The sequence below is a fragment of the Bacillus rossius genome, chromosome 1 (genome assembly GCF_032445375.1).
Source record: "Bacillus rossius redtenbacheri isolate Brsri chromosome 1, Brsri_v3, whole genome shotgun sequence".
Taxonomy (NCBI): Eukaryota; Metazoa; Arthropoda; class Insecta; order Phasmatodea; family Bacillidae; genus Bacillus; species Bacillus rossius.
Genome location: NC_086330.1, coordinates 135,496,041 through 135,635,286, shown reverse-complemented (window position 1 = coordinate 135,635,286; position 139,246 = coordinate 135,496,041). Strand labels below are relative to the sequence as shown.

Here is a 139,246-nt window from a genome sequence, read left to right as displayed (position 1 = left end):
AGCGATGCCGTCCACCTGGCGTCGGCGCCGGCCCCCGCACGCTGCTGCGGGGGCCACTCAGCTGCCGTCCCATCCACCTAGCGCGGGTGGGGGCGGCCCGCCTCAACTGGTCGCGATGTTCGCGTCCCACACCAGGTCGCCGGCGAGCTACACCAGCCACCGGGTGCCCCCGGCGACCCCGACAGCACCTGCGGTGCCTCCTTATGCACCGGCGTACCCCGTCAGGACTGACGGGGATGACCAGCGCTACCCGTCAGCGGCCCGCACCAGGTCGCCGGCGAGCTACACCAGCCACCGGGTGCCCCCGGCGACCCCGACAGCACCTGCGGTGCCTCCTTATGCACCGGCGTACCCCGTCAGGATGGACGGGGATGACCAGCGCCACCCGTCAGCGGCCCGCACCAGGTCGCCGGCAAGCTACACCAGCTACCGGGTGCCCCCGGCGACCACGGCAGCACCTGCGGTGCCTCCTAATGCACCAGCGTACCCCGTCACGACGGACGGTGATGACCAGCGCCACCCGTCAGCGGCCCGCACCAGGTCGTCGGCGAGCTACACCAGCCACCACGTGCCTCTGACGACGTCGGCAGCGCCCTTGGAACAGTCGGGTGAGTCGCCTCACCTGGGACAGTTGGGACCTGAGGCTGGGTACATACTTAGGATACCGGTGGCCATGAATGGGCAACCTGTGCATGCATTAGTGGACACGGCTGCCAGTCATTCCTACGTGTCAGCTCAACTCATACCCGAGGGGGACCTGATCCCGGAGCGTGAGAATGTACAATTAGCCACCGAGGGGGCGAAGGCACTTAAGGTCGGCCGCACCCAAATCACCCTTGCCATTAAAGATCACACCAGTCAAACCACCGCCCTCGTGATGGATGGGCTCAGGGACCAGTTGATTTTAGGGTTGCCATGGTTAGCCCAGGAGGATGCTACAGTAGAAGTGCGGGCGGGGAGGGTGCACGTCGGCAAGCAGGAGAGGCGTACCGTATACGGCTTGGGTCGGCGGCTACCACCTTGGCGAGAGAACCCCATCACCCTAGATAAATTGCAAAATGGCGTACCACCCGAGCAGATAGACCTAATTAACCGGGTATTGGCACAAACACCGCAAGTGTTTGCTGCTACTGATATGCTACGACGTACCACGGTCGCTGAGCACGCCATTCCGACCAGGCCACATGAACCCCGTTCGTTAAACCGTTCGGGTTCGGGCCCAAGGAGAACGAGGTCATCCAGACGCAGATCGCTGAGATGTTGCGCGATGGCGTCATTGAACCAAGTGAGTCTCGTTACATTTGTTTGATTGTGATGGCCAGTAAGAAGGATGGCTCAATGCGCTTTTGTGTCAACTTCAAGCCAATTAACGCAGTCACCATACCTGCCCCCCCTCCCTTCATCAACATCACAGGTGCCTTGGCGGGGCTGGGCGATGCATGCATCTTTACCTCGCTAGACCTAAAATCAGGATATTGGCAGGTGCCGGTACGCCCGGAGGACCGGCACAAAACAGCTTTCACCGCGCCTGATGGGAGGCGTTTCCAGTTCTGCGCCATGCCGTTCGGGATGATGGACGCCCCTGCGACCTTCCAGGCCATGATGGTCCGCGTCTTGGATGGCTACGCCGGCGAGTTTGCTGCAGCGTACCTAGACGACGTGACCATCTGGTCGCGGTCGTGGGAGGACCACGCACGCCACCTAGGCCTGGTCCTTGAGCGGCTGGCCAGACATGGACTCACATGCGCCCCCCACAAATGTCACGTGGGTGCGCGAGAGATTGAGTACCTGGGGCACCTCGTGGATGCCGAAGGCTGTCGGCCGCTGCCCAAACACCTGAACCTCATTGAATTCAAACCTGCCCCCAGCACCCGTAAGCAGCTACAAAAACTCCTAGGTCTCTTAAACTGGCTAAGATCATTTGTACCCCACTTTGCCAGCATAGTTGCCCCTATGACCGACCTATTGTCACCGAAAACCCGGTTTCGGTGGACAGAGGAGGCAGATCATGCACTGGCCACCGTCAAGCACGAGTTCCGGGACTGCCACCGACTTGCCCGCTTGCGGCCCGACTCCCCGCTATACTTGCAGACAGATGCAAGCCAAGAGGGGATGGGGGCCGTCCTATACCAGGTAGGGGAAAACGAGGAACGCCGGATAGTGGAGTACGCGATCGCCAAGTTCGGCCAGCCCGAGCGGTGGTACCATGTGAACGAACAGGAGTGCATGGCCGTCGTTTGGGCGATGCGGCGGTACCGACACCACCTGGAGGGCCGGCGTTTCACGTTGAGGACAGACAGTCAGTGTCTAAGCTGGCTGGATTCCGCCTAAGGCCGCAAGTCGAAGTTCATGCGCTGGGCACGTCACCCCGACCCTAGGTCCACTTTCCAGGTCGACCACAGCTGGGAGGGGCTATTACCCCCACCAGGTACCCTACCTGTCGCCACCCGGGGGGAGGCACCAGCGGTGTTGTGCGCCGTGACCACGCCCCCAGACATTGCCCCAATCCAGGTGTTCAAGACCCTCACTGCCCTAGTGGCGGCCGTGCAGCATGCCCAGCAGACGGACAAGGCCACTCAAACCGATGTGCAGGCGGGTGAGGGAACAGTCCACCCCTACCAACGGGTAGTAGACGGAGTGCTACAGACACGGGTGCTTGGCGACATGGAGGCATGGCGTCTCTACGTACCCGGGTGCGCACGAGCTGGCGTACTACATTTTCACCACGACCATGACTTGGCTGGCCACCCCGGGGCAGACCAGACGCAGACGGACATCCGCAAAACATTTCATTGGCCAGGCATCACCCGCGACGTTAGGGGTTATGTGCGACAGTGTCAGCGCTGCCAACAGCGGAAGGCGCGGCGGATGGACGGAGTGGAGCAACAGCGCCCCGGTCGACCCCGTGACCCGTTCCACACACTGGCACTCGACATCATGGGGCCATATCCCCGGACCACTCGGGGCAAAAGATTTTTAGTGGTCATCACGGACATCTTCACAAGGTGGGTTGAGGCCTTCCCAGTGTCCAATGTGCGAGCTGGGACCATAGCAGCTCTACTGGACCAGGAAATTTTCCCGCGCTACGGCTTCGCGAGGGTACTACTGACAGAAAATGGGTGTCAATTCACTGGGAAGCGCTGGCGAGCTGACTGTCGTCGGTGGGGCCTAGACCACCACACCACCCCTGTATATCACCCCCAGGCCAATCCGACCGAGCGTCGGAACCAAGAAGTAAAAGCACAGTTAAGATTGCGCCTGGGGGACGACCATTCTAAGTGGGATGTACATATACCCAAGTTACTGTATTGTCTTAGGCGCCGTACGAATGCCGTCACAGGCCACAGCCTGGCCGAGCTGCTGTATGGACAGAACCTCGCCCTACCAGGGGAGTGCCGGGTGGCAGCGGCCATCACGGACACACTAATCCGTCCGGAGATGGAGGAAGGGAGGGAACAGGCCAGGCAACAGCAAAACCAATTCCTATCGGAGCACACACCACAGACCAGTCACCCCCCAACGCCCCTACAACCTGGACAGTGGGTGTACGTGAGGCAGCACCATCTGTCATCGGTCGCTCGCAATTTCTGTGCGGGGCTGGCCCCCAAGTGGTCGGAGCCAAGGGAAGTGCTCTGGAAATCCGGACCCACGTCATACGCGGTCCGTACCCCCCGGGGACGGCCTGCCAAGGTCCACAGGGATGACCTGCGGTTGGTAGCACCCGGGGTAATGGAAGGCGTGTCACCAGGGCCCAACTCGAGGGTGCCTCAATCAGAGGGCCAGCAGGTAACGAACCAGCAGGTTCTGCCAAAGGGCACCGCCCCACCATCTGATGATAACATGGGACTTGAGCCGATACATATTGCCCCCCCCGAACTGGAAACTCCAACTGCCCATACACTGAGCCCTCCGATCGACACCGCGGGTGGCTCCCATCAGGACTCCCCGATATGGCAACAGAATGACGAGGAGGAGACAGAGGAATGGGATGAGCCATCATGGATGCTGAACATGAGCTTGGTAGATGCCAACCCCCAGATGTCTGTCGACGAGTCCGGTGATGAGTCAGAAGGGGGGGGAGGAAGGAACTGACATTGGGGGAAGGTACCAATCACGCACGCGGCGGGCTCCAGTCCGGACGTGCTGTCTAGACGAACATGAGTCCATGGATATCACGCTCCTGGACGAGCCCGGGAAATACATAATTGAGGATGTCACCCCCCCCGGACGAGCCTGAGAGAGACCAAGTTAGCCATGCCTACACCCTGGCCGAACCTGGGACATACATAATTGAGGATGTCACCCCCCCGGACGAGCCTGAGAGAGACCAATCTAGCCAGGCCTACACCCTGGCCGAGCCCGGGAGATACATTATTGAGGATATCACCCCCCCGGACGAGCCTGAGAGAGACCAAGTTAGCCATGCCTACACCCTGGCCGAACCTGGGACATACATAATTGAGGATGTCACCCCCCCGGACGAGCCTGAGAGAGACCAAGCTAGCCAGGCCTACACCCTGGCCGAGCCCGGGAGATACATTATTGAGGATATCACTCCCCTGGACGAGACTGAGGACAATACCTCGGACAAGTTCTTGCCCCTGGAGGGGTGCCTCCCGCCGAACATCACACCCGAGCAAGCAGCAGCCCCCTCCCCTCCACTCCGGCCACAGAGGACCCGCAGGGCTCAGGTTCACCTGGCTGAGTACGAATGGACCAATCATCAGGGCCAGGCCAAGGACCCTACAGTGCCACCACAGTGCAACTCAATGAAGCTTATCCACATCAAAACATCACTGCCCCTACTGAGGGGGAACGAGCATAGTGAGGGAGGCACACAGTCATTTTCTTGTTTGAAGAGAGATGCTCAGGGCCTAGAATCTCACCCCAGGCATAGTACACCACCCCAGTGCCGTGCTTCGAGTGCATCACTCCCGTGCGATCATTGTGAGGAATCGGTGCACATAGCGGCCTCAGATAGAGGGGGGCATTTGACGCCAGCCGATAGTGCGCCTCTTAGTCGCACAGGCCGCGATGCCTCTCCGACGCCTCTCAAAGCCGTGTGCCACGAACACGCCCGCGCGTGCAACATGGTGCAACGAGTGTGAGTGCACCGAACGACCCGCAGCTAGCACCACTACCGGCCACCTCGGCGGAAGCACTCCGCCGGGTGTGGCAATGTGCTTCCGCCGGACTATAGCATCAAGGGCACATGTTTTCTCTCACAGACATAAACTATGTAATGTATATTTCATCAAATGTTTTTATTTGTTAATTCCATTGTTCAACATGCGAATAGGTCCTAAACTTGGCCGCGTCTGTTTCCCGCGCGCTGCGCTTCTGGCGCGCAATTGGCAGGCCTGCTGTAGCGCTGTGCTACACGAGTGAGTCAGTACCCACCGGGAGCTCGAAGAGGCTGGTCGTCTTCGCGCAACGTTGAGAGGCCACCTTCGCGCCAATTCCGCAACCGCATCTAGATCGTGAGTTACAACACCACTGGCCGTGCATCACCGCGCATCACCGCGCAGGTCTTAGCAGCAACGTCCGCCACGTACTGTTCGCTCAAAACTCCCCCCTCTCCATAGTAAGCGGGGTCATCGCCGAACAGCCCTACACGCGCAGAGCTCTCTAACCCCGAACAGTCGCGGCCAGGGGATGGATAGCACCATGTAGAGGTTGATGTGTAATAAAAACCACACTTCACGTAGCGGAGTGCATCATTTGTAGTATAAGGCGTCTTGGGTGGCCTAAACAGCCCAAGGATCACCTCTACGGACACGTCCCTGCCTCCCGCCACTTGGCCGAACCCAAACCCCGAGACCCATCCCGCAAAACTTAATAGCTTTGACGGGGAGGCAGCCGGAACGGTGTCAATGTTTAGTTATAATTTAAAGAAATTTAAAAATTTTAAAAGTAAAATCAGAACCTTATATCAGTGAGTATTAACATTTATAACCGCTTAGAAGGATTCGCAAGTCCTAGTATGGGCCGCACTAAAACTGTGTTGTAAGCAGTCGTAGCTACAGGGTGGACCCTGCTAAACTTCAGGTGTAAGTGACACTGAGTAAACGGTTAAGTGTTGCGTGCATGAAGGACTCTGTGGGTGTGCTGAGATGTGGTGAGCATGCATACATGCAGGGGCGCAACAACTAAATTTCCAAAGGGGGGGCAATATACCTTTTTATAAAGAATCATCGATCCCCCCTATTGAAGTTCAGCCCCGGGAAAACTTGTATTTCAAGGTTGAAAATGGTGCTATTTAAGCAGTTTTATTATCTAAAAATTGATTACACAGCACTTTCTTTGCTCCTGTTTGCCCCCACTTCAAGGTTTCAGAGGGGGGCAAAATACCCTTGCCCCCCCCCCCCCTGGAGGGCGTCGACATTTGAGTGTTGAGGGATATGATGGTCTGCGAGCACGATTGCTCGGCCTTGCGAGCTGCGATGTAAACAAAGTGGCTGATGTGTACAGTCCATATATGATAGGTAATGAGAAGCTTAATATTTTAAGATTCGCATTTGGAAGTGCTGCAGAAGAAACTGTAAGTACTGACGCCTTCTGCCTTCTGCCAAGGTGATGAGGGTGTGGAGTTGCTTCTGGGCGCCAACTAGCAATAATAGCTACGTGCTAGTGCGTAGCCGAGACTCTTGACTCAGTGCGTGACGTCGCCACATGGCCGGCAGGCAGTAAGGGTCGTTCCGTCAGAGTTACCCCCGGCTGTTTTAGCCACCAGGGACGCTATACTACGGGCGTTGTAACAAATACGCGGGGCTCGATTCAAAGTGGTTTATTGTCAGGCACGCTATACATGCGCTGCGTCGTGCATGACCCGCTTACTGGGAGCCGCGCTCTACAGGACACGTTTCTGATGTGCTGAAAACTCACGCAATTCCGGTAGAGATGGCAAGGGCGGAGGTCGAGAGGCTCCGCGGGCGACTCGCGTCTTGTCTCCTTGGAGGGCGGTGATTAACTGGCGATGGCTGTGACGTCCGCACGACTCCCCAGCCTCGCTCCCGCGAAAACGTGTCGTGTGCAAAAGTAATCCCGGGCCATGCACGCCGCCTGATCGCGCTAAAGTCCAGAATTACAATTAATATTTAAGCATAGTCATTACTTAATTAATATTGTTTTTTAGAGTGCTGAATGTTAATTTCAAAGTCCAGGTAATCAGGTCACCTAACAGTACCCCCTTGGTCGACTTTCGCGCGGGCGACAGTCGATTAGGCAGGGCAGCTTACGTTCGAGGCGTTGCACCACCCTGCACCCAGGTGTGTTCACGTCGCACACGCTCGGGGCGAGGCGGCGATGCGCCATAGCGGTCTGTGCGGATTCGAGGAGCACTAATGTTTGGCGTCAGTACTGTGTTGGCCATATTTTAGATGGTGTTGGTGTGTCAGATTTTGGGAAACTCCATGCCTACAGAAATAATCTAGTTTTGGTGTATGGCATAAACTTAAAAGTAACAAACAAAGGAAATTTGGAAATTATTAGTGGTTACGACTTATTTGAATAAAAATGTTTCCTACACGTGTACACGAATAAGCAGACTTTTATTACAAGTTAATGGATTTGACGCCGACCGCTAATGCTCCTCTATGTCGCATAGACCGCTATGCCTCATCAACACCTCACGAAAGCGTGTGCACCGAACGCGCTCGGGCGCGCACCGGAGTGTAGGAAGTGCAACAGGGCGAACGCCACTCAATTAGTGCCACGTCGGTGGAGGAGACCGGCCGGGTGTGTCATATCCCTCCGCCGAACTACATGAGTGTTTATGTATTTTTTTCCACAGGAACGTATTAGACTTTATTTTCATTGTTTAGCACTTTATTTCTTACAAAATTATGTTTCACCGTGCGCCTTGTCCCGAACCTGGCCGGTTTAGTTTCCCGCGAAAATCATGCGTTTTCCGCGGGAGGGCTGGCGGGGAGTGGGGTCGCGCGCGGTGAGGGCGGCAGTATTATTCCAGAGCTCACAGAGGCTGGCAGCCTTCGCGAGTCACGGGATCAGCATTTTCTTTATTTTCACCGACATGTAGTTAACATAATAAAGCAATTCTTAAAACCTTTTCCTTCAGTCCTGTGGTCGGTCTCGATTTACCGTGTGGTATGTAACTTAATTAATTAGTGCTCCAAGACGAGTACGCTACGACATATGTAAGTACTGTGTAAGGACTGCGAGATGGTCCGTCGGTGCCTCACGCAATATCTTAGCCAGTCGGCTACTTAGTTTTAGCTTGCACGAAGCAGCCAGTAGGCACTACGTAAAAAACTTTCTAACACATCAGTATCTGGGACAGTTCCAGGACTCGTGTAGCGTCACCGGAGTAGCGAGCCTACACGATCCTAGCCTAGTGTAATACGTAATGTTATTGTGAAGTGTGATCTTGCTTAGGGTACTAGTTGTGTTATGTTTAGGGTGCGTATATGTAATCGTCGTGTCGTGTCAGAACAGAATGACCTTTCCGTGTAATAAAATCACGAGCCGCCACTGAGAAAGTGGCCGCGCGTGTGACGATTCGTTTCGGGATAACCGTTACGGCCAGGAAGGGTAGCACCATGTAAAGGGATGTGCCGGATTAAATTAAAAAGTTATAACTCAGTGTTTTCTTGAACTTATCAGGCGTCCCTAGTGGCCTAAACAGCTCGGGGGGCCCTGCTGCGTCGAACCTCTGCCTCCCGCCACAAGGCCGAACCTACCCCAATATTCCAGACAGTACATATTACTCCTAAATTCACACGGAGGTAGCGGGGTTATTGTCAGTTTCGTGAATTAGACAATTAAGCAAGAATGAAAAAGTATTGAGACTTAAATACTTCTGCTTACGAGATATATTTTAAGACAATATTTTATTAGACAGTTATCTATGGTATTTATTAATTTTCTTAATAATGTACATATATACTCAACAACTCGAGTTTGTTTTGCCGTCAGCCGCGGTCTCGTGTTCGAGATCGGGCGCAGGTCCTAGCGGGTTGGCTGGCTTTTTTAGCGTTTTATGTTCCGGGAGGGCGCCAGGCTAGCTCGGTGTCTAACCAATGGGGATTCGTGGTTCGTTGCCCCAGCGTGGTCCGCTAGAACCGTCGGCGGTATTTCTTGGGAATTTACGTTAAAGAAGAATGTGTGGGATTGCCGTAGTAGCGACGTGCCTTTATTCAAGGGATTGACGTCACACCATACAATTATTGAGCACAGACATGCCCCTGAGGGCTACTTGTCCGTTGCGGGGTGCAGGCTGGTACATGTTCAATGTTTCGTGGCACTGGTTTATCGGGTAACAGTATGCAGGCCAAGTACACTTGATGCAAGAGAGGCGCACACAGATGACGTGGCGCAAAGTTACATTAACAAAGTACACTTATTGAAAATTAGGCGCGCACAAATGACGTGGCGCAAAGTTACGTTAACAAAGTACACCTAATGAAAATTAGGCGCGCACAAATGACGTGGCGCAAAGTTACGTTAACAAAGTACACTTAATGAAAATTAGGCGCGCACAAATGACGTGGCGCAAAGTTACGTTAACAAAGTACACTTAATGAAAATTAGGCGCGCACAAATGACGTGGCGCAAAGTTACGTTAACAAAGTACACTTAATGAAAATTAGGCGCGCACAATTGACGTGGCACACAGAGTTTGTGGGTGACTGGAGTCGGCCAGTCCCGTAAGCGATTGTTTCTACGCGGGTGCCGTGCCCACTGGGTGGTACACGCACCGCCACTAAACTTGGCGAAGTTTCCCTTGCGGGTTTGTGGTCCGCGCGAAGGCGCGTGGCCTTAAGAAAGTTCTGTGGTTTGCGGGAGACGGCCCGTGCCGTATGCTGAAGAACGACCCTGCGCACCAGGTGTGGTGCGGGGCATCTTTACGTTTACGCGGTCGGATTAGGTCCTGAACCGTAAAAAACGGACCGGGCACGCACGGAGAGATGAATAGAAAAAGGTTTGGTTTATGCTAAATGACTATATTTACCGGACGTTACTTGCGATGAAGACAATGGTTGTGGTCTCTCCGTGGGACGTAGGTCCGTCCCGGTCCGCGAGTCGAGTAGAACTGCGGAACTGGCATGGCGTCCGGTGGCGCGTCGGCCCCTGCCGCGCCAAGCTTGACCTCATTACGTTAAAAACTAAATGACTGCGTCTGGAAGAGACTTTAAGGTCGCAAAATTCGTAATTAATTGTTTGAGGGGGAATGGGTGTGGTTCGTCTCTAGTCCACTCGGATTTAGTGTGCTTTATAATAATAATGTCTGGTTTGGCCGTTCGACTCGGTGGCTCGCTCGACTCGGGTGGGCCACGGCCAGGGGTGCGTTCCGTTAGCGGGAGAGTATACTGGCGGTTGCAGGTCGGGCTTAGGGATGGTCGTCGGTCGGACGACGTCAAACGCCTCCCCTCGAGAAGCCCGACCTTGCGCCGCTTATGGTCCCGCCACGTGGTAGCACCCCTAGCTCCGGCAGCCCTGTCCAGTGGCGGTTCGCGGCTCTGCAGCTGATAGGCCCCGCGTTCTGGAGCAGGTGTGCGCGCCCGTGGGTCGGCAGCTGGTAGGGTCGGCGCTCTGGACCTGCTGTGCACGCCACCCCAGCTGCCGCGGTGGTGGACCGGCCGGGGGCGGCGTCGTGGCGCCTGTGGTGGCCAGCGGCTGATAGGGTCAGCGCCCTGGATCTGATGTGCTCGCCACCCCGGCTGCTGCTGTGGCAGGCGGGCCGAGGGGCGGCATCGTGGTGCCTGTGGGGGCGGCGGCTGATAGGGCCAGCGTCCTGGTCCCAGGTTGTCCCACGTCGATTGTCCGGGTGCTGGCCTGTTGACGTAGTCCATCGGCACCTGGTACGGCGTGGATGGGTACAGCCTCCTCTCCCGTTCCGGTGTGCCGGGCGGGTTTGGAGTAGAGGCCTCCTCGTCCTCGTCGTCCAGTTCCGTCACCATGGGGTGGTGTCGGCGTGGTCTTCTGCGGTTGTGCCCTAAGCACCTCCCCGGACTCGTTCTCGGGGGGTGACAGTGGTTCCGAGTGTGGCTGCGGTGTCTCGCAGCGAGCGGCGGTGCGGTGGTGGCCAGGGTGCCGGCCGGCAGGGGCGGCGGTGACCAAGGTCAGGCGGTTCTCGGCAGGCGGGCAGTAAGCGCGGGCGGCGCTCGGCACGGCCCGGCTCAGCCTTGCCGACATGCGGGCGTTTCGCGGCCCGTCGTGCCAGACGGATGACAGGTGTCATCGGCCGAGTGGCGGTCACGTGCGGTGGTGGGGCGGTCGGGCGTCCAGGTGCCGTGGCGTCGACCTGCATTGCGTCAGGCAGATGCAGGGAGCTCAGGTGACCCGGTAGCCGCGGTGATGTCACGGTGTTGTGGCGCGGCGCCTGTGGCGTCTTGAGTGCGCGTCGCCTCGGCGGCTGCTGTGGCAGGCTGACCGAGGGGTGGCGTCGTGGCACCTGTTGCGGCTTGAGCGCGCGTCGCCTCGGCGGCTGCTGTGGCAGGCTGTCCGAGGGGCGGCGTCGTGGCGCCTGTGGCGGCTTGAGCGCGCGTCGCCTCGGCGGCTGCTTTGGCAGGCTGACCGAGGGGTGGCGTCGTGGCGCCTGTGGCGGCTTGAGCGCGCGTCGCCTCGGCGGCTGCTGTGGCAGGCTGACCGAGGGGTGGCGTCGTGGCGCCTGTGGCGGCTTGAGCGCGCGTCGCCTCGGCGGCTGCATGTTGCAGGCTGACCGAGGGGCGGCGTCGTGGCGCCTGTGGCGGCTTGAGCGTGCGTCGCCTCGGCGGCTGCTGTGGCGGGCTGACCGAGGGGCGGCGTCGTGGCGCCTCTGGAGCACAGAGTGCGCGTCGCTTCGGCAGCTGCTGTGGCAGACTGTCCGAGGAGCGGCGTCGTGGCGCCTCTGGAGCACAGAGTGCGCGTCGCCTCGGCGGCTGCTGTGGCGGGCCGGCCGAGGGTTGGTGTCGTGGCGCCTCTGGAGCACAGAGTGCGCGTCGCCTCGGTGGCTGCTGTGGCAGGCCGGCCGAGGGGTGGTGTCGTGGCGACTGAGCCTCGAAGCCAGGCGGGCACCGCGTGGCGAATCCAGGCGGCGGGGCCTCGCACAGGCGTCTCGGCGTCGTGGCCCTGGGCGTTGCCTTGTCCAGCGTCCCTTTTGAGGCCGCGTACTCATGTGGCAGTGAGGACGGCTGCATGACGTTGAAGCTAGGCGGTGGCGACGGTGTGGCGCGACGTGTCGTTGTCGAGTCTGGTGGCGTCCCGGATGAGGCAGGTGTCGGAGACGATGCGGGTTGCGTCGGAATGGTCCTTCGCGGCACGGTGACGGTGGTCAGGTGCGGTGGCGAGGTCATCCCGGCGTCGTGAGATGTCTCCGACACGAGGCGGGTTCGGGACGTCGTGACAGACTGCGGTGGGAGTGTCGGCGTCATGCGTCGTTCGGTCGGCTTCGGCGGGTCAAGCGTCGTCACCGTCATGTTGAGTGGCGTCTGGTCTGCGAGGGGTGTTGAGGCTGGTGGCTTTGGGCCCGGGGGTGGAGGGAGCAGGATTGGCGGCGAGAGGTTGACGAGCGTCGGCGTCGGGACGGAAGGCATCCTTGGTGAGGCGTAGTGCGTCGGCATGAGTGGCGTCAGGTTGAAGGTCGTCGGCGTCGGGACGGTTGTACGTGACGGTGCGGATGTCGTCGGGGCGTGTGTTCGTGATACGTCATGCGTCTGCGTGAGTGGCGTCTCGATGTCGTGAATCGTCGCGGCGTATCGTAGGGGAGGAATTATTGGCGTTGCTTCCGGATACTGCACTTGGGTGGCTCGTTCTGCGGTACATCGCGCGCACGTGAACGTGAAGGACTCGCGCCTCAAAGTCCCTTCACGCTCGTTGGTGCAGTCACGATGCCATAGGCTGGCACACTCGTCGCAGTGGTAGCCCCTGCTACTTCCTCCGGGACACGACAGGTTTCCACACATCGTCATCCCGTATGTGCGATACTCTTGACAATAGCCACACTCGTACCCCGCGGCGATCCTGCCGTTTAAGTACCATCTCGGGTAGAGGTGGTAACACCCGCTGCATTCATCTGCATCCATCTCTTGTTATCGTGCGTGTTCAGCTGTGTCGATTCGTGTTTTTCACTCGTGGCTCTGTGCGCGCTGTGCAAGTCTGCGCGCGGGGTCGCGCTCGCCGGCTGGGCAGGTGCCCGGACAGCCGCACAAAACAGAGGCCGAGAATGGCCGCGGCGCGGGCGGGGTTGCGGATCAAGGTTAACGTTGGTTGCGGATGGGTGTGCGAGGCGATGGCCGAGAGCGCCCGGACAGCCGCACAAAGCGGACGGGTGGAGGATTGAATCGGGGGGGGGGGGAGGGTGTTCGGTTCTTCACGCGAAAGAGAAAGCGGGATGGTGCGGAAGTGGAGAGGGGTTGGGGGTGGCCGCTGGGCTGTGATGTTCGCCTGCGTCGCACGCTCTGCTGGAATGTCAGCGCTGGGGGTGGGGGTTGATGGATCCTTTGTCCGCCGCTCTTGGTGCGTCCAAGATGGCCGTTTTCTTGCCGTTTGCTCAATTTTCACGTTTTTTTGCTTAAAATTTTGCCACACGCAGGGGCGCCATTTGCCGTCAGCCGCGGTCTCGTGTTCGAGATCGGGCGCAGGTCCTAGCGGGTTGGCTGGCTTTTTTAGCGTTTTATGTTCCGGGAGGGCGCCAGGCTAGCTCGGTGTCTAACCAATGGGGGTTCGTGGTTCGTTGCCCCAGCGTGGTCCGCTAGAACCGTCGGCGGTATTGCTTGGGAATTTACGTTAAAGAAGAATGCGTGGGATTGCCGTAGTAGCGACGTGCCTTTATTCAAGGGATTGACGTCACACCATACAATTATTGAGCACAGACATGCCCCTGAGGGCTACTTGTCCGTTGCGGGGTGCAGGCTGGTACATGTTCAATGTTTCGTGGCACTGGTTTATCGGGTAACAGTATGCAGGCCAAGTACACTTGATGCAAGAGAGGCGCGCACAGATGACGTGGCGCAAAGTTACATTAACAAAGTACACTTATTGAAAATTAGGCGCGCACAAATGACGTGGCGCAAAGTTACGTTAACAAAGTACACCTAATGAAAATTAGGCGCGCACAAATGACGTGGCGCAAAGTTACGTTAACAAAGTACACTTAATGAAAATTAGGCGCGCACAAATGACGTGGCGCAAAGTTACGTTAACAAAGTACACTTAATGAAAATTAGGCGCGCACAAATGACGTGGCGCAAAGTTACGTTAACAAAGTACACTTAATGAAAATTAGGCGCGCACAATTGACGTGGCACACAGAGTTTGTGGGTGACTGGAGTCGGCCAGTCCCGTAAGCGATTGTTTCTACGCGGGTGCCGTGCCCACTGGGTGGTACACGCACCGCCACTAAACTTGGCGAAGTTTCCCTTGCGGGTTTGTGGTCCGCGCGAAGGCGCGTGGCCTTAAGAAAGTTCTGTGGTTTGCGGGAGACGGCCCGTGCCGTATGCTGAAGAACGACCCTGCGCACCAGGTGTGGTGCGGGGCGTCTTTACGTTTACGCGGTCGGATTAGGTCCTGAACCGTAAAAAACGGACCGGGCACACACGGAGAGATGAATAGAAAAAGGTTTGGTTTATGCTAAATGACTATATTTACCGGACGTTACTTGCGATGAAGACAATGGTTGTGGTCTCTCCGTGGGACGTAGGTCCGTCCCGGTCCGCGAGTCGAGTAGAACTGCGGAACTGGCATGGCGTCCGGTGGCGCGTCGGCCCCTGCCGCGCCAAGCTTGACCTCATTACGTTAAAAACTAAATGACTGCGTCTGGAAGAGACTTTAAGGTCGCAAAATTCGTAATTAATTGTTTGAGGGGGAATGGGTGTGGTTCGTCTCTAGTCCACTCGGATTTAGTGTGCTTTATAATAATAATGTCTGGTTTGGCCGTTCGACTCGGTGGCTCGCTCGACTCGGGTGGGCCACGGCCAGGGGTGCGTTCCGTTAGCGGGAGAGTATACTGGCGGTTGCAGGTCGGGCTTAGGGATGGTCGTCGGTCGGACGACGTCAGTTTCTTATGATGATCATAAAATAACACTTAGCTTTTTTTTTTTTAAATTGTAGCACCAGAATTTTGCATACTTCTTAGTTTACAATAGTCCGAACCAGTGCGTGGTCCATGTCCTTATCCGAATGTGAGTGACAATTGTGGACAGGGCAGTTTTAGGTTAGACAATGTGACATCACTCACATTCGGATAAGAACACGGACCACGCACAGGTTCGGACTATTGTAGACGGGCTCTTAATGGTATATTTAACTAAAAATGGATGGGAGTACTGTATATTGCGATAACTTTGTAGAATTGAATTTCACCTTGATATTATATTTAATTATTAACATTGATAACATTATTAAGATTGGTCATGTGTGCTTCGGTTCACAGTTCCTTATATTTTTATGCACCCATTTGCTTAATTTTGGCAGTAAAATAAATTTGCGATTGATGTTTAATCCAGATTTGTCAATTTGATATAATTCCAATTCGGCCCCAAATCTTGCATTGAATTGTTTGAGTTTGAAGCTGACACACTACCTACCGTAGGAATTCTGATAAAAAATGTTTTTATTTATTAAAAATTAAATTTAATACTTTCAGTTTGTTAGGGCTGTGTTGATCAGTTACATTAGAAAAATAATCTATGTCACACTCTATAAGTAAATAAAAATGCTGCAGCAATGTTATTAAGCCAATTTAATGATGACTGGTATAGTGTCATTCGTGTTTACATTAAAGAATATCATGTCATAATAGGTTTGTCATAATAGGCAATAAAATTCAAAACATCAAAACCTTAATACAGACTATTTCATGCATTACCAATAGTTATTGAAAACAAAATAAAAATTGTAATTTCATATATCGATTGCTGTTAGTTATTAATAAGGTCCTCAAGTACAATGGGCTCACTTGATATACATATTGTCCTGCCGAATGCATACACTGCTAGTTGGTCATGTCAGCCAATGTTGATGCAGCCTGAGTCCAGCTTTATAAGTGCATTATTGGCTATCAGCTAGTGAGTGGTGGTACCTGGATCTGCTGCAAAGTCTCTTTCCTGCCATTGACCACCAGCATGCTTCTCCCCAACAGGTGCTGCAAGTTCCATTCTGTCACGACTGCCTGCTACATATACTCCTTCACTTTGCCTACACAAAAGGGACTCCAAAATGCTATAGCTTCTTCGCACCTATGCACTCCCCAAGGGCAATGTGTCAATATAACAGTAACTTTTCCACTACGAACTTCTCAATCGTCTTGTCCCATTGCACTTCGAAATAGTATATCGTGGTGCTGCGTAGGATGGCTTTGCCATCAGCAAATCTTTGTGTGAGCCTTTGTGAGAACTCATTCTACCACATATCATACCTCTATTGTTCTATAGAGCCCACCACTCTCGCGCTTTTCTGTGCAGCTAGCTGGTCGCACATGCGATCTGTATATTCCTCCATCAATATTACATACTGCATCAGACGTGCTTCGCAACCCTGTATGAACTCTCTTGGGTCCTTATGTGCGAGTCTGTTGTACTTGGTTAGTAGCAGATATCTGGGCTCAACCTGGGCCGTATGTGTTACTTGCACATCATTTTTTGGATTAAGGGTGTGGAGAGGGGGACGTCCTTGTTCACGAGGTTCCATGACATCAAATTTTTGTTTGGCAGCATGGTCCTGATGTAGTTGCCTGCACAGTTCATGCACATGCCACACTTCCTCTTGGGCTCACATTACTTGTTGTGATTGGGAAGTTCACTCTGTTCTATCCAGTTACAGTTTATGTCGTGGGCCACACCAACTCAAACTTCGTTACTCCATAGTCCTGTAACAACACAAATTTAGTCTCTTCTGTGATACATAAATTGTCTGCTGAAAAAAAAAAAACACATCGCCCTCATTGCGGGAAGTACTGTCGTACTTGTTGGTACCACTGCGCCTAAATGGCCCTTCCCCCCCAGTCTTAGCTACACTGCACCACATACGCATAACTGGCAGGAGGGGCGTTGCCTCGTCATAACGGCCTGTAGGGAGCTATTCTCAGTTCACTCTTAGCTGAGTTCTGAAATAAACAAACACCGCCGTATCACTGCGCCGTGTCAGCAAGTGATAGGCTGAATTCATCTGGCGCGCCAAGAACTAGTTGCAACACACACACTTCAGTACAGTCGGTGCTAATAAAATAACGGAGACGTAATATAACAGGAAGCACCGTAGCACTTTGTTCAGCGTAGGTGGGTCATTTGCGAAGAAAAAATTATGCACTTTACGCCTAATAACCGTCTTCACAAAATCATCACAAGTTTTTATAACAGGATACTCAAGTTTCCTTTTCTTCCCGGAAGATGTTAATGTCCCGGTGTCCTGTAGTTCTTTCCTTGCACGAAGTACACTGCTCTTCGAAACACGCCTAAATTCCGCAGTTAAACTCGCGATATCGTTCACACGACAATCCGGATATTTGTCTGAAAATGTTTTAAAAACATTCAACACAATAGTTTTCTGTGCACTTTTCAAAGGCTTTCCCGTTCTGTGTTTTACAAAACTCGGTCCGACGTGCGCGCGCGAATCCGAAATGCAACTGTTGCGCCGGGCATTAACTGTACACTGTACAGTACCTTTTGTCTATGCCACGGTACACACGGCGTCTGCTAACATAATTGTAAGTAAATAGTTGCTGACACATTAAACCGTATTGGAAATTAATGATGAAACGCTATATTGCTATATATCAACAATTGTTATAAAAAAGGCAGTGTAAAAATACTTACAAATGGTACGTAACCAAGGGACTATTTCTTGCGGATGAATAATGTGCGCGGCGGCCGGCAGCCAATGAAAATGTTTGTTTACAAGAGGATTTGTTTATTCCAAAACTCAGGTAAGAGTGAACGGAGAATAGGTAAGCACTTGGTTCGACGTCAATGCTTATGCAATGTTGTTCTCAAGCAACGACTATGATACAAGAGAATGCCCTCTCGGAAATAAGAAATATGAGACTATCATTAGATTGTCTTCATCAAGACTGTCTTGTTAGCATTTCCTTTAGACGATCTCAAGCAACCTATATGGCACCCAAGTATTTAAATAAGAATGCATATAAGAATTTCTTGTCAAAGGAATTATTCAAGATATAAATATGTATACCACCCTACCTCTTTTGCATGATCTAATTGCCTTGAAGGGCTATGCACGCACAAGAAAAATATTTATATATTTATTTTTCCAGCAAGTAAAACGTATACCGGTTTACCAAGAGATAACAGGTCAAAAAGAGTCTGCGAGTAAAACGAACCTATAGTCTGTTGTAGTTGTGTAACTTGTTCGCTGATTGTGTCGTACGTATATGCGCCTTGTGAAAAATGTAATTTGAATCATTTGTATTGGTGTGAATTGTGATACGATAATTATAAGCAGAATGGCTTATAGGTTTCTACCATCCGGAAGAAAGTTAGAGAGGTATTTGTGGAATGGCTTGAAAAGAGCCAGATTTGACAAAAATTTGGTGAGCCATTTTCAAGTTATGTAAGGTTAGGCCTAAATAGATGTGTAGTTAAAAAAATGAAACAAAACTTTTCTTGTTTTAAAACCTGTCAAATGAGACTTGTGAAAAGTAATGCAGTGTTTTAAACGTATAAGAATAAAATTTTGTGGAAATACAAGGGACTGCTGTTATTTTTTAATGTCATCTATCGTGCATGCCAAAACGTACAATTATTTATAACAATTTTGTGAACTAATTTCCGTAATACCGATTGTCCACTAGAAAATTTACTTCTAAGCAGTACGTTTTTGATGAATTAGGAAAGTAACGGTATTTGTTGGATTTTAAGGCTTTTCCGAAAAATTAAGTTAAATCCGAAAATATTTTTTTTTTTGGGCTGTTAATGTTTCTTAATCATCCTGTAAAAGAATTGTTTAATTCAGACGTACTTTTTTTGACTTTAATTGTATATCAGCAATAGTTTTTCGTTTTGCCTGAGTCGGAACAAGCCCATGGGTGAATGCTCCTCATTGTGAGATGATTGAGCCAGAGGCTGGGTTGTACCTCAGCCATTATAACAAGCAGATGACAGTGTGGCTGGGTATCTTAAGGTCTTCCTTAGCATGGTGTTGTAGGGGCAACACAAGACCCAGCAATGGTCAAGGAAAAACTAAATTGAAATTTAAAAATTTACATTAAAGGAGCTACTAAAAATAAATTTTCTTATAACACTGTGTTTGTAAACTTACAAACTTCTTTTTCAGAAGAGCCCCAACTTCATAATTACTATGTAATTAATTGTTTGCCAAAATTTGATCTGCTAAAAAATGGGAGATAGGTACACTTTGTAGTAAAATATTAAACATTACAGTTGAACAATACTACACAAAAATTTGTCACACTTAAACAGCAGGTGGGAATTTATAACATCAACTGAAATCTAATTGTGCCCAGTACATGAAACATAAATGACTGTCAAAATGCATCACATGCTTTCTGTTGTTCAGCTAGAAAAAAATCTGAGCTACCTGCACGCAGCTCGGGCAGTGCCGAGCCTGGAAGTCATTCTGCACGAGTGGAAACAGTTCTGCTCTAAGCCTCCGAAAGGTTTTGAAAAGTTCTTTGAGCCAGCCGGGGCAAAGAAAGCAAAGCAGTCAACCGAAGAGCCTGCGAAGGAAGGGAATAAAGATGCTCCAAAACAGCAGGCCCCGCCCCAGTCTACTCCTCCTCAGCCATCGCGCACTGCAGGCCAGAGCACGAAGCCGTTTGACCAGTGGTCGTTCGGAATGTTCGGTGGCCAAAGGTAATTATAAGTTAAGTATAGAGTTGACAGTTCAGTGAGTTGTGAAATTCAGCATGGTAAATTTCTAGGGTTGCGGGTTGTCTGCAATTAAAATATCGAAGAAAAGGGGTTTTTCCAACACTACAGATGTTCCTCTATGTAAACCTAAAATATAATTTGAAAATTCCAACTGGATTATGTGAGCCTCACGTTCATATGCAAAGTGCGTATTTAGTCGCCAGTATAACATATGCCGCTATTTTTTTTTAACTATGCTTGTGCTGTGTGAATGTGTGTGTGTTTGTTTTGGTATTACTTGTTTCAAGTGCAAATTTTTTTAATAACTGAAATAGTCTTGTACGTTAACTGTTTTAGTACTGTTTGTGTCAGTTTGGTTTTAAACACGAAGCCTGTCATTCGTCATCCACTTTCACTTACCAAGAATTCCTAGTGGGGTTTCCCCAGAAGTAAGTGTGGCTGGCTTGGGGCTCCAGCCCTCTTAACACTTGTAACAACAGTGTTTACTGCCCTGCCCATTTGTTAACCCTTTAACATATATATTATGGCTAGATAAATATGTCCAAAAAAACATTTTTTATAAATGTTTTTTTGCAGTAATGTATTGTTTTCAATATGCAAATAAACGTACCACATGTAAAACATACGGTTTTTCATTTTTTACAAAATTATGTAATTTTTAATGCACACTGTTTTACTAACCCGAGTATACTTGTCATTGTTGAAATATATGTAAATACATTATAAATATTTATGGAATATAATCAAATAGATAAATATTTAGATAAATAACATTTAACACATATATTGGAAGTTGAACAGTTATTATAACAACATTAGTAATGGTCAGCATGGTTAGAATTATTTCTCAAAAGTAGTTATCTGAAAGACTAACTAATTTCTGCCTAAATGTCTGCTGTTGTATGATAAACTCTGAAGCACGGCACTACACACAGTGGCACACCACAGTCTTCACACATGTACCGTGTTTCACGCCGTATTTTTTCCCCCGTGCATCTGTCACCCTGCTGCACATTGCACACTGGCGTGTAGGGTTGCTTTTTTTGTCAGCGGGATCGTAGCTGGAAAGTGACGTTCAGTCATTCTCAGTGGATTCGTTGATTTTCCAGGCCTACCTCGTCCTGGCGACATTGTTGGTTGGCTTGTGAAACTGTTCAATCAAATTTTTGACAACAGCCTCTCTGTACTCCAAATGTGACTGCTTCTCTCCCAACTTTGAATATAACAAAAATGAATTCCATATTGCTAGGTCCACTAAATAGAAAAAAAATCTTATAGTATTTTTTCCCCCTCTTCCTGGGTATTATTATTATTATTACTTATTAACCTGCAATTGGGCTTTCACCCGGTGGCAAGAACTCCCACTCACTCCCCTCTCCCCCCCCCCCTCCATCAGCTTTCTCCTCAGCTCCCTCCCATCCCTGACCTCCACCATTTCCTCCCCCAGCCCATTCCACTCCCTCCCCGTCCTCACCAGGAAGGTGTTCCGCCCTCTCTCTGTCCGCCTCCACACCCTCTGGAGCTTACATCTGTGGTCTCTTCGTCCTCTGTACTCCCCTCTATGTACTTTGCTTCCCAATTGCCCCCATCCCCCTTCCCCCTTCAGCACCTTGAACATCCTGACCAACCTTTCCACTCTTCTTCTCCTCTGTAACGTTTCCCACCCCAACTCCTTAATCATTTCCGTTGGGCTATGCAGTTTCCCATCCTGCCCCTCCCTCCTCCACATTCCCATCACCCACCTAGCCGCTCTGCGCTGTACCCCTTCCAGCTCCTTCACCTCAGTCACCAGGTAGGGGTCCCAGACCGCCGCCGCATACTCCAACATTGGCCTGACCAATGTGGAGTATGCCTTCTCCTTTGTCCTCCTCCCAGCTCCCTGCAGGGTCCTACCAAGCAACCCCAGCGCCTGCCTTCCCCTCCTGACCACCCCCTCTATGTGCTCCGCCCATCCTAGGTCATTTTTCAGTGTCACCCCCAGGTACTTATATCCTGCTGCCTCTCTTATCTCCTGCCCCTTCCAGTAATATACATTTCGTGTGACTTTCCTCCTCTTTGTAAATCTGACAACTTTTGTCTTACCAACATTCAAGGACATTCCATTTTTCTCCGTCCATTGCTCCAACCTTATCAAGTCCTCTGCTAAACATCCCCCTTCCCCCACAACCTCATACACTACACAGTCATCTGCAAATAGCCTCCATCTGGCTTTCATGCCCTCCCCCAGATCGTTTATCATAATTGTGAACAACAGAGGCCCCAGCACACTCCCCTGTGGCACCCCCGACGTCACTTCCCCCTCCTCGGAGCTTTCCTCACCCACTCTCACTCTTTGTCTTCTATTCCTCAGGAAATCACCCACCCAGTTTACCACCCTTCCATCCCTCACCAGCAACTCAACCTTTTCCATTAACCTCCTATGGGGGACCTTATCAAACGCCTTTTCAAAATCTATAAAGATTGCATCTATCTGCTTCCCCCCGTCCACCGCTTCCACCAGGTCTTCCAACAGCCCAGCCATCTGGGTCTCGCATGAAAACCCCATCTTGAATCCATGCTGCCTGTTATCCACCCACCCCAGATCTTCCATTTCCCCTTTTACGTACCTTCCTACCAACCTCTCCATCACTTTTCCTACACAGGACGTCAAACTGACCGGCCTGTAACTTCCTGGCTCCGCCTTATCATTTCCCCCCTTGTAGATGGGAACTACCACTGCCTCCTTCCATTCCATTGGTAGTTTCCCCTCCTCCAGAGACTGCTTGAAAACCTCCAACAGGTACTTCCCAATCTCCCTATCACCCAACTTCAAATGACTATTCCCTATACCATCTAGCCCAGCTGCCTTTCTCCCTTTCAACCTCCTGATCACCTTAATTACATCTGTCAGTCGCAGCTCAAAGGCCTTCCTGCCCATTAAACTGTCGTCCTCTTTACCCTCCCATGCCTCCCCCTTTGTAAATACTGCCAGATATTGCTCCTGCAGTAAGTCTGCCTTTTCCCTGTCCTCTGTATATTCCTGCCCCCCTCCTCCTCTGAGAACCCCTATTCCCTCCTCACCCTTCACTCTTCTTATGTATCTGTAGAGCTCCGTCCCATTTACCGTCCCCCCTTCCCCCATCAGCTGTTCCATGTAAGCATCCCTTGCTTCCCGCGATTTCCTCCCTAGTTCCTTCCCAAGCGCCTTCATTTCCGCCTCTATCTCCTCTCCCCCAAGCTTCCTTGCCCTCGCATGCAGCCTCCTACATTTCCTTTTCAACACTTTCAACTCCCTTCCATAGTAGGGAGGGTCACCTCCTTGGCCTACCCTCCTCTGAGGTACAAAACGTGTAGCCATCTGCAGCAGAATATTTCTTAAGGCAGCCCATCTACCTTCAAGGTCCTCTATATCTACCCATCTACTGTATTCCCCCTTCAGGAATGCCTCTGCCCCCACTCTATCAGCCTTACCCCAACAGTTTACCACGTTTCCCCTCCTTACCCTTTTCTCCCTCCAGCCCACGTCTAACTCCACTACTGGGATCCTGTGGTCACTGATGCCCTCCATTACCACACTTCCCCTGACCGCCTCCATTGGTCTCACAAGTACCACATCCAACAGGTTCCCGTCATCCTGCTCTCCTCTCCTGGCACCTTTTCTGGTGCTTTCAGTCACCACCTGCTCCAGTCCTCTGTTTGCCAGTTGAGATGCCCATCTCTGTTCCCTTGACCCCATCCCCTCCGGCCCCTTTTCCCATGCCACCCCTGGCATGTTCAGATCCCCCGCCACTATCACCCACTTGCCTTCCCCTAGCATGTCCAACCTGTCCTGCACCTCCCGTATGGCTTCATCCCCTTGCCCTGGTGGCCGGTACACCGCAATCAGCTGTACATTTTTCTCTCCTACCTGGAACTGCATCTCCAATAACTCCGCTCTCCCCCCAACCCATACAACCCTACCACAGAGTCCCTCTCGCATGCACACCATTACCCCTCCTCCATTCCTGTTTCTGTCCCTTCTAAATATTTCAAAGTGTGCTCTCTTCAGTTCCCCATCTCTAATTTCCTCGTCCAACCATGTCTCCACCGCTACAATGATATCCGCCCCATAGGCTTCCACCCTGCCCCAGAACTCCTCCACCTTCTTATATATACTTCTACAGTTTATAACTGCGACTTTTACATATTGGCATTTTCCCCCTTGCGCCTCTGTCCCTTCCGCCCTGATACGAGTGCCCCTTCCCCTTAGAACCCCGATTTCCAGCACTCTTGCAGCCCTATCCAACTCCACCCCCCTCTTTCCTCCTTCCTCGCTCCCCGTCCAACCAATCTAAGTTTTGTTGACTTTAGCTGTCACCTCCTCCCTAGCATTGCTATCAGCACTATATTCACAATCACCCCCCTTCTCTCCACCTTCCTCACTATCTAGTTGCTATCTTCTTCCCTGCTGCTCAAACCTTGCCCTTTCCAAATGGCCAGAAGTCTCCCTTCCTAGCAGGTCTCCTAGCATCCATTTTCCCCTCTCTGTTAGGTGAACCTGATCCCTGCCCACACAGTCCTGCCCCACCCATTTCCTGCTATCTACCAACATGGCTCCCAAGTCCCTACACACCCTCTCATACACCTCGCTGACCGCCGCAGCCTTGACATAGTTTATACCCCTCCTTACTAGTACCCCACTGACCACAACTCTGGCTACAGGGAACTTCTCCTTCACCTTGCCCACTAGCCCCCTCATATCCTCCTCTACTTCCCTCCCCACCACTCTACCAGCCACATCATTTCCCCCTACATGAACAACCACCACCTTAACTTTACTGCTTCCTTTCATGCAGCCTACCCTCTCCCCCAAGTTCCTAATCTTTGCACCCCCAAACGCAGCTTTATATATACTTCCTTTCCCCACCCCCTGCAATTCTACCCCCTTCACAATAGAGCTGCCCAGGAAAATCACTTCGGGCTCCTGTCTAACTATTGTACCCCTTTTCGTATCCCTGCCCTCTTCATGCCTGTTCACATCTACGTTGCTTGTACCCACAGCCTTACTGCCGGCCTCCTCCCGCACCCTCCTTGCTACCCCTTCATTCTGCAACCTGACACCTGTTTCCTGAACTTCCCCAGTACATGCCTCTGCATATGTGGCCTTAACAGCTTGAGTCCTTACTTTCTCCCTCCCTTCCAGCTCCTCCACCCTCCTGCGCAGCCTATCTACCTCCACATCTGCCTCCTTTCTCATCTGCCTTTCCTTCTCAACTTCCTCCTTTGTCCTCTTCAGCTCGCACTCCAGCCTTTCGACCCTTACTAACACACTTCTCAACCCATCCTCCCTTTTTACTTCTTCCTCTACCCTCTCTAATCTATGTTTTATTTCCATCTCCTTCCTGTACAACACCTCACCTAATCCTTCTTCCAAATTGACTTCCCTCCTTGTCCCACTCAGACCCTCAACAATTTTTCCTCCCAGAATATCACCAATGAAATTGAGTGCCCAGTCCTTACCCACATCTACATTCCCTCCTTCCCTCTGAGTTCCTGACACCCCACCTACCATCTCCTGGCTACCACTGCTTCTTGCCATTGCCACACTTCCTGAACCCTTGTTATCCTTGTCACAATCCTTACACATCCACTCCTGCCCCAGACTACCCAGCTCCCCCTCCTCTAGTCCTGCACACTCCGTATGGACCCAGCCTTCGCATTTGTCACACCGTACACCACTCTCTCCATCTTTCCACACCTTTTTACAACCCACACATTTAAGCTTCGACTTACATTTCACCCTACCCATTTTGTCACAATTCACTATTCTACACTAACCTATTACCCAAATAACTTAAATAATATATAATCCTACTGTAATAACCAACAGATAATCCTACACCTTAGATCTTATTTCTACTCTAATTAAACGGCCACGTGGCGACCGCAAATCAACACAACACTACTACCTCCTTATGCAAAAGATTAAACACTAAAACCCTTAATTCTTATCTACATTGATACAAAATATATAATGTTACGCTGCTATCTTAGTATACTCCCTTCTCAACTCCTTTGTACTCCTATAATTCCACCATTTCCGCAGAGCTCAATTCCACATCACATTACTTGCCCGCCATCTTCTATGAGTGTACTGCATAGTCTGTTGTGCGCTGGTCAACAATGTCCACACCTCTCATTGTACTGTTATAATCTAACACAACTTGTGGTTTCATGTGCCGTTGTCCATAGATTGTAACACTTTTCATTTCAGAATTGTGGATTGTAGACAACATTGTGAAAGGTTTCTTGTCCATCCACTTAAATACCAATAGTTTTCCTCTTTGGAAAGCCATGACACTGCCTTTCGGCAAGTTTTGTTTCTGCAGTTCTGGTGGCATTTCTTTTCTTGTAGTTTTCACAGTCCCATAAGAATCGGTTCGATGTGATAACAACATATCTGATAGCTGTGGTGAGGTATAAAAATAACTACTTGTGACGACATTGGCAAGACTTTGTATTCATCATCAAAATTTGTTCCTTGTCGGGTGTAAATTACGAAGGAATATACATATCCACTTGACGATTCACATAACATGAATGAATTTATTCCGAACCGCGCCCTTTTGAGAGGTAAGTACTTTTTCCAACCTAGAAACCCTTTATATAACATAAGGCTTTCATCTACTGTGACATCTTTTTCTGGAGTGTAAAGTTCAGAAAATTTATTTTGCAAATGAATATATATATAGGCCATAATTAGTTCAGTTTAGGGTTTGGATGGGTGGCTGCATCATATGACTCATTATCCACAAAATGAAGAAACTGTTTCAGCTGAACAAATCTGCGAAATGGCATGGTTTTCCTAAAAAAATGGTGTGTCAAATATTGGGTTCTTAGCCCAGTACATTTGATATGTAGGTTTTTTGACTATGCTTTGAGCCATAACTAGTGTAAGAAAAACATAATTTCCTCTTTGTTTGTTGGTTTCCATTTGGTTTGAAGATGTATTTGAATGTACTGTGATGCAAAATGGTTTGTTTCTGTAGCTATGAGTTCAGCCAAATCATTATCAAAAAATAAGAGAAAATAACGAGAAAATTATTGTCAACATTTACATTTACATTGATGCCTGGTTTACCTGTGACACCTCAGCTGAAATATGTAAACATTGTACACATATGTAAACATATGTAAACATTGGCGGGAACATCATAAATTCATAATAGTACTATTAGAGACATCTAATGTAACAATTGTTCAAACACAAACGGCGAATGCGTTTAAGTAGGCTACTGTGATGGATCGAATCTGCCCTGACATCTAGTGGGTAACATAAAACTACTGGAAGTCTGTTTCAAAGGCTGACAATACCTACCTTGACATCTAGTGAGAGCTCATGTAACTGTTTCGAGAAAACTCGAAATAATATAATCGGACGCACGTTTTTGTTAATCAGACGAGTAAACTCTGGTTAATAATTATGTGCCAAATGTAAAAAAACTAATATACTCAGGTTAATATGTTAAGGGGTTAAATGGTTAAATTAACTATTATGTTATATATTAAGTGCTACAGTTAGGTTTTCTGATATTTAAATAACATTTTTTATGCCCTTTAAGAAGTAGTAATGTGGTTGCCTTATGTTTTACAATCATGATTTACATTATTTCATACTTTTTAAGTTATTCTGACAATTTGTTTACTGAATAAGCCCCTATGTTTTATTTTTACACGTTTGATTGTGTATTTAGGTTTTTATTTGCCTTCACATATTTAAGTATGGCTTGTTTTTCTTTGTTCAAAAATAAGAGTTGTAATGTAGTTTACCTTTGTACTTTTTTCTCGCCTTGATTCTTTTTTAAACGGGCTGATACAATAATTGGCCTGTTGCATAAGATGAAAGAGAGGGAGAGGCAGAGTTCAGAGAGTGAGAAAAAGACTCTGGGAAGTTAGTGGAAGTGCTGTTGCCATGCACCAGGATTGTCTGGTAATTTTTCAGTACATTTTTGTGATTTGTCAAAAGTGATGTCACCAGACTTTGTGAGTTTTTCTGGGTGTAATCTCATTTGAAACAGCCTCGGTGTGAGGGGCAGGAAATTTGTATGCTGCTATGGTTTCACTAGGGCTGTGCTGTGATTGGTTGGAGAGGTCATGCACCTACATCTTCCTTCGGGCAGATGCGGCTGTGTAGCCTCGTTCGTTAGTCAGTGTCTGAATGAGGTACCGAGATGTCGTGTGTCGGGTGGTGGCTCAAAATTAATATATTTATGTGAGTTGAAGAGAGATTTTACGGCTATGGTCCGAGTACTACCGGATATAATCAACCTTTTTAATTGTTTCGAACTTTAAACTAGAATTTTTTGACCACATTCGTTGATATTAGCCCACCATAAGGTTCAAGTGATGTTCGTCTTTGTTCCGAGGCCTGGGTCCTTGGGCTTGTTCTGTGAGTTTGTGTGGAACTACAGGGCATAATTGTGAACCATCTATTAATATTCATCCTTTCAGTATCTGCAAACAATCAACGTGTTTATTTTGGAGTCACTGAATAGGTAATGTGTGACTTGCTTGTTAATTCAACATGTATTTGTTTCTAGTGGTCTGGAAATGGTGACCAGAATGACTTGTGAATATTTGGTCAACATTAATAAAAAAAACAGTCAAAAATCAGTTTGTATTTGCGAGACGTTATTCCAGTATCCAATCGTCTGCAGTAACAGTCCAATGATTTATGCTGGTATTGTTCACTCCAGGCTGAATATTTTGAGTTAGCTGAGGTGGTCTGAGGTGTGGTACACTATAGTAGGTAGTTTTTTTTCTTCAGTACATTTTACAAAATTATATTGTTGTTGCATGTTCATGGAAAGATATGATTTTCATGTTGAATGCACGTACCAACATGTTTGCATGTCTTTTGAATTGTTGAAGATCCGAATGGTTATAAGTCATTGAGAAGGTGAGTTGTTTAATAATGCTATTTTTCGTAGCATTGTAGTTTAAATTCATTACTATATGTTTATGAGGTTATATTAATTTGTGCACTTCTTGCAAGATATAAAAGTTTGTGTTAGGTAAAACATATTTAATGCATTATGAATACCTAACTAACGAAGCTGACCTAAAATAACCAACCATTCACAGAAATTTACAGGATTTTAAACATAGCAAACATACCCTAACCATTAAAAAATTTAAAATACTGGTAAATGTTTTTAAATACTAAAATGCTATTTACAGAATAAGAAAATGTGTTAGGAGGTAAAAAAAATGTATTTTCTGACTTTTTTTTTAATGCAGTCCTCTTATAGATAATTACCAACAAAAAGTGTGTTGAATAAGAATTGAAGCCATAACTAGCTTCTTCGTAAAAATGTACTATTCTACTTGTCCCTAAAAACTTTTGAGTTGTTTTACAATTTTACAATCTTTATTCATGCTTCAACACTAACTAAAAAACTGCCGGTAAAATTACTTCATCGTTGCTTTTCCAGAAATTAATAACATTCTGAAAATACTTTTTTCTAGAGAGGTTCTTGTATTTACCCTGAAGATAGTGTTGATAAATTTTTATAGGTTTCTGAGATCACAATTTATAGCTTGCATTATAATACCCATGCATTAATGCGGCCGTCACTATTTTTTTGCATTCCCATGTGAGTCTGTGTGTTTGTTTTGGAGAAATTTAGTCAAGTCATGAGAATGTTAGATTACGTTAGGTTAGCTACTTAAAAAATTCTTTAAAACATTGTGGATGGTTGGTTAGGTTAGTATAGTAACATTAAAAAACCTGTAAAATATTTTTAATGGTTGCTTAGGAATTTCCAGTTTAAGATGTAGCTATCCTGACCCAACCAACCGTTCACATGTTTTCACAGTATTTTTAATTTAGCTAACCTAACCTAATCAACCATCCACACTTTTTAAAAATATTTTAAATGTAGCTCAACTATTCTTAATTTCTCCGTCACTTAAGTAAGTCTATGAAAGATTATATTGACATTTTATGTATGGTTTTATCTGCTATTAAAGTTGCTCATGTGAGCCAAACTTTGGGAACCTTCAGTGAACATCGGAACTGTTCGAGCCTGGGAAGGGACTTGGTGTGAACTGGTTGTTATGCTATGTTGCAATTTCTAAGCAACCAAAAAATATTTGACAGTTTTAATGTAGCTGTACTAACTTAACCAACTATCCACAATTTTTTAAAGTATTTTTAATGAAGCAGTGGGAAATTAAAAGTGCTGTTTTGAGGGTTTATAAAAAATATTTAGGAATTTTATCAATAATTTCTGGAAAAGCAGCGACATAAGAATATTATCCAACTCTCTATAATGGTTTTTAAGTTAATTACATTTACATTAATATTGCTTGAAATACTTGATATTATACCATACTACTTTTCTTAGAAAATTACATAGTGGTTATTTGCAGCGTGCAGAAAAAGGGGGGGGGGGGGGAAAATTGATATCTACTTGTGTAATTTAACTCAACTGTTAAGATATCTATTCATATTCCCAAGGAATACTGTGAAAATGTTGAGAAAGCAGTAGTTTTAAGACCTCAAAATGCAGTGGTGGCTCCAACTTTTAATTTTAAGGAGGGGCGAATGACTGAACAGTTTAAAGTGGTATGGAATACGTCCCAGTTAAATTTAGAGTCCAAAATTTTGTGGGAAAAAAAAGTCTTAAGTAGCTATTTCCCTGAAGTCATGAAAACACTACGTTTTTTCTGATTTTTAGTAGTACTAAGTTCAAAAACAAATTACACACAAAGCAGTATCACTAAAATTGTAAAATAATACACTTTTACAAAAAAAACATTGAACTGACTTTAGTGGTCACCTATGGACTGTAGGAGATAACTTTTTTTTTGCGAGAGCGCTCGCACATGCGTGGGTGTGCTTTTGGGGCGAGGGGGGGGGGGGGGGTGAGGGTGCGTATTTTTTTAAGGTGGTCACTCCCATTGCCCTTCGTGTAGGACCGCCCCTGTCAGAATGGGAACTTTTTGATTGCACTGCATGGGAAAATGTTCGCTTAATGTTGGCTTAATTTTAATCAGTGATGTGTGTGTAATTGTTGTTGTCTACCTCACTGTGCTGTGGCCCGTAGTGCTACGGGTGTGCCATTAAGATACTGTGAATGTGCCACAAGATTTTGGTAACTAAATAATATTGTGTGCCAAAATTTTATGTATGTATTTCCTATGAGTTATAACATAATTTTTTTTTTAATTTTAAAGGTTTAATGTTTTAAAACCAAGAAGAACAAATGTTAAAATAACAGTGTGTGAATATATAGCGTAAAATTATACATAGTGTGTCATGATTTCAGCAATTCAAAGTCGGTGTTGTGATAAAAAAAAGATTGGAAAATACTGACCCACCTACAGTAAAACAGAGATGTATGACAAGTTTTTGGTGTACGTATTACAAAATTTATTAGAACAATATTACAATTCCAGTTTTATTTTTACACTTGTCTGTCTTGTTTTTCAATAGCAGAGGCAGTAGTTCTGGCTCGGGAAAGTTTGGTGACGGAGGAGAGAGGGAAAGATGGATCATAATTGGAATAATGGGCACAGTGATCCTGCTGGGCACGGTGGCCTTCTACGAGATGGGCTACAAAGAAATTGCTTGGAAGGAGTTTGTGAATAAGTAAGTTTCGACTTGTTGTAGTAATTGTGCATTAGCAACCAATTATTGTTATCAACATGAGATAAATGGAACTTAGAATGATCTACAGTGGGAAGGTTCAGCAATGTTAGTTAAGATTATAATTTGTAAGCATATATTTTTGTCAAGAATATTCATAAAAATTTCTCAATGCACACCAGACTTTACATTAACTCTTCAAACAGTAAGAAACCAACTTAAACACACCTTAAAGGGACCTGGATCAAGCTATTGGTAAGAGATGTAGTGGTCAATGAAAAAAAAATAAAGTTGAAATTTGTAGCTTACCCAAGATTGGTTTCATTGGTATCCCTAAACTTGTACCTCAAACATTCTTATTATATCCCTACTTTTTAAATTGTAACAATAATATAGAAAGTCGTAATGAAGTGGCAAATCACAATACTAAGGCTTCATCAGGTATAAAAGTTCAAACAGCTAGGTACATTCATAAAAAAAAATTCACAATGTACAGCATTTGTAAGTATGTTTAAAAACACATAAATACTTTTAATTTATGTATGCATTACTATGTAAACTTCCTTTTAACTGTGTTTGTACGTGTTAATTTTACACACATTTATTATTTCTACATTCTAAGACTTAGTGCAGTATTGTGTGTTAGATTAGGTACTCAATTGTATGAATTGTTTTTGATTGTATGTTTTCCATTACTTTTGTCTAGCATCATGTTAAATCTAATTGTTTTTATGTTTATGGAAACCTGAAGTCACAATCAGCTAAGGTTTTTAATTATCTTTACATTAGCAATTACATGTGGCATAGCCTATTTGGGAGATAAACTCTTTTAGTACATATTTGATATGTATTTCTGTAATATAATGTTAAATATATATATTTTCTTACTTTTGCAGCTACTTGTCGAAAGGTATTGTCGAGAAACTAGAAGTGGTAAACAAGAAATGGGTTCGAGTCCGTCTGTCTCCAGGCAACTCTGTAGATGGCTCTGTAAGCTGAATTTAATTTTTTCTAAGTATAATGCCTGCTGTTATGATTTCCTTTGCTTAACTACACGGAGGTGTGTGACAGACCACAAATCATCTGTAATACCCTGGAGAAATATTTTACAGGAGAGACAAAAAACTAAACTTTCTACATTTTGTTGTAACAATATGTATGTGTTTGTAACTCCTCAGTTTTCATTTTCATTGCAAATATTAATAATACAAAGACACACTCATGGCTACATATTGTCAATTAATTAATATATGCATGAACGTTTTAACGTAAGTAAGCTAAGCAAAATTTCAAACCATAAATTAATCTGAGACACAGTGACTGCCAATTAACTTTTTAGACAGTGGCTAAAATTGGAATTGGAATTGTGTTTCATACAAAAATTTCTTTGTTATGAAGCTTTGAGAAAACTGCAGAAAATAATATAAGCAAACAGATGAAAATAGACTAAAAGTGAATTTACACGGTTTGCTAATCGGGCAGATGAAATAAAGCTCAGATGCATTGTTCTTTTGTCTGGAAACAGCTGGTTGCTAATTTCAGGGTTAACGGTTATTCTATTGTGTGTTTCAGAGTATTCTTTGGTTCAACATTGGTAGTGTTGATTCTTTTGAACGCAACCTTGAAAATGCTCAAATGGAAATGAACATTGAGCCTCCAAATTTTGTTCCAGTCATCTACAAGAATGAGCTAGAAGCTGCCAGTATCACTGGTATTTTGCCTACGTTACTCATCATAGGTGAGACTTACATTTATTATAGGTACTGTTCATTTGCTGAGAAATTAATTCACTTGAACTTGACAAGCTCTATTTTAACTTTGCTCTAGCAGTAAACTGTAATTCAGTGTGTTGAATAATTATTTTTCACTAAACATATGACAGGATGTCTACAGGTCACAAATGTCATGAAAGTTACAAAATATTAATGTAATGGACTGCCATTGGAGCCAGCTGGAGTCGAATGTAATTGGAGCTAGTTGGAGTCAAATGTAGCCAATTGTAGCCATTGGAAGTAACATTTTTGGAAGTCCTAAAAGTTTAATTTTCTCTAGTTTTTGCTTACTTGTATCTTGTTTTTTGATGCCTCCCTTCAGTTTATAGTCACACATTAATAAATGTAAATATTTAGAAATTGTACCACTTAAGTTGTGTGGATATTATGTAGAAAAGGTTTTCACTTTCTGACATAAAATTTGACATGTTCCTGTGAACAGAAAACCAGTATGATTTTCAATTAAATATAAATATGAACCTGTGGTATACTAACATACTATAAATAAAGTTTTAAGGAATTTTTTTTAAAAGTTCTTGAAAAAGTTTGTAAATTGGTTAACCTGGTATTTTAGACATGGTGTGTGAAATGTTTTGCTTTAGATTAGTAGTGCTCATACAGTAAAGTAATAATAGAAAAATTACTTTAAAAAAAAGTACAGTTTAAATAAATGTGCCTAACTTATTGTGTAACACAGTAGATCTAAATTAGGCACAATGATTTGTGATAATTTCTGTGTGAATTTTATTTTTGCTAAGGATAAAGATTTGTCATTGTCACAATGAATTCGTATTTTCTTTCTAAGCAGTGTGTTTAAACTGTGAACTGGAACCAGAGAACTTGGATAGGAATCTTAATCTTGCCATCCCTATTTCAGTTTTCCATGTTTCCCCGAAATGACTTGAGGCAAATGCAGAGATGGTTTCTACTACAAGGCAGTGGCCAATTTCTTCTCCAGTAAATCTGATTTTGGCTGCTCGAGGTTTCTGTCCCTGGCAAGATGTAAAACTCACTATAAATGAAAAATTTAAAAATGTTTTATAGATTATAGACTTATATGTTTCAAGGCTATGTGTAGAGGCTTAAGTCAATGGAACCTCCAGGATTATAGTGGACATCGAACTACTTAATTACATGCTCATTGCTCATAAATGTGTCATGCAGGGTTGTATGGACCGAACCCATGATCCTCACTACATGGAGTAACACATTAGTAATCAAAACCATCAGGATCCAGTGATATTGTTTTAAAAAAACAAACTAAATAGGTATTCAAAATGCATTTGGGTATCTGTGCTAATATCTGACATTGCTTTGTTTCAGGGTTCCTTATTTACATGATGCGGCGCTCAGCTGAGATGATGGGTGCTCGAGGGAGGGGCAAAGGAGGAGGCCTATTTGGTGGTGTCATGGAGTCAACTGCCAAACTGATTAACTCAAGCGATATTGGCGTGCGATTTAAGTGAGTCAGTATGTGTGCACAATCAATTACTTTTATTTGTGTGTTTTTGTACTAATATTGTGTTTAAGAAGGGTTGGGTACTTTGAAAGTTTGAATATATATTTGTTCTTACTCTTCCCGGAATTCTTTTCATAATGGAATTACATAACAAAACTCCTTTCTTGTGTAAATATATTATAATGACAAAGCTGTCTTCTTGATTATTATACTTGCGTAAAACATGGTACACTTGCAGTTGGATATAATGCAGTCTGTGTGGCATAAATAAATTTGTAATAGTGAGTGTTTGGTTAGTTATCAGTTGGTAGGACGCTTCCACCCCCCTCCCTCAACTTTCAAATTTCCCTCTGTGAGAGGCCTCAAGTTATGGCTGGCTGGCATGCACATTCTAGGGGAGTGGGGGGAACATAAGGTACTATGCTACACTGTCTCTTCTCAATCTCTCAGTACTTACGACCATTAGGCATGGTCAATCAACTCACTTGGAAATGTTGATGGTGTGAGGTGCAATTATGAATTGCTGACAACGACAAGCTTAAAGCTGTGGTTCAATGAACATGTAAAAATTTTGGCTTTGTTCTAATTGCAGAATTTTATGAAGAAATATTTTATAAATGTGTTTCAGGGTTTTACCTAGCTGTAGAAAACCCAGAAAATTAACTTTTAGGGAGTCACCACAGTGTAATTAGTCATGCAAAATTTTTAATTATGAATACATGCCTGATGTTTTACAAATACCAGATAAGAATAGAGGTTTGCGAGTAGTATTAGAAAAATATTTGATATTCAATTCAACATTTCAAATAAAATCTTTTCTTAGAATTATTTATTAACAGACAAACTGCAAAGAAAGAAAGAAAGAAAGAACATTTAAATGAGAAGGGTGAAACTTGTATTAAGCTAAAAAGATTCATTGAGAAATTTTAATTTTTTCCTGCAAACGTAGCACATGCATGCTTTTTGTATATGACAAAATAATATAATTTTGGTTAAAGTGTACTGAAAGTAAAAAAAAATTATATTTTTAAGTATATAAGTGGTTTGATTGACAAAACAATTTTCTAACATAAATTTTTCCTTGTTCAAGAAAGTGCATTGTCAGGTTTATTATTTTCTTGCATTTTACTTTTTATCTTGCATCAGATTTTCTTGGGCTCCTTTAAAGTGTGTGAAAAAAAAAATTTTACTGTATTTTAAAATTTGATTCAAAAAATGCTCTGTGGTTATGAATAATTTTATATTTAATTAAAATTCAGATAACAGGATTCATGGATGTCTTATATCTGGTAATAAAAATTTAGTACAGAACAACACAAAATGAAATGCTTTTAGTATAATGGAACATCAGAATTAATATTGTCTTAAAAAATAGTGGCATGTAAATGCTGTAACCCAACAGCAATGGCTCACATCTAATCTTTGACTGGACTTACGTCATTAGTTTAAGAGCTCAATGTCGATGCTCAAGTTGTGTGGAGTTAATGTAATAATAAACTAATAATATAATAATGGAGGCCTTGTACTGTAAACTATAGTTTTCAGTACTGTGCAATGTATATTCCTTCCTTCACTGTGAAACTTTGAAATAAAAAGATTTTAAAATGCAATTTTACTTTTAGTAATGTTTAGTTTTTCTTCTTGTTCATTGTTATTACACTCACTTATACCCGGGTGTGGTTTAGTGTAACCGATACCACTGATAAAATCCAATAAAATCAACTATCTGTTTTACTTCAAAGATTTAAATATGTGACCACATGTATATACCCACTACTGATGTAAATTTGGTTTCTAGGTAATTTATTTTTTTCAGGGATGTTGCAGGTTGCGAGGAAGCAAAAATTGAAATCATGGAATTTGTGAATTTTTTAAAGAACCCTCAGCAATACATTGACCTTGGGGCAAAGATTCCGAAAGGTGCTATTTTGACAGGTAAAATTACGGTGATCTTGTGTATTAGTTTCACAGATATATCTTTGAAAATAAATTGATCATACATTTTCTTTACTTCCAAATGCAGGCCCACCGGGTACAGGAAAAACACTCTTAGCCAAAGCAACTGCTGGTGAGGCTAATGTTCCTTTCATTACTGTTTCTGGCTCGGAGTTCCTGGAAATGTTTGTTGGTGTTGGTCCGTCGAGGGTGAGTTTTATTACTGTGTGCATTGAACACTATTTCTGTTTAGTAGGTACATACTTTTGTTTTCTAGTCTTTGGAACTAGGCTTTGTACAAGTAATGGTTACAGTTAAAAAGTGTAATAAAATCTCAAAGAAATATAACTTCATTGTACCTCTTGTTTTTATTGTTTTGTTTGTGTCCCTTGGCAATGGCATACACAGAATTTTATTTGGGGGTAGGATAGAACCATTTTGCACTTTCAGGAATAATAGATTTCTTCTTTTTTTATTTGTGGGGTGGGGTACAGTAGAACCCTGTTATAATGTTCCTGCATATAATGTTTTCCTGCTTATAATGTCATTTTTTTAAAGTCCCAACATTTCCCCCATAAGGACAATGTATTTATTTCCTGCATATAACGTTCATAAATAGTGTAATTTCCTGCTTATAATGTTTGCTTTCTAACATTCAATAAATGGGTAAAAAATGTTTTAAAACCAAATTATTCGAACACTTACGATAAAAAGTTTCCTTTATGTATGTTTATGTTTACAATCACTGCCATACAATACATGAAGTTTGTTAAAATACAATTTTATGCAATATACTGAAGGTACACAATGTTCATAGTTGTGTGTCAGTTGGCACCCTTATTCAACTCTTCTCTTCCTTGCCATTCCAGTGGGTATTCAGATGCACGTACATAGTCCTACGATATTTAAGTTGCCAACCATTGAGCGAGGGCATAACTAAAAGTGTTTTCTATTGCTTACAAATAATTTTTTTTTTCATTCATACTTAGGAATCCCAAAATTAAACTTTTCCAGGTGGCGAAGGAGTCGACGTTCTCACTCTTAATGTTGTCATCATGAATCGTGAGACAATTTTACAAAAAATGTGGCAGTGTATCTTTAAAGACAAACAAAATTTAACCAGGAAACAAGACGAAGTTGAAAAATTGTTGACTTGTTTCCGAAAATTCATGTATCAAGTATACTATCTTTGGTTTTAACATTAAAGTTGTTTACATAGCTTGGTGAGTCCATTGGTACAAAACTCGAACATTGTTAAGTGCTAAATTGAGATTTCCTGCTTATAACGTTTTCCTGCTTATAATGTTTTTTCTTGTGCTCCCTTGAAAAACATTATAACAGGGTTCTACTGTATATACAGTAGAACCTGTTTATAGTGAACCCGCCTATAATGAATTCCCGTTTATTGTGAATTTCCATCTCAGTCCTGGCAAAATTATATGAGGTTATGTATTAATTTATTGGATACAGCGCACAACTTTTGTCAATGTTGATACGTTTTCCCGTGTACAACGAACAAATTTTGCCGACATAATGCACATCTATCTCAAATATTTTCATATATTTACAAGCTTTTTCACAAAATGTCTATTCTGAATCACATTGACGTTTTTCTCTGCAATACGCTACTCGATTGTCCACTGTTCATATTATAAACAATTCATATTCTAGTGGTCTCGGTAGGCTACGTGTAGCCAAAAATTATCAGTTTGGTGAAAATAAAAAATAGTTTTCCCTGCATAGTTAAAGAATGGGCGAACGTGTGTAAATTTAATGTTATCAAAATTAAACATAAATTACCGCCACACAAATACGTATGTACATTATAGCAGCAAATTCAATATTTTTACGTCTCATTTTTATCGTTCACGTTTCGGACATTTTGATAGAGTAAGGTTCATAAGACTACCACTAGATAGAACTCTGTGGACTAAATTTTTCCATAGAAAGTGAGATAATTTCGTTCCAGCTTAAGCAACTGCGATATTAAATTATACGTAGTGATCTTTGATGCGCCATACTCGTTATTTTTCGTTTATTTACTTTTGACGGTAAAAAGAATTTCGTGTTATTAAACTGCAAATGTGCTTCAATAAGAAATACGTACATAAAAATGGGTGAACAACGCGGTAAAAAACGTAAAGCATTATCTGTGTGAGATAAACTGGACATTATTGAAAAGGTAGACTCCAACCCCACTATCCCGCACTTGTTAATAGCAAAGGAACTGGGAATTGCAACATCCACATTAAGTACAATATTAAACAAGCTGAACAATCTTCTTTCTCAAGCTGCGAATACGTTACAGAGTATTAAACACCTGAAGAAAAGAAAATACGCCGATGTCCAAGAACCATTAATAGAAAGTTTGTGAATGTGTAGTGCATTAAAAATAATATCTGCATTTGCTCATAAAACTGTTGCTTTGAGTATTTTCATTCGTTCTTTTCTTGGCTTAGGCTTATGTGTAGTTAAGATTTTGTTTTTGAGTATTTATTGCCAATATAAATGTTTTCCCAGATATAGTTTCCCCTCTATAGTGAACATATAAACTGCTCCCTTCAGATTCATTATAATAGGGTTCTACTGTAGTATATCTTCCCATCACCTACCCCTCCCTGTGTATGCTTCTGTCCCTCAGTGTCTCAGTATGCTAGTGCATTTTGAAATGCTCCTTTTTTGCTCGTAGGTGAGAGATATGTTTGCGATGGCCCGCAAACACGCTCCTTGCATCTTATTCATAGATGAAATTGATGCGGTCGGCAGGAAGCGTGGCGGTAGAAGTTTCGGAGGACATTCTGAGCAGGAGAACACACTCAATCAACTTTTAGTAGAAATGGATGGTGAGGTTTTAACTACAAGATAATTGGCCACTTCCTCATTTTATGTAGACATGCATGAGCTATTAGTTTCAGAATGATGTTCCTTGTGTTTTCAAGCTAATTTATTTAATATACATTAATATTTGTATCTGCTCTCTACACACCATTTGATTTTATACAGTGGAATATACTTTCTTCTAGTGTAAACAGGTCGAATGTGTTACTCCCGGGGGTGAGTTGTGACTGGTGTCACTGTGGTTGTTGAGACAAGTCAATAAATAGCATTGCCTGCTGGCAAGTATCTAATTCGATTCCAGTGTAGGTTAGTTCTGATAATTTGAAGGCCCTTTTATGATTAACATTGAAAGAATAAAACTTACAAAAGTTACTCACCAGCCACCAAAGGGTAACTTATAATGTACGGCAACACAGTTAACAATAAAAAGAGATAAATAGCTAAAACCTGGAATAACATGTCTATACATGCAACAAGACATTCATAGAAGCAAAACTCTTGGCAAAATGAAATTGATATAAGCTTGCAATTTTATTCTTTTTTGCGATCCTTTGTTGCTAATATGGTTTGGTGTACTTGTTGAAGAAGGTATGTTGCTAGAGTTATTTTTTGCTCTTGATTATTTATTTTTTGAGCAGCAGGCGAGAATAATAAACAAATGGTTGTATAAGGGCAGGGGAGCGAGGTTAATTGAGAAAGGGGAAGAAAATATGCACGATTTCACTATGTTTGTACTTTCTTGAGATGAAAAATTTTGTATGTTGGTAGTGCACAAATTCATACAATAACAAATTATCTTATAGGTTTCAACTCTGCCACAAATGTTGTGGTTATGGCAGCGACCAATCGTGTGGACATTCTGGACAAAGCACTTCTTCGACCGGGCCGGTTCGACCGGCAGATATATGTGCCAGCGCCAGACATCAAGGGTCGAGCTTCAATATTCAAGGTCCACTTGGGCCCTTTAAAGACAAGTTTGGACAAAATGGATCTGGCAAGGAAAATGGCTGCGCTGACACCTGGTTTTACAGGTTTGAAATTTTGATCAGCTAATGGACTGTTTTTCTTTTTTGTGCTTTAAGAATATTTTAAAAGAGAAATGTTTCCTGACTGAGTAATTCTGGTCACCATAGAAATATTATTACAAATGGAAGTGAACATTATAATGATTTGAGCTTTTTGTCATAATCATTGTCATTGATAATAATCTTGGGTTGTGTTTATGTACTGGGTTTACTAGCTGGTGTGGTGTAATCAAGCTTTGTGGGTAGGGTTATTCAAATACTGCTGTTTTTTAACAAAAAGTAATAATAGTTAAAGAATGTACATGAAAGTGAAAGAAAAATGAAAATTCTTTGGTAATGTTAACTTCTTAGTGAAAATTGTTTCCAGAATAATGAAAAAAAAAACCTTGTAATTTTTAGAAATTAAAAAAATTTGATGTAATATAGCATAAATAAAATTGCAAATTTACTAGCGTTATTTAAAGTAAGTAGTCAGATCCAAAGCTTAAATATTAGATTTGAAGTCTTACAATCTATGCTGTTTTGTATTTGAGATGTCATATTTCAGTATCATTTACATTTAGGTCATTGCACATTAGAGGTTATTTTTCAATCAAAGTCACTTGTTTAAAGTATATTTTACCTTTGAGATTGTATAATTTTGATCAGATATTTGACTTTTTATTATACTTGAGATAACTTTTTTTTTATTAAATCTTGAAAATATTTTTTGGCATATGTGATAACGCCTACCAGTTTTTCCCTGTGAGCAATTTAATTTTTCTTCATTTATTTTTGTTATGGTATAATTATGGTACCATTATAGTACATGTTCAGAAGGGTTAATTACTTTTGTAAGAAGTTCTATTTTAAATGTGTATTTTAAAAGTGGGATGCTCATATTTGTTTTTCACGTGCAGGTGCAGACATTGCGAATGTGTGCAACGAGGCAGCGTTGATTGCAGCCAGGGACCTGAAGAACGAGATTGTGTTGAAGCACTTTGAGCAGGCGATTGAGCGGGTTGTGGCGGGCATGGAGAAGAAGACAAACGTACTCCAGCCAGAGGAGAAGACGACGGTGGCGTACCACGAGGCTGGGCATGCAGTTGCTGGCTGGTTCCTGGAGCACGCAGATCCTCTTCTCAAGGTCGGTCACACTCCAGCACCCTGCACTTCTTGTTGGGACAAGTGGCCCCCCCCCCCCCCCCCCGTCCCCACCTATTTAGGGCTTTGATAATGGGCAGAAAGATTACTGCAGACAGATAAAAATTTGTGTTTTTATTGGGAACCCAGAGGTGTACATTACCAAGTGGAATGAATTAAAAAGTAAATAATAGGAAAAAGTGGTTCTATCCCTTCCCCACTTCCCCTGAAATGAAATTCTGCATATGCTCCTGTACAAACACTGCTACATTTCAGAATCTATTATACAATTATATTTTACTTTTCATGTGGCAGTACCACTGCACTCTTTTCACATTTATTAAAAAGAAAGATTGCACCAGTGAATGATGGCGGACAGGACAGTACAATGATGTGATTCCTGCAGGTGTCGATCATTCCTCGCGGAAAGGGCCTGGGCTACGCCCAGTACCTGCCTAAGGAGCAGTACCTGTACACAAAGGAGCAGCTGTTTGACAGGATGTGCATGACACTCGGAGGTCGCGTCTCCGAGGAACTGTTCTTCGGGAGAATCACCACTGGGGCGCAGGACGATCTCAAGAAGATCACTCAGAGTGCGTATTCTCAGGTATTGTAACTGCTGATTTTTATCACATGTGTGGGGTTCTGCTGAAAGAGGGATTAAAAATACTTAATTTTGCAATTTTGTAAATTGATAACTCATTCTCAATTGAAGATTGAAAATCAACATTATACAATATATTATATTACCTGAGCCAAACGGTGCAATTTTATTCAATTCTGTATTTAAAATTTAATAATTTCTTTTGGTAATTTATTACAGCATGTGGGACTCATTAAAGTACCGTATTTACTCGCATGTAGGTCGCCATCGCAGATAGGTCGCACCCATAATTTGAGGTCTTGAATTTGGTATTTTATTTAAGATTCCCCCCATATAGGTCGCACCGGTAATTCATTACCGCGCCGTGTGCGGAGAAAGGTCATTGTACTCGATCAGCTGCTGTTACGGCGCGCCTGCTGGCTCTCTTTGTTCACTGAGCTGCGCATGCGCAGTATAACTCACTCAATGCTCCACCCAGACTCGTGACCTTGCATCAGCAGCCAGCCAATAGATGCGAGCTTAGCGGAAAAAAATATAAGCTCTACCACCCGTGTACCAGTTTTGTCCAGTTCTAATACCAGTTTATTGGTATACGCACCAGTTTTCTCGCTGCCGTGACATGTTCAAGTTTACGTCCATCTTGATGTCTTGATACCAATAATTAATTAATTACGATCCCCAGAAATAAATTGTTAGTTTAAAAAATATGCGTCAACTGTACAATACTTCCGAAATTATAAAATACGTATAAAACAGTTACCAAGACTCCACTCATTTTATCTTGTGAAGTTTGTCTCGTACCAGTATTTCGGCTAAGTTGTGACATAAATACAGTATCAGAAATTAACAATCAGCCACGTTCATATATTCGTGAGTTTACGTTTTTCCCTCGTGCATTTTAGATTCTCCTGCTATAATTACTCGACTTTTACACGCCTAGGATTAAATATTAAATTACATATTACATGTTTAGAAATAAAAGCAACTTTTCATGTTATAAAATATGTATATTTTGCGATTTAAAATGTTCATTGCGACTATAAATGTTACGTTTTTCACGATGTTTTTAGGCCTACTAGCTAATCTTATCTACTCTTAAAGTACCCACTGTATTTTCTGGTTGTTTATGGTTGTTACGTGACGTAAATAGCGGGTAGGATTCGATTTTTGAGTCGTAATTTGCGTGAAAGTATTGTATTGGACTAAATGGGAACTAAACGGGACCTGAAGAATATAGTGAAAATAACGGGAAAACGTAAATAACGGTAACATAAATAAGGGGTTTCGCTGTATGTGTACATTGTAAATAAATTTGCCTATACCTATATAAACTTCTTTTTCGCATTTTAAAGCAAAATATTGTAAAAAAAATTCCTCAAAAATTTAAAAAAAATTTTTCTTCACATATAGGTCGCACTTTTTTTTTTCCCCCCATCAAATCTGGTAAAATTACCACGACCTATATTCGAGTAAATACGGTAAATTATATTGTAAATGTTGAATTTGTATAAGTTAAGACAGTTTATTGATGAGATTGGGTTGTTTTTTGCGATGGAGTAAATACATGCATTTTATATGCAAGAAATAATTTGTGATTCAAAAATTATTAAAAAAAAAAAAAAAAAAAAAAAAAAAAAAAAAAAAAAAAAAAAAAAAAAAAAAAAAATTATATATATATATATATATATATATATATATATATATATATAGTAAAATCTTGTTACAACCCCTCATGGTTCCTGTTACCCAATAATAGTTTTGAAATAGGGGGGTGGGGGGAGGGGGGTTTAGTTTTGTAATAAACATATTGGACCGACTTCCTTCCCTCTCCTTCTGAACATGTCAAAATATGGCATTTCTCACACCAAGTCTGTGTTCAATCATCCTGGCAAGAAATTAACAAGAAAAGCAATTGGATCACTACTGTAACCAAAATGAGCATAAACACGGTGGCACAGTGCTTGAGGCAACTGTATCATTTAATGACTGCAATTCCATTTTAACTCTTATTTCATCAGCAAAATAAAAAGAATTTTCATTAATATGTTGGTTTAGTAGCCATTGGCCATAGCTACCATGTTTTCTCGCATAATTGTCGCACATTTTATTCTAAAATCAAGTTTGAAAAGTAGGGGTGCGACTATTATGTGGAAAAAAAAATTTGTTAGGTAAAGTTATTCATTAAACTTGTTCATGGAAAGTACGTTTATTTAAAAAGGGAAGTATAAGGGAGCACGCCAAACAATTTAAATTAATAAGTCATACAACAAAAACCTTTATTCAACTTTAAATAGAAAAACATCTGTGATCCAAATGCAAGCCAAACGAACGCGTAACTACCGTAGTACACAACACGAAAGAATGCGGGCTATCAAATGTAGTTAACTCAGCACCTGATAAGAGAGTGCGCGTTGTATGCTCTCGGTGAGATATCAATATTCGTCTACATGCGCGCACTCTATACAGGAAGCAACATAACCAAACACGTATTATGCCAACTATCGCTGGCTACATGTTTACAAAGCGGTTTACAATTTTTTTTCCCATAAATAAATTTTACTAATTTTTTGTGGTACCTGATTATTTAAATTGATGTGTGGTGATGCGTCAGGAAAATACTTAAACTCTGTTGTGTAGAAGGAAGATAATGAAGCGCTGTATCGTCACAACTGGTCGTGGACGGGAGGGAGGGAGGCGTGCCGCGCTACGTTGCTAAGCTGGCGCCGAGAACTAGATGACTCACCGGTCGCTGCTGGGAGGAGGAATGGAGGAAGCGAAGAAAGTGGGCCCGGGGGGGGGGGGGGGTTAACTGGTGACAACATTCTCTCTCTCTCTCTCTCTCTTTTTTTACTAGCTTCTGAGCTGGCTTTCTGTAATGGGGGGAGGTCTAAAAATAAACAAGAGACCATGATATGCGAGCTTGCGCGCGCGCACGTGTGTGTGTGTGCTGTGAGCGTGTGTATGCGAGAGACCAGGTTGTGAGTCTGTGTGTGTGTGTGTGTGTGTGTGTTTGTGTGTGAAAGAGAGGCCTTGTTGCTTGTGCGTATGTGTGGGGGCTGGCCAGAAACGTCACCCGTCACCCGGCAGTTAACGACTTCCTCTCCTCCCCCCCCCCCCCCCCTCACACTAACATTTTTTTTCCGTGTATAGCGCGCATCCTTATTTTTTTCCTTTACTTGAGGGGAAAAAAGGGCGCGCTATACATGAGTATATACGGTATATATTCGGACATTACCACTTACTTATTTAATTAACGGATATATAAAGTTGTATGACATGTAAATTTTCTTTTAAAGATGTTTTTAAAAGTTATTAGCTTTTTCATGAACAACGTAATTAAGAGAACTCATAATGCTAAAGACTAGAAGTTTTGTTTAAATCATTTAATTTTTCCACTTCAGCTTTTTTTGTTAATAACGAGCTCAACCCATTTAACACCGGTTGCTGTGCATGCTTCGTGACGTCACTAAGTGTAACCTGCGCACCTTTCCAAATGCGAAACGCTGTGGAGAAATCCCTACGCTATGTCACCCAACAAGTAAACTTGCAATAGACAATCAAAGGCCTTTCAGACTTTGCATTTTCGTAAAAAATCTTGGTACGAGCGCAACCCACGGACTTGGACTCTATCTTTGAACGTACTGTAATATCTTGTTTTTTTTTTTCTGTTACTGTTGTAAATTATTTTGTATTCAGACGTGTAAGATCAGGCGTGTAAAAAAGCTGCTTTTTATGAAGTCAAGCTTTTTGTTTGAAAATAAATGTATCGCAGTTGGAATACAAGAACAAGTCATTGTAAGTTGTTTGTACACTCTGTAGGGCCTAACGTTGCGCGAATTATTCTCATAATATTCTCCGCTAATGTTAGTTTTACTCTGCTTGTTTTCGTGGGTGTAGACAGCGCGTTTAATTGGTCGAGTTTTTGTGAGATTACAGCTGGTCTACACCCAATATTTAAGTTGAGACCCACCCTGTGGGGTGGTTTAAAGACTCAGCAGGCATCAATTTAATTACTTTTCTTAAAAATTATACTGCTGCAAAATTGGACCTTAACATCAAGCTTCCTATTCGGAACTAGTCCAGACAAAATCTAAGCTTCCAAAACGTCTTCTTGTTGGTTGTTTCAAGCGACAATCAACATTTTTTCCCCTTAATCATTCGCTAGTCGGACTGATACAGTAATGTTATCTAGCTAATCACAGTGGCTGTTACTAATTCATGGAGTTTCGGTAAATTAGCATATAAAATTTAACTGCACGTTAACAAACTGATTTAAACATAAAGTTTACATACCTAGACTTGATCACTTATTTGGCAATTTTTACCAATTTAAATAGTATTGAAATAAATAAATTATTAACATTTTATATAAGCACTAAGTTTTACAAAAATGTATTTTATTGGCAGTTAAAAACATAACATACATATTTACAACATATATTTAATACTGCTCATTGAAAGTATGGCACATAAAGAAACAAAATACTTGATTGAAAATAACATATTTCATGGATAAAAAAAAATGGATAATTTAACTACAAATATAATTACTTCTATGAGGGTGCTCAGATGCCCTTCATACATGATAACAGAGTCCTTATGTCTTATGTTATAGCTGAGTTTTTTACCTCATTTTTATAAGTTCTTTAGCCACGTTTATAACGATTCTAACCACCGGCCAGTGTGTGTTTACAGACGCGTATAAAACATTTTATTAGTGTGGTGATAGTTGTAATATGATTTTATTTTCTGATGACCAAGTTAAATCAGTATTTTCTGTATTAGTTTTCTCTCAATTTACATTGCTAAAAATAAGGGAATTTAAAAACCCTCCTCATGGATAACCTTAAAAATCTGGAAAATTAATTTTTCCTGTCCAATAAAAAATTAGCAATCCCAAAATTTAGGATCCTGCACAGCCCTACTACTCATTTCACTCAAATCAGAAGTCTTTATATTATGCAAAAAAATTATGCGGGTTGTCAACAACTCTTCATAAAATCAATTCTTAAGCACAACTGAATCTAGGGAAAAATAATTGTAACTAGTTGTTGACAAACAATAATCAAAACCAAGAGAGATTTAAAATTGCCCAACTCCATGTGGTAGTAATAGAAGCAGAGAGGGTAGCATGTTCAAAAGCATGTTATACAACATTTATTGGTTGCCGCGTTTGGGGGCGCCCGGCCAGTGGGAAGATATGCTGGCGCCACTGAATGGTTATCTGTGTTAGGAGGGAGGATCGGATTAAACAGGGGGAGTGGTGTCTACTTCGCTACATGCAGTGCAGTGCTTGCCAAGAGAAATGCAGTGCAATATGCTTTGAACAAGTTTTTGACCAATTTCGTTCAAATTTTCGTCACGTTAACAAAGTTTTCACGGTTATTAGAACGGTGGTCGTAATAATCAGGGTTGTAGCAAATGGGGCTTTTCTGTATCTAAGTTTCTGCTTTATATTTCAGTACTAGAATATTATTTTGCTCTCAGAAGGATTGTGATCATACATTTGTATGTATCATCTCTTCATCAATCTGACCAATGCACTTTGTTGATTTCCTTATCTTGTCTAAAATCTCTATAAAATTCATATTATTTTGAAAACTTAAATATATTGCAAGAATTTGTTTATAAAAGTAAAAATGTGCCAAAACTCAATTTTTACAAAGTATTTCCTGAGTTCAAGTGATAGAGTGGAGGAAGTTTTCATTGTATATCTGGTATAAATCATCTTTTCTTTCTTCGTTCCCATTCCTTTTGGCTCACCTTTTACAGCAGAGGTTTTGCAGGTCCACATCTAATACGTAGATCACTACAGGCAGAGTTAAGTTATTTTCAATTTTTTTCCTTTTATAGTTGATGTTTGGTGTGTCGCGAGGCTCTTCTCTGGCTCCTCCAGAATGGCCTTAAGCGTCAATCTTTTAGTTTGCTGCCTGAGTGAGAAGGGAGTGAGTGGCCCCACGTTGGGCGCCACTAATTGTCGCGAGGTAAGGTGGCTTCTTACTGGAGCGAGTCCCCTCCCTGCGCTCAATATTTTTTGCTGCACTGCCTGACCTCCTAGTGCAGTCCCCTTGGTGGGGTTGGCGGGAACGGCTTGATGAGTGCTGGTGGTTTGCCCCACCGTGGAACGCCCTGCAGGTGGTCGTCGCCCCTTTTCTGGTTGACGGTAGTGGGGGCAGCTGGTAGCCTGATGGGCGCCGGGAAGAATACTGATATAGGGGGTGTTCCTATCGTCTGCCTCCTCTCGGCTGCTGCACGGTCCCGAGCCCTTTCATAGACCCAAGGGGCGGCGTCTACTGAATCTCCCTCCACAGGGATGGGTCGAGGATTGCAGGGGGGAAGACAGCATCCACCAGACTGGCCCCGAGGGGGTTTCTTCCCTGTGCCTCTGTGGGAGTACTCACGGGGCTCCTGGTGGGTTGTCAACGCGTCTTGCCTGGCTGGCTGGCTGGCTGGCTGGCTGGCAGGCTGGCTGGTTGGCTGGCAGGCTGGCAGGTTGGCTGGCAGGCTGGCTGGCAGGCTGGCTGGTTGGCTGGCAGGCTGGTAGGCTGACTGGCTGGCTGGCTGGCAGGCTGGCTGGCTGGCTGGCAGGCTGGCTGGCTGCTGGCTGGCTGGTTGACCGGTTGACCGACTGGGTTCCCGAGGAGTCCCCTCACCCCGAAAAGAGACTCTCGAATATGCGGTATGAATTTATTATTATCACTCGCGGTCGACACCGACAGCCTCCCGATATACACTGGCTACTCGCGGACTCAATTGTCGGTCTTCTGCCCTTGGCTGGCAGGCTCGGCTGCCAGCGAAGGCGCGGTGAGCGGTTGAAGGCGCGGTGAGCGGGGCTCGGCTGCCAGTAGTGCCTCTAGGACACCAACTGACCTCCTGATTTTTTTTTTTTTCCTAACCTAAATTAAAACTAAGTGTGTTTGGGAGGGGTCTGGATTAGGGACAGACTCTAAGTGCGTCTCAGGCCGAAGCCTATACGCTCTAATCATGCAGGGGTTAGCCATGCGGGAGAGGGTGCATCATGGGGAGGAAACTGGTATAGGAATCGGTTGCAATGTTATGTAGCCTTTTTTTTGGTAGTTTCTGTTATTCCCGTGCCAGCGGAAACTATCGCTAGTTGTAACATATTAGGTCATACTGGAGACTTTTGACAATTATATTTTTACATATTAACGTAAATAAGTAGCTTTTAACAGAAATATTAATAATTTTTATTTTTAAATTCAAAACTATGTTTTACTTAAGTTATAAGTAATCTTGTAATTATATATTTGACACATGTAGTCATAGTAGTGTGTTTGTTTGTGTTTGTAAGTTGGAATTAACGTGCATCTACGAACATACAATTATTTTTCATTTGGAATATTTAATTTACACAGTTGGTTGGTTGGTGAATGAAAATGCGTTTTGTGACTTGACTTGGTTGAGAGAAGGTAGGAATGTCTGGCCGATATGCTTATGGGAGGAAATGTGCAGCACGTGGTTGTACATCGCAGCCTAACAAGCAGCGATTTTTTCGGTTTCCACGACGTAGGACCGATGCCGAAGCAGCCAGGTAAGAGATAAAATAAAAAGGAACATGCTATCCGAATAAAGTGATAAAACAGGATACGTGATAAGTAATTAAAATAATATATTAACAATGCAGGGTAATTATCGGATATAGGGTCTCATCCGCAAAAAAAAATTATAAAAATACGAAAAAACATTTTTTGGACACTCCAGACCTTCCTCTATTTACGGTGTAAATGGTGTTATTTTATTCCCAACAGTTTCCGAGAAAACGAATTTTAAAGGTACATTAAAAATACTGTAAATTATTTTACATCACTGGGAGTTTCGAATTGAAAATATAGCTTTCCTGACATAACCATTTGTTCACATGTGTTTATAGTATTTTTTATTGTAGGTATACTAACCCATCCTAACGGACCTAACCTAATGGACCATTTTCGATATTTCACTGACGTTTTCTGAAACGCGTGCTGACACGTCCACATGTAAAGAAATTAATGGCGGCGGTTGCTTGGATGTGCGGGTTATGTACCGTAAGCTTTAAAATTTGATTTCTCGGAAACTGTTGGGAATAAAATAACACCATTTACACCGTAAATAGAGGAAGGTCTGGAGTGTCCAAAAAATGTTTTTTCGTATTTTTATAATTTTTTTTGCGGATGAGACCCTATATCCGATAATTACCCTGCATTGTTAATATATTATTTTAATTACTTATCACGTATCCTGTTTTATCACTTTATTCGGATAGCATGTTCCTTTTTATTTTATCTCTTACCTGGCTGCTTCGGCATCGGTCCTACGTCGTGGAAACCGAAAAAATCGCTGCTTGTTAGGCTGCGATGTACAACCACGTGCTGCACATTTCCTCCCATAAGCATATCGGCCAGACATTCCTACCTTCTCTCAACCAAGTCAAGTCACAAAACGCATTTTCATTCACCAACCAACCGTGTAAATTAAATATTCCAAATGAAAAATAATTGTATGTTCGTAGATGCACGTTAATTCCAACTTACAAACACAAACAAACAGAGGTGTTATTTTCTCCCCAAACATTTCCCCTTAAAATTAGCATTTGTAAGTAAATTAAAGTTGTAAATCTGGGATGAAAAGTTGTGTACTTTTGTATGAGAGTTCCTAGAATATTTAATAATAATTTCGTTTACTATGTTATGGCATGTAATTTACATTTTAAGCAAAATTCTCGTGATATCCACAAGTTTTTACAAAAGGAATATATCAATATCCTATGTCAAATCTATTGCAACTTGAAACAATGTCACGATGCGTCTTAATAATTTTAATATACGGAGGCGGCAGCAATTAATTATGTAACATGTTAGAACCCACATGTATATCACGTCATAAGATTAGCAGCAAATAAGTATTACATCCGAAGCTGATCCAAACTCCATTATGCTTTGACAAGAAAAAACATTTTCATGGTTACGTTACCGCTACCAAACATAAACAAACAAAAAAAAACAGGAATGTGTGCGTGCGTGACAGCTTCCCACTGCGCATGCGCAAGTTGTTAGTTCTTATTTTGTCCGTGCCAGCGTCAACTTCGCTGCAAACGCTCCATAGCAGCCATGATAGCAGTCTGCTTATCGTGACACGCGTTTAACATGGGAGTTTCCACTCTTTCAGAATGATTGTATGCTCGTTGGGGTGCATGCATCGTGTGCTAGGAGGGGGCCTTATATACCCCTCCTGAGGGCCAGGGCGTGACGTAGGAAGGGCCGAGGGTTCCAAGAATCACGGGCGCTTCCAGGAATTCCAGCCGGCCTACGTGACTCGGACGGACCTCGGCTTGGAGGGTGAGGGGAAGGCGGGGGGAGGCGGCTGGGCAGGCGGAGGTGGGTGAGGAGGGGGAGGATGCGCGCGCACCCGCTCGGCCTGGCGAGAGAGGGGTAGTCGAGGGGTGGCGGCCAGTAGGCGGTGCTGGGTGAGGAGGGTTTTTTTTTTTTTTTTTCCTAACCTAAGTTAAAACTAAGTGTGTAAGGGAGGGGTCTAGGTAGGGAAGACTCTAAGTGCGTCTCAGGGCAAGCCCTATACGCTCTAAACATGCGGGTTTTTAACCATGCAGAAAAGGTCACGTGCATCATGTGCTAGGAGGGGATTGGCCAGCCATGGCAGACGTTTTCGCCATGACTAACTCCCCTCACTCTTAATTCTAGACTAAAACTAGATAAGTTGGGCCCAGGTAAAACCTCCATAGACAGAGGGAAAACCCTGGGCACATACATGCGGGATGCAAAGGTCATGCATTATTACAAGCAGGTGGATTACAGGAATAGAAGGATGGTCCTGGAAGAAGAGTGGGGCGTGGTAGAAGTTCTACTATGCAAGGGGTGGGGCACTTGGACTTTTAGTCCGCATTGGTTTGGTCAGGTCTGGTCTTTTTGGGGGCGGCTTATGCCGTTTCCCGTCGTGCTGCCAGTTAGCACTCATTGTGGCTGTGTAATATGATCGTGTAAGTGGGGCGGTCGCGAACTGTGGCGTCGGACTAGACTCCAGAGTGGTGACATAGCTTCAGGTCGACCTGTCGCCAGTAAAAGGCTGTCGGTCAGTTAGAGAAATTGCCACCATCTGTCATTGAAAAGTCCTAGCTGCAGTACTACGCTGTGTGAGCTGCGGTCGCGAGCAGGGCATCGAGCCAGACTCCAGAATGGTGACATAGCTTCAGGTCGACCTGTTGCCAGCAAAAGGCAGTCGGTCAGTTAGAGAAATTGCCACCTTCTGTCATTGAAAGACTCTAGCCTAGCATCTACGCTATTAATCTTCGAAGGATAATTTACTTATTCCATTAGGGCCCCGCTGGGCCAAAGCACGACTATTTGATTCGCCTGATAGTTTGTGTTGTGCAGTGTGTAGTGGGATGATGTGTGCTTATATATAATTGGGGCCTAATATTAACTTAACTTAATATTAACTTAATGTACGTGAGCTGCCAGCTTGTGTGCGTACGCTCCGCGCGCGTGTTCTCGCGCTCGGAGCAGGGGGAGGGGGCGCGCTGATTGGTCCGCGGCTGCCGGCCAATCAGAGAGCAGTCCCGCCGCGTCCGCGTCTACGGCGGGCGGTGTGACAGGATAGATTTTGGGCGTTTATATTTCTCATTAATGTCTGGATCATAATTTCCTAATGTAGAAATATGTGGGTTTAAACTATTTGCGCATTTATCGTAAAAAGTTTGTGTAGTTCTGATGTAGAAGTCTTGTAAGGTTTCCGACTTCGTTTCACGATGCAAGGCTGCTACAGCACAATACACTGGGGCGTCTGTAGCTGCCCGAATACATTTGTTTTGTACTCGTGTGAGGAGGGGGAAGCTGCGCGCGCACTCGGCTGGCCTGGCGAGAGAGGGGTAGGCGAGGGGTGGCGGCCGGTAGGAGTGTGCGCGCGCACCCAGCTGGTTGGCATGGCAACCAAGGACGCGGTGTGGTCGCCTTGGCAACGGGCGACGCGGTGGTGGCCGGACGGTGACTGCTGTCGCGGCCGTCAGTGGCGGCGGCGCGCACACGTGTTTAGGAAGGAAGGGGCTGACGGCTTTGTGATTATAGACGTGCGCGGCACGTCGCACGTCAGGTGTGAGCAGTAACCTTAAAAATAACCTTCAATAGAATGAAATTCCAATTTCATGTGTTGATAGTGAGATATGTACATTGTTTATGAGTTGGTATTTGTTGAGGTTAGTTAAGTTAAGGGTATAAACTTCTTGGAAAAATCTACTGTCACTGATTTCGTGAACACAATTTACAAGAAAGATGATTATCAATATTTACACCTGAGGTTTCATTAGGGTTTTTTTGTGTTTTTATTTTGTGGTGCACACTGTCTGCCATGAAACGAATGATTTCAGGCACGTTGGGTTGTGTTATTGTAAATTATTCTGCTGCACTTACTGCTTACACTGAGTATTGTGCTGGTGGTTGTCTTCCCCAGATTGTGCACTTCGGCATGAACGAGAAGGTGGGCAACGTGAGCTTCGACATGCCGCAGCAGGGAGAGATGGTGCTCGAGAAGCCGTACTCTGAGCAGACGGCCCAGCTGATTGATGCAGAGGTGCGGGAGCTCATACAGAGGGCTCACCAGCACACCACGCAGCTGCTCACCGACCACAGGAAGGACATCGAGAAGGTGATTTGGTAGTCGCGTTGTGAACGCTGTTCTACAGTCTACAAAAACACTTTTTTTTTGTCTACGGCCATTTTAGCAAAGCTTGGGAATTAATCCTTACCCCTAAATTACAGCCAAATAATTTGGCAACATTATATTCAATACAGATTACTTTTCAAAGTAACTGAAAAGTAGAGATGGGTTGAGACTCTAAAACTTGAGTCAAATCGAGCGAGTAGCTTCAGCTCGACTCAGCTTGAAAGTTGAGTTCATTGTACTGGGTTGGACAAGACTCGATCATATTTTTATTTTGAACATATTCGTCATATGCATTAACAAAAAACAATAAAACCATGTACGACTATTATGTAAACAATTTACCACTAAAGTTCATAGTTACATTTTTACTATTTATGTTTTCCTGCCATTTAAGCAGTTTTAATAAAGAATTGTGCATTCTGCATAACAAAAATACCCAGATAACATATATGCCGCTATTTACGTCTCAAAACACTAGAAATAAATGCTATTTTGGAATGAAATGCTTGCAATACGCTATAGATTTGTAACACAACAGACTAATTTTGAGAAGAAAGTATTTCAATGTCCTTCTAGTATTTTGTTTACACTGCAGTGTCATTTGATATTATTAATATTCAGCACAAATGTAACAAAACCACAAGTTATGTGTTGTGTACTTGTATTTTAATACCGTGTTTTCTCGCATAATCGTCACACATTTTATTCTAAAATCAAGTTTGAAAAGTAGGGGTGCGACGATTATGCGAAAAAATTTTTTTTGTTAGATAAAGTTATTCATGAAAACAAAACCCATTAATGGAAAGTACATTTATTTAAAAAGTGAAGTTTATAAGGGCACGGCAAACAATTTAAATTAATAATTCATGCAACAAAAACCTTTCTTCAACTTTAAATAGAAAAACTAAATCTGTGATGTGAACGCAAACCACTTGAATATGTGAACGCGTAACTGTCGTAGTATACGCTTGCCACGAAAGAGTGCGTGCCGTCAAATGTAGTTCACTCGGCAACTGACCGAGAGCGCGCGTTGCATGCAATCGGCGAGATATTGATATTCGACTATGTGCGCGTGCTCTATAGGACAGCAACATAACCAAACACGAATGATGCCAACTAGCGCTGGCTACATGTTTATAAACAGTACACTGCGGCGACGCAGACGATCAGAAAAAGGTTATAACGTTTACAAACTTCTTTAAAAGTAAATTTACACGTCAAACAACTTTGTATTTCCTTTAATTAAATAAGTAAGTTGTAATGTTCGAATAAATATTAGCTTTCTACTTTAAAATACATTGTTTTATACGGAAAAGATACCTTCACCGGTACACCGCGGCGACGCAGATGATCAGATAAAGGAAATAACGTTTAAAAACGTCATTATAAGAAAATTTACACGTCAGACAACTTCGTATTTCCGTTAATTAAATAAATAAGTTGTAATGTCTGAATAAATATTAGATTTATACTTTAAAATAAATCATTTTATATGGAAAAGATACCTACACAAAGCGCTCGGCATCTAATAGCAGAACCAAAAACATAGTGCGACGTTTACGCAATAAGTTTTTTAATCCCAATTTTGATGGCCTAAAATATGGGTGTGACGATTATGCGATAAAAGAGGGTATTGTTTTTACTATTGTCAGTTGGCTTTATTTTTGTTTACATTTGAGGCCATTATGCAATTTATGTCCAGTTAATGCTATATTTTTTTAATACGTGATATGTTTGAAAATTCAAACGTATATTGTATTTACCCGAATATAACGCGATGATTTTTACCAAAATTGCTGGAACTGAAAGTGAGTCTCACAGTATAATCGCAAACGTACGTCTTGCCGCCGGAGGAATGTTTTGAAACGACACGGCGAGACAACTGTGTCAAGGTCACGGCGGACACCAGCGATGCGGGTAAAACGTGAAGTAACAGCACTGCTAGTCTCACCTTGGGTCAGTATTAGGTAGAAGCGATTGTCGTTTGTTTGGTCGCTTGTGCTATGTTACTGTGACGTAAGTTTTGTTTTGCAAGAAAGTGAAAGATTTTTTATAACATGGATACTGTAGAGAAGCGTGGGAGTAAACAAGTAAATATGCCTAAAAGGCTGAGAAAAAGTTACGATGCTAACTTTAAGATAATTGTGGCAAATTATGTTATACAAACGAACAACTGCCAAGCTGCTCGTAAATATGGCGTCAGTGAAAGTAACGTGCATAACTGGAGGAAAGATTTGCGTTGTCTAAAAAACGCAAGTAGTACCAGGAAAGCATTCAGAGGGCCAAAAAGACGGTTCTCGGATATTGAAACCCGCGTTGTGAATTTTATCGAAGAGAAGAGACGGGATGACTATTTTGCGAGAAGTAATAAGTTTAAAAACCGTAGAAATTGCCCGGGTGTTTAATATTCCGCGGACCAGCTTCAAGGCTAGTACTGGCTGGTGCGTGAGAATGATGCGCCGTTGCAGTTTTTGTTTGTGGCGCAGAGCATCACTAGCACAAAAGCTGCTAAAAGATTTCCAAGAGAAATGGAATAGATTTCAGAGTTTTGTGATTGGTTTACGTAAACAACACGACTATTTGTACGGCCAAATCGGGCACGCAGATGAAACGGCAGTTTATTTTGACATGCCCCGCAACACTACCGTTGATACAAAAGGCGTCAAGACTGTTACAGTGCGCACGACTGGTAATGAAAAGCTGAGAGTCACGGTGATGTTATCTGTTTTGACAGACGGCAGGAAACTGCCACCATTCCTCATATTAAAAAGAAAAACACTTCCCAAAGAAGCATTTCCGCCTGACATATTAATTCATTCGTTGTCAAGAAAAAGGCTGGATGACAAGTGATTTATTGCAAGAATGGTTGCGACTTGTGTGGAATCGGCGCCCCGGTGCACTTCTGAAGAAAAGGGGCATGTTGGTTCTTGATGCGTTTCGGGGACATCTGACACCTGAGGTTAAAGCTGCGGTATGTAATTTTAACACAGACTTGGTTGTTATTCCAGCTGGAATGACAAGCCAGCTTCAAGTTCACGATGTTGTGGTAAACAAGCCATTCAAGAACCACCTTCGCCAACAATATAGTGATTGGCTGCTTGCAGGTGACCATGCTCTCACACCGACTGGGAAAATGAAGAAACCATCAATTCTGCACCTATCAAGATGGATTTCCACTGCATGGAAAAGGATAACTCCAGAGCCTATCGTCCGTGGTTTTAAGAAGTGCTGCATTTAAAATGCCATGGATGGCACTGAAGATGATCTGTTGTGGCAAAATGAAGATCAAGGCAGTAGCAGCAACAGCAGCAGCAGTAGTAGTAGCAGCAGCGGTACAGACACTGACAGTGTATGATTTTGCCTTACCAGCATCATAACAAATTCTGTTAATGTTAATTTTGTTAGTGTTGTGACAAACTCAAATTTATATTTGCCTGAGTAAGTTTATATATTTAATTTTTATTTCAAATTTAATTAAAAATTAAAAAAAATAAGTGCTGTGTTTTTTAACTATGATTTCCACTCTATAACTTTGTATTTGAACTGTGGTTTCCTCTCCATGAATTTATTTTTCTAGACACTTAATCAGAATGTTTGAGGTCGCATTATACTCAGAGTCGCAGTATATTCGGGTAAATACGGTATTTGTTTTTAAAGTGGGAGAATGGAGAAATTGTTGTTAACTAGAAATTGAAGTAAGAAAATAGAAAAAATACCGAAGATAACCTTTTTCTCAGTTGTGTTTACAAATTCCATTTTGGAAATGTGTAATTTATACACAGTATTTTAACACTTCAATGGAACAATGTTAAAAATTTACATAGGTTATTTACAAATTCAGGGAAGTAAGACAAAAACTACTGTAGTTTTAGTTATATTTATATTAGATTAGGTTAGCTACATCAATATGTATTTAATACGTAAATAATGTCCCCCTTATTTCTCAGATGCCAATCTTCTGAAAAATTATCAAAATTATTTAAGGGTTGGGGTGACAGAATCTTAGATTCGACGAATCCATTGAATTCTTGGGATTTGAGGATTCACAAGATTTGATGTAGGATTCATATGAAGATTCATTCATAAATATAATAATTTTGATCACATGGCTTTGAGGTTATGTTTGTTCAAGAAAGCCTATGATTTGCATTATCATGGCATACTACCTTAGAAATTAAGTGAAAGTGTATCGACTGCTTAGAAAGCAGAACATATATTTTTCCATCTTGAAAACTGCCGGTGAAAATATTTGTATTTTGGTAAATAAACTCGTAGCAACAGTGAATAGCTTTCATAACACAAAGGTAAGAGTTAAGGACCCTGAGAAATAACGAAGCATGAAATGTAACAAAATTCTGCAAGGTTTTCTGAAGTTTCTTGCGAAAAAGACATTGTGAAAACTCGAAAGTTTTACACTAAATAAAACGTATTTCCCATGTTGATTGATGCCATTTCTGAAGAAAAAAACTGTCCAGTACATCATAGATTGGTTGCACAAGACTAATTTTGATATATTGAATATAGTATGTATTTCCTCTACAATGGCAGGAATCAAAAGTATTGTTGAATGACACAAACGTGATAATTTATTCTTTGTGCTGTGCATGGCAACACACCAACTTTACTCATGGTAAGGTTTTAATCCTGTTCTTCTTGTCTTTATGGTGTGCCTGAATGCGCCGATTCTATCTCTAGGGCATGAACCAGGGCGGCACAACTCTTCTTGTGGCGGGCCAAACAAAGGGCTTGTTGGACCTCAGCATCCCCGAGTCAATCTATGAATACACTAGTTAGTTGCTGTTAGAACTCTGCAGGAGTCTGTGGGTATGCAAGGTGCACAAGCCTCTCAATATCACTCAAATTCCTGAAGGGTTACTAAGGATTGCTAGCAGTCCTGTATACCTCGTCCATGTCTTGTTGCCATACCTCGGCTCAAGAGCTGCTACTAATACAGCCTTGTGGTGCGGAAATGGTATAGTCTGAAGCAGCTCGATTGCAGCTCCTCGAAGAGCCAAAATGAGTGTGTGACTCTTCCTCGCTCCAGCCATTCACTTCTGCAGCTGCCTCAAACTGTCACCTGTATACTGCCCACGAAGATTGGCCAGTGAAAATGGTGGCCTTTAGTAGAGCCTTTCACCTTGACTTTCCCAGAGATACCGTGTTTTCTCACATAATCGTTGCACTTTTTATTCTAAAATCAAGCTTGAAAATTAGGGGTGCGACGATTATGTGTAAAAAATTTTTTTAGTTAGATAAACTTATTCATAAAAACAAAACCAATTCATGGAAAGTACGTTTATTTAAAACGTGAAGCATAAAAGAGCACGCCAAACTATTTAAATTAATAAGTCTTGCAACAAAAAACCTTACAACTTTAAATAGAAAAACAAATTCAGTGATCCAAATGCAAGCCGAACGAATGCTTAACTATCGCTGCAGTAAGTACTCACTCCACGAAAGAGAGCGGGCCATCAGATGTAGTTATCTCGGCACTTGACAGAGAGCGTGCCTTGTATACACTCGGCGAGATATCGATATTCAGCTACGTATGCGCACTCTATACGGGAAGCAACATAACCAAACAGAGCGTGCGTTGCATGAACTCGGCAAGATATAGATATTCGGCTACATGTGCGCGCTCTATACGGGAAGCAACATAACCAAACATTAATAATCACAACGATCGCTGGCTAAATTTTTGTAAGCGGTACACCGCGGCGATGCAGACGAAAAGATGAAGGTTATAAAGTTAAAAAACGTTTTTAAAATAAAATTTACACATCAGACAACTTAAGTGGAACCTCATTACTACGAGAGCTGACAACGGCGGCAAAAATTCTGGTAACGAGTACTCGTAATAACCGACTATAAAAAATTAAAGTCAAGTTAGATTCTGGACCGTCCAAACAGTCTTAATTTCACACTGTAACTTGAAAACTGTGCACTATAGTGAAAAAAAGTGTCAAATAAAAGTTGTAGCAAATTAAATTACGAATAGAAAGTTTTTTGTATCTACAACGGTTTTTGATTTAATCGCGAATGAAATGGTCTGATACAAAGACCGGCGCCTTTCAAGATCATGGAGGGAAGGTATGTGAAGCGGTGAAAAAAAAATAAAGGAGCAAAGGAAGGAAGAAAGGAAGGGTGTTGGCTGGTCTATTTTTAGATTTACCCCTCTGCCGACTTAGGATGGGAAGCAACTGGCGCCGTCAAGAGAAAGAGAGGGAGGGAAAGAGAGAGAGCGCATGTTGTTTGTCACCAGTCCTTCCACCCAGTCCGTCTGGCACCCACGTAGCCACATAGCTGTCTGTATTTACTGTGTGAACATTATTTTTTTTAACTGACGGTGTTTTTCCGTTTTTGAAGATGCCATTCAAATCACTCGTACTTACCAAAGGGCCAACAAGGAGGCACTCGTAATAACCGGTTTAATTTAGTATGATTTACGTAGTCAACCTGACGGTGCATCAAAACTGTCGTAACAACGAAGGTCTCGTAGTATCCCTTACTCGTAATAATGGGGTTCCACTGTACGTATTTCCGTTAATTAAATAAGTAAGAGGTAATGTCCGAATAAATATTAGATTTCTATTTTAAAATACATCGTTTTATACTGAAAATATACCCACACAAAGCGCTCGGAATCTAATAGCGGGACAAAAAACATCATGCAGCGTTTACGCGAGAGTTTTTTTAAATCCAAATTTTGACGACCAAAAATATGGGTGCAATGATTATGCGAGTGCGACGATTATGCGATAAAAGAGGGTACTCATCCAGTTTGTAGCAGCTGTAGCTTCCTGAATAATTAGTCTGCATTCTTCAGTTACTGGGCATTTCCATACGCACGGGTGTGACATTTGCATGATTATCTAAGAACTTTATATTAGTTTTATTTACAAAATTTAATGTACCTCTTTTTAAAACGCAAGGATATAGTTCTTCCAAAAATCTTCTATTGTGTTCCATTAACAAAATTAAAATATTTCTTTTGGTTATGCTGTTGTGCAGTCAATAAGCGTTACGGGTGTGACAAATTTTGGACATGTTATACGTGGCAAGCAATTGTCTATAAAATCTCTGTGAACAAGTGCCAGGTTAAAAAAAAAAACAATTCTGATTGCAAGTACTTTACTTGAAATCCTTTACACAGAGCCAAAAAATATAATGGTAGGAAGCACAGTTACTGAAAAACAAATTTTCTAACTTAGTTACGGGTGTGACGCTGTTTGTTACGGGTGTGACCTAGTCAACAAAAAATTCACAAAAATGCATATCTTTATTGTAAAAATATGCAGGGCAACTATGTTTTAATTTAATAAGACAGTCATGTATGTATCTGAGTTTAACAACTGGTGATTTTCTTCAAAATGAAGACATTAAATTTTTACAATTTTAAGTATAAAATACATATTTATAAACATCTGCTCTGGAAATCCTATATTCTACATGACACTGCAAGCATTAAACTTTCTAATATTATGAGTTAGCCTATCATTTGTGTAGGATATACATATACAAACACACATTTCACATACATTTTTGACAGATATATATATAAACTATGCTTGCACACTAATGGTCGTTGCTGGTGGGAAAATGTAAACAATTCTGTTCCCCACTGCTTTTAAGCAAGGATCTGGAAGAATGCCTATAATTTGCTGCACACACATATGAGGTGTCTTCTTCATTCATTCTGAAAGTGTTTTCCCCAGCACATTTCTTTAAAAACATTACTTTTACCTCACTTTGTTCATCAACATTACTTTGACAGATACCCACATACTGATGATTAATAGGAATGTTTTTCCCCTGTGTTGCAAACTGCACTAAAACATATGTTCCTGGTTTCAAATTTTCTGTGTTTACAGGTGTTGAAATTCTGCCTTCTGCACAACTCCATCTGTACTTTCAGAGTCAGTAGAATCATCACTGTAGACATCTTCAAAGCGAAGAGATTTTGTTGATCCAAACACACAGCATTTCTGAATCTCTGACAGTGCTGTACGAGCAATGAGTAAATGCCATTTGTTTGAAACAGCAATAAAGTGTTTCGACTGAAGACAAGGAATAGCATTGACTTTGCTCCACCTAGAGTTTGGCATCTCTTCTGCGTGTGAAATTATGTCATGTGATACATACAATATATGTACACCTTTTACAACCCTTGAAGCACATTCAAAGAATTGTTTAGCAGAGTTCACAGTTGCTCTCCGTGACTTATCTTCACTCCATACCTTATGTTTCAACATTCCACCTAGCCCATCAACTGGCCCCTTGCCATGTGATGTTGCGAAAAAGTACCATTCGCCCTGCACACCAAAATCGTCTTCCCAAAAGCACAGATTTGACAATGTGTATTTATTCTTGAATTGGGCTGCACACCCATCGCCTTGTCCACACTGCTACTTTACTGTGTGATAAGTCATCACTTATAACTGCAAAAAACCTTGTGACTGTTAAACCATGCACAGCAAGTGAAGATTGTAGTTTGTTCATGACTCCAATGAGCATTTTGTATCTCATACTGATACATTGCAGCATAGTTTTCAGCAAAATCTATTTGCAGCACAGCTTCTTCATCTGAAATACTAGCACATTTATTTTTGAATGCAGTTGCCTGAACTCCGTAAACAAAATAATGAACTTTGAAACCAGGCATTTGCATTTCAAGCTCATTTACTGCGTCTTCAATACTCCCCTCCATATCCACTATTTTTGGTCGGCCATCAATGTCTTTCCATTGTTTCCAATGAATCTGTTTCTCCAGGTTACATTCCAAAGGTAAAATATCTTGAATCTTGCATTCACACTTATGGCACATGCCAGTCATACATGATTCATTTGACAAGTTGCAGCATGTAAGTTGTAACAGATCTTTACATTTCATAGGAATGTTTTCAACTTCTTTTTTCAATGACTCCAGAACGAATCCAAAATTGGCATGATGGCAACATACACAAACATTGTGAGGTAGGTTTGATGATGGTGGCACATGTTGTGGTCTTAGATCAAAAAATTTTGATTTGCCTAGTTTTACATCAGTATACTCAGACTTGAAAATGTCAAAGTCTTCTGCTATGCTCATTATCATGTGTTTCTTTTGCTTTATTCCCATTTTCCTGTTACTGGATCTTTTATTGTCTTGACATCTCGCTTTCCAGGTGCTTGACGACTAATATCATCCCTTTCAAAGAACTGATAAACTTTTTTCTCAAGTTCCTTACTGACTGCATTCCAGGGTTTTGAGTTGGTTTCAGTCCTAGGACTTCTAACCTGTTTTGGAAACTCAGAAATAGTGTCACAAGCAAGTTTCCTTACAACTGCCGTAATTTTTCTTGGACTTGTTGGTAAGTGTTTCTTCACTCTACAGTCAAACCTCATTATTACAAACCTGAAGGGACCATATTTTAGCACTTTGTAATAATGAGGGTTTGTATTAAACAAACTATTGGGATATCATGACAAAAAAAATTGATTGAACTTTAAATGCCTATATTTACAATTATAAAGAAAATTATACACACCGTTGGTAGTATAAGGTGGCTTCACTACATGCATGACAATATGTAAACACTGAAGAAAACAAACACAATGCAACACTTACAGAATAAATCATAATACAAACTTCAATAAACTTGCATTCATGACACATTTTCAATTCAAACATTTGGTTTAAAAAAAAGCATCAATTCTGGTTTGCACTATCTTTTTCTTATAGGCATTGTTTACCACTTTTAACTTTGGTCATATCTACTGCTGCCGACTCTCTACACATAGTTTTGCCAACAAGATTGTTGCAATCCTTAAACCGTTGTAGCCAACCATTGCTGAACTTGAAGTCTGAAATTCCTAACCTCAATGCTAGGTAGTCTGCCTTCTTCTGAATCATAGGTCCAGAAATTGGCAAGTTTGCTGCACACATTTCTCAAAACCACTGCAACAAAATAGCTTCCATTTCTTGATGTTTTGGGCCTCGCATTCTTTTTCTTGTTGATAATCTGCACGAACTCGCAAAAGCAGATTCAATCTTTTCACGATTTTTTATTATTGTCGACAACGACGATTGCTGGATGTTAAATTCTCTCGCCATTTCAGTTTTCGTTTTCTCTCCATTGTCTACTTCTTCAATAATTTTAACTTTAACTTGCAATTGCGTTTACGTTTCGCAGTCATATTACAAAACAACTAACACTCAAAATTGAGGTTAAGATACACGTTCGTGAACAATGGAAAATATCAGAACTTTTTTTCCATAGATTGTTTAAACTTCTACGTATGTACACTTCCAACGACTAATATTAATAAGGTATAGAGTTCTTTCCTTTTCGTTTTCCGTTTACAACATGGCATCTTTTCTAGTTTAGTTACTAACATTGCCACTAGAGTTGCTTTTCATCTTGTTTTTCGACCTTTTGCGCTGTAGGATACATACATGTATCTTTGGAGAAACGTTTGTTTACATAACGGTTATCATAGAGTAAATAAAGTACTAGTACAGAGTGGACACTCAATGCTATTGCAATTCTACGTTTTTTTTAATTCAGAAATGCCCTAGTTGTTATACAAAAACGCAAACTTGACAAACATTAAAACGAAGTTGCAATGGCTTAAAACCGAGATAAAGTACCTTCTGGAGTAAGATTTACGTTTAAAATTATAAGTAAAATTTAATTTAAATACAACATTGATCCTAGAAAGTACAATTTGCAGTTAATATGCTTAAAACACTAATTTGAATAGTAGGGAAATTTGCAGCTTCAACTGAATGTTGGCGAGCTTGTGACTTCTTTCGTGCATGCGTTAATAATTATAAAAATATTTATTTGATTTATTTTTCCCTTATAAGCAAATCATTTAACTAAATATCGGTAAATGTAACATAAAAAATATTTAGGAGAGCAATATTTTTAAAACAATAAGTAAATTTCTTACCTTCGGGACAGTGTTTGCCTTAACCTCATTTCGGTTAAAAATGTTTTGTTTACATAGCATAACATTTGTTAAAATGCATAACATGTAACATATTTTGGGATTATAATAAATTGCTGCCTTTTTTTATGTCCAAGAAATAATTTCTGTTCTAGTAGAATCACGTTGATTGAAGTTAAGGTTAGGATTTTCGTAGGTACCTACCGAATTGCATTACAAATCGCAAACAAAACTAATGCATAAAAAAAGTGCAGAAGTATTTAATCATTAACACAGGCAATGTGTATTTCTGGCAAATTTAACTGCCTAAGATGTACAATTTTTCCACAAAAACTGAAATGAAGCTGTTACCAATGGCATCTAATTCTTTATGGATTAGGTGAAAGTACAAATCTTTCTCGTATCTTCACTTCTTGAAGACAGGTGTATAGCAATTGTTAAGGGAAAAAAAAATCTTAATTTCAACATAAAAATTTAAAAGAAACTTCATTTTATCGCAACCCTCACCTCGGTAATTGTTCCGTATCACGTATCCAAGTTTATCCCTTGATCCTGTTGGCATGATCATGTATGATTTATCCGGTGGCACATGACGCTTGCTGACAGGATCAATGTATTCAGGATCATGCCATTAGTATCAAGGGATAGACTTGGATACGCAATACAACATTTTTACCCACACCTCCCTCTCGACCTAAAAATAAAATTCATACAAAACATTTAGACTAATTAAAGTACATAAGCAGCAAGTTTGAGCAGAATTTGAGACTCATTGACATTTAGAACAGTACCTAAGTATTAATGTATTGTGTGCTTGTCCTCAATGTGCGACTACACTCTACCTAAAAAGAGGAAATTCTGTAGGGCATGGAAACAAAATGCTCATCACTATTTTAATTACACAAAACTTTTATTTTGTTTCGTTTTAATAATTTACACATACCTAGTTTCGTCAAGCGGAAACTTAAAGTAAAGTTAATTATTATTATCTCTTCTCTTGTTGTAGCAGTAGTTAACACAACACGTAGCCGAATCAGGCATGTTTCATAACAGTGATTTATAAAGTAGTTCATGAAATCATTGATATTATTTAACGAGATTACTATTTCAACTTAATTGAGACAAAATTTCCTTAGAAATTTTTTATTAAACCTAATATTGCTTAATTAAACGGCGACGCCATTTATTATGGTGTTGTTGTTGTTGGATAAACAACCTGCCAACGAAAACTTGTATATTTTCTTTTAAGTAAATATATTATTTTCATTTCAACAATACCAATTTATGCTATAAATTTGATAAAATGTTAAAACAAATGTAATAATTATTTAATCATCGTGGTATTTTGATTATAATTTTTGTGCTCAGATGTTGGATAAAACTGTATAGCAACTAGAAAAATGTGATTGCTATACCCTATGAAGTGTCCCCCCCCCTGACGGTTATGAAGACGATTTACTTTAGACTTCGGCAGTGAAATTCGTATTAACCGTTCACTTATACACGTTAACAGCTATTTGAGGGATCAAAACAACTTCGTAATTCATATTAACCGTATTTCGTATTAAAAGTACTGAATAACATAGGAAATCATACTTTATTTTCCGGGACTGTGAAAGTACTTCGCATAAACGGGAATTTCGTACTAAGCGGATTCGTATTAATGAGGTTTGACTGTATTAACTGCTTTGTTGCACTATCATCATGTTTTTGTTTCTCTTTTATCGTTTGTCTACACCTTCGTTGCCTTTCTGCATCTTTGAGTCTTTTCAATTTTAACTTCCTTTTACTCACAGATGTTGCTTCCTTTTGTTTTTCCCTTCTAATCTTATCTCTTTCCCTTTCTCTTAACAAATGTGCATGTAATTTTTCTGGATCTTCTCGTAGTTTCTGTCTCCACGTGCGAACCCTTGTTGCACTTTTGATTTGTTCCATGTTATCTGAAAAAAAAATGTATTCCATTTCAATGTCCTCTCAATATTTGGTAGGCCTACTCATCATATATGCTAAATTCTATAAACAGTATATTAACTAATTATATTAACGGCTAGATCTCCAGAGTTTTAATTAATTCACATCATGTATGTTGGATAACATTGGGAAAATCATAGTTCGGATGCACACAAAACATTTACAATAACAATGCATCTATGTACGGGTAAGACAATTGTGATTTCATCTCTGAATTTAATACGTATGATTATTTTAAAATATAAAACCTGCAAACACATTATTAGCATTATAATATTCTGATCATTGTGTGTGATAATTCATGAAAATATTTAACATTATTTCCTTTCCTCTGTATTAGAAAAATTATGTACATGTTTGTATAAATGTGCATTTAAAAAATTAATATTTAATGCGATTTTCTTATTTCCTTGTTATATTTGTAAACTAATTATGTAATGAGTGCTTTCAACTCACATGAACATATATTTGTAAGGTTATGACATCCTATATTAACTCTAGGGCCGGCTATGCAATAAGTGTTACGGGTGTGACAAATTTTTGGCCATTGGTAAATTTAAAATTACATTACTTTCTAGTACACCAACTTGAAAGACTTTATTTGACAATACTTAACCTTACATTTAGAATGGATATTTAACAATTTTTTTATTTACTTTGATCTGTGACTAAAAATTTGTTTGTTTTATGTTACGGGTGTGACACTGACACACATAATAATACAAATACTTATAAAATGAAATTGGATTACCTTGTACTGGATATTGTTGCTGCATATAAAAGCCAAAACTCTAGATCATTTTTAAATGTCTGTAGAAAAGGGCAAAACAACATGGATGGATAGTAAATCCTGCCAACAAAACAATGTTATATTTACTACCTTTTCATGCCAATATATATGTAAACTTTGTAACACAATAATTATTGCCAATTATATCAAATCAACTGTAGTTTGTCATATTCATACAGTTTAATTATTATTTTCATTGAAAACATGTCTAAGAAGGCATACAAATATTTTTTAAATTTTCATGGTAAGGCTTACTTTCGCATGGAAAGGCCCTTCTGCTGCTACATACTGTTCAGTGGCCTGTTCAAGCTGAACCAGCTATTGTGCAACTTGCTCTTCATTTTCGGCTAGACGTTGCTCCAATCACTGCTCCTTACCTTCCAGCTGAATGCTGCTATGTCCATCATATTCAATTCTTCTTAAGCAGCCACTGCTCGTGTTTGCCTTCTGCATGAATTTCAATTATTGTATACAGAAAGGAAGTAAAATTTGGAATCTCAATGAATACTGAAACCGAGGGAAATCTTGGACTCACAATCCAAAAAATGTACAATTGACCCATACCTAATTTAAATATAGTAAAACTCGCTTAAGACGTTCCCACATAATACGTTTTCCTGCTTATTGAGTTCAAAATATTGTTCCTTTGATCACTTCCATATATCCCTATGTTAATTTCTCCCATTCATAACTTTTGCGTTAATAATTGCTTCCCACGTATAACTTTCAGCGTTTGTGGAAAAAAATAAATTAATAATATTTTTTCTTTAAACTTTTAAACTCTATTTTCATTAATTTTTAAAAATTAACTTTCTTCCGAACAATTACAAAATAATTAGAACTTGCTCAAGACAGTCAAAACCTTTGCTAAATGCTGCTCGCTGTTACAAGTGTATTTTTCTACCAATCATCTGCTTGCATTTGTATAGACTGAGAGGCTGTTCCATCTGCATGCTATTTCCCATATTCAAGGCAGAGCATCTGACAAATGAGAAATGCACATGACCGTCGAAACCTCTGGTACATGCCACACGCTGTTAGAAGTTTTATTTGGACCAATCATCTGCTTGCGTTCATATAGATTGAGAGGCTATTCCATCTGCACACCTTTTTTCCTATTCAAGTTTTAACACGTGACGAATACGTAAAAAAACCATATTTACCACCATCCATTACTCGTTTTTTAGGTTTGCAATAATTTTAGGTGTGTTTTTAAGGTTATCATGCATAATAAATTTTTAGTGTTGTGGCAAACAGTGCATAATGACATCTACAAGTAATGGAGGACCCATTAAACGGAAGATGTTATCGTTTGAAGAAAAACTGAAAATAATGTCAGAAGTTGATGCAAATCCTTTGATACCAAGAGTGAGTATGGCAAAAAACTTGGGTTGCCACCGTCTACTTTGAACGAAAAAATAATGAGTGAGACCAACTTTTGGCTACTAATGTTTCGTCAATGTTTGGTAAATACGAAGAAGTTGAAATTATACTCTTGGCATGGCTTAAAGACAGAGGGCACTTGGAATTCCGATGAACGACCCAATTTTAAAAGAAAAAGCTGTACAAATAGCACATAACCTAGGTGTTAAATTTCATGCTTCGAATGGCTGGCTCGACAGATTTAAGAACACAGTAGGAATTGTCTATAGAATTGTAAGTAGGTAATCTGAGTGTGTGTGTGTGATGATACTGTCCAGAATTGGATAAACACAATGTTGACTGCAATTATAATGGACTTTGAACCAATAAATATATTCAGTGTCAATGAATGTGGTCTGTTTTTCAACATGCTTCCGGACAGAACCTTTGTTTTAAAAGGTGAAAAATGCCATGGAGGCAAACAAAGTAAGGAACGAGTGACAGTGTTATTGGGTGCCAACATGGATGGCACTGAAAAGTTACCGTTGCTGGTAATTGTAAAACCAAAAAAACCACAATGTTTGAACAACATAAAGACATTAAAGTGCAAATATGCAAACAAGTCTGTGTGGATGTCAGCCAGCATTTTTTAAGACAATGTGAGAGTGTTGGATGCAAAGATGGGGTGCAATCAGAAGATTTTGCTTTTCATGGATCACTGCCCTGCTCATTTCAAGGAAAATATCTAACCTAGGAACATCGAGATTGAATTATTCCCACAAAATTCAACATCCAGACTAAAACCCATGGACCAGGGAATTATAAAAATTCTGAAACTGCATTTTTGTAAGCGCCTTGTGTTACGACTTATAACAAGAATGAAAAGTACCAAAACGAGTGGTTATAAAATCAACATCCTGGACACTATGCATTTTATTGCTTCAGAAAAGCAGGCTCTTGACCACCCGAACAAGAAGAGGTTATTTGTTCATGGAACACCAAATGTTCCAGATAGTGTGAGGAAGAGTTTATGGGAACTGGGTACTTTTGTGATGTGTCAAAATGAAAACGTGTTGAAACAAACAACTCTGATGCAGTATTTTTCAATCAGTGAATGTTAGTTTTTTTTTCCCTTGTGTTTTGACAATTGATTTTTACTGTGCTTATTAAAAAAATTTATTTAAAATTTTTCAATGTACTGATATAATAGTATAAGTTTTTCAGCGTGCCAATGATAATTGATAGGTGTAATTTTGAGTTAAGCAGTATGTCTTTAGAATAAAATTTGTTTTTATGAAGCAAATGTATTTCCCTTTTAAGAAATTTTCCGTGTTGAGAAGTTTTCAGCATCCAGTCCCTTGAAAAACGTCTGAACAGGGCTTACTGTATGTTTATAATGATAAATGAAACAGAATTACTGACCTTATTGGTGTGTTGCACAACAGTACCTTGGAAAACTGACATCACCATTTAAAAAAAAGTGGTAATCTACTTATTTACCACTTCAGAAAATTTTTTAGGTGTTCCACAGGAAAAAAAAAGTTACATAGAGTTTTAATTCTGTTAGCATCCATGAAACCAATTGAACATGCAGGCCTACTAACACACCGTTTTTAATTGATGCTGTTTGTATATATGATATTATGGTGTTTGTTCCAGGTTGCCGAGCGGCTGTTGAAGAAAGAGATACTAACTCGTGACGACCTTATTGAACTCCTTGGCCCACGACCATTCCCGGAGAAGTCGACGTACGAGGAGTTTGTGGCCGGCACCGGCTCGTTCGAAGAGGACACCACGCTGCCAGAGGGACTGAAGGAGTGGAACAAGACCCACGACCAGGGCAAGGAGCAACCCACCCCTCCGGGGCAGTCTAGTCCCCCGCCTCCACCCGCTCCCAAAGTGGAACAGGGTCGAGCCTGAGAAGACTGAAAATCGGGACTGAAGTGTTTGATCGGAGTTGCAACTGTAAGTATATCTACGTCAGCTCCCATTTCACTTCCACAATTGTTTTTCTACCATCTTCATAAATAAATACAGTGGAACCCGGCAATTACGTTCCCGCGAATAGCGTTTTCCCGTCAATTAAAACATTTTTTGCTGGTCCCGCCATTTGTCCTATGTTTACAATACATTTAGGGTTCGTAGGTCCTGGAATGTCCTGGAACTTTAACAATGTCCTTAAAAGGCCTTGAGAAGTCCTTGAATTTTCGGGTAACATAATATTCCAGCTAGTTTCCTACCATTAAAATCCTAGCTTAGGAATACGAAACCATAATTTGTTTATGTTATTTATAGAATATAATTTACTGATGTGAACAGACGCTAACCGAGTGAATATTCGTAAACATACATATTTGGATTTGGGAATTTCTCTGTGTTCCATTGGCGCACGACATTATCGTTTATGGATGGTCTAAAATAATGTATCATGCGTGTGCTTTGCGTAACTGTGTGTTATTGGACATAGCTCGGTACACAGGAGTAAATATGGTAGATGTGCAAGATGGTGGTTTTGCTTTGTACTATTAGCTCACGGGCGGGTTACATGCTTCTGTAATCGTATGGCATTGTCTGAGCAATTGTAATGGGAAAAGTGTTATTTCTAGAGGTACTCGAATTTTGTTAATGATGAAATCGCGAAATTTTACTAACGATTTTGGATTTTCATTCTAAGCACTTACAAATGTGTTTCCAAACGCCTATTTTGATTTTACAGCATTTCGTTTTCACGAAATAACTGGCGATGTCGCGAGATTCATTACTATTTGCAATATTCTTGTTGTTTGACGAAATACCCGCAATATGTCAGAATTTTAACTCGATATGAATATCAAGTTTCACAATAATACTTTTGCCTCAAAACGTATTCGTTTAGTAAACAAAAACATCGTAAGCCATCTTTATTATGAGATAGATACGCCATAGATACGTTGAAACAAAATAAATACCAAACACTCGGCCTGAAAGCGGCAACCATTTATCAGCGATCCTAGCGGGATGTGGATGAAGTTAGCCGTTTGGCCATATTCGTTTCCGTTGCAGAGATACTTATCTCTGTTCCGTTGTTGTATTGTTTGTAAATAATAACAGAGAGGTTATGGGATTTTACGTCGCAATACGTCTGTCATGTGAAATGACCAAATGAGGTTTAAAAAGATCCTACGTTCCATGTAAATAGGTAAATGTGAACGAAAATAGGTAGTTGCGGTTTGTTTTGTTTGAAGTTTACTTGATACTTCACAATGCCTAAGGTCGTATCAGTGTTTGAACGAGCTAAAGAATACGAGCATGAAGGATTCATTGTTTTTAATAAAGAAAAGCGGATAATGATGTTTAAATTTTGCAATATGGTAGTAGATTGGAAAAGGAAAGATACTTGCGAAAAACACTGCAAACAGCGAGCATCTCATTTAGAGAAGAAAAAAAGTCAAACATCGCCATCAGGTTGTGGAGTTAAAAGGCAAGTGACACTTGAGGATAATATTGTTCTCCATAAACGAGCAAAGGAAATTAAAGTCAAATTTGCAAGCTATACAGTGCATGCATTTGTTTCTGCAAATATTTCCCTAGAGAAGCTAGATCACCCAGCTATGAGGGAATGGTTAAATGAATACATGAAAGGTTAGTCAAGGAAATGTGTTAAGGTTCTAACGTCCTAATAAACACAATTTGATGGGAAAGAGGCCGGAAAATGTGTAGTAAAACAAAATTATAGTAAATTTAAAAAAAACCTTCGAGCCTGAAATTTTACATGTACTATAATCATTGTAATTAACTAATTTTTTAGGGAACCCTTTCTTACATGTTTACCAAACTATTTGGCCAAAGTGGCCAATTCTCCTGACAGGAAAAAATTAATTCTATAAAGGAACATAGCATAGGCCTATTTAATTTTTAAATACATAAACACAGACTGTAAAATTCTAGACACTATTTGTGATGTAATATTTAAGTAATGTGTATATAATCTACTAGAAAACATTTCCACTTCTGTAAGGCTTACGCAGGAATCTAGTGATTGCTGTATCAAGTATCATGTACAGCTTTGTGTGTGTATCATGAAATTAAATAATTAGTAGAACAAATGTACTCATTTAACAAAAAAAAATATTTTTTTTTTACCGAAATACTTTTTTTTACCGAAATATAGCACTGAAATCCTACAATTTATTTACCGAAATCAGGCAGTTTTATTTACCATTTTTCATGGGCTCTAGTTATTTCTAGAAATGTTTTAATATTAGTTCCGACTTCGTTTTTAGTTCATACTTTCTGCGAGTTGTGCAGTGATTGTTTTTCCCGGCTTTGATAGTTTCATTGTGATTTAATTTTTGCTGCTGTCACCGTTGTGTACACGTTCACATATGCAAAGACTTTGGTATTTATTATGTGATGTTTTTATCTCTAAGTGTGTAAAAACTACAGTTCTTTCTATTATTTTTTTCTTTCAGCGTGTTTGATAGTGCTTTTGGTGTGTTGATGTATGCAACTTGAGAGATACTGTTAACATTTATCACAATGCCTGGGAACTGTATTTTAAACGATTTGTGGTTACGTAACCCTAAATTCAGTAAATGGCTGCAAAAAGCGACGGACAGAAAATTTTGGTGGCTGCAGGGCGAGTTGAAGAAACAGACTGCGATGCATTACTTTCATCTTACAAAGATTTTATTTGGGAGTTTGGTTCGTCGTCACAGTTTCGAAACTTCAAACCTGAAGCTGATGTTTTGGACTCATTGTTATTTGGTAGTGCAAACTCTAGTTCCAACTACGCAGGATTATGGTGTGTGATGAAAATGCTACTGATTTTGTCACATGGACAAGCCTCTGTTGAGAGAGGTTTCTCAGTTAACAGACAAATTGAAGTAGAAAACATGCACTACCGTACAGTAATTTCGCAGAGAATTATTTGTCAGCATGTTACATCTGTTCGTGGTGTATCAAATGTAAACAGATCTGATAGCTTCAGCAGCAAGCGCACGCCAAAAATGGCAAAGCTTTTTGGAAGAGAAAAGGCGCAAAGAAGAAACAACAGCAGAATTTAAAATGAAAAAGTATCACAGATGAAATAGATGAGCTCCAGACCAAGAAACAAAGAATTGAAGCAGATATACCTATATATGAACTCACAAAATCAGCTGATGGGTTCTCTGAACAGGCGGAAGCAACTGGTAGTTTAACCATGGTGTCGAAGTCCAACAGCCTTCGGAGAACAGCCAAAGAAAAATCGGCATCCCTTGCTGAAGTAAATAGACAAGTTATGTGAGAAGTTAGAGGAATATAAAAATCACTAAGGTATTGTGTGAATGTTAGGTAGGTTTTTATGTAGGGATTTAATTCTGTGGGAAAACATACTTAACATACTAAACATACAAAAGCAGAATTAGAAATGTTGCCAAAACAGCCTTAATTGACTTATTCAAGTAAAAATTTGATGTAGCAAATGTAATTTATTGTTTATAGTGGTCCTTGAAAAATTAGTGTACAGTCCTTGAAAAGTCCTTGAAAGTTAATTTTGAGCAAAAATGTAATATTTCGAGGCAGTTTGACAACCACGTTGGATCGCGTGTGGGTTTAGCCAAGGCATTGGATTTTCCATTGTCTACATTAAACACAATTGTTCATAATCGAACATCCATCGGAAATGCCGCAGAACAAAGTGGACCAATGGCAAAAAAAATCAAAACTGTGAAGGTGTCCAAATACCAAGAACTGGACGGCTTAGTTAAGGAGTGGTTTGTTGCTACAAAGGCAGCAAACATTCCAGTGAACGGCAGGTTGATTCGCGAGAAAGCAACGCAGATTGCGGATCGCTTAGGCATTGAGTTTACCCCCTCAGATGAAAGAGATATAATGTTGTGTACCATACTGTTTGCGGTGAAAGCAAAAGTGTTGATCTGGAAACTGTTAAACACTGGAAAAACACTTTGCCAGATGTGTTGAAGGGTTATCACCGTAATGACATATTTTATGCTGATGAGACCGGGTTGTTTTTTAATGTACTCCCGAACAAAACTTTAAATTTCAAAGGAGAGAAGTGTCATGGGGGGAAATTGGGCAAATTAAGGCTGACTGTTTTGTTCGTGAATTCTGATGCCACAGAGAAGCTGACTCCCATAGTTGTTGAGAAATCTTTAAAACCTAGGTCAAAACATTCCCAACCAAATATTTTGCCAACAAAAATGCATGGATGACTGAAGCCCTTTTCAGTTCCCAGCTCCATGCATTAGATGCCAGGATGGGGGTGCAAAACCGCAAAATTCTTTTGCTAGTTGACAATTGCCCAGCCCACCCTAAAGAAATTACACTACGTAATGTAAAAATAGCTTTCTTCCCTGCAAACTGTACAAATGAACTTCAACCCCTAGACCTTGGAATACATAATACATTCTTTTAAGTTGAAGTACAGGAAGCGACTCGTGCAGAAGGCCATTACAATGCTGGATTCAGGAGAGGATCCATCCACAATGCATATCAGTGTTCTAACTGCTCTGCATTATATAGCGTGGGCATGGTCAGAAGTCATGTCTGACACGATCATAAACTGCTTCAAGAAGGCTGGATTTTGAACTGAAGGTGAAGTTGCTGCAACCCAGCCAGAGGCAGCCAACACTGTATGGGTACAGCCTTCAGAGTGGGAGACACTCAGTCCTGGTGTCACTATTGAGGAGTTTGTCAATGTTGATGCTGCTGTGGTCACTTCAGAAGTGCAAACACTGGATGACATTATTGACCAGCATTTGCAGGACAAAGAAGACGTGGGAGCGGAGGAAGAGGATGACGAGGACGAGCCAGTACCAGCGTGCAGCCACAGTGAGGCGCTACAAGCTTTGGACTCTGTGAGAAGTTATTTAGCCAGTGTTTCTGGAAGTGATGAGGTGTTTCATCGCTTGAATAAAGTGCAATCTCACCTTGAGGGTGTCAGGATCAAGTCTAAATGTCGAAGTAATATATCTGCCTTTTTTTGGGAGGCAGTGATTGATGTTTCTTTTTTAGTTTGTTAGTGTACTACTACAGTATACAGTACTGGATGGTGTGTTTACACTATACCTTTGTATTACATAATGATGCCATGGCTACGGTACGTACGTCCAACAGCTGAGAAGGGTATGTTGAAAATTTAAAATGTTTAAATTCAAAATATAAAGTTGTTAAATGTTAGGCCTATAATATAACTAGGGATGGTGATTTTTCGTTTTCGCGAAATGGATGCGAAAATATGCTAAATTATATTTTTCCCGCTATAAAATTCAAAATCTAGACTATTCCGAGATAAATGCGAAATCCAGGTAAAAAAACGTAGATTCGTCTTCACCCTAATCAGTTTATTTACCGATTGTATTTCGTTTCAGTTCAGTATCAAAAGAAACCATCATTTTATAGCGTATTCAGCACAAGTATCTTATTGTCACGTCATTCACAACACTATTGTCCGTAAATATTAATTGAAGAATGGCCATCCGTGCTTCGCGATTGTAAACAAAGCAAAGAACAACTAGCTGGAAGAGTGTCCGTCATCTTGCAGTGTACAAGTTTTTAGGCCACCATATTGCGACATCTCTGCTTCGCCGCGCCCATTTTCTGGCTGTGTTTCACGTGAAAGCCGCGTTCTTGTGTAGTCTGTGGAAGGTGGTGTGTTTACAAATACGCGCATACTCGTGAATGTGTTGTATACTGTTATTTCTCGTGGTAAAAATGGGACGAAACGTAATTTCCATTCGCGATCGCATAAATGAATACAAAAGTGAACAGTTCTACAAAAGTGATACAAATATTTTAATGTGCAATTTATGTAATCGCCGTCTGGAGTGGGAAAAAAAAATGTACTTGAAAAGCACATTAAATCTGAGGGACATCAGGCTGCAAAAAAAAAAAAAAATTCACTGAGAAATCGGATGAAGAAAAAAAGTCGTTAAAACGGCAAGCAACGGTTTCTGGCATGATCGAAAACCAAAATAAGGCAAAAATTGAAAAAAACTAAAGGAAAAAAAACTGAAAAAAAAAAAAAAGAGTTTTAATGACATTACATTATTTGTGCACTCTACATCAACTATGGCCACGAACATGGCTAAAAAATATTTATTGCACTCATAAGTGCTAAAAAGTTATTTGGAAACCTGCCAAGATTGGCTATCTTTGTAGTTGTGCTAGATCTTTATTTCTGTGGTTGTAAATAATTAATATGTGTATTATTTAATGCTTTTTAAAAATATACCTTTCTTCAGTAATGTATAATGAGAGAATTGGCTAAATCTTGTTTTTAAAAATGCTACAAAATGCTAAATTTCAAATTCAAAATGCTAAATATTATTATTTTAAATGCTATAAATCACCATCTCTAAATATAACATATTTTTACTTAAGTTTTAGATTGCCATTAACTACTCAAGTTAATTGCAAACAAAAATAATACCTATAGTTATTGTTGTAAAACTTTAATACAGCAAGCGTTGACTTGAAGAATTATACAGATCTTCATGAAGTTTTTGGTAAAATTTTACTTTCCTCTCAATTGGCTGTGCAAAGGAAAGGTAGAATTTAACTTTTACTTGTCCATAATTCATTTAATCTGTCAAACTTATTTTCACAACAACAAAAAAATTGATCCGTTGGTACTGCAAATACCCATGTGTCTCTCAAAGGACAAAAATATACAGTGATAATTTTTTTTTTTTGCACTGTTTAGGTGAACAGGGTTGTTCTACTACCCTTTATTCTTTGAAAGTGTCATCTGTGAAGAGAAGAGGGAAAGATAACCTTGAGTCACCAGGCACTCTGAAAGGGACAGTTTTAAGATATTTTTAACTACATGACTGGTTATTTTCTTGATATATTTGGGTTCGTCATAAAAATGAAGTAAAGGTTTGTCTCTCAGACGGGCAGTTTTTATTCCTTACCTGCTCGCATGAAAATTTGTGTTTATGTGTTTAGGGCAGGGGGAACAGTGCTACAATTGAACCCTACTTGTTGCTTCTATAAGAATCATTCCTGGCTATGAATAAGATGCTAAACATACCAAATGACGTTACTGAATTCCTGTTTCCCCTTGTGGGACAAAAGCCATTAACAAAGCATTTCCATCTGGTCCTTTTTTCAACCAACCTCTTCACTTGTCTTCATGTGTACAGATCTTTGCCACATTTGTTTGGGGGTTTGTGTGTCTGTGTGTGTGACTGTGTGTGTGTGTATGTGTGTGTGTGAGAGAGAAAGGCACACACACAGACACACAGAGAGACACACACAGTCACACACAGAGCAACACACAGACACAGATGCACACACATAGACACACAGACACATATGTATTGGCTCCATTTCTCTTCCTTGGTGTATGCCCTTTCCATTTCCATTGCTTTATCTGTATCATGACCATTTGTCTCTCTCGTCATCCATAACTCATGGTAGGAGATTACTTCCAGCCAATAGATGTTTAGAATTTTTCGTAGACAGTTGTTAACAAAGATTTAAACTTGGATGTAATTAATTTAGTCACTTTTCAAGTCTCAGACTCCCTTAATAGAACAGACTTCACAGTACTTTGGAAGATGCAGGCGGGGTTTGGATCTAATATAGATTCTGTTGTTCTTCCATACTGGATAGAGCTGGACAAAAGCACTATTTGCTTTTTGAATGTGTTGCAAGTAGTGATGTGTCAGTTCTACTTTTTTTCCCGGTTCTTGGTTCGGTTCTGGTTCTTAAAAATCGGTTCCCAGTTCTCAGTTCTCAGTTCTCAGTTCTCAGTTCTCAGTTTTCGGTTAACCTCCACACAATTTCAAGTTACACCAAAAATACAGTATGCTCTAATAAATGGTGAGTTTGTTTAAAATTACTCATCAGCACCCCACTTAACCATAATAATTGGATCACAACCAAACCACCTAGCCCCTAGTAACACAATTTTTTCTTGTGTCACTAGATGCAATTATATATAAAAGAAATTAATCCCACTTATACTCTACTTACAAAAAAATAGGTGTATTCAGAGAAGCTAATTATAATACCTATATACAGTAATAAATATTTAATAATAGGGAGTAGATATTTATATCTATGAAATAATGAAGGATCCATTTTTGTGCAAAACTCAACCCCTCAGAAACACTGGAATTATTTATTATTGTCATTAGGTCTTTTGGCTTGAAATTATGTGGCTGGGAAAAATTTGATTGCCTGGGGTGGAAGTGCTAAGGCTGGCGTAGTCCAGATGTGTTAGAAGAGCATATTAAGGGAAAAACATCTTATTGGAGAAGTTTGTGTGAGTGATAAAAAAACTCAGCCAGTTAGTGCTGGAGGAATGTAACAGTGTAAAGTACCCGTCTTGTGGCCTTGAAAGCATTTAGAGCAAGCACAAGTGAACACAACAAAGGAAGTTTTTGTTTTGAATGCTAAATCAGCACAGGCCTCCTAGATACCTGTTTAATGTTGGTTATCTTTGAAGACAGCTTCTATAGTACACCAGTGATTTGAGTTCATTTCGATACACCATAAAAATGTCTTCTTGATAATATCACAGGTTTAATAACAATAAAACACTGAACAAGTAAGATATATAATTTTTCAAATGCTAATTGTTTGAAACTGGTATAAATGTATCATCTTTGCATCCCACTGCTGTTCCAACGGTACACTAATAATCTGTTGTCATGTATCATAATTTTAGGTATAGGATACTATAATTTGTCACACTGAATTATAAATAATGTACTATATCATCTGACAGTACTACATATATATATGGTTCAGTGTATATTGTCATCGTGCATTTGCACATATTTGTTTTATGATTAAAGAAAATATTAAATGACTAAAAATTTGTGAATATTTGTGAATAGATACGAAAATCCAGGATTAAAATTATTATAAAATATGTTTGTGAGTGAATTTGAAGTGAAAATACCTTTTAATAAATTATATTTTACTTTCATTAAAATACATTTCCTACTGTTTAATAGTGTTTTTGTGATTTTCGCTAAGTCATGAGTGGCAATATTTCCGGATCTCTAGTAATAAATGATTTAAAGCTAGCTGCAAATGTCGTAGGTAATACCTACAGTTAATTAGTATTGAACAACTTTAAATCGTAGTTTATTTTTCTGATAAATTTTAAAAGTATATTGAGCCTGTATTTGACTTCAGTTGAAATGCTCATTGCTGTCTGCTAGTGAAAAGAGGGACAAAAATGGTTCAGGATCTCGGCACAAAGATCTCTCTTAATGTCAACACCTCCTGCTGGTGTTAGCTTTCCATGTGGGCGGGCTAACGGCTAGCACCAGGGGGTGAAGGAATGGAAAGGGAGACTGCTCTTTGTTGTTGTTGCCTGCAATTTTCGTGTTGGTAGCTGGTGATATACTGTAGTATTTTACCGGGAGTCTATTGTATTTTCACGGGGGCGGGGGAGGGGAGGGGAGGGGAGGTTTACTATACCAGTACCGACATATTTACAATTCTCAGTGCCGGTTAATTTGCTGAGAACGGATGGAACCGAGAACTGACCGAACCATCACTAATTGCAAGACATCCGTGGCAACTACATGTCCAAGTAAGTGAGCTTACCACATCCTGTGTGGAATCACCATTGAGGGCAAATGGGGTCTAGTTAGGGTCTTGGTCATTTTTGAGATCATTGTTGGTCCCTCCTTTTCCCTCTTCTTCTATTAGGTGTATACCAAATAGTATTTTCAGCATGAGATCATGATTTTCATTAATGAAATTTAAAAAAATTGAGTGATTAAAAGTAAAATTGTTGCATGTGCAATACATGTTTGAAACATTGTAACTTTTTTCTTGCATGTTTCTTTTCAGATCAGCAAAAGAATAGAATTAATTGTGCATCACTGCAAGAGGCAATTGAGCCACCAAATTATGCCTATTATAGTTGAAGTATTGCCAACATCTATTTATTGTAAAGTATGAATATTTGTTGTTAATAAACAATTTTTTTGTAAGTTACTTGTTATTTAGCAGACATGAAATTGAGTTATGTTCGTGATATAGTGAGTTGTAGAGGTAGCGGTAGATGCAGTGCAGCAGGTTGGTAAGAATAAGTACATAGTGGTTTTGTAGGGTGTAATGGGCTGGTGAGAATGAGTGTGTTGGGGGATTTTTATTTTAGTGGTAGGTTGATTTAGTGGTTGATATGGGTGAGAGGTCAAGTGTATGTTGTGTAATGAGTTGGTTAGGGCATAGAAGTTGAAATAGTGTGGTGAAAAAATGGATTATTAGGTCTGTGGGGCTCAGTTTTTTACAAGCTTTTATTTAACTTACGTTTTTTAGTTTGTTAGGTCAAATCATGCAAGCTGAATTAGAACCAGTTCCTCCTAACCGATTTTGCTAAAATTTTCCATACACCTTTATTTCTGGTGACAATACTATATGCAATATCCAATATTTTAATATTTTCAAAATAGTCACCACCACAAGATCACACTAAATTCAATCCTTACACTTGATTGAATTTTGCTTCCAGTGATGCAGTCCATAAAAAAAAGCTTCTGTAAGAAAAAGTGTTCCAGGAGTAAAATGTCCATATTACTTCTCCAACTTCCTGTTCTGGATCATTTATGAAGTTTCTACCTTATGGGAGATCACTGCACCTTTCAGAGAGGCGAAGTGTAGTAGGCAATGAGCACATCGCCGTTGCTGCCACACTACAGGTCGTTGCCCTGCCATAACGCCAAAGAACTCTGGGATGACATCTTTATTAATTACGATCTGGGTGATAGAAGTTTTTTATGAGAAGTCCATTTCAGACACAAAATTTTTGGGCAGGTGTCGACTTTGAAATATTGTCACACACACACACACATTAGTAGTTCTGCACAGTAGCAAAGCTGTCTCTTGTGTAGTGACATTCATGTGGTTAGGTCATGCATATCTTCTCGTAGAGTAGCCCCAAGGAACAATATGCAATAGTAAAGGAGCATAAGTTGTGTCTGAATTGTCTTTCTCCATCAAATTGATCAAACTGGTGTCCCTCTAAGTCATCATGTCATCATTGTAAGGCACGTCACCATTCCATGCTGCATTTTGGGGGTCAGCGATCAGATGAAGACGCCATCCCATCCAACTCAGACAAGGAGCCAGCATCATCTGACTAATCCTGCCACTGTTGCAGTAACTGCTGCTAAACCTACCTCAACAACAATATTGTTGTCAACTGCTGAAGTACAGATTTTTGATCGTTCTGGTGTGCCTTATGTTGTACGTGCCTTGTGTTGTACACTGCCAGTCAAGCCAGCTTTATCACCGAACAGTGCTTTCTAAAGCTCCAGCTGGTTCTTAGACAGGCCCATCTTTCCATACATGGTTTGTCCAGTACACCTGTGAATGTGGCTAAATCCTCCACATCAATTGTCATCTCCCCAGTGGGCAATCCAGATAATCAGTTTGCCCTGGATGTATTTGTGTTACCACGCATTACCAATAGCTTGCCGAGTGCCAAACTCTCATCGGATGTGTGTCAATCAGTGGCTCATCTGAAGCTTGCTGATCCTTCTTTTGACACTCCTGGTCCTGTTGACCTGCTTATTGGTGCTGACCTTTTTCCTCTTCTCATGACTGGAGGCAAGATTTAGGGGTCTCCAGTGGCTCTTGACTGTTTTGGGATGGATGCTCATGGGAAAGGTGGAAGCCGAACCTCCATCATACTGCCTGGCATCGTATTGTGTCACAGTGTTCACTTCTTACCCTCCATTAGATGATGTCGTATGAACGTGAAGAATTCCCACATGTAGAACACAAGTCTCCTGAGGATGTTTGTCAGCGAAACCATGTTGTCCGAAATGAAGAAGGCCGATATTGTGTGTCCCTGCCATTTTGCCACTTGAGACCTGAGTTGGGTACCTCTAGACCCCAAGCTATTAATAGGTTGAAGTGCCTAGAAAGACGCTTGAAAGGTGACTCATAGTTCAAACTGACGTACTCAAAGTTCATGGAAGACTATCTTGCGACGGGTAACATGAAAAAGGTTCCAGATCAGATTAATGTGACACCAGCATATTATATACCCCACCATTGTGTAGTGAAGCCTGAGAGTTCAACCACAAAGCTGCGGGTAGTGTTTGATGTGTCTGCTAAGAGCTCATCCGGTGTCTCATTGAATGACATACTGCTGACAGGCCCCAAGGTGCAAAGACATTTTTGACCTACTGTTGAACTTTCAGCTACATGCCTTTGTGTTTACGGCATATGTTAAACAAATGTACCGTCAAATATTGGTTCTGCCCCAGCACCAGAACTATCAACGCATTGTTTGGTGCTTCTATGACTCGGAACCTGTGCAGGACTATCAATTGAAGACGTCTCCTCAACTCGGTTCTTGGCCCTTGGAACTCTTCAACAACTGGCAGTGGATGGGAAAGACCACTTTCCAGCTGCCTCAAGAGTTTTGCAATCCGATGTGTATGTCGATGATGTGATTACAGGTTCTCAGTCTCTTGAATCTGCTCTGGCCATCCAAAAGGACCTCCGAGCTCTTCTTGCCAAAGGGGGCTTCAAGTTGAGGAAGTTCATGAGCAACCATTCAGCGCTCATAGACTGGCTTCCGTCTGAAGATGTTGATATGACCCTATCATTTGATCTGGATCCTGAGAGTTAAGTTGTGGTCAAGGTCTTAGGACTTCAATGGAACCCAGCCTCTTGACACCTTCTCCTATGTAATCCTAGGGCACTCCTTGTTACGAAGAGGAGCATCCTTGCCACCGTAGCCAGAATATTTGATCCTCTAGGATGGCTTACTCCAATGTTAATGTTTGCAAAGCATCTATTGCAACTTTTGTGGGTGCGGTCAATTGACTGGGATGATCACCTCCCCCCTAATCTTGTTTCTCAGCGGAATCATTTTAGCCGGGAGCTCACGCGGTTGTCCTCCATTGCTGTCTCTCAGTTCATTAAGGGTCCAGAAGGCTCTACCAATCAGCTGCATGGTTTCTGTGATAGTTCTGAGAGTGGTTATGCGGTCGTGGTGTACCTGCGCATGTGTGCCCAGATGATCGAACCATCATTCGTCAGCTAAGTAAATCCAAGGTTGCACCAGTCAAGAGCCAAACCTTACCTCACCTGGAGCTTTGTGGAGCACTACTGTTGGCTCGTGTGATTAATCATCTGATTGAGACTTACCAAGAAGTTTTGCTCATATCTTCCATCACAGCCTGGACAGACTCAAAAGTGGTTTTAGCATGTATTAACTCATCTCATCATTTGAAGACTTTTGTAGCTAACCGGGTAAGCGAACTCCAAGAGCTTAACCGTTTCAGTTGGTGGAAACACGTACCGTCTGATTTCAATCCTGCTGACTGTGCCTCTCATGGTCTCTTCCCTCTTCAACTATTGGATCATCACTTGTAGTGGACTGGTCCACCGTGGTTAATAGATTCACCCAGACAGTGGCCTTCCCAGTCACCAGATGCAGTGGAAGTGGATACCACCGTGATAGAGAAGAAGACTGTCACCTTGACCACTGTAACGTCCTCTGATGATCTTGGCCAGTTGGCAATGCGATTTTGTCGACTAACCAGACTTCTGTGTGTCACGTGCTGTTTATTGCGCTTTGCCCACAATTGTCACGTGTCACTGAAAGAGTGCAAGACTGAAAATATGTCTCCTGATGAGCTGAATAAGGCTTTACATTTTTGGCTCTACTGGGTACAATCACATCATTTCAAAGAGAATATAAGTGCTCTGAAGAAGGGACAGTGCATTTCCCCTCAGATTCGCAAACTAGTACCCTTTCTTGATGACAGTGGCTTGATAAGGGTAGGTGGTCATTTAGCTCACTCCAGTGTTTCCTTTGTGCAGAAGCACCCAGTGCTGCTTCCAAAATCTCACAATTGGACTGATCATTATAAACCACTATCATGAAAAGAATCATCATCCTGGAGTTCAGACACTTAGAGGAATTCTTAGAGAATAATTCTGCCATCTCTCGCTGCTTGCATCACTGTATTCTATGTTTCAAGCAAAGACCAGTTGCAAGCACACCTCTTATGGGCGATCTTCCAGCTATGAGAGTGCAACAGGTTAAACCATTTGCTGCCAAAGTAGGAGTTGATTATGCTGGTCAGGTCCGTGGGGTAAAGGTTTTGAAGGCTTACCTTTGTATTTTTGTCTGCTGCGCTACAAAGGCCATTCATGCAGAACTAGCTTCAGACCTGTCCACTGATACCTTTATTGGAGCCTACAAACGTTTTCATGCCAGGCGTGGGAGAACATCTGATATCTACAGTGATTGTGGAACCAACTTTGTCGGAGCTCACAATCGTCTGAAGGAACTTCAGCAACTTCTGTCGTTGGCACCACACCAGCAGGCTGTCACTGATGCATTGTCCCAGCTCGGTGTCATGTGGCATTTCAATCCTCCTGCTGCTCCCCATTTTGGTGGTTTGTGGGAGGCTGGGGTAAAGTTATTGGTGAACAAGTGCTCACATTTTTAACAGCTTTACACCCTTCTAGTGCAGGTGGAAGCTACGTTGAACTCGAGACCCCTGTGCCCTTTGAGCTCTGATCCCAATGACATCAGTGCTCTAACCCCTGGCCATTTCTTAACCCTGGAGCCACTGGTCGCATTACCAGAGCCTAACTTGAGGGATGTATGGCTAAACCGCCTTCAACGTTGGAAACTTGTAGAACGCCTCCAACAGGACTTTTGGCATCATTGGCACAGGGATTACCTACGAACGCTCCAACAGCGGCAAAAATGGAATGAGCAGGTAGTTAGTCCCACTGCCAACCACTTTGCTCCTGAAAGAAGACGCTTGGGCCACATCGTGGAGCTCTACCCTGGGAAAGATGGTGTTGCCAGAGTGGCTACTGTCCAGACTTCTAGTGGAACTTTGAAGCATTCTGTGGTAAAGCTCTGCCCGCTACCATACAATTGTTGAAATGGGACATTTCAAGGCGGGTAGTAATGTTTGGACTTGTAAATATTGTGTGTTAATTTAGTGTATAGTGTTAGAAACGTTTGAATTTTGAACTTCCCGTGCTGCTTGCTAGCAGCGCCAAGTTTTCAAGTTGGCTGCCTGCCAAGATGGGTAGCCCAGCAGCTTCCGGCAACGAAGCAACAGTTGTTCAACCATCATGGCGGTAAGTTGTGCTATCGTGCACACTTGCTGCCAATCGAGTTTTCGCGAGTGAATTGTTATTGTTTCGTTTTATATAGATTTTTCAGTCTCTTACATCTCTAGACAAAACAGGTTCCCTAATTTTTACATGAATGGAAAAAGAAACCACAATTATTTAGATCTATATAAAAGCTTGTTTTTGAAAATACTTTTTTTTTAAAATTTCAATTTATTTCAAATTACCTGAGTTGGTTGATTTTCTGAAAAAAGTATCCAACATCAGCCATAACTCTCTATATATCTCAAAGCATGTGATAGTTGCACGAAAATGAAATTCTCTTACCAGAAAAGCTTTTCTAGCTGCATTAGTCAATGAACAACTCGCTCTCATTTTAATATGGAACATACTGAAGTAAACTATAATAATAGTTTTCTGCTACACTTGCAGCCGCAAAATATGGTATATGTACAATGGCTGGATCATTCTTGATTACAATAGCATTTAAATAAAAGCATGTTTTTTTATTATTAATTTATTCAGTTCAGATATAATTTAAATACTAATATCCGAAAAAGGGAAGAAACTATAACCTCTGTTGGACCATTTTCTAAAAGTGATTTTTTTTGCATGCAATCGAGTATATATTTCATATTGGTAGTTAATAATACAAAAATTTGGGACTAGTTAATAACCTGTGGCTTCGCGTATGCAATCTCAGGGTATAGCTTACAATTTACCATTGTAAGAAAAGAATGTTCAATTTAATACATTTTCAATACAGTATACTGATGAGTCTTGCCAATTTTAAACAGTACTGAATAGTCCGAATAATTACAGAATGTTCTGGAAGATTTTATAATATTCCAGAATATCCTCAAACCTTCTGGATTATTCTAGAAAATTCTGGAATTTTGTAAAGCTTCAATCCGAAAATACCTAATACAGTAAAACTTGCTTAAGACGTTCCCGCGTAACACGTTTTCCCGTTTATTAAGTTCAAAAACTTATTCCCTTGATCACTTACATATATCCCTATGTTAATTTTCCCCTTTCATAACATTTGTGTTTATATATGCTTCCCGCATATAATGTTCCGCGTTTGTAGAAAAATATGAAATAATAACATTAACTTTAAGCATTTGAACAATTTTTAAAGTTAATTAAAAAAATTTACTTATGTATTTACAAACTATGAGTTAATTTTAACAGCACAAGCCCGTCGAAACCTGCGCCACACGCCACTCGCTGTTACAGACACCACTGTTCCAGACATTCCAACTTTCCAAACTGAAAAATCAGGAGGTTCGTCACCTCCTCTCCAACATACACGCCAAAATTTGTAGTTGTCCAACTTTGAGATTTGTGACGTTTTACACAACACCATAAAAAGGCTATCATGTGTGATTCATACAATGATTAGAAGACCAACCAGCAATTTATAGCAAAATACTAATAAATTAACCTCTTTATATGTAAAGAAAAAAAACATTAATAAAATACAGAATTACAATCCAAGAAAACATAGTTAAATTATAGTGAACCTTTGTCATACTACCTTAATGCTTTTGATTCCTTGATATTGTAGCTGATTTTGCAGTCTTGAGAAATGAAGTATCAAACTTTTGTTCAAAACATTTTCCCTTTTGGGTGGATTTTGCTGTCAGAAGACATTCCAGGGTTTCTTCGCTAAGTGCTGACCTGAACTGTGTGTGTGTTTAGTAACCTGGCTAAATACTCTCTCACAAAATGCGTTACTGTGTGGGATTGTCAAAATAGCAAGCATTCCTCTCGATAATTTGTTATATTTTAATGTCCCATCTGCAGCTTTCATCTGACTCACCATTGACCACTTAACATCTATTCTTTCTTCATTCTTGATGTCGTGTGGTAATTCTGGCTCAAGTTGAAAATTACAAAATTGGGCCTGTAATGCATCTAATTCTTCATCCAAATCTTGTTCAGTGGAAGCAAGAATTGTAGGAAATTTTTCCACAAAATATTGCAAGCTTGAAAATGACGCACTGCAAATTGATTGAATATATTTGCAACTTCAGCAGTAATCATATCATCACTTTTAAATGGAAATTTATGTACCATATAATCACAACTTGCTGAATAATATTTTCTTACAGAATCAAAGAAAATCAACTTCTCTTCTTGTTTTAGTGTTGCCACAAGTTTGGTCGTCGCACTGCCCACTATTATATCAGAGTCATTTTTCTGATTGTCTTTGCTATGGTAGTCAACATTTAAAATTGACGATGCACATTTGACTGCTGCTGACCTAACAAATTTAGACATTATGTTCTGTAGCATACTAAGCAAACATGATCTTAGCACATGAATCTGAGGCACACTGGACTGGAGAAGCAAATATGGTGTTTCAAATCCTGGTATAGTATTTGAAAGAAATAAGCAAAACGCCTTATTCAGTTCTGAAGAAATAAACATAAATAACCTTTCTTCCCGTAACAGACTGCAACTTACTGGAGTGTCATTTTGTTTCGGTTTTATGTGTTTGCTAGTACACATTTGTGTCTCTAAGCTTCGTTTTGAACTGGATAAAACTGCAGACTTACTTATTCCAGAACCTTTGTCTGAGTCTTGAATAGAGTTTGAAACTTTGCTAGTTACTTGATTATGAACAAGTTTGGGAATTTTGTAAGTTTGTAAATCACCAACGTGGGAATCCTTCTGACCACAAACTTCAGTTCTAAAAAAACTTGCAAGAGGTTGCCACTGCTGCAACAATCTACTTAAACACCTACCAAGAGACAGCCAACGTGTACTCACATGTTTCAAAATCTTTCTAACTTCTGTGTAATGTAATTCCTGGAATTGCTTCAAATGCTCTTTCCTTTTCACACTTTTATCTAAATAATAATAAATGTCGATCAAATATTCATCTATTTTGACAGGAAGGCATGCTGCTCCCTTTTCAGCAGCTAAATTTATTAAGTGGCATGGACAACCTATTACTATGAGATTTGGTATCTCAGTTTTTAAGAGAGCCACAACACCATTCTTCATTCCCAACATTACAGGTTCACTTAGGGCCAAACAATTCGACAACGGTATATCACATGATTTGAGGGTGGTGAGTACAAGATTGCCAATGTTTTTACCAGTTGCATCACCTTCGAATGAAGGAACAGACAGTACAAAGTTTTCAATTTGTTGAGTGTCTTTGCTGTAAAAAGTGACTACAGTAGGGTATAGTTTAGCATCACTTTTGTTGCTACCGTCCGTAGAGACAGAAAACGATGTATTCTTAAGAATTTCGACAGTTGTCTGTTTTCCGTTAATGCCTAATTCACACACAATTGCTGATGTTTTCGTTCGGGCCCACCCGTATTTTTTGGCTATCTGGCTGTCCGAGAACATAATCCTAAACAATTGCCCGGCATGATCAGCACAGCTAGATGGGAAGTTATGTTCGATGATAAATGAAGTAAACAAACACTCTGCACTGTAACATTTCCACAATAATTTTCTTGAACAAAAAAATTCAACATGCGATTACTTTCAACGCACACTGCACTTTCTTTGAGTTTTTTTGTTTCCACATGTTTGATAACATCGCGTCTACCGCCATGTGCCACAGAAAAATCACACCTACACAAGTAACAGAAAGCACATGTAGCACCTTTCCGAGATTCTTTGATACACGGATACTCTTCTGAAAATGCATGTCGGTAAACAGTTTCATATTTTCTAGACATTTTAAAATTTCGAACAACGCATTTCACATAGAAATCGACTGAAGCGTTCGCGAATAATTACTGGGACACAATAGAATAATGGCTGACAAAACTATTTCGATTCGTTCACGTGACGCGATAATCGTAGCATATCGAGTCCACAGAACTAACTACCTGCGATAATCGATAATACATGGAGTTCGTCGAACGTACTTTACGATAATCGTGATTATTTTTACCGTTTGATGCATGATTTGACTCAAAAAAAATATTGAAATACATAGCGGATAAGTCAAAAGTCCAGAGATTTATATGAAAGCTCGGGAGGGCGGGAGATAACCTACAAAATCTGGAGTCTCCGCCAAAATCGGGAGAGTTGGAAGGTCTGCTGTACTATCTGTGCGCCATTTCCCCACTTGAGTAATAACTGGTGACGAATGATAAACGCGCACAATCGTCGAAACCTGCGCCACACGCCATTACAAGTGTATTTTGCGTCCAACCATCTGCTTGACTGAGCCGCTGTTCCATCTACACACCATTTTCTCATACGTGACTAAAGTCGGAGTTACAATAGCCCTTCGCCTCCGTCCGTCCGTCATCCGCCCGTCAATCACGTGACCTGCAGCAAATAAAAGAGCTTAAAAATTTTCGTCCGTCCGTCCGTCCATCCACCAAAAGCTTGGCAAACTTATACTTTTGATGGACGAACGGATGCAATTATATCTATGGTTGGTCGCGCCAATCAATTGTTATCCGAATAAAAGTCAGTGGAATTTGTATTTGTTAGTTCAACTGTTCACAGTTTGGTTAACATTATATGCATTGCGGCTTGATAAACTCGTTGAATTGTAATAACTTCAGATTTTTCTGAAGATTTGCTGATCCATTATTTACGGGAACATGAGTTTCTGTACGATTTTCAAACGTGAACAGGATCACCAAAAATATTTAGCTTATATGGGAATTTCCTCTGACATTAGACCATTAAAGTTCGCATTTGTTGGCTGCACTGATTTCGAAAAATGTTTTGACGGACAGACGAGGTGCCTTGTTGTAAATTGCTTGCCTAGATTCGTGGTGTTGACAGATGGACGGAGGCGACGGGCTATTGTAACTCCGGCTTAATACTGTGTTTTCTCATATACATAATTGTCACACATTTTATTCTAAAATCAAGTTTGAAAAGTAGGGGTGCAACCATTATGCGGAAAAAAAATTTTTTGTTAGGTAAAGTTATTCATAAAACAAAACCCGTTCATTAAATTTTAGATTATACATACACCGCGGCGACGCAGACGATCAGATAAAGGAAATAACGTTTAAAAACGTCTTTATAAGAAAATTTACACGTCAAACAACTTCGTATTTTTCCGTTAATTTATTAACACTTAGCACACTGAAGCCGCATTTTATCAAAAAGTGCCTGTATACTGTACCTTTTAAGGTTAATTGGTGATGTTATTTTTAAAATTAGTGGTACTTTAAATAATTTGTATAATTGTTTTTTTTGTTTTTTGAAACGTTTACTTTATTATAAAAATATTTACTTAATGTGTTTTAATTTATATAGTACTGAAAATAATTTTATAATAATAACATGTTTTCAAGAAAATAAAAAAGTTTTATAGGTGAAATAGTTGTTGCATTATTTGAAAATATGATATAAGTTTATGTATATATATATTTTTTATTAGTTTTCAAATTTATGAAGTATATTTACAACATATTGGCACTTGTATAGCTAATAAGAAAGAAACTTATACATCACTATTATATAAAATTGAGAATACAGTAAAATAGCACAATTTAGCAATATAGGTAATCAATGAAGTGAATGTGATTACAGTAAAGAAATCTATGGACACTATTTATTTTCTTGGCAGCTCTCGAAATTGAAAAACTAACATACAAAATTATAAAGCTATTATAGAAAATAATTTTATAATTATAAAATAAAAATTATGAAAACAATGGTTGATAAGCTAGGTTCCATGTAATAAAGATAACTAACATTACTCATCCTATTTTGAAATAGGTTTTCAAAATAATAATAACATGTTAGAAAATGTCGGTATTTTTATAATAAATAATCAAAATGAAAATAGCATAATGGTACAAAATAATACAAATATACAACGAACATTTCTGCAAAATGTCATACTAAAGAAAACAGAAGTTGCCGATTATTTTTTGTACAAAGTTTTTCAAAACAATAATGTATACTTACAGAATTTCAATCGTTTTATACCAAATAAAAATAATAATATCAAAACATCAATACAATGAGCAGTTATGAAAAATTTCATTCTAGTAAAAAAAAAATGAAGTTGCGAATTTCAGTTGTGACATTACTTTTCAATTACCGGTATTGTATAGCAAATTTCCACATTTCAGTAGCGATTATACATAATAAAATAAATAATAATGTAGCAAATTATCAATAATATGAACATTTATGAAAACAACATTACAGTAATGAAAATTTCGGTTCATTAGATACCTGTTATTTTACTTAGGAAAAAATAATATTCTGTTGGATGCAACATCTTTTACACAGAATAGTCTCTTGAGGAGTGATACTTCCTGAAACACTCAGGAAGGCATAATGCTACACTGCAAGATGAGCACATCCATCTTGTTTCTTTCCGTACTTTTTTGCCTGTGTTTTTCTTGCTTGTGTCGGCACACACCTTGGACACTCTAGTTGGCCGTTCCTTCTTCTCCGTTGCAGGAATCTTTGAAGGAAAGTGCTTTGAGGTGAGTCTTGATGCACAAGAAGGCCCTGGCAATGAACTCTCTCTCTCCACTGTAGCACAATCTGCTAGAGAACTTGCTACGGTCCTTATAAAGTCAGCAAAATGTAAGCGACTGTTCTGTGCCTGTAGTCTTTTGTAAACAAGATAAGCATTGGCCGCTGACATGATGAGGTAGTGAAAAAATAGTTTCTTCCACCATTTTAGAGTGCGTCGTGCAAATGGGTAATAACCCTGCAGCTGATCTCCACGATCCACCCCACATTTATAGAGATTGTAGTCAACTACAACGTTTGGCTTTGCTTTCATCACATGACCTCCTTTTGCTTTGGTTTGAAGTACAGTGGCACCATTCTTGTGTAATGAAGATAACATGAATACATCACGTGTATCCTTCCACTTCAGAAAAAAGAGTTCTTCAGAACGTCGAAAAGAAAACTCTCCTTTCTTCAAGGGTGTGTTCACTAACTGCTTACATAGTCCTTTCCTGTTCTTCATTACGGTCCCAACACCCAAAGTATCATCGTGCCGGAGCTTCCTCAAGAGAGAAGGACTGGTGTAAAATCTGTCCATGTATATAACATATCCCTTTCCCAAATAATTATTACACAATCTGTAAATGAGAGGCTCAACCGCATTGCTGTGTCCTGCAGCTGCTCCAGAATACAGCTCTGTGTTCAAGACATAACCAGATTTTGCTTCAGCCAGTATGTACAGTTTCAGTCCATATTTGTGTGGTTTATTTTTTATGTACACTCTGAATCCAATCCTTCCTCGAAATGGACACATCCCCTCATCAACTGTAAGTTCTTTGTCTGGAGACAATGATGCTTTACTTTGCTTGTTGAAATAATCTAGTATTGGCCTAATTTTGAACACAGGGTCATGATTAGGGTCATTTTTTGGAGCATACTGGTTGTTGTCGTTCAGGTGCAGCATACTCAGTATAGAAAGAAATCGGTCTCTGCTCATGAGCTTGCCTGCAAAAGATGAGTGAAGGACCGGGTCAGTGCTCCAGTAATCACTTATGTTCGGCTTTTTCAACAAACACATGTGAAAAACAATCGCGAAAAAACACTTTATTTCGTGAAGCTTCACAGGAACCCACTTATTCCACATTGAATGTGGTTTCAATTTTTGCTGACGTTTGAGTGCACCAATTGTAGTTGCAGCATAACGATTTGTCTCTTTCTTTATGAGTTTGAACAAATTGTCATCAAAGAAAAGAGAGAAACATTCCAACACTGTACAGTCACTAGTGAGATCAGCTAAGACACCACAGTTTTCCTCAAATACTGGCAGCGTTGGTTGATTATCATCTTCACGCCAATCAAAATCATGCCTTGGCTGAGCGGAGGTTTTTTTTTTACTGCTTGGCTGTGACGGTCTTTTTTTAGTGGAAGTGGAAGGCGTGTCATGTGATATTTCATCGACTGAAGTGTCAGAAATATCGTCATCATTGCTGTCATCACCTAAAAGCAATATAAACATATACATTGAAAAATTATTTATTTACAAAAAAATATAAGATTATTGATTTCAAAATCTGCATCTAAGGTTCTTGTTTAGAGCAGCAATTCACTGTAGAAATATGAAATATTCCGCTAAAGTTGTTGAATAATATAAGAAACAATTATTACTTTAGCTAGTGTTTTTACTAGGGGCAAATTTCAATATTGAAACACTCAATTCGAATGTATTTTTTACATTCAACCTAAAAAAATTAGTCAGTACGTTTATACAGCACTGCTCGGTAATATTATATAAAGAGGCAATAAAAAAGTATGTATAACAATAAACAAGGAAAAATATAACATTACGTTTTCCCCATATTACTTTTCCTACAGAAATAATAAAAATTGCCCGGATGCGATCAGTGGTAGCGTGATAAAAGAAGCCACATACGTGCCGAAGAGATAAGCGCGCAGCCGGTTTCAATGCTACACACCGACGCGACGTGACTAGGAAAACATTCTGAGCGGCTAACCAATTCATATGAAGCCGAATAATAGCAGGAAGTGCCAGTCTTTTAGCCTTCCCATAAATATCTACGCGATAAGAAACACAATCTAGCTCACAAACATTACAACATTTGTACTCAACAGTACTTTATATGCCAAAAAATACGGAATGATGTGTAATAGTAAAACTTTACAGTAAAATTTCTACAGCCACTTACCTGTGTCTGGTAAATACTCTGAATCATCATATTTTTCCGAATCACTGTCACTTTCTTCTAATTCTGAGCCCGAATTCCAAGTAATCTCGTCATAATCTGACAAGCGCTTCCGACGCGCCATTTCAAACAACTGTGCGTCGCAAGAATAAACACTCGAGCAGGGAATCCCCTCGAGTGGCGCAGTCAGAAAAATGTGGTCATCTCCATTACCTGGCAATAAACACCATCTAGCGGATTTTTTCGTAACTTCGTGGAAGTTGGATGTATACGAGAGACGAGCACTGCTCGTTCGGTAGTGTATAATTCCCGCTGAAATGCATTGTGAAATGAAAAACGAGCGGCGCTCGGGCGTAGTGTGCTCAGTGCTTCATGTAAACCCGAGTCGTGCTCGGGCATAGTGCGCACAGTGTTAAGTAATTGGTAATGACCCAATAAATAAAAGATTTATACATTAAAATACATAGTTTTATACGGAAAAGATACCTACACAAAACGCTCAGCATCTACTAGCGGGACCAAAAACATCATGCGACGTTTACACGAGAAGCTTTTTTTATACCAATTTTGACAGCCTAAAATATGGTTGCGACAATTACGCAAGTGCGACGAATATGCGATCAAACTTGGTATACATCAAACTAGTGATGGCCCGATATCCAAAAACCCGATACCGATTCCGATATTTCCAAATTTACCAATCCGATACCCGATATTCTGATAATAGGCCTATGTCATTTCTAATACAGATTCTATAAAATTGTGGTTCTGGAGTATTGTTAGAGACAATAATGAAAAATGTTAAATATTAATAAAACATACTTATGTGAATGTATATTATTTTTATTAATTGTAAAATATTGTAAATTCACATTAAATGAAAGCTAATAACAAAATTATCATAATGGCCTACAAATAAGCTCTCCAAATTCAAATTCACTAGTCACTGCATGTACGTAGTCCATTGTCTCAACTGTAATCTACGAAAAATACCGTCTTAAAAACATCAAACTTTACCAACTTTTGTACCCTTTGTAAAATTTCATCACGGTAAACGACACGCTAGAAAGGAAGGTCTTCAATTAGCAAATTATGTGACCATTGTTCAAGTGTACCACTCCATTTATTGGTGTGAAAACACGTTAAAAATACGTGAAAAGTAATTTAAATACAACTTTGAAACGTACTGCAGAGTTTATAAAACCAAAGATAAAACCACATATCTTTATTTATGTTATTGGCAATGCACTCAATATAGCCAACATAATACCTTTGCTGCAACTTGCCCTACTTAAATACGTTTCATATTTTAGCTTTTGTAAAACTTACGTAACGTCTTTGTATAGAACAGCAGTTGGCGACCATGAAACGACACGGAAAGAAAATGCCTGTTATATCCGTTACTTACTCTATGGTCATATCAAGCAGCAACTTTATTCTTCCCAATGTTTACTTGCGGCTACACCACTTATTTAATTAAATATCGTAATTATTTTCGTTTACGTTTTCAATTTATGTACACTTAGTGAACTTCGAAAATTTATCAAGCAAAAACATTTTGCGAATTTCTGAAACGAATAAATATGCACTAATGACTGGGATTTGTGTACACATGGAAGAATTGTACCGTCGGGATGCATTGCAGTATCAGAAAGAAGAAATAGGCTTGAAATTGTTTCAGTGGAAAATATGCTTGGAATTACGAGGTAATATGGTGACGTGAAGAAAGATAAATTACGCCCGCGGAAAATAAGCTTGGAATTACAGTTAAGGTTATGTGAGAAGTATTATTGACGAGAGCAAACATCGGTTATCAAAATATCGCAAGTATTTACCGACGTCCGATATTGAAAAATGTGCCGATATTACCGATCTTCGATATCGGATATTGAATATCGGGCCATCACTACATCAAACCACATTACCAGTATTACCACCAGCCATTATTCATTGATCTTTCCACGTGTAGTTCTTTTTGCAACCAGTGCACGCACTTTATATCGTGCTCAGTAAACAGCAATTGATAACCTGCAATAAAGGGGTTTTAGGTTAAGTGTGATTTTAGGCAAACTTTTTAGTTACGATTTTGTGGTTATTAATCATAATAAACGCTTAGTGTTGTGATAAACAGTGCGTAATGGCATCTTCAAATAGTGGAGGACCTATTAAACGAAAGGCGTTATCTGTTGAAGAAAAGCTGAAAATAATATCGGAAGTTGATGCGAATCCTTCGACACCAAGAGTGAGTATGGCAAAAAAAAAAAAAAACTCTGGATGCCGCCATCTACATTGAACGGAATTATGATGAAACGGGATCAACTTTTGGCTGATAGTGTTTCATCAAAATGCAAGAAAGTGAAGGTTGGTAAATACAAAGAAGTTGAAAGTTTACTCTTGACTTGGTTTAAGGAACAGAGGGCATTTGGAATCCCGACAAACTGCCCAATTTTGAGAGAAAAAGCTGTACAAATCGCACATAACCTTGTTGATTATCAACCTTCAAATGGCTGGCTCGACAGATTCAAGAACAGAGTGGGAATAGTCTACAGAACTGTCAGTGGGGAGTCTGCAAGTGTGTGTGACGATACTGTCGAGACTTTGATTCATACAAAGTTGCCTGCAATTGTAAAGGACTTTGAAACAAAAAATGTTTTTAATGTTGATGAATGTGGGCTATTTTGCAACATGCTCCCAGACAAAACCTTTGTTTTAAAAGGTGAAACATGCCACGGAGGTAAAAGTAAGGAAAGGGTTACTGTGTAGTTGGGTGCAAACATGGATGGAACTGAAAAGTTGCTGCTGCTGGTTGTTGGAAAATCAAAGAAACCACGGTGTTTTAACAACATTAAAACATTACCTTGCAAGTATGCTAACAACAAGTCTGCATGGATGACGGGCAGCATATTTGAAGATTATGTAGGAGTACTGGATGCAAAGATGGGGTTTAGAAATCAGCAGATTGTTCTCTTCATGGATCCGAAGGAAATACTGAACCTTAAAAACATCCAGATTGAATTCTTCCCACCAAATTAGACATCTAGGCTGCAACCCATGGATCAAGGCGTTATTAAAATTTTGAAACAGCATTTTCGCAAACGGCTTTTGTTGCGACTAATAACACTCATGAAAAGTACCAAAACCAGTGGCTATAAGATAAACATCCTGGACACCATGCATTTTCTTGCCACTTCGTGGTAAATGCTGCAATCGGCCAATATTAAAAATTGTTTCAAAAAAGCAGGCTTTGGTGTTCAAGTAAATGATATTTTCCCTGAAGAATCAGTTGAGAACAGCATATCAACTGCAGATGCAAATTGGAAAAGTCTTCAAGAACAGCTTAATTTTTCATGCACTTTTGAAGACTACGTCTCGGTTGACGATTCAGTTCTACCATGCGAGCCGTAAACCATTGAAGAGCTATGTGAACAGCACAAGGGTTTAGCTGAAGATGTGATCAGCGATGAAAGTGATTCCACTCCTGTGCCAACATACTCTGAAGCGCTTGACCACTTGGACAAACTGAAGTTATTTGTGCATGGAACACAAAATGTTCCTGATAGTGTGAGCAAGAGTTTGTGGGAACTTGACAATTTTGTAATGCGTCAGTCGGAAAATGTGTTAAAACAATCAAAGCTGACACAATATTTTTCAAAACAGTAATTTTTTTCTAGTGTTTTAATAAGTTTTTTTATTGTGCTTATTACATTTAATTCAGTGTTTATAATTCAGTTTATTGATGTAATTGTATAGTTTTCCAATTACACTGATGATAATAGCTGAGTGTAATTTTATAATTAATAGTGTGTTACAGTAAGTCCTCTATTTACGTCGTACCGATTTACGTCGTTTCGGATTAATGTCGCTAATGTTTGAGTACTCATGTTTCAATTTAAGTTGTCGCCGATTCACAATAACGTCGTTTACAATGACCGTAAATCTTTATTTTAACCCAAACACCGTATATAATTCGTTTATAATTCTTTGTTTCCTTCGGTAGTTAATTTATGCTATGTAGCGTAAGCTACACGTTCACCGCCTTATCTTATCATGAATCATGAGGGACGCTTCCTGCTCTCCGCTGCTCTCCGCGCGGTGATGCAATACTACCAGCCCGCCCGCTCGGCCACCCACGTATCTCGCACGTAGAAGTGTTATCTACTTCCCGCAACGACACAGCATTTTCTCCTACCCCTTTTCGTCCAACTCCTTGGCACTTCAGTAGAGGTTTCAAAGTAACTAAAAAAAGTGTACCCATATGTATTCGTTACTATAACAATTAGTACTCGTTACTTTCGTATCGTTACTCGTTACTTCTGATACCGCATAACATGCTATGTTATGTAACAGCAACGAATTGAGTCGTATTTCGTACGCGTACAGTATGACGTCGCGTAAATAATAATAAAACGAATATAAACAATTAAAAGTAATTAACAGCTTTTGTTAACCAAGAAACAATAAAACCTCATTAGAGCAGCTTTATTATAATATCTCTTTTAAGATAAGAACAAAAAACGTGAAAATACGCGATAATAAAAAACAAAAACATACATATTTATAATTTGTAAAAAATACTTTCCTACGTTTTTTCTGTTCCAATCTCAAACTTTGTCTACACACACAATACCTTTAATAAACAGTAAAAAACTTGGACGACGAATGTCCAAATTATACTTTTCTTAATAAACAAACATCGTTCTTTGTAACGAATAAGTGCGCGCATGCGTAAAACATACGAAATGCATTCGTGTGTAACGTTTCGTTACTCGTTACTAGATGCCGCACCCGTTACTCAGTAACGAATACATACGGTTTGCTACAGCTCTACACTGAAGTCTCTATGATATCATTGAGTTGGCCGGAGTTTTAAACGTGCCGTTGTTAACTTTATCGTGATTAAATGCGTTTGTAGTAAGCCTACAGTATCAGCTCACTGCAATTTATGATTTTTTCTTCATAAGATGTCTTCCAAACGACTATATATCTGTTTTTATATTTCAATCAATAAAGGTAATAAAGCAGCTGGTTAAATAACCATTCTATAAAGCTGAGAAGTACTAGTTGGACTTGTTTCCCATGCTGTCGGTTGTAATTTGCTGATAAAATTGCCCGTTGTCACGTCTGTATGCCAGCGCTTCCGGCCGACCTTGGGCCGTGGTCGGCCGGTGGCATGAAACATGGCTCATTTTGCGTCGTTTCTATTTACGTCGCGGTTTTCAGGAACGTAACCCCGACGTAAACCGAGGACTTACTGTATTTGAGTAAATTTGGTTTTTATATAGCGACTGAATTTTAACCCTGTAAGAAGTTTTCCCTGTTAAGAAGTTTTTAGCATCAAGTCCCTTGAAAAATGTCTTAACAGTGTTTTACTGTATGACGTAATTAATCAATGCCACTTTTTTTATTATTATTTATATTGATTTCAGATGCAAACTTCAAGAAAGGCTAACAAACCTTATTCTTTGATTTTTCAAAGTCGATCACAAATACAAATAGAACACTGTTTTCAACTCAGCTATTTATTTTATACACTGGACATGGTAGACATGGTATATTTAAATAAAGGCATAATTTAACATTAGTTCATAATTATTTTTAAAAAATTTAAAAAAAATTTAAATAATTTGCAAAAAAAACATTAAATTATATATACATTAAACTAAGGACTAGATTACAGTAGTTTGTTACTGTTTTCCAAATCTTGCAAACACACCTATAATGTGACCCAAATTTTTTACTTTTAACACAATACAAATTTGAATTTTTCACTTTCAGACCAACTAACAGAATACTTGGATGAAATTGAAAGTTCTAAAACTGTTGAAGTTGCAATCAATTGAAATAGGAAACATATAAATTGTATTATAACTGAATATGCAAATACATATTGAACAAAATTTTCAGTTCAGTGTGAAAGTGACCACAAAGTGCTTTGTCCTTATACCCTAATATTCCTACAGTTTAGTTTCTGTAGAGACTATGGTCATCTTAAACACCCATATTTGATACATATTACTTTGCAGGGCTGAAAGAACAACTTATAAGTAACTGCTAAACAAACAGTGCTAGAAGTTCAGCACTCGGTCTTGCGAAGTGTCACCTCTGAGTGCTCACGCTGTTCCCTCAGCTGACTATCCAGGCCGTTGACAGCTGCCAGCACTTGGAACAGACTGTCCATAAGCTGACTGAAAGTGTCGTTGAGGTCCTGTTCTGTGCGCGTCACCACAAATATGTCTGCAAGAAACAAGAACAAATTTCTTAACTTGCACACCAATGTGGTGTACATGCATTAACAAAATAAACACCACATTAGCCATAGATAACGAGGAACATGCAGGAGTAGTGAGGGAGATACTACTTCACCTGATGGGAAAGCACTGTAAAGCCCACTGGTTGGTGATTGTCTACAAAGTTTTGCTAGCACAAACAACAATCCTCACCTGGCTTCTTGTGTGCCAAGTGACGGCAGTAGATGTTTAGTATGCTTGTGATGTCGTCTTCATCCTGATTGCAAGGCAATACTTCACTGAACAGCAAAGCCCTGAAAGTATTAAAATATTATTATTATTATTAGCATTACATCAAATCCAAATTTTCATGTTTCAAGAGTCAAAAGTCAAATAATGTACAATAAATATTTTAACAGAGATAAAATGCTTTTCATAGTTCTTGTTTGTTGCTGAGATTGTTAGCTACATTTCAAATTCATAATTTGCAACTATTTTACAAGAACTGTACTGATACAAATCGGCAGAAGTTGATTTTGCTGATATTTAGTTGAAACACTGTTTCTGCCGATTCATGATATGCTTGTTAATTTTCAGCCGATATTTATGAAAAATGAAAGTGCCTGTCATAATCTAAAAATCCACCAGTAGCCTTTTCACTTTTTGCACTACTACATACTTTGAACTCACATCATACCTTAGCTACGTGTGCCAGCTTAATCATCCTATGTTTTCATAACGTTCTTGAATCTAATAGATCATAAATAAATATATTACCAGCTTGATAAAGAAAAAAAACTTGTTTTATTTAGAGCATGGCTACCACTACCAACTCCTTGAACTACATAAACATGTTCGTAATATAGTGACAGACATTTTAAAATTAATTTGCTTAATGTTTTCAACAATGAATTACAAAATTAATACCAAATAATATCGGACTTCACATAACGTAAATTTCTTTTAATATTTCCTGTGCAAAGCGACCACATGAAATGCATTTCCATATAAATGTTTGGTACCATACATGTTCACTGCCTCATGCGTTAAGATGGTATTGGAATTCCCATTCTTGAATTGTAAACATATGCAAAATTGCGAGACTTTGAACATTTTAAATAAATTTTTTTAATCTTTATATTTTGTACATTGTATGCTTTTCTTAGAGAGTTGTTTATAAAAATATTTTAACCAAAATGTGTTTTCTCCTGTATAGGTTCAGATTCAGTGAATCAGCATATTGGCAAAAATTTTTGAATTGGTACAGCTATAGGTTTCACAGTATTTTAAATGTTGCTAACCAATACCAACCAACCCATTTCACAGAATCACATTATATTTATAACTAACTTAAAACCATTTGATAAAATGATTAACTACTTGAAGTATCACAATACCATCTTGAAGAATGATTAGAAAAAATGCCAGGAAATTAAGAAATACTGAATGTTTTTTACAAAATAAAATGTTTTGGGTTTCAGAAACTATCTCAAAAAATACACCCATGATACTTACTTAAATTCAACCAAAAAATTAAAATAACTGTTGAATCATTAAAACACATGGTAGGTACTAAATGAAGCAGTATACCAACTCTTTCTTTTGGTATAAATAGGGCAGAACCTGCACAATGTGTACATTTCTAGATGTAATAACAACTATAGTAAATGAAAACATGGGGTCATGGCTAACACATTGCAACATGTCTACTTCCCATTAACAATTATTTTTTACTTAGCCTAACTGTAAGATTTCTAAAACATTAAGTGTAAACAAACAAGATAATAGGTTAACACCGTATTATTTTTCAATTTTTTTTCCGACATTTACCAGGAAACCACGCTATTCTCCATTTGAAAAACTAAATTTTTGTGTCATGTTATGTAATGAAAGAAATATATGTAAAACCAGGTATAAACATAACATAAAATAACTATAGATAAGTAGATACAAGACGTACAAAAAGAGCACAAAGAGCAACTTATTGCGTTTGTGGCGTTCAAAAATAAAATCAATGGGCTCTGTAGTAAAAAATACTACATTTAAGATGTATTGAAATTTGTTTCCGGTGTTAAAGATCTATGACCTTCCGTGTGACGTTTACACAAATGGTGTTGATCAACTTGCATAAACAGCAGAATATTGTGTTTTCCCATATACCTATTTCACACTTCACCATAGTTTTGGGTCCCTAAATGTGGTAAATTATACATTTATATTTGTTTCATTAACTGAGTTTTCCAGATGTATCAATCTCAGAAAAGTCAAGGAATTTAAACTAGTCAGGGAAAACCTGGAAAAGTTAGTTATTTTTTTAATGGGTTGGGGAATTTTTTAAGATAAGCTTGTTTCAGCATTGTATGGTATTTTCAACGGCCATTTTTATAAAAACGTAAGTTAGCTGTATCATTTTCAAAACTGTGTGTGCATATTACCATATTCATCCAATAAATCCATGCAAAAAATTTTTAAATGTGTGTTTAAAAGCATGGTGCGTATCTTATAAAAGAACCTTGACAATGCATATCTTGCATGTGGTTTTAAAATGCATATATTTGTGTAAAAAAAATTGCAATGATTATACTAGGTTTGCAGTTGCGATTATCTACAGCTGCTTAAAACCCCTAAAATTAATTGATGAGGAAATGGGAAATCATGATATGGGAAGAAAGTCGGCGTATATGTGACTGGAAGGAAAAAAATAAGATTGTGGCCAAACTTTTAATGGAAGTTCACTGCAGTAATAAAAACATCTTTGGCCAGCACTGTACTCATTTATCATTCATGACCATTTGTTCCCTCAAAGGTAAACACATCATTTACAGTTAATCCACACTTAAAATATTTTCTGCCTAATATCTGTAGAGATGTTTATTTAAAATTTACTTCATGAATTTTAATGGAGGTATTGACATTTTTAATAGTAATCTTGCGGCAAAAATATAGTGTGAAAAAAATAACAGGTAGACGTCTACAATGGTACAGAGAATGTTACAAGAAACCTTTAAGGCATGTTATAATTTGGAATGATTATGCTAATCTGGAATAAAAAAATTAATATTAAGTTGAAATATGATTTTAAAGTCTATGTTTAAGTTTGGTATGAGGCTTATTTGAGTAATTCTAAAGGATGGCCATTTTTCTGTAAAAATATTAATTAGAAGCTCCAAATAGCATTTTTTTTTTTAATTCTTAACATGTTTTAAAATGTTTCTTTAAGAGGGTGTTTTGATACAAGTGGTGAGGTTAGGTTACATATTACAAATACTGAGATATTGTGAAAGTGGACAATCAAATTAGGTTAGCTACATTACAAATCCTGAGATAATGTTTGAACAATTGTTAGTTAACTTAAACTAACCAAACATCTTTACTATTTTATAGTGTTTTTAATTAAGATGTCCAACATTTAACATAATTTAAAAGTATCTAAAGTAGGTAAACTAACCTAAATAACCATTCTCACATAACCACTCTTTAAAATGGTCAAATATTAGTAAACTACTTCTAGTATCACATTGCCCTCTTAGAGAACTGGAAAACATGCCAGCGAGTAAAAAAAAAAAAGCGTGAATTTTGATTATATATTTTTTTTTGGAAAAGTGGCTCTAAAATTACTGTGCCCTATTTTGGTAGGTAGCTTATTTGTCTGCTACAATTAATTTGGGTTACTTATAATGTCACTGTTTTTACTCTGTGATTTTTGTACATGGATGATAAAAAACTAGAAATATATCTATTTATATTGCCCTACATCGAATAAAATTAAGTTCAATCTGTGTTTACTCATATGTTTGTTGAATAATTGCAGTATGAAAAAAGAACGAACGCTAATTAATTTTCAAAAGTGACTTAGTGTAACACTGCATAATAAGGGCCAGAGAAAATTATAATCTGGTCAGGAAAAAATTGGAAAAGTCGGGGAATTTCCATTTACTCTGTACTGTAATCTAAGCATGAGACAGACTATTTAATTTACTTAATAAATATATAAAAAGAATAATATTATGGGGAACGGTATTAGAATAAGTACAAAGATAAACATAAATAAGCCTAGTTAACTTAGTGTGCCAGAGTTGAATTTTTTAATTTATTATTTTTACTCCAATATTTTTCTTAGAATCTTTTATCTTAAAAACCTGAATCTTTTTCTCAGAATCCAGAATCTTTCGAATACTGGAAATTCAGTGGGATTCAAGGATTTGATTGGCCCATCCCTAATTAATATTATTATTATTGTTAGTAATTATGTTATCATTATTATTGGTTGTAATATTAGTATTATGTTATTTATTATATAATATAGATAACATCACAACTGTTATCATCACAAATTGTTAGTAATTATGTTATCATTAATATTATTGGTTGTAATATTAATATTATGTTATATATTATATAATATAGATAACATCACAACTGACTTAAAACCGAAATTATTTTGAAATTTCAAATTGCCAAGTGTGAGAGAATTGGAATGGTACAGTGAAAGGTTTGTAATCCAAAATGTTCGGGGGGCCCTTGCCATTCTGAATTATCATATGTCAATGTAATATTAACAGGAATACCAAATACAAAATGTAAACTGTTATAAAATCGGTAACACCATAATTAGAGTCCCAATTTTATGGTGTTATTTTTTGATCAATTTCGTTTTAAAAATATGAGATTTCGGTGTTATCGGTTTTATTTTTAGTAAAAGTTAAAAACCATAGTTTATTAACCAAACTAAATAAAACCAGCATTTTATAACTTACAAGAAACAGCAATATACAACAATACTCAATACAAAAACAGCAACTCAAAAAGATGTATTTTTTCTGTGCTTATCACTATCTATTTACATTTACTGAAATGTAAGCATTGTCAGACTTTCAGCATTTTCTGGTTTAAGATGCTGCCTACAATCACTAAGAACTAATGTATACTTTGAAAATGAACGTTCGCAATCAACATTAGATGTAGGGAACCAGATTGCCTTCAGTCCTGCATGGGAAAAGTCACTATAGTCACCTTTCAAGGCACACAAAATTTTGGTAATATCAATACATTTGTTTTCTGCGTTTGAAAGCTCCTCTTCAATTATTTTCTTGAACACTTGATAGGTACCCTTCCATAAACACATCAGTGGGAAGTTGAGACATCTAAGGCAAGTTTTGGATGTGCTGACTAAAGTCTGAAGTGTGTATATTCATCCTGTTTATGTTTCGTGGCTTCAAATGTTTTCCTTGAGGGGTCATTTAAAACAAGTTCAGAAAGTTTGTTTTCACATTTCTGGGCTGTCAGCTTTAGATGCAGTGTCACCTTTGCTTGCCCAACAGTGAATAAATGACTTATCCTTTCATTTACAGAAGATGAGAAAATACCCTTGCTCAGGAGATCAAACTTATTTTGAAGGTTCTTAATTTTGGAAGCTAGCATATGAGCTGTAGGGTAGGAAGAGCCTTCAAGGTAGACAATTAGTTCAGTCAGATGTGCACAGTTGTCTGCCACATACATTGCCTGAACTTGAACGATAGCTAAATCTTCTGCAAAGATTTTATTTAGAAATTTTATTCCACTGTTGTGCTCACTAACTTTTCAAAGAATTCAACAATGTCTTTGAAATGTGCATTCAAATACACAGCTGCTTCAAAACATGTATTCCACCTGGTTACAACAGGTTGTGGAAACAACTTTTTTTTGTAGGATCGGCAGGGTATTTTGTTTTGAGAAATTCTAGATATTGATGCTTTTGCTTTCTGGTATTTAAGAAAGCATTTTTCACCATTACTACAGTCGTGTTGAGCTCTTCAAGATGTGTTTGCCACATAACCCCTACCAAATGAATCTTGTGAGCTCAGCACTGCACGTGTTTGAAATTGTCACCAAACGATCCTTCAAGAGTCTTGGTACATTTGGTCATGTACCTGGCAGAGTCAGTTACAAATGCTGATATAAGAGTGTAATCCACTGTATACATTTGAAGTGTGTCAACAATAGCACGAGCACATGAAGAGGAATCAGCACAGTCTAATACAACAGACGCAGCAAGGAAAACAGCCTGTGTTGTGGATGGTTCTAGTGTTTTGAAGACAACGTTGAAAACATAGCAACCACCCCTGTCAGTAGTTTCGTCACTTAAAACTGCAACTGGTTTGTTGGTGATTGCTGCCTTAAATATCTTGACGTTTCTGTTCTGCAATTGTGGGTATATACTTTCTGCGCAGCCAGTCGGCTGTAGGTAAGTCACCACCACCTTTGAAATATTCACCAAACCATTCACGAAGTTTGGGATGGTCCAGCTTCTCAACTGGAATGTTTGCTGAAAGAAATGCATATGCAGTTTTCGCTACAAACTCTTCTTTTTCAATCTTAAATTTCTTCCCAATATACACTGATTCTGCTATTGATATTTGTCGTTTCGAACTAGAATTCAGACTCACTTTTGCTTTCTTGTGTTTCTTGCTTGCCACGTGTTTTACAAGAGTATTGCAACGTGGTGTGAACAAAGAAAATTACAAGACACCAAACTATTCACACCAAGTTACACATGGCGCTCGACAATATTGGACAGTATAATTTCAACAAACCACAGCAGTCTCTCCCTCAGCGCCGTCACTGCTTAACAAACTAACTGATCACATGCTTATCACAGCTCAAAGTATGCTAAGCTAAAGAGGCCGAGGCACAGCTGACGGCTGCTTATAAAGCCTCGCATAGAGTGCGCTGCGGTCGGAGCATCGGTGGGGAAGCTGAAAAAAAGGAGGGGAGAAACAAACTCACAGGGAAAGGTGGAGAGGGAAGAGAGGGGAGAGAGGGGAGAGAGGGGTGGGTAGGCTGTGACGTAGCGACATATGAGGCGGCGGGCCGCTTCAGTATCACGGCGCTCATGTTCTCGTCTACAATTACAGTACCTACACATTAAGTATTACCGTCACACAAATAAAACCAGTCACTTTTAAATTCTACTGCTCTGTCACTAGGTGATACTTTCGGCTTTGGCATCGCACATACCCTGAATTCTTTAGTTATTTCACGAAACTGCCTTCGTTGTATTTAAATTAACATAACATTTTTTTTTCCTTTTCATAGATTAACATGTTTGCAAAATGTGTGAAAACTCTATGGCTAGAGTACTGTTTCATTGTCGCAAAGTACTAGTATACCATCCTTATTGGAACATGCTCAGAGATTTTTTCCGCCTAACCTAGGTTTCACGTCTTTACATTGTATGTATCTATGGACGATATGAAGTGAAGAATCAAAACAAAGCACGGACATTGTAAATTCTAACCTGTATTTCATTTTCTAGTGATCTAGAATGGAATTCAAAACATACCAAGTTGATTCCAGCCATAATGATGCTACGGAAACCATAAGTTTATGATAAATAAATAAATAAATAAATAGGGCTGGGCCGATCACTGATCAGACAAATTAAAAATTATATAGCTTGTTTGATGTTAATAATAAAAATATAAAAAAAAATTTAAAGGAATAAGTTACCTTATGATAACTTACCATTTATTCAACACTTCTGACAGAAAACAATTTGTTCGCTGGTTTTTTAAAAATGAACAATAATATAATGTAAACTAAGTACAGTAGAACCCTGTTATAACGAATCTGAAGGGAGTCATTTATATGTTCACTATAGAGGGGAAACTTTATATCTGGGAAAACTTTTATATTGGCAATACATACTCAAAAGTAAAATCTTAACTACACATAGGCCTAAGCCAAGAAAAGAACGAATGAAAATACTCAAAGCAACAGTTTTATGAGCAAATGCATATATTATTTTTAATGAACTACACATGTACAAACTTTCTATTACCTAATGGTTCTTGGACATCGACGTATTATCCTTTTTTCAGGCATTTAATACTCTGTGACGTTTTCGCAGCTTGAGAAAGAAGATGGTTCAGCTTGCTTAATATTGTACTTAATGTGGATGTTGCAATTCCCAGTTCCTTTGCTATTAACACGTGCGGGACAGTGGGATTGGAGTCTACCTTTTCAATAATGTCGTTTATCTCGCACAGATAATGCCTTACGTTTTTTTCCGCGTTTTCACATTTTTTTATGTAAGTATTTCTTATTGAAGCACATTTGCAGCTTAATAACACAAAATTCTTTTTACCGTCAAAAGTAAATAAACGAAAAATAACGAGTCTGGCGCATCAAAGATCACTACGTATCATTTAGTATCTTAGTTGCTAAAGCTGGAACGAAATTTTCTCACTTTCTATGGAAAAATTTAGTCCACAGAGTTCTATCCAGTGGTAGTCTTACGAACCTTACTCGATCAAAATGTCCGAAACGTGAACGATAAAAATGAGACGTAAAATTATTGAATTTGCTGCTATAATGTACACTTACGTATTTGTGTGGTGGTAATTTATGTTTAATTTTGATAACATATTAAATGTACATGCGTTCGCCCATTCTTTAACTATGCAGGGAAAACTATTTTTTATTTTCACCTAACTGATCACCATTTATGGCTACACGTAGCCAACCGAGGCCACTCGAATACGACTTGTTTATAATATGAACAGTGGACAATCGAGTAGCATATTGCGGAGAAAAACTTCAATGTGATCCAGAATAGACGTTTTGTGAAAAAACTTGTAATTATATGAAAATATTTTAGATAATTGTGCATTATGTCAGCAAAATTTGTTCGTTGTACACGGGAAAACGTATCAACATTGACAAAAGTTGTGCGCTATATCCAATAAATTAATACATAACCTCACATCATTTTGCCGGGACTGAGACGGAAATTCACAATAAACGGGAATTCATTATAGGCGGGTTCACTATAAACGGGTTCTACTGTATTTCCTATTTCTACTATTTCTAGACATTCCCACCCCACAAACCAAAGTACCCATACAACACTTTTCACAGGTATTGAAAATAAGTGCTTTAAAAATCACTAAAATAGACAACAAGTCACCAAGCCTAAATTAGAAATAAAGAAAAAATATATCAGAAATCTTTGTTTTTACAAACAACTTTATGCAACAGAACAATTTTCAATAAAATTTTAACTTTAGAAACTTAGAATACAAAACAATCAGATCATAAGGAAACAATAACAAACAGGTATATTAGTTCAAAGATTAACAAATGCACAAAATATGAGATCCATTCCTTGGTAAAGAACGTGCACCGTTTTCATAATCATTGCTAGTTTGCGCCATTAGTCTCGCTTCGGTGCTGGTCATAGATGCTACTAGTGAAGTGCACACTCTTCCTGATGCTATCCATATCTATGGCGCAATAAAGTTATTTTCTTGTGTTTGCAAAGGTAACAATGGACGTTTTTCAAAAAGCATTTAAACGTAGTTTATAAGGAGGAATAAAATCAAACCATTTGTGAAATTTTTTGACTTTTCCGCTTCGTAAAACCGTGTGAAACGGGAAAATAAATATTTTATTTGTGTATGTTCCGGGAAAATAAACCATTGTAAATATATTACCTACTTTCGGCGGGACCAAAATTAAGTGGCGTATGACACGGGAAAATGTATGAAACAGGACCGTGGTCAAGTAAATGCGCTGGACAGCAACAGCAAAACATGGCGCCATACATTATGGGAGGGAATTCTACTGTACACGCTGAAAACATCACATTTTTAACATAATTTAACGAAGATACAAGCATATAAAAGACACAAAAATGTATGAAATATACAACATAACAACATAAATGTACCATAATATAAAAAAATAAAACTTTTAAACAATAAAAAATTAAATTGTTGACATATCAAGATAAACAAAGCCCATATTTTTTACAAATTTCTTTATATATAAACGTCTCCAGGACTCATACCATGTATTGGCCGAACATCAGCCATGTACCTAATGAAAGCTGTCACCTTACTTAACAAAATATACTGTTCAGAATTATTGTCTGGGCCGACACTTTTAATGCCGACGGACAGCAACAAGATCGTGCGCCCAGTTTTCCTTGCAGGCAATAGCTTCACCCGCCCATTACAGGCCCTGAAAAAACCATTTTACTGCTCCGTTAAAATGTGAAATATGAAAATCCAACAACGAGGTCCTAAACACAAGATATGAGGCTTTTTATTCAACCCAAAAAATTATTATTTTTAATAACATTTTTTAAAATCATTTAAGGTCAAACAAAGTACATATTTCAAAAACTGGCATTATATTAAAACGACTCCAGGAGTCATACCAAGTATTGACCGAACATCAGCCACATACTAAATGAAAGCTGTCACCTTACTTAACAAAATATACTGTTCAGAATTTTTGTCTGGGCCGACACTTTTAATGCCGACGGACAGCAACAAGATCGCGCGCCCAGTTTTCCTTGCAGGCAATAGCTTCACCCGCCCATTACAGGCCCTGAAAAAACCAATTTACTTCTCCGTTAAAATGTGAAATATGAAAATACAACAACGATGTCCCAAACACAAGATATGAGGCTTTTTATTTAACCTAAAAAATTATTATTTTTTATAACATTTTTTAAAATCATTTAAGGTCAAACAAAGTACATATTTCAAAAACTGGCATTATATTAAAACGACTCCAGGACTCATACCAAGTATTGGCCGAACATCAGCCACATACTAAATGAAAGCTGTCACCTTACTTAACAAAATATACTGTTCAGAATTTTTGTCTGGGCCGACACTTTTAATGCCGACGGACAGCAACAAGATCGTGCGCCCAGTTTTCCTTGCAGGCAATAGCTTCACCCGCCCATTACAGGCCCTTAAAAAACCATTTTACTTCTCCGTTAAAATGTGAAAAATGAAAATCCAACAACGAGGTCCTAAACACAAGATATGAGGCTTTATATTTAACCTAAAAAAAATTATTTTTAATAACATTTTTTAAAATCATTTAAGGTCAAACAAAGTACATATTTCAAAAACTGGCATTATATTAAAACGACTCCAGGACTCATACCTAGTATTGGCCGAACATCAGCCACATACTAAATGAAAGCTGTCACCTTACTTAACAAAATATACTGTTCAGAATTTTTGTCTGGGCCGACACTTTTAATGCCGACGGACAGCAACAAGATCGTGCGCCCAGTTTTCCTTGCAGGCAATAGCTTCACCCGCCCATTACAGGCCCTGAAAAAACCATTTTACTTCTCCGTTAAAATGTGAAATATGAAAATCCAACAACGAGGTCCTAAACACAAGATATGAGGCTTTTTATTTAACCTAAAAAATTATTATTTTTAATAACATTTTTTAAAATCATTTAAGGTCAAACAAAGTACATATTTCAAAAACTGGCATTATATTAAAACGACTCCAGGACTCATACCAAGTATTGGCCGAACATTAGCCATGTACCAAATGAAAGCTGTAACATTTCTTAACAAAATATACTTTTCAGAATTTTTGTCTGGGCCGACACTTTTAATACCGACGGACAGCAACAAGATCGCGCGCCCTGTTTTCCTTGCAGGCAATAGCTTCACTCGCCCATTACAGGACCTGAAAAAACCATTTTATTTCTCCGTTTAAAACTAAAATATAAAAATCCAACTACAAGGTCCTAAACGCAAGATTTTACGCTTAGTATTACACTAAAAAAGAATGGTATTTATTAATAGTATTCTTTAAATTATAAAAGGTCAAAAAAGGTACATATTTAAAAAACTTGCATTTTATAAAAACGACTCCAGGACTCATACCAAGTATTGGCCGGATATCAGCCATGTACCAAATGAAAGCTGTAACATTTCTTAACAAACTATACTTTTCAGAATTTTTGTCTGGGCCGACACTTTTAATGCCGACGGACAGAAACAAGTTTGCGCGCCCAGTTTTCCTTGCAGGCAATAGATTAACCCGCCCATAACAGGCCACGAAAAAACCATTTTATTTCTCCGTTTAAAACTAAAATATAAAATTCCAACTACAAGGTCCTAAACGCAAGATATGGTGCATTGTATTTACTAAAAAAATTGTATTTATTAATAGTATTCTTTAAATTATTTAAGGTCAAAAATGTACATATTTCAAAAACTTGCATTATATTAAAACGACTCCAGGACTCATACCAAGTATTGGCCGAACATCAGCCATGTACCAAATGAAAGCTGTAACATTTCTTACCAAAATATACATTTCAGAATTTTTGTCTGGGCCGACACTTTTAATGCCGACGGACAGCAACAAGATCGCGCGCCCTGTTTTCCTTGCAGGCAATAGCTTCACCCGCCCATTACAGGCCCTAAAAAAAACCATTTTACTGCTCCGTTAAAATGTGAAATATGAAAATCCAACAACGAGGTCCTAAACACAAGATATGAGGCTTTTTATTCAACCCAAAAAATTATTATTTTTAATAACATTTTTTAAAATCATTTAAGGTCAAACAAAGTACATATTTCAAAAACTGGCATTATATTAAAACGACTCCAGGAGTCATACCAAGTATTGGCCAAACATCAGCCACATTCTAAATGAAAGCTGTCACCTTACTTAACAAAATATACTGTTCAGAATTATTGTCTGGGCCGACACTTTTAATGCCGACGGACAGCAACAAGATCGTGCGCCCAGTTTTCCTTGCAGGCAATAGCTTCACCCGCCCATTACAGGCCCTGAAAAAACCATTTTACTGCTCCGTTAAAATGTGAAATATGAAAATCAAACAACAAGGTCCTAAACACAAGATATGAGGCTTTTTATTTAACCTAAAAAATTATTATTTTTAATAACATTTTTTAAAATTATTTAAGGTCAAACAAAGTACATATTTCAAAAACTGGCATTATATTAAAACGACTCCAGGACTCATACCAAGTATTGGCCGAACATCAGCCACATACTAAATGAAAGCTGTCACCTTACTTAACAAAATATACTGTTCAGAATTTTTGTCTGGGCCGACACTTTTAATGCCGACGGACAGCAACAAGATCGTGCGCCCAGTTTTCCTTGCAGGCAATAGCTTCACCCGCCCATTACAGGCCCTGAAAAAACCATTTTACTGCTCCGTTAAAATGTGAAATATGAAAATCCAACAACGAGGTCCTAAACACAAGATATAAAGCTTTTTATTTAACCTAAAAAATTATTATTTTTAATAACATTTTTTAAAATCATTTAAGGTCAAACAAAGTACATATTTCAAAAACTGGCATCATATTATTTTGACTCCAGGATTCACACCATGTATTGGCCGAACATCAGCCACATACTAAATGAAAGCTGTCACCTTACTTAACAAAATATACTGTTCAGAAGTTTTGTCTGGGCCGACACTTTTAATGCCGACGGACAGCAACCAGATCGCGCGCCCAGTTTTCCTTGCAGGCAATAGCTTCACCCGCCCATTACAGGCCCTGAAAAAACCATTTTACTTCTCCGTTAAAATGTGAAATATGAAAATACAACAACGATGTCCCAAACACAAGATATGAGGCTTTTTATTTAACCTAAAAAATTATTATTTTTTATAACATTTTTTAAAATCATTTAAGGTCAAACAAAGTACATATTTCAAAAACTGGCATTATATTAAAACGACTCCAGGACTCATACCAAGTATTGGCCGAACATCAGCCACATACTAAATGAAAGCTGTCACCTTACTTAACAAAATATACTGTTCAGAATTTTTGTCTGGGCCGACACTTTTAATGCCGACGGACAGCAACAAGATCGTGCGCCCAGTTTTCCTTGCAGGCAATAGCTTCACCCGCCCATTACAGGCCCTTAAAAAACCATTTTACTTCTCCGTTAAAATGTGAAAAATGAAAATCCAACAACGAGGTCCTAAACACAAGATATGAGGCTTTATATTTAACCTAAAAAAAATTATTTTTAATAACATTTTTTAAAATCATTTAAGGTCAAACAAAGTACATATTTCAAAAACTGGCATTATATTAAAACGACTCCAGGACTCATACCAAGTATTGGCCGAACATTAGCCATGTACCAAATGAAAGCTGTAACATTTCTTAACAAAATATACTTTTCAGAATTTTTGTCTGGGCCGACACTTTTAATGCCGACGGACAGCAACAAGATCGCGCGCCCTGTTTTCCTTGCAGGCAATAGCTTCACTCGCCCATTACAGGACCTGAAAAAACCATTTTATTTCTCCGTTTAAAACTGAAATATAAAAATCCAACTACAAGGTCCTAAACGCAAGATTTTACGCTTAGTATTACACTAAAAAAGAATGGTATTTATTAATAGTATTCTTTAAATTATAAAAGGTCAAAAAAGGTACATATTTAAAAAACTTGCATTTTATAAAAACGACTCCAGGACTCATACCAAGTATTGGCCGGATATCAGCCATGTACCAAATGAAAGCTGTAACATTTCTTAACAAAATATACTTTTCAGAATTTTTGTCTGGGCCGACACTTTTAATGCCGACGGACAGCAACAAGATCGTGCGGCCAGTTTTCCTTGCAGGCAATAGCTTCACCCGCCCATTACAGGCCCTGAAAAAACCATTTTACTTCTCCGTTAAAATGTGAAAAATGAAAATTCAACAACGAGGTCCTAAACACAATATATGAGGCTTTTTATTTAACCTAAAAAATTATTATTTTTAATAAAATTTTTTAAAATTATTTGAGGTCAAACAAAGTACATATTTCAAAAACTGGCATTATATTAAAACGACTCCAGGACTCATACCAAGTATTGGCCGAACATCAGCCACATACTAAATGAAAGCTGTCACCTTACTTAACAAAATATACTGTTCAGAATTTTTGTCTGGGCCGACACTTTTAATGCCGACGGACAGCAACAAGATCGTGCGCCCAGTTTTCCTTGCAGGCAATAGCTTCACCCGCCCATTACAGGCCCTGAAAAAACCATTTTACTTCTCCGTTAAAATGTGAAATATGAAAATCCAACAACGAGGTCCTAAACACAAGATATGAGGCTTTTTATTTAACCTAAAAAATTATATTTTTTAATAACATTTTTAAAAATTATTTTAGGTCAAACAAAGTACATATTTCAAAAACTGGCATTATATTTAAACGACTCCAGGACTCATACCAAGTATTGGCCGAACATTAGCCATGTACCAAATGAAAGCTGTAACATTTCTTAACAAAATATACTTTTCAGAATTTTTGTCTGGGTCGACACTTTTAATGCCGACGGACAGCAACAAGATCGCGCGCCCTGTTTTCCTTGCAGGCAATAGCTTCACTCGCCCATTACAGGACCTGAAAAAACCATTTTATTTCTCCGTTTAAAACTGAAATATAAAAATCCAACTACAAGGTCCTAAACGCAAGATTTTACGCTTAGTATTACACTAAAAAAGAATGGTATTTATTAATAGTATTCTTTAAATTATAAAAGGTCAAAAAAGGTACATATTTAAAAAACTTGCATTTTATAAAAACGACTCCAGGACTCATACCAAGTATTGGCCGGATATCAGCCATGTACCAAATGAAAGCTGTAACATTTCTTAACAAAATATACTTTTCAGAATTTTTGTCTGGGCCGACACTTTTAATGCCGACGGACAGAAACAAGTTTGCGCGCCCAGTTTTCCTTGCAGGCAATAGATTTACCCGCCCATAACAGGCCACGAAAAAACCATTTTATTTCTCCGTTTAAAACTAAAATATAAAATTCCAACTACAAGGTCCTAAACGCAAGATATGGTGCATTGTATTTACTAAAAAAATTGTATTTATTAATAGTATTCTTTAAATTATTTAAGGTCAAAAATGTACATATTTCAAAAACGTGCATTATATTAAAACGACTCCAGGACTCATACCAAGTATTGGCCGAACATCAGCCATGTACCAAATGAAAGCTGTAACATTTCTTACCAAAATATACATTTCAGAATTTTTGTCTGGGCCGACACTTTTAATGCCGACGGACAGCAACAAGATCGCGCGCCCTGTTTTCCTTGCAGGCAATAGCTTCACTCGCCCATTACAGGACCTGAAAAAACCATTTTATTTCTCCGTTTAAAACTGAAATATAAAAATACAACCACAAGGTCCTAAACGCAAGATATGACGCTTTGTATTTAACTAAAAAAAATAGTATTTATTAATAGTATTCTTTAAATCATATAAGGTCAAAGAAGGTACATATTTCAAAAACTTGCATTATATTAAAACGACTCCAGTACTCATACCAAGTATTGGCCGAACATCAGCCATATACCAAATGAAAGCTGTCACCTTACTTAACAAAATATACTGTTCAGAATTTTTGTCTGGGCCGACAGTTTTAATGCCGACGGACAGCAACAAGATCGCGCGCCCAGTTTTACTTGCAGGCAATAGCTTCACCCGCCCATTACAGGACCTGAAAAAACCATTTTTTTCTATGTTCAGAAACTGAAATAAAAAATTCCAACTACGGGATCCTAAACTAAATGTGTAAGGCTTGTTATTTAACTAATTAAATTAGTATTCTTAACAGTATTTTTTTATATATTTAAGGTCTAACAAGGTACATATTTCAAAAACTGGCATTATATGATAACGAGTCTAGGACTGATAGCAAGTATTGGTCGAACATCAGCCATGTATCAAATGAATGCTGAAATCTTTCTTAACAAAATATTCCTATCATAATTTTTTACTGGGCCGACACTTTTAATGCCGACGGTTCTCAACAAGTTCTTACGCCCTGTTTTCCTTGCAGGCAATAGCTTCACCCGACAAATATGTTGATATTTTTATTTATTTCATTATATTTGAACCACTATTATAGATTTTATTATTTATTGCATACTTAATTATTGTATATAAGTTTTTGATATGTCTTACTAATACTGCAAGGGGTGGAAAATTTTCAATCTGCGCTGCCATCGGAAGAGGACGTGTTGTGGAGCTGCTCCAAGGGTTTATGACGAGCGCAACGACCCGACCTTTCAAAGTATAATGAAAGGTTTCCTTTCTGCTAAGACGCTCAGGCTATAAAAGTGTCAACTCATCTATAAACTTATAGTCACCCGACTTGGCTACACCCGGGAAGCTAACATCCCTATAGCCTTCTTGTCGTCGGGCGTACATTCGCTAGCTTCGCTCGCGCGTTTTGTCGGCCGGGAGTGCCCTGCGTCCTTTGGGAATCACCTAAGGCGTGCAGTTCACCGAAGGGGAGTTGATGCGGGAACCGTAGCGTTTACTCACGGCATGCGCGGGGTGTGTCGCCCTGCCCAGGCCCTTGTCTAGGAAATACAAAAAGAATCACAAATCTGTGAAAAATTTGTCCATAGCTGAATTTCTGCCAATTGTTAGAGTTGACTATGCTTAATAACATACCTGAAGTTTACCGTTGTAGACCTTATGCGTATCACCGAAAACGTGCAGTTAAGTCCTAGAAGTTAGAGTCTTACAGCAGTCCATTAAAATGATTCCCGTTTACGCAGTTAATAACGTAGACTCTCTGTAAGTGCATAAAAATAATCCAGAAACACTATTCAACACGATCACGTTAAAAAAATTCAATGTTGAATAAAAAGTTGAAACAAAGTCGATAACGTTATTGATTATGTTTTTTTTTAAACATTCATTGAAATAAAAGTATGATTTACATACAAAACAAGGGTCGGCGTGTGTGCCGTCCTGCGGCGGTGCTTTGGTCGCAGCAAGCCGGCGCGACGAGCGTTGCACGCGACCTTCATGGCCAAGTTTCAAAGTTCCGAAGATTTAGTTTAGGGATTGCTGCAGATATGTTACGTTTATTCGATTTAACAAAAAATCAGTTAAATTATCGCAAATAAGATAATAATCTAATATTTTTTCTTAAGTTATGATGGCTCCATTAAGTTGCAATAAACAATTTTGTTAGAACTTGTCAACAGGAACACCCAAAAATACCAAGTTTAACAATTATGTATACAAATATCTAAAAAAAATTGGGAAAGCTTTCCTTCTCATAAAGAACGATTTAAGCTTTTATTTTTTATTTGACTAAATCTGTTTGAAATGGGAAAATCGAAACACTAATGAACTTTAAAGTAATAACTCTAGGCATCGGACGCATGACGTCACATTTGAGATGAGGCACAATATCAATATTTGAGAGCATGTTTTCAGTTCGTAAACTTAAAAAAAAATGCTTTAGTAAAGACTGAAAAACCAGATTAGAAAAACTAAGTAAAGAATTTAAAATTAATACCAATACTAATCAACAAATAAATATATGATAGTTATTGTCTTATTCTATTACTTCAGTAACGTAATCTATTTTTTATCCAGGCTTCATGGTCTATTAGAAACAAAACATTTACAGTTTTCATAGCGCCCATAAAGGTTTGTGGTTTTTATCTTAGGTAAATATTTTCATTCTGATGTATTGTAATAAAATCAAATAAACTTTTGCATCTACTTACATTAGTTAATTGGAGGAATTTACTAGCGATTTTTATCTTTATTTTTAATATCTTTGTTGCCTGTGACTAAAACACTCCAACACAAACGACTTTAGCATGAAGCCTAGAGCAGTACACATTGCGACGCTCTAACGGCTCTAGCGACCCAATAGGTTATTGTAGACAACTAAATATATACCATTTAAAAACTAATAAATATCAAGAAACTTAATTTAAAAGACTTTCAAGTTCCTGTAGTTTATATATATATATATTAATTCCTGCGATTTTGTAAAAAAAAAAAACATTTCGCAAAATTTTGTTGATACAACTTTCTTATTTTGCATTATATATATATATATATTAATTCCTGCGATTTTGTAAAAAATATAATGCAAAATAAGAAAGTTGTATCAACAAAATTTTGCGAAATGTTTTTTTTTACAAAATCGCAGGAATTAATATATATATATATATATATATATATATATATATATATATATATATATATATATACACACACTTCTAAACTTTCAAAAGTATAAAAGATTTTGAAAACTAATTTTATTTGATAACTGAGAAGATACAATAATAAAAACGTTTGTAGAATTCATATTTGTAGAGCGCAACAAGGAGCTAAGATTTAGGACATAACCGCTAGTTTTCTGAGTGATGCACAAGGTATGGGGCGATAAACTGTTGATATGTTACTACAGAACGTTGATTCTAACTCTACTAAATAAATTCAGCGTTTATGATGTTTTTTTATATTAAAAGTGTTAGTTTCCTAAGAGCTAAATTCACCGCAGCCCAAGTGACTTCAGCACCTCCCGCAGTAGAATAGGCCTACACATTACGCCGCTCGGAACGCTTCAGCGCCAGCGGGCAGATCAATGGAGTCACACTCTTAAGCAATATACCATTTGTTAAAGCTTAAAAAATATGCAACTTCGTTGGTTTAAATGAATTTTACGTGGGGCCTTTCATGTTTATGTAATTGTATTTTTATTTTCTTAAATTAAAAAAAAAAAATTGGTTGTCTGTAAAGTCGGTTTATGGACGATAGATTAACGTGACGTCATAACAAAATATTGATGAAATGATTGCATACTTTTATGAATAAAATTGAATCAATTTTATTGAATTATCACTATTTTGTATTGATACAAAGAAGGAGTGAAATGAAATCTACTACCTATTTAATGAAAATATATTTAATCTTTATAAATGTGTTTGTTTTTAACAATTGAAGTTAAGTTCCTAGAACATTTTGGGCTTCATTATGAGATTATACTATAGAAATTGCATTTACAAAATTTATTTTTGTGGGTCAATGCAAGAAATTGTAACTTAGGCCTTAACTGCACGATTTTGGTACAACGCACAGGGTTTGCAGCGGTAAACTTTTGATATGTTACTAAGAAATATTGATACTGCTGCTGTACAAAATTTCAGGTTTTATGTAATTTTCCATATGTTAAAAAACTTTGTTTCCTAAGACCAAAATTTGTTCCAACCCGAGCGACTTAAGTACCCACACGGTAGGATACACACTACGACGCTCGGAACCTTTCAGAGGCCCGGTCAATTGAGTCAGAGAATTAACCAATATACCATTTTAAAGCTTTAAAAATATGCAACAACGTTTGTAAAAGTGATTATTACGGCGGACCATATATCTTTATGTTAATCGTGTTTTTAATTCTTTCGTTGTGAATAAAAGACACTTCTTATTACTTCATCGATTAATATCGTACCTTTAGTATTAACATTTTGAAAATGTTTTAACATAAATGTGTAAAATGGTGTTTCTAGATTATTTGGATGCATTTACGGAGAGTCTACGTTAATAACTGCGTATACGCGAATCATTTTAATGAACTGCTGTAAGTCGCTGCCATCTAGGACTTAACTGCACGTTTTCGGTGATACGTACAAGGTCTACAGCAGTAAACTTTCGGTATGTTATTAAGCATAGTAGGCTCTACCACTGTGCAAAAATTCAGCTTTGGGCAAATTTTTCACAGATTGAAAGCTTTGTTTCGTGGACGACTCGGGGTGCTCGCCTCGCAACAAGAACCGGGGGCGACAGCTGCAGGCACTCTGGAGCCGGGGCGCCCGCCCGGGCTGTGTGCCTGCGGGGAGGGCGTAGAGGCAGTCAGTCACGCCCTGGAGGTTTCCAATACAGGAGCTCTTTGTTGGGAATATAGTGAATACCAACTCGCGGACAATTCGGCGGAAGTCGCTGTTGTATCGTCGGCCCTGAGAAGATCAGTGGAAGCCGATTTTTCAAGTCGATAATGGGAAAGGAACGAGAATATTATAATAATACAAATTTGACAAAAAGTTGCGTGTAAAACGTTACACTACCAAAGCGTTGTGCTCTTATTTATGACAACTTGGTATTGTTCCACGTGGTGAGAACAAAACATGCAACACGCTTTGTTGCTGGTAAGACGAGAGTCGAGCGCCAAGGTGCCATCCTTAAGGACGCGGTTCAGGTGTATAATACATTTTCTGCCATTGCGATAGTTCACTGTTATTCTATTTGAAAACGGGAAAACTTCTATTGCTGCCTATTCGAAGACTTAACTTTGCTATTGCAATTAAAGCTAACGATAATTAGATAAAATAACTTTTAACTCTAAAAATAGGAGCTAGAGTATGAGTCAAAATGCTGTCAATCAGTGTTGTTATGTAACAGATACCTAACATTTTATTCATACATGATAATCAAAATATGTAGTTTCATTGTTTTTCTAAAGTATTATCCCTAAAGTCTCCTACAGATACAATTGGATCATAGTGCTCCATTAATGAGGAAATAATTATTTTCTTTATTTTGGTGAATACATGTGATGACAAAATTAAAATTTTTAAGTGAAATAAGTATAAATACTGCTAAGAGTAAAAGAAGTTTTATGGATTACTTAGATGCTTTGTGCATTTCCTTTTTTTTCTTAACCTAACTAAAACCAAATGTATTTGGGAGGGGTCTGGGTTAGGGAGAGACCTAGGTCCGTCTCAGGCCGAAGCCTATACGCTCTAATCATGCAGGGGTTAGCCATGCAGGAGAGGTCGCATGCATCATGTGCTAGGAGGGAATTGGTCAGCCATGGCCACCATTAGTGCCATGACAAACTCCCCTCACTGACTACTCTAGACTAACACTAGATAAGGTGGGCCCAGGTGAAGCCTCTATTGACAGAGGGAAAACCCTGGGTTCATTCATGCTGGATGCAAAATTAATGTATTAATTAACAAGCAGGTTGGTTACGGGAACAGAAGGGTTGTTCTGGAAGAAGAGTTGGACAGAGTAAAAAAGCACTACTAAGCGAAGGTGGTGAGCTTGGACTGTTTGGTCCGTGTTCCCGCCATGATGCCAGCCAGCACACATTCTTAAACTAGAAATATCAGTATGAATGTGTACATGTGTATGGGATTATTCTTGGGCGCTTCGCCATTCAAGGTCACAGGAGACCAAAAAAGTGGAAAATCAGACGATAATTCGAGCCCTGCTGGGCCGAAACACGACAGTATTTTTCGCCTACACGGAAGGACCTACAGGGAGGGCTGCGTCGGTGTTGGGCGTTGTATGTCAATTAGAACCATATTATACTTAATAATACTTAATACTATGAGCTGCCAGCTTAGGATTGCAAGAACTGTGCTTTTTCGCTCCGCGCGCATTGGCCGGCAGTCTGCGCGGCCAATCACGCGCGACTATGGCGGCCGGTGGGCAAGGAGCGATTTCGGCCGCTTATATTTTTGTCTTACGTCCGGATCAAAATTTCCGAGCGATAAAACATGTGGGTTTTAACTATTTACGCATTTATCGTAAAATGTTTCTGGGGTTCGAATGTAAAAGTCTTGCAAAGTTTCCGTGTCCGTTTCACAATGCAAGGCTTCTGTAGGGTAATACATTGGAGCGTCTGTAGCTATTCGAATACATTTATTCTGAATTCGCTGCAGCTTTAATAAATGTGTTTTCGCAGTGGTTGCCCAGACTGGGGCTGCGTACGTAATAATAGGGTGAATCAGTGTTTTGTAGAGCACAGTAAACCGTTCGTTACTGTGCCTCCACATCGCCTGCTCATTACTGGATATAGTGAGCTTAGTCTAACCTCAGTTTGAATTCTCTAGGCATCTATTATCTATATGATGGTGCCAGAGAAGCTTCCTGTCCATGTGGACGCCTAGATATTTTACGACGTCCTTGTGTGGGATTTGTTCGCCAAACAAACGTATTTATGGCCTGTGTTCTACAGGTGGAAGATTTCCGCGAGTAAACACAATAGCTTCGGACATCGTTGTGTTCACTTTGCTAAGCCAGGTCGTACACCATTGCTAGCACACAGCTAATGCATCCGTTTTTTTTCCTAGCCTAATTTAATCTAAGCTAATGCAGTCTGGTAGTGGCTAGGTGAAGTGTGTATGATCTGCTATACAGAAACGTGTCGTTTGCATAGCACATAGCAGCCTAACTTCACTAGGCGGTGTTCGGGGCGTGGCAAATCTCTAGAAGGCTATATATGTTAAATAGAACAGGGCCTAGAATACTGCCCTGTGGTACGCCTGCTCTTATTTGTTTGATGTCAGACATAGTTCTTTAAGTTGATACTGTAAACGTTCTGTCTTCTAGGTAGGACGCGACTAGCTTGGTATAGCAGACCAGGAAATTAGTTTGATATAGTTTGTATAGATTAGCCCCGCGTGATAAACTCTGTCGAAGGCTTTTTCTACGTCTAAAAACGTCGCAACTACATAATCTTTTACGTTGAAGGCGCTTGTTATCTCTTCAGTGAGGCGTATGAGTTGGTGCACTGTCAAGTGATTACTGCGAAAAATCGAATGGCCTAAGTGTACAGGCCTGCCCGATCCGCGGACGAATATTTTCACGTTCTGCGCGCATACTTTTCGTTGGTGATACTGCCGACGAGCGCGGGTTTGAATGGTAGTTTGATGATATGAATTGACAAACTGCTAGACTGTGTGTAATATAGTTACCCAAATAACACTAAAACAACAAAAATGAATTAAATAATAAATAACCATCTCTTTTAAAACTATAACGTGTCAGAACTGAGTGTTATTGTGCAAACAAAGACTAATTTTAGCAAAGATTATTGCACGAAGTAAGGGAGGTAGGGTTATATGAATGGTCAAAATAAGTTTTTATAGCAACTGATCTTGAGAAAATGATTTTTTTGTTTGTGTAGGCCTCAACTTTGACAGCTGAGTAAAGTTTATTTAAACAAAGGCACAGCATTTCAATAAGTGTTTTATTTTTTAATGAATTTCTGAATTATAACCTTGTCACAAATTTTTATGTAGGATACATACAGATGCAAGTTTATTATAAACTGAACTATTAGTATTAATGTTTATACGTTTCATTTAGAAAATAAATTTAGCTCATATTGTTACATGAATTAATATATCTGATACGCTTACTTGCGTTATTAAAATAACTTGCATTAACTTCGGAACAATTGAAACGTGTCCCAAATTTTCGGTTGTAAACGCAAACCAAATATTTTCATTTAATTATATTATTAATTGATGTCATGTTATGTTGATAGAACTAACAAAAAACGGCGAAATATAAATTCAAATTTTTGATATTCGTGCTTTATTGTTTGGCTATTTATTTTGGCAATTTTTCATAGTTTAAGCACTTATGAAAATATTTACATAAAATTCTTATAAATGTTTTTTGAGATTCTTTAATTATGTGTGATGATTCTGCTAATAGTTGTTGAGATAATTGAGGTAGATTACCGGTATTTTACCATTGGTTTTGTATTTTGTATTACGTTAGCTACTTTTAAAATACTTTTAAGTCATTTGGATGGTTGGTTAAGTTTTGTTAGCTTAATTTAAAACATTGTTTAATCGTGTGAATGGCTGGAGGGATAAGGTAATTTAATTTCGAACACTGTTCAATTATTTGAATGATTGGTTGTATACAATATTCATTTAAAATACTGTATATTGGTGTAAATGTTTGGGTAAGTTACGTTAGCCACATTAAAAATACTTAACGGCGTTCTTCGGGATAGGTGTTATTCAAAAAACCATTAAATGTTCTTAATGGAGAACCTTCTCTAGAAAATTAGCATTACTTGAAATAGGGATAACAATCTGCAGGTAGAGAAGTAAAGATTGTGTTAGGTAAGTTCCGGGAAGAGGAGTGGCAGATTTTGCATTTAAAACTGCAGAATAAAAAGTACGAATTTTTGAAAAATTTAAATATTTAAGCTTTGTGAAACGATTAATAACCATGCAACATTTTTAAATAATCAATATTAATATTACAAGAGTGACATATTTTTAATTATATAATCTTGATTTTTGAAATAAATGCTTTTTTTTTCGGATGAGGTTGTACTAACCAGCGAAATGATTTTTTTTCCGTATCTAAACTACCGCGTTATTATTTTCCTGCCTAGTATTTTGTTAGTACAATATATAGTACACAATATATAGTGCACAAAATAATTTATTACGGTTGTGGCAAACAACAGTTAACTGGTGTCACTGCTACAAAAGTTTAACATTATTTAGCCAAACTTGTGTTGTGAATGTATTACACTGAAATAAATAATAAAATCACTTCAGGCTATATAAAAAAAGATTGTCAAAATTAAATGATATCGTAGCTTTCGTCCATTCGAAACCTAAATTGGGCGGAGACAAAACAAAATACAGAAAAAAACTTATTTTGTAATAAATGAGGCAATAAAATTAGTTATAGGTATCTAATTTCTTAATTTATTTACTTGAATGGAAATAAATTTGCCATTAGAATCATCATTTGTTGATAACCGCCGTTCTAACAAAATGTAAAACTCAGATTAACGTATATTTCCGTATACATAGCCTACTTTAGCAAAATATCTCCAGAGTGACGTCACAAATTGCTAGCCAGTGAAAGAGAAAGGTGCGCAAAAGGATACATATATAACTTCACGATGATTCACCCGTTATGTTCACAGTTGACAGAACAGAAGAACGAATGAATATCAAGCAATGATTTGTGTAACATTTTCTTAAGTGTTATGAGTACGTAATAAATATTCTCGCAGAAACTGTATGGTGTTATGTAGGCTGAAGTATCTATTTATTCGATTTTTTATTTATTAGAAAACAATTTGATCCGATTTCCGCATAGGTAGTTGAGAAGTGTAATTAGGATAAGAAATTTTAAGTTCAATATTGTGCTAAAACAGATTAAGATAAATTGTAATTGGAACCGAATTAGGGGTTCATATGTAAAAATACAAATGTTTGTTAAGTGACACAATATTTCTGTAAACCTTTGTGTTCTGTACCATTACAAGAAGGAACAACCATATTTCTATACATTTGAGAATAATAACAGTAGTATTACAGAATTATTTTTATTTGGTTTCATATAGAACTTCTATAAGCACTCGAACTATGGTCAATGGACTGGGAATGTTGCGTTTAATGCCGATTATAATTTGTTGTGTTTGTTGCCAGCCAAACTTGTTTAACTATATGATAGAACCTTACACTTAGTACGTGTGGTTTCCAAGTGATGTTATGTTCTCTGGATTATGTAATTACAGTTTCCCTTATACGAATGTACCGAACAAATATAAAGTGTTGTGGTGTATACCACCATTGAAATATAAGAAACCTCTTAGTTAACACTAGGAAAATAACAAATGCAAGTGACAAGTAGCTCATTTGACATTGAACAAGAGGATCGTTCCAAAGAGAGGTTGCACCCTCCTTCCTGAGCGAGCCTTTTGTGACGTTGCAAGTTGTTTCTTGTTTCATTACAAAGAAAAATTGAAAAAGTAAGCCATAAATTGCACCATTTTAAAACATATTTGCAACATTGCAAATAATTGCTTGAATATCTTTCACACTTGGGGTTGGCTAATGACTAAATTTCGAATAAAATTTTCTATTTACTCATTGATATAACGTTACGTTAACCATGCAAGCACATTTGTTGAAATGCAGCATGTACTTTGTATGGTGTACAATTAACAGCATCTTTCATGTACTTTATTTTAATAATTCTTGGGAATTTTTTTTCCAGAACTAATTGATATGTTCTCGCCCCTTAAATACAGGTAACGAGATGCTGGCCCGTTACCATCACATGCAAGGTCTCAATAGTATATAAACAACATTATTCTAATGTATTGTTATTGTGGTGACTAGCGAATGAATGCAGCAGATTCCAACTCTTCAGAATTGTTTCCAGTAGACGCAGCGTCGCACTGCGTGGCTGCGACTGGTTGATAATCGCTGGCTCCTCTGTGACATTGTGGGCATTGGTGAATCAAGCTTCTCGTGAATGTCAGTGCGCTTGCAAACTGACTCCCCTGCTGCAGCTCATACACCGGTCGTCACTGGATTCTGATGTACTTTGTAATAATTAAGATAGTTTCTGAACCAGAACAGTTGATAAGCTACGGTCCTGAATCAAAAAAGGTAAATTTAAAATGTGTCGTAACTTTATCTTTGAGCCTCATTTAGAAAATGTTAACATACTCACCTTTCATTGTTAGGTACATATTTTTTTACACAATCCCGCATAACCCTGCAAGTTATAAAAATTCTTCCAATGTATGAATTTCCCAATTACATACATATTGATAATGCCGAATGTGGACTTTATATATATACACATGCATACTTAAACATATATGTATAATAATTAAAAGAAAATGTTTGCTTCAATGTCTCCCCTATAAATAATAAATGAATTACCTATATGATTAAATATCCGTGTTCTTAGTGGATATAACTAGGAAAATCTGCATAATTTGTATGTATTTTGGTAGTTATTAAAAAAGTACAATTAAACTTACAATATTATGAATTGTCATACCTCTAATGTTAAATTTTACTCTTGTACAGATAGCACACTGTATCTAAGTAACATAATTAAGATGTCACAGATATAATAATTAATACTTACTAATTTTATTCGACAATGTGTTTCCGATTCATTTGACTTCTTGCAAATGGGTTATAAATTAAGTATAACTCCAGAGACGTACCAAATTAGGTTACATTGAGAAACTCATGACGTCAGCGTGTATGGTTTATGTGTTAGGGAAAATTTATTCAAATACTGTGTATTAAAAAAGTGCATGACATGGTATATTATTGTTTTATTTTGAAACAATTAACCCCAATTATTGCGAACACCATGGTAATATGCTTAAAAAATGTGTGAACTCTGGAGTGTATGAGAAGTTATTTCCAGGCCGGCCGTCGAATCGTCCGGTTTTAGGATCGAGTATAAATGACAGAACTTCGACTATCATCCCTTTTCTACGTGTGTCTAAAGCCAGTCAGGAGCGTGGAGAAACCCCCCTGAAAGGCCTGACTCGAATGACAATTAAAATGTTATCCTAACTTAAATTAAACTAAGCTAAAGTGTGTGGGACAGGGGCCAATTTAAGGTAGGACCTAGGCGTGTCTCAGGGCAAACCCTATACACTAGAATAAATACCAATTATTTAAGTTAAATACAAAGCGCCATATCTTGCGTTTAGGACCTTGTAGTTGGATTTTTATATTTCAGTTTTAAACGGAGAAATAAAATGGTTTTTTCAGGGCCTGTAATGGGCGGGTAAATTTATTGCCTGCAAGGATAACTGGGCGCGCGATCTTGTTGCTGTCCGTCGGCATTAAAAGTGTCGGGCCAGAATAAAATTCTGAAAAGTATAATTTGTTAAGAAATGTTACAGCTTTCATTTGGTACATGCCTGATGTTCGGCCAATACTTGGTATGAGTCCTGGAGTCGTTTTTATAAAATGCAAGTTTTTTAAATATGTACCTTCTTTGACCTTAAATGATTTAAAGAATACTATTAATAAATACTATTTTTTTTAGTTAAATACAAAACGTAATATCTTGCGTTTAGGACCTTGTAGTTGGATTTTTATATTTCAGTTTTAAACGGAGAAATAAAATGGTTTTTTCAGGTCCTGTAATGGGCGAGTGAAGCTATTGCCTGCAAGGAAAACAGGGCGCGCGATCTTGTTGCTGTCCGTCGGCATTAAAAGTGTCGGCCCAGACAAAAATTCTGAAATATATATTTTGTTAAGAAATGTAACAGCTTTCATTTGGTACATGGCTAATGTTCGGCCAATACTTGGTATGAGTCCTGGAGTCGTTTTTATAAAATGCCAGTTTTTGAAATATGTACCTTCTTTGACCTTATATGATTTAAAGAATACTATTAATAAATACTATTTTTTTAGTTAAATACAAAGCGTAATATCTTGCGTTTAGGACCTTGTAGTTGGATTTTTATATTTCAGTTTTAAACGGAGAAATAAAATGGTTTTTTCAGGTCCTGTAATGGGCGAGTGAAGCTATTGCCTGCAAGGAAAACAGGGCGCGCGATCTTGTTGCTGTCCGTCGGCATTAAAAGTGTCGGCCCAGACAAAAATTCTGAAATGTATATTTTGTTAAGAAATGTAACAGCTTTCATTTGGTACATGGCTAATGTTCGGCCAATACTTGGTATGAGTCCTGGAGTCGTTTTTATAAAATGCCAGTTTTTGAAATATGTACCTTCTTTGACCTTATATGATTTAAAGAATACTATTAATAAATACTATTTTTTTTAGTTAAATACAAAGCGTAATATCTTGCGTTTAGGACCTTGTAGTTGGATTTTTATATTTCAGTTTTAAACGGAGAAATAAAATGGTTTTTTCAGGTCCTGTAATGGGCGAGTGAAGCTATTGCCTGCAAGGAAAACAGGGCGCGCGATCTTGTTGCTGTCCGTCGGCATTAAAAGTGTCGGCCCAGACAAAAATTCTGAAAAGTGTATTTTGTTCAGAAGTGTTACAGCTTTCATTTGGTTACTGGCTGCTGTTCGGCCAATACTTGGTATGAGTCCTGGAGTCGTTTTTATAAAATGCAAGTTTTTGAAATATGTACCTTCTTTGACCTTATATGATTTAAAGAATACTATTAATAAATACTATTTTTTTTAGTTAAATACAGAGCGTCATATCTTGCGTTTGGGACCTTGTAGTGGGATTTTTATATTTCAGTTTTAAACGGAGAAATAAAATGGTTTTTTCAGGTCCTATAATGGGAAGAGTGAAGCTATTGCCTGCAAGGAAAACAGGGCGCGCGATCTTGTTGCTGTCCGTCGGCATTAAAAGTGTCGGCCCAGACAGAAATTCTGAAAAGTATATTTTGTTAAGAAATGTTACAGCTTTCATTTGGTACATGGCTGATGTTCGGCCAATACTTGGTATGAGTCCTGGAGTCGTTTAATATAATCCAAGTTTTTGAAATATGTACCTTCTTTGACCTTATATGATTTAAAGAATACTATTAATAAATACTATTTTTTTTAGTTAAATACAAAGCGTCATATCTTGCGTTTAGGACCTTGTGGTTGGATTTTTATATTTCAGTTTTAAACGGAGAAATAAAATGGTTTTTTCAGGTCCTGTAATGGGCGAGTGAAGCGATTGCCTGCAAGGAAAACTGGGCGTGCGATCGTGTTGCTGTCCGTCGGCATTAAAAGTGTCGGCCCAGACAAAAATTCTGAAAAGTATATTTTGTTAAGAAATGTTACAGCTTTCATTTGGTACATGGCTAATGTTCGGCCAATACTTGGTATGAGTCCTGGAGTCGTTTTTATAAAATGCAAGTTTTTGAAATATGTACCTTCTTTGACCTTATATGATTTAAAGAATACTATTAATAAAAACTATTTTTTTTAGTTAAATACAAAGCGTAATAATTTGCGTTTAGGACCTTGTAGTTGGATTTTTATATTTCAGTTTTAAACGGAGAAATAAAATGTTTTTTTCAGGTCCTGTAATGGGCGAGTGAAGCTATTGCTTGCAAGGTAAACAGGGCGCGCGATCTTGTTGCTGTCCGTCGGCATTAAAAGTGTCGGCCCAGACAAAAATTCTGAAAAGTATATTTTGTTAAGAAATGTTACAGCTTTCATTTGGTACATGGCTGATGTTCGGCCAATACTTGGTATGAGTCCTGGAGTCGTTTTTATAAAATGCAAGTTTTTGAAATATGTACCTTCTTTGACCTTATATGATTTAAAGAATACTATTAATAAAAACTATTTTTTTTAGTTAAATACAAAGCGTAATCATTTGCGTTTAGGACCTTGTAGTTGGATTTTTATATTTCAGTTTTAAACGGAGAAATAAAATGGTTTTTTCAGGTCCTGTAATGGGCGAGTGAAGCTATTGCCTGCAAGGAAAACGGGGCGCGCGATCTTGTTGCTGTCCGTCGGCATTAAAAGTGTCGGCCCACACAGAAATTCTGAAAAGTATATTTTGTTAAGAAATGTTACAGGTTTCATTTGGTACATGGCTGATGTTCGGCCAATACTTGGTATGAGTCCTGGAGTCGTTTTAATATAATCCAAGTTTTTGAAATATGTACCTTCTTTGACCTTATATGATTTAAAGAATACTATTAATAAATACTATTTTTTTTAGTTAAATACTAAGCGTCATATCTTGCGTTTAGAACCTTGTGGTTGGATTTTTATATTTCAGTTTTAAACGGAGAAATAAAATGGTTTTTTCAGGTCCTGTAATGGGCGAGTGAAGCTATTGCCTGCAAGGAAAACAGGGCGCGCGATCTTGTTGCTGTCCGTCGGCATTAAAAGTGTCGGCCCAGACAAAAATTCTGAAAAGTATATTTTGTTAAAAATTTTTCCGCTTTCATTTGGTACATGGCTAATGTTCGGCCAATACTTGGTATGAGTCCTGGAGTCGTTTTTATAAAATGCAAGTTTTTGAAATATGTACCTTCTTTGACCTTATATGATTTAAAGAATACTATTAATAAAAACTATTTTTTTTAGTTAAATACAAAGCGTAATAATTTGCGTTTAGGACCTTGTAGTTGGATTTTTATATTTCAGTTTTAAACGGAGAAATAAAATGGTTTTTTCAGGTCCTGTAATGGGCGAGTGAAGCTATTGCTTGCAAGGTAAACAGGGCGCGCGATCTTGTTGCTGTCCGTCGGCATTAAAAGTGTCGGCCCACACAGAAATTCTGAAAAGTATATTTTGTTAAGAAATGTTACAGGTTTCATTTGGTACATGGCTGATGTTCGGCCAATACTTGGTATGAGTCCTGGAGTCGTTTTAATATAATCCAAGTTTTTGAAATATGTACCTTCTTTGACCTTATATGATTTAAAGAATACTATTAATAAAAACTATTTTTTTTAGTTAAATACAAAGCGTAATAATTTGCGTTTAGGACCTTGTGGTTGGATTTTTATATTTCAGTTTTAAACGGAGAAATAAAATGGTTTTTTCAGGTCCTGTAATGGGCGAGTGAAGCTATTGCCTGCAAGGAAAACAGGGCGCGCGATCTTGTTGCTGTCCGTCGGCATTAAAAGTGTCGGCCCAGACAAAAATTCTGAAAAGTATATTTTGTTAAGAAATGTTACAGCTTTCATTTGGTACATGGCTGATGTTCGGCCAATACTTGGTATGAGTCCTGGAGTCGTTTAATATAATCCAAGTTTTTGAAATATGTACCTTCTTTGACCTTATATGATTTAAAGAATACTATTAATAAATACTATTTTTTTTAGTTAAATACAAAGCGTCATATCTTGCGTTTAGGACCTTGTGGTTGGATTTTTATATTTCAGTTTTAAACGGAGAAATAAAAGGGTTTTTTCAGGTCCTGTAATGGGCGAGTGAAGCTATTGCCTGCAAGGAAAACAGGGCGCGCGATCTTGTTGCTGTCCGTCGGCATTAAAAGTGTCGGCCCAGACAAAAATTCTGAAAGGTATATTTTGTTAAGAAATGTTACAGCTTTCATTTGGTACATGCCTGATGTTCGGCCAATACTTGGTATGAGTCCTGGAGTCGTTTTTATAAAATGCAAGTTTTTTAAATATGTACCTTCTTTGACCTTATATGATTTAAAGAATACTATTAATAAATACTATTTTTTTTAGTTAAATACAAAACGTAATATCTTGCGTTTAGGACCTTGTAGTTGGATTTTTATATTTCAGTTTTAAACGGAGAAATAAAATGGTTTTTTCAGGTCCTGTAATGGGCGAGTGAAGCTATTGCCTGCAAGGAAAACAGGGCGCGCGATCTTGTTGCTGTCCGTCGGCATTAAAAGTGTCGGCCCAGACAAAAATTCTGAAATGTATATTTTGTTAAGAAATGTAACAGCTTTCATTTGGTACATGGCTAATGTTCGGCCAATACTTGGTATGAGTCCTGGAGTCGTTTTTATAAAATGCCAGTTTTTGAAATATGTACCTTCTTTGACCTTATATGATTTAAAGAATACTATTAATAAATACTATTTTTTTTAGTTAAATACAAAGCGTAATATCTTGCGTTTAGGACCTTGTAGTTGGATTTTTATATTTCAGTTTTAAACGGAGAAATAAAATGGTTTTTTCAGGTCCTGTAATGGGCGAGTGAAGCTATTGCCTGCAAGGAAAACAGGGCGCGCGATCTTGTTGCTGTCCGTCGGCATTAAAAGTGTCGGCCCAGACAAAAATTCTGAAATGTATATTTTGTTAAGAAATGTAACAGCTTTCATTTGGTACATGGCTAATGTTCGGCCAATACTTGGTATGAGTCCTGGAGTCGTTTTTATAAAATGCCAGTTTTTGAAATATGTACCTTCTTTGACCTTATATGATTTAAAGAATACTATTAATAAATACTATTTTTTTTAGTTAAATACAAAGCGTAATATCTTGCGTTTAGGACCTTGTAGTTGGATGTTTATATTTCAGTTTTAAACGGAGAAATAAAATGGTTTTTTCAGGTCCTGTAATGGGCGAGTGAAGCTATTGCCTGCAAGGAAAACAGGGCGCGCGATCTTGTTGCTGTCCGTCGGCATTAAAAGTGTCGGCCCAGACAAAAATTCTGAAAAGTGTATTTTGTTCAGAAGTGTTACAGCTTTCATTTGGTTACTGGCTGCTGTTCGGCCAATACTTGGTATGAGTCCTGGAGTCGTTTTTATAAAATGCAAGTTTTTGAAATATGTACCTTCTTTGACCTTATATGATTTAAAGAATACTATTAATAAATACTATTTTTTTTAGTTAAATACAGAGCGTCATATCTTGCGTTTGGGACCTTGTAGTGGGATTTTTATATTTCAGTTTTAAACGGAGAAATAAAATGGTTTTTTCAGGTCCTATAATGGGAAGAGTGAAGCTATTGCCTGCAAGGAAAACAGGGCGCGCGATCTTGTTGCTGTCCGTCGGCATTAAAAGTGTCGGCCCAGACAGAAATTCTGAAAAGTATATTTTGTTAAGAAATGTTACAGCTTTCATTTGGTACATGGCTGATGTTCGGCCAATACTTGGTATGAGTCCTGGAGTCGTTTAATATAATCCAAGTTTTTGAAATATGTACCTTCTTTGACCTTATATGATTTAAAGAATACTATTAATAAATACTATTTTTTTTAGTTAAATACAAAGCGTCATATCTTGCGTTTAGGACCTTGTGGTTGGATTTTTATATTTCAGTTTTAAACGGAGAAATAAAATGGTTTTTTCAGGTCCTGTAATGGGCGAGTGAAGCGATTGCCTGCAAGGAAAACTGGGCGCGCGATCTTGTTGCTGTCCGTCGGCATTAAAAGTGTCGGCCCAGACAAAAATTCTGAAAAGTATATTTTGTTAAGAAATGTTACAGCTTTCATTTGGTACATGGCTAATGTTCGGCCAATACTTGGTATGAGTCCTGGAGTCGTTTTTATAAAATGCAAGTTTTTGAAATATGTACCTTCTTTGACCTTATATGATTTAAAGAATACTATTAATAAAAACTATTTTTTTTAGTTAAATACAAAGCGTAATAATTTGCGTTTAGGACCTTGTAGTTGGATTTTTATATTTCAGTTTTAAACGGAGAAATAAAATGTTTTTTTCAGGTCCTGTAATGGGCGAGTGAAGCTATTGCTTGCAAGGTAAACAGGGCGCGCGATCTTGTTGCTGTCCGTCGGCATTAAAAGTGTCGGCCCAGACAAAAATTCTGAAAAGTATATTTTGTTAAGAAATGTTACAGCTTTCATTTGGTACATGGCTGATGTTCGGCCAATACTTGGTATGAGTCCTGGAGTCGTTTTTATAAAATGCAAGTTTTTGAAATATGTACCTTCTTTGACCTTATATGATTTAAAGAATACTATTAATAAAAACTATTTTTTTTAGTTAAATACAAAGCGTAATCATTTGCGTTTAGGACCTTGTAGTTGGATTTTTATATTTCAGTTTTAAACGGAGAAATAAAATGGTTTTTTCAGGTCCTGTAATGGGCGAGTGAAGCTATTGCCTGCAAGGAAAACGGGGCGCGCGATCTTGTTGCTGTCCGTCGGCATTAAAAGTGTCGGCCCACACAGAAATTCTGAAAAGTATATTTTGTTAAGAAATGTTACAGGTTTCATTTGGTACATGGCTGATGTTCGGCCAATACTTGGTATGAGTCCTGGAGTCGTTTTAATATAATCCAAGTTTTTGAAATATGTACCTTCTTTGACCTTATATGATTTAAAGAATACTATTAATAAATACTATTTTTTTTAGTTAAATACTAAGCGTCATATCTTGCGTTTAGGACCTTGTGGTTGGATTTTTATATTTCAGTTTTAAACGGAGAAATAAAATGGTTTTTTCAGGTCCTGTAATGGGCGAGTGAAGCTATTGCCTGCAAGGAAAACAGGGCGCGCGATCTTGTTGCTGTCCGTCGGCATTAAAAGTGTCGGCCCAGACAAAAATTCTGAAAAGTATATTTTGTTAAGAAATGTTACAGCTTTCATTTGGTACATGGCTAATGTTCGGCCAATACTTGGTATGAGTCCTGGAGTCGTTTTTATAAAATGCAAGTTTTTGAAATATGTACCTTCTTTGACCTTATATGATTTAAAGAATACTATTAATAAAAACTATTTTTTTTAGTTAAATACAAAGCGTAATAATTTGCGTTTAGGACCTTGTAGTTGGATTTTTATATTTCAGTTTTAAACGGAGAAATAAAATGGTTTTTTCAGGTCCTGTAATGGGCGAGTGAAGCTATTGCTTGCAAGGTAAACAGGGCGCGCGATCTTGTTGCTGTCCGTCGGCATTAAAAGTGTCGGCCCACACAGAAATTCTGAAAAGTATATTTTGTTAAGAAATGTTACAGGTTTCATTTGGTACATGGCTGATGTTCGGCCAATACTTGGTATGAGTCCTGGAGTCGTTTTAATATAATCCAAGTTTTTGAAATATGTACCTTCTTTGACCTTATATGATTTAAAGAATACTATTAATAAAAACTATTTTTTTTAGTTAAATACAAAGCGTAATAATTTGTGTTTAGGACCTTGTGGTTGGATTTTTATATTTCAGTTTTAAACGGAGAAATAAAATGGTTTTTTCAGGTCCTGTAATGGGCGAGTGAAGCTATTGCCTGCAAGGAAAACAGGGCGCGCGATCTTGTTGCTGTCCGTCGGCATTAAAAGTGTCGGCCCAGACAAAAATTCTGAAAAGTATATTTTGTTAAGAAATGTTACAGCTTTCATTTGGTACATGGCTGATGTTCGGCCAATACTTGGTATGAGTCCTGGAGTCGTTTAATATAATCCAAGTTTTTGAAATATGTACCTTCTTTGACCTTATATGATTTAAAGAATACTATTAATAAATACTATTTTTTTTAGTTAAATACAAAGCGTCATATCTTGCGTTTAGGACCTTGTGGTTGGATTTTTATATTTCAGTTTTAAACGGAGAAATAAAATGGTTTTTTCAGGTCCTGTAATGGGCGAGTGAAGCTATTGCCTGCAAGGAAAACAGGGCGCGCGATCTTGTTGCTGTCCGTCGGCATTAAAAGTGTCGGCCCAGACAAAAATTCTGAAAGGTATATTTTGTTAAGAAATGTTACAACTTTTATTTGGTACATGGCTGATGTTCGGCCAATACTTGGTATGAGTCCTGGAGTCGTTTTAATATAATCCAAGTTTTTGAAATATGTACCTTCTTTGACCTTATATGATTTAAAGAATACTATTAATAAATACTATTTTTTTTAGTTAAATACAAACCGTCATATCTTGCGTTTAGGACCTTGTGGTTGGATTTTTATATTTCAGTTTTAAACGGAGAAATAAAATGGTTTTTTCAGGTCATGTAATGGGCGAGTGAAGCTATTGCCTGCAAGGAAAACAGGGCGCGCGATCTTGTTGCTGTCCGTCGGCATTAAAAGTGTCGGCCCAGACAAAAATTCTGAAAAGTATATTTTGTTAAGAAATGTTACAGCTTTCATTTGGTACATGGCTGATGTTCGGCCAATACTTGGTATGAGTCCTGGAGTTGTTATAATATAATGTCAGTTTTTGAAATATATATCATATTTGACTTTTAAATAATTGTAACATTACGTATAAAAATGCACTTTTTTTTAATATTATTAATTAGCTTTACGTTTTGCCTTTATGACTTCGTAGTTGTATTTTGGTTTACATTTTGTCTATTTTATGTTTGGGTAAATGTTTTTGAAACGCGAAAACTGTCATGGCCACAATGTATGTGTGCGTCTGTTGCTGTTGCTGTCCAAATGCATAATTTTGACTCCGGTTGAAACAGGAACGTATCATCAAGGTTCTACTGTACTGTAAATTCGTGTTTTTGTTGATACTTGATTGTAGGCCTACCTTATTTAGTTATTTTGTAAGTAAATTTGAAACGTACAACTTTGCATTTGTAAGCTTAGTTCAGTATTTATTAATTTTGATTTAGTATGTAATGATCGGCGTTTGGTGATCGGTATATAATTTGCAGATCGGTACCGATGCCGATGTGTTAAAATCGGCCGATTATTGTGATCGGTGATTGGCATCGCCCAGCCCTATAATTAATAATAGCTACTGAACGTTGCCTATATTCGTGTTTTGTCGTGTGTTAACGTGTTTTTCGGTGTTTTGTCGCATGTTGATGTGTTTTTTGATGTTATTTAGTTTTATCGCGATTCACCATATAATCGGGACTCTAACCATAATGAAATGATGGTAACAAGGGAATAACCTAAAAGCATAGGCAGCGCAGTGATGCGACCTGTTGGTTAAGGTCTACAGCTGGAACCCACCTGAAAAAATGACAGTGAGCAGCTCGATTTTGTCAAACCATAGAATGCTGCATTAAAGACATTTCGCTGTCATATGATATCCAACATACATCCCAGAAAATGCTAACAATTTGCAAGGGGTGAAAATTTGTATAAAAAATTCACAAAGATGGGAGACAAAATAGTTAATGGCGGTTACTGAGTGCAGATGTTGCTTTTGACAGATGACAGTCTGAGATTTGACAGCTGTGGGAAAAGAGAAATGAAGACTGTTTTCTGCAACTGTGCAAGTAGCACTGCCCCCCCCCCCCCCCTTCCACCCCTGGTATGGTACAGATGTCATGACTTGAGAACTGCAAGAACTTTAGCTCTGTGATAACACACACATCCTAGCTGTACCAAGCCTATGCCTCTTTTAATTACCATATGAAAAGTAAAGGATTTAGAGTGTCTTTCAAATGTTGATGTTTAGCTCGTCTAATTAACAACCTTAATGCACGTAGTAAGCAAAAAAAAAAAAATTCAGTGGGAGCTTGTGTACCAGTTTGATCTGTGCACCTAACATTGTCTAATCCATTCTCACACATTTCAGTAATGGAGATTATATTTTAAAAATATTTCAATTATATTTCGTTCTCAGGAGGAAAAATTTTGTTAGTGAGCCTGTATTCATGACATATTTGTGGCTATCACAACCTTCATACTCATGACATTTCAGGATGGATGTTCCTGAAGGTAGCAACATGGATGTGTTGCACTTTGATAGGTTGTTGGTGGGTACAAGAAGTGACTTATAAAGGATGACATGTGTCTGGACTGACCACTCATTTCTTTTAGTTATAGACTAATTATTATATGTTATTTGAGAGTTGTTAAAGGTACAGGAATTTCTCTATGTGGTGAGTGTGAAATCATGTGATGTAACATGTTCCTGCTAAGCTGATGTATGAAAGTCCAGACTGAATGAAAGTTGAATGTATTTAACACTTTCTGGGCAAATCTCTTTTGTGATACGAG

At 39.0% G+C, this 139,246-nt stretch overlaps 2 protein-coding genes and 1 long non-coding RNA gene across 3 annotated transcripts in view; 2 read left to right on the top strand and 1 right to left on the bottom strand.

Moving 5' to 3' along the window:
• The first annotated feature begins 18,261 nt into the window (after positions 1 to 18,261).
• LOC134546184 (AFG3-like protein 2) lies at positions 18,262 to 80,820 on the top strand. Its single transcript, XM_063388771.1, has 15 exons — positions 18,262 to 18,484; positions 19,471 to 19,766; positions 31,243 to 31,398; positions 32,292 to 32,385; positions 32,968 to 33,133; positions 34,491 to 34,629; positions 36,443 to 36,561; positions 36,650 to 36,771; positions 39,251 to 39,404; positions 40,203 to 40,430; positions 41,324 to 41,550; positions 41,953 to 42,153; positions 53,608 to 53,802; positions 70,535 to 70,840; positions 80,678 to 80,820. Exons 1-14 carry the CDS (start codon positions 18,398 to 18,400, stop codon positions 70,793 to 70,795), a joined length of 2,445 nt encoding a protein of 814 aa, XP_063244841.1. The 5' UTR covers positions 18,262 to 18,397; the 3' UTR covers positions 70,796 to 70,840; positions 80,678 to 80,820.
• Positions 80,821 to 100,069: 19,249 nt separating this feature from the next.
• The window catches only part of LOC134536067 (protein furry), a 737,387-nt gene continuing 698,210 nt past the window's right edge, over positions 100,070 to 139,246 (bottom strand). Inside the window, exons 50-51 of the mRNA XM_063375635.1 lie at positions 101,007 to 101,107; positions 100,070 to 100,800 (exon numbers count right to left, since the gene is read on the bottom strand). Coding sequence (XP_063231705.1) covers positions 100,640 to 100,800; positions 101,007 to 101,107 — 262 coding nt within the window. The 3' untranslated portion in view covers positions 100,070 to 100,639. The remainder of the gene's footprint in view (positions 100,801 to 101,006; positions 101,108 to 139,246) is intronic.
• LOC134546183 (uncharacterized) lies at positions 120,193 to 128,280 on the top strand. The gene is made up of 2 exons (XR_010079091.1): positions 120,193 to 126,234; positions 127,375 to 128,280. It is a non-coding gene; the product is annotated as an uncharacterized LOC134546183 (long non-coding RNA).

What these genes read in the sequence shown, in the direction of transcription:
- LOC134546184 (XM_063388771.1), top strand. Translation starts at nt 18,398, where the DNA reads ATGGCTTATAGGTTTCTACCATCCGGAAGAAAGTTAGAGAGGTATTTG. An exon ending in GATATTGGCGTGCGATTTAA is followed by an intron (nt 34,630 to 36,442) that starts GTGAGTCAGTAT and finishes TATTTTTTTCAG; the next exon opens with GGATGTTGCAGGTTGCGAGG. An exon ending in ACGCAGATCCTCTTCTCAAG is followed by an intron (nt 41,551 to 41,952) that starts GTCGGTCACACT and finishes TGATTCCTGCAG; the next exon opens with GTGTCGATCATTCCTCGCGG.